Below are 110,525 nucleotides of genomic sequence, written 5' to 3' on the forward strand. Positions count from 1 at the left end.
GAATTGAATTGTTTCCGTGCGTAAAAGTGAATGGCCCATATGTTGAAAATGCATCATAGGAGCATCACAGCAGCAGCGTCTGTGCCAGTTCAGGGTGGATTACGTCTACAGAGCAGCAGGCCTCCATCTGAAGTCAGCTTCTGATCAGGAAACCATAGAGGAAATCATTTAATTCACTTCACCCTGTTGCTGGAGGTAACGTTTCTTCTGTTGTCTCACTGGAAGCAGGTGTGGTGTGGTCCCCCGTGGAGGGACAGCTGTTGCAAAAGATGACTCACTTACAGGCTGGACTCTCTCCAGAGACCCTGGAGAAGGCCAAGGTGGAGCTGAAAGAGAACCCGGAGACTTTACACCAGGACATCCAGGAGGTCCGGGACATGATCATCACCCGGCCGGACATTGGTTTCCTCAGGACAGACGACGCGTTTATCCTCAGATTCCTCCGGGCGAGGAAATTCAACCACTTCGAGGCGTTTCGGCTGCTGGCACAGTATTTTGAGTACCGACAGCAGAACCTGGACATGTTCAAGAACCTGAAAGCCACGGACCCGGGCATCAAGCAGGCCCTGAAGGATGGCTTCCCCGGCGTGCTCTCCAACCTGGACAGATACGGCAGGAAGATACTGGTCCTGTTCGCAGCCAACTGGGACCAGAGCAGGTAATAAAGGGGCAGAGGGTCGGGGCTGTGGAGTCTGTGCTCAGCTTATCTGATCAGACACACAAATGGAAACGGGACACACACATAAAGAGCAGAAAAGAGGCAGTGATTTAAAATCCAGGATAATGAAGTGGAGTCTGGTTTCTGGAGCTGTCCATTCAGCACCACAACATCGCTGTTTATCACAAAACCACAAGAAATCCACTTATATTCTTCTTCTAATCTCCTGTGGGGGGGAAACACTACATGGCCAAAGTATGTGGACGCCCAAACTTAGCAGCCATGGGTGTTAGTGGCTCACAGGTCATCACAAAGGTGTTGGATGGGGTTAGAGGTCAGGGGCTTAAATATCCCTGTGTGGTGAAGCTGTAAGATTTCTGTATATTCAAACTCAAACAATGAAAAACAGCCTCAGACCAGAAGTGTGTGAACAGCTGACAGCGTGTCCACATACTTTTGGCCACATGTGTAATTATTAGTGTAAAATTATCCTTTGTTCTTACTAATTCATATTGATTTAGTAGTTTAAACTAGTGTTCCTCATCCTCTTTACTTTATAACCCCTAGGAATGAAGCACTGGACGACCACATGTTGCATAATGTCAGTGACTCCTGATTTGTTGTCTTTCCCACCCTGTAAATCACCTCAAGGCCCCTCGGGCAACAGTTAGTGCTTTCAATTGAATTTCACAAGAAAAATCTATCATGTTGAGCCCAATAATCACAGCTGTTTGATGACAGCAGCCTATAAATGACAAAGTAAAGAGGAATAAATGTCAGTTACTGAAGTTCATCATCTTCGTAACTTTTTTAGTTGAGAGTAAATATGTTTGTCATTTAAAATCTTTTCTTGAAATGACGAAGTATTTACTAAACTGACAGTCAGCACTGCATCTAAGTACAAATTTGAGGTAATTGTACTTTATTTGAGTGTTTTTTTACTCTCTTTTCTTTCAACTTTTACTTCTATATATTATATATTCCACGTTTTACTCCGCCACCGTCATCAGACAGCTTTAGTTACTTTACAAATTATGACTCTTGCACACAAAATACATGAAAATGCACAAGTGCAGCTGAAACAATGAACGGATTAATTGATTTATAGGAAATCATTTGGCAGCCTGATGGTCCTCTGAGTCATTTTTCACGCATAAACTTGTCCAGCTTCACAAATGTGGCGATTTGCTGTTTTGATCTTTCGGTTGTTGGTTGGACAAAACAGGCATTTCTCATTATTTTCACAAGTTTTACAAACCAAACAATCAACAGATAAATAATCAGTCTGATTTTTAAAACAAAGGTTAAAATGAGCTCCACCTCAACCGAAGCCAACAGTAAAATCCTGCTTTTACATGAATGCATGAGGAAAAATTAAAAAAAAAAGAAGTAACTGGAGATCCAAGATGAACTCTGGTAGAAATAACAGCAGGTTATAACTTTGTCTTCAATAAAGAATGAAGCCTGATTAGTGTTTGATTAGTCAGTTCATAGAGATGTTCATGATTAAATCCAGAAACATTCGATTATTAAATATTGAGATTAATATTATTGAAATGTTATAATGTTTTTACTGTTTATCTATCCTGATTGTTTAAGAAAATGTGGGCTAACATCAGTGGTGGAGGAAGCATCCAGATCCTTTAAGTAAAATCACTACACCAACATCACCCAGTTAAGCTAATTAAAAAGAAAAAGTATTATCCCAAGAGGGACGCAAAAGGTTTGAGGTCAGAGGAAAACGAAGACGGATACAAGACAATGAGGAAGACAGCCAACAGGAAAAAGCCCGACGGTTGAACAGGACAGTGAAGTATCCGCGGTATCAGCTGGATCTGAACCCACTGAGGCAGCAAACAGCGTGACGAGCAGCACCGGCCGCCACATGGTCGCAGCTGAGAGCAATTAAAGCATCCAGCTGATACGTCTCAGCTTTCCCACCATCATCCAGTGACTCGCCAACAAGTGACTCCACAAACCTCCTGATAAAATTAACATTAGAACAAATTACAATGAGTCTCTCTGTTTTTACGCCGAGATGCTGTTTTTAGCTGATATGAGAACAATTCATGCTCCTTGTCTAATGATTCTTTCTATAATTGATTAAACTTCAGATGTGGTGAGATGCTCATCATAGCTTGTCCAGGCCAAGTTAGGGCTCTTGTAAAACCAAAAAATCTAAATATATTAAATTTCTAATTACATATGACAGCAAATCCTCTTGAGGGTCCATTTGAGAAGCTGTAGTGAATAGTAGTTTGACATTTTTACATGAAAAAGGACTGAAACAGTGAGTTGAATATCAAAATATTCTTACAGCCGTATAGTGGCTTTTTCTTAATATACCCACATAACATAAAGAAACAGATACATATAGTTTTTTTTATCTTTGTGACCAAAATACATGCTGAAAAACTCAACTTGTCAGCACTCTCTAGTGGACTAACTATTTGACCGTGTTGCTTCAAATTTCAAATTTGGACTTTTTTTGGTGTAAGTGCCGTAATATTCTCTTCCAGCAAGTAAGAACCATATTGTATTTTTCTCAGATACACATTTGTGGACATACTGAGGGCGATCCTGCTGTCGCTGGAATCTATGATAGAAGATCCGGAGCTGCAGGTCAACGGCTTCATCCTCATCATCGACTGGAGTAACTTCACCTTCAAGCAGGCGTCCAAACTGACTCCCAGCATGCTGCGGCTGGCCATCGAGGGGCTGCAGGTAAGACGCTGTTTCTGTGGCTGGGTGCCACGACTCTGCTCTTTCCCAAGCATTGTCATGTAGTTTTAGCTGCCTAAACATAACCAAACCTCAACCATATCTTACTTATCAGCTGGCGTGTGATGCAGATATATGAACGTACATTTTATCACTATGATATTTTAGTTTAATACCATTAAAGCAGAAAAATATCTACAATATGTATTATTATTTTTCTCATTTGCTGATTTTATGTCTACATTTGCACTACAGCAGAAGTGATCAGTCAGTTACAGTAACTGATTAGTTAATTCTTCCATTATAACATTATTGGTAATCAAATAGTTTTCACAAATGAGAATGTAAAACACTCTCTGGTTCCATCATATCTGTTTTTCTTTGGGTTGTCGATTCAACCAAAACAAGCAATCTGAAGGCGCTCTGACATTTTATCTAATTGACTTTGTCAGTTAATTGAAAATACAATAGATAAATTAAATGATATTTGTTGCAGCTCTACACTTCAGTACATATTCACAGTATTATCTCAGCACCTGCTGTCTTGTCCCTCAACAAAGCTATTTTATATTCTCTGTCAGAGGGAAAAGTGAAATCTGGGGCCTTACTTGACTCTTAAGTACTATTTTTCATTTTCTGGCACTCACGCTTCCCTCAAAATGCTCCAGTTACGAACGAGTCAAGCGCCGCGTTAAAGCCGTGAGCTTGTTTAAAGAGCAGTGGAAGGGAATAATGACATTTCCAGTCTGATTACACACTGCTGGGTGGTTTTCTCCAGGCTGGTTTGGCAGGTAGACGATGCCAAAATACAAAAAGAAATTCAGTGGTTGTCAGTTTGGCTTCCTTCAGTTCTCACTTTGTCAAATGAGAGATTCCAGTTTTCCCTCATGAGACGAACGTGGCGGCGCTCACTGGGATTTTTTTATGGCTTGAACACACATCAGTGCTCCCAGTCATCAGGACACCTTTAATGTCGTTATTGAAATGAGTTACAGGAGACAAGGCTCACAGGCAGAGTGTACAGCTGTCCTCTGGTAACCAGCCAAACCTGAGAGGAAATGTCTTTGCTGTTTCTGTGTGTGCGTGTGTGTGTGTGTGTGTGTGTGTGGTTGGGGGGGGTTGTTATTGCTTTCTCAACATCCTTGTGAATCATCTGCCAATTTGTGCTGGGCTCCATTAGTCAAAGTGAAATCTAAGGGGAAGTGTTTCTAGAGGGAAGCGTTGAGTAAGACGCAGCGTGGTCTAAAAGATTATCTGATGTGCTCGTGATGGATGCCAAAACTGTCAAAGTCACTTTCCCTGAATTTTACACTAAATTTCCATCCTGTATTTTTGTTTTAAAGCTGACAAAATCTCATCCCTGCGGTTGAAAGAAAGTGATTATATTTCAGAAGCAATTTTTTTTGTGTGTGTGAGTATTTTATCTGTAACTTTGAATTTCAAATGTCTCTTTTAAACAAGCAGAAATGTTACAGCTTCAGAATAATCTGGTCAGAAAAAATGCTGAATTATGAACTGGAGCTGTCTCAGGCCTGCTTATGGTTATGAAGATGGTTTAACAGGAAAGATGGATTTCAAATTGCATTATCCACAAGTACCAAGAGCTAATTTAACTTTCTAATGGAAATCAGATGTAGAAATAGTCCTGCAGCGTGATATCAGCGACTAAACAGACTCACATTTTTAAAATTTGGCTGCAACATTTTTCATCTTGTGTTTGAACAGAAGGACGACAGAAAATTAATTTTGTTGTTGTTGTTGAAATAAAACCATCATAGACGCCACATATAGTATATTTAAAGAAAAGAAAAAACCTTTCTTTATTTGCACAAATTACAAATTGATTTGTAACATTTACATAAAAATTTAAATCATTCATAAAATCAAGTAACCATACTGTATGTAAAACAAGCATAGGATTAGTGGTTGGTATTCAGACCAAAACTATAAAAACTGCATACAGGACTCATAATCTCTGTATATTTCTAATCCTGGTTACGGCCCTGGTCAGATATTTTATCTCACAGTCCCTGATTTAAATCAAACGTTGCCAATTTTAAACTAATTCCTTCATATAAATGTTCTCGTGCTGCTGCTTGTTATCAGGCAACATTTAACATCTGAGAACTTCTTCTCTAAATCAAATAGCTTTTGTTAAGAAACATGTTTATATTTTTCAAAATAAAGTGTAGGGGGGGAAAAAAGCACGGAAACTCAGGTATCACTTATAATACGGTAAAAGGCAGACAATTTAAAAAATCCAAATCTATTTTCGATCGCAGTTATCCTCCCTGTTAATTCTCGTTCTCTTTTTGTTTGTCTGTTAATTTTTTTTAGATAAAGATTCACAAAACTGTGTCCTATAGAGTTGTAGGAGTTCAATAATCCAGGAACAGAAACAAATGTAAATCAGAGTGTTTAATACACTTTATTCAACTAATTTATCTTCGTCTAAAGCCCCAGCAAGATTTAAAGGACTATTTCCCTACATAAGCAGAATGCTTTGATACTTTTTTTTCTCCACCTCCTCTACTTTGTGTAAACATTAGTTTTCCGCAGCGTCAGCTCAGAGTTGAGGTGGTATGTTGGCAAGGGGGAAAATCTTTTTCCTTTTTCAGACACACACAGCGAACAACTGTAGACGCAAGCTAGTGCATCACTGTGACGAGTCCATATATAACACATTTCTGACGGCTCTCCAGACACAGATTAGACCCTGAATTATTGATGGGAACTATTAGCTGAGGCCTGAGTCATTCCCAACGGAGCCACTGCTGACACACATAGCTGCTCGTCATTTGGTGCCGAAAAAATAAGAAGGAAGCGTAATAGCCGGATTGTATTTGATTTAATTTGACAAATAAAATGCACAAAACACATTACGTAGATCATCAAGGACGTGGCAAGTGAATTCAAACATGGGAAAACTAAATTGATGGTGATGTTCATTTTCTTTGTTGTCAACCAAATACGTGAAACGACCTCTGTGCCATAGAGCTCCACTGTCGTCCTAAAACTATTAAAAACATCAGTGAACCACACTGTTGCACCTTTGGGTCCCAGCCTTCATTTTCATGAGCACAAACAAGGTAGTTTATTATGACTCAATCCCACATAGTTCAAACTCACCAGAGCACCGAATGTGTTTTATTCCACCGCTGAAAATAGTCCCCAACTAGTTCCTCCTGTTTGAGAAACGTTTGGTAAAAGCTGCTGTTTTAGGACATTATTTATCCTTTTTGGATAACTTGTTTTTAAAGATGTACGTCTTTGGTAGGATCCAGTGGGCTCAGGGATGACATAATGTACTCAGAGACGACACAGAAACACATTGTTGGTTTTAATCTTGTCATGGGATTTGTTTGCAAGAGGAGAAATATACGAGTAGAGCCATTTTTTAACAATAGCACGTAAAATATGTGACATTATTGCCAGGGATGAAATGAATGGCTGCAAATATACATTACGTTTGTTGCACTACTTCTCCCAGAGTAACAATGTTTATTTTAATCATCCCTATATGTGAGATTTTGAACATTAATACAGCAGCAAACTACTGCTTGCCATGCAAAGACACAGTGGAGTAATGCTGAGCAGAGAATGAAGTCACACTGACTGTGTGTTGTAATCTGAGCTCGGCTGTTTTTTTTTTTGTTTTGGTGGATGGTTTGGCTGTGCGTGCATGTTAGTGCACTTGAGTCCCTCCCATTAGAAGCGTTAGCAGGATAGCTAGCAAGCTAATAGTTATGCTGCGTGGATTTAGGTCACTCGGCAGATCACAGAAATAGCTCCTTACCAAGCTGACATTACTAATGTTACTAAAATTACTCTGTACTGTAAAAATCAACCTTCCAGTTAATGAATTAATAGCCAAGATGTGCATCCTCTTGCTTGCCAAGTGTTGTTACCTCGTTTGTTCACATAACTTTAGTCCACAGTTGATCTCGTTGTGTGTTCAGGGGCAGCTTTCTCTGCGGAGGGAAGTGTGGCCAGCATTTGTTTTGGTCTCAGATGCTGGTGCGCTTCAGAGTGCCAAATATAGCGCATTTGAATAAACTAACACACGGGATGAATAAACATAACTGCAAACACATTCAACATTTATACTGTATGCTGCATGTGAGAGTAGTAGAGCTGGACCTGAGTCAGTCCCACACACAAACACACACTGGGATCTAAATATCTCTGAACAGCCACCGTGAGTCACTTCAGTCTGAGCAGGTGTTTCAGAGCAGCTCAGTCACACCTGCAGGGCAGAGTTTTCCTCAGCATGAAGGTTTGACGGCTGATTTACACTGAACACATCCCTCATTTAACTTCTGTGTCCATCAGCAGCTTTGTATCTGCTGCTGCAGATTTTTCTTGGCGCTCAGAGCTGGATTATCTGATGAGTATATGAAGTGACAAGAGTGTGACAAATAGCAATAGCCATTATACTGCACAGAAAAATCCCCACAAACTTGCAAAACATTTCATTATGTGAAGAAACTTACTAATATCAATCTCAGAACTCATCATATTTAGTTTGAATTGGACCATGGAATGAAGTTCAGGTACATTTTTAATATAATAGACTATATTGACGTCAATTGTAACTTGATTGGTCTATTTCTTAAAATACACCAAGCCATCTGTCTCTTGCTATATATTTGGGATTTTAGTGTGACAACCAATCTACCTTTCACTCTTATCAGCTGGAAGAGAGATTGAATGTAGCTGTGACAAATCAAGGCTGGTTACCCTGAAATTGAAGTTTGATAATCAAATTCAAACAATTCAAATAGTGAATAATAATTCAAATAATGCCTGACTGCGTTATCTATCTTCAATATGGGAAAATCAGCCATAAATGTCCTAAAATAAGCCAATATGACACTAAATTACCCTTTTTGCATTGTAAGAAGTCAAACTCTTTTTCGTTTGTTCTCTTCATCCTTCAGTTTTCAGCGTGTACTGAGTCATCTGCCTGCTTTTCCTTTGTCTCCTCCTCCATGTTAATGCTGCTCAAACTGCCACAATTGTGATTTAGCCTGCTTTTTGTCATGGCAACTCTGACAACGTTAGTTACGAGCAAATACAAATAGCATGTAGGCCACATGCCTTGGGATCCAAATTTGTAGCACAGTATGCTGTACAGATCACAGCGGAGGCAAGAGTGTTGGTCTGGATCCCTGCTGACAGCCCCCAGAGGGTTCGCTGGTTATTACACCCCTCAATCTGCAGCAGTTTTTAGTTTTGCTTTGTTTTCTGCTTTCTTTAAGATTATTTTTTGGGGCATCTTTGCCTTTAAGTATATTATCAAGAAGGAGGCAGGAAACGAGGAGAGAGAGGGATGACAAATAACATACAAGAAAGGTCTCTGATGGATTTTAACTGGGGACGTTGTGGTTTATGTGTCTCATCTGATGCCCCACTCTTACACAGAGTAAACCACATACTGACTGTTCTGTTTTTTGGAGCATCAATAGTACTCATGCCAAAATATTGCACTAGTTATGGAGCGTTTATCAACATGAACGTGCTCTGCAAAGTTCATGGTAATATGCCATTGAGATTAACCCTTTCATGCATGAATTATGATCCTTTACTAAGTTTTTCTCAACCCATATTTTATAAAGACATATTTACATGTCCAGTAGTTGAAATCTAGCTACTGATGCATGATGTACACTTCAGTGGACATGTGATTAATCATAATTTCCTCCCAAATTTTAGAAGTTGCATGACTCCTTAGATGTTACTTGATGTCACCATATTTTTCTTACCTGCAGGGGTTTCATTTTCTAGAAGGTTTGAACAGAAACTTGGTGTTTCTGGCTGTCTGTCAACCATCTTGGCTTCACTCTGAGTGGATGAGATGATGCAGTAGCTTCACTTTAGTGGCTGATGTGCAGCTATGCCATCAAAACTCATGCATATACAAGAAAACAGCTCTTGAACAGCTGCACACTGTAGTGAGCTCCATGCATGAAAGGGTTAAGTGTGCTTGCGGTGCTGCAGGAAAGGGTTCATCCTCTGGGGACAGTGACGGTTCTTGGCATGTTTCATGGCCATCAGCTTGAATAAATCTCAGTAACTGATTAATATAGATTTTGGCTTTGCATGGTGGAGATGGAGGAAAGCACAGAGCATCAGCAAACGTCACACATTTTAGGATTCATCCTTTGGGAACCATGAGCCGCAGATGCAAAACCTGTAGCCGCAACATGTAAAATGCGACTGCAGTACTATTATAAGGAGCTGACTGCATTTTGTAACGCATCTTATAGGACTGTGTATCTGCTCAGACTGCAAACAGCCGAACAAAAAAAATGGAAAAAATGTCACCCAATTCTAAAATTAAACAGGGCGACCAATTTGGGGCTGAAATCAGGTCAAATCGGTATAGTGTCAGCTTCAGGAATAATCCTCTGGATGTCATGATTTTGCAGTTTTTTTGGTACATATGTGCAGCAGCTGTCAGGATACAGTGTCCTGGACAAACCAACTGACTGCTGCACTGCTGTTTGTGCCTTGACACAGTGAGACAGAGTGAAAATCTAATGGTCAGTGACAGATAAATTCACAATTGTGTCCTTAAATTGACCTTCTCTGCAGTTTTGTTCTTGATGTGCCGCCTGATCGTTTGTGCCAGAGACGGACGGGATCATCTGGGGTTTGTGTGCTTATGCCTCTTTACACATCTACAGTATATACAGCACAGTACATGCTCCGTTTGCCCTGTTTTTCCACTTACGTTTCTTTATGCTTTCATAAAAGAGATTACTTTAAGGAGGTGAGACAGTGTGCAGGACTGGATTCAAACCCATCCAGTCATAATCCCCCAGGATTATAATGTTACAGAAGGATTAAAGTTTCGAGTCTACAAAACCTTCTTTTGTGATGTTCTTTTCAAAACAAGTTTTTCAAACGTGATTCAAAAGTAATCTATAAGAAAATACTGTATCAATTTTATCTGGCAAAGAATTTGGAGCCATTTTTAATATTGCAGCTTTTCTATGACAAAAAAAAAAAGGTGGCTCCCAAAACATCAGCAGTTCAGGAGTTCAAAAAACAAATGGAGTTGTGGATTATTGCAGCAGAGAAGAGAACAAACAAAGTTTATGGTCCTATTTATTTCACACCACAAGTATATTTTCCCAAACTTAAACTTTGGACAACATAAAGCATGTTGTAAGGCAAGAGACTGTAATCAAATAGTGGGAGAGACTCACTGTAAAATATGAACCACCTGTCTGAACATGCAGGAGGTGGACTTGAGCAGCCTCTCCTGTGTTGAGCACGCGTCTTGTCTCTTGAGGTCAGAGATGTGAATCACCTCATTAAGGTGATCTGTCACAGCCTGACGGCGTTTGACTTCAGATCAACGACCTGCCACTCACTAACGAGTGAGCCGTCCACCATCTCTGACAGGTCACTGACTGTAAAGCTGCTGACAGCCAGGAGACTCAACGCCACAGCTTCACGTGTGTCGCGTGCGTCTTGAGCTGCGGTATTTCTGTTTGTTTGTTTTTTTTAAATGTCTTAATAGTGATGAGAGCTGGAGGAACATTCTTACATCTGTCTGTCTGGGTGGTGATATTCTGACACAGGATCAGTAGATAAGGTTCAGGTGGAGACAGGGGTGGATGGTGATGACTTACAAGTAACAAACGTGAGTAAAAAAGTACGTTTGTTACAGAACGAGTACTTCTAATGTTCCTTTATATATATATTTATACCTTTATACCTCTGTTCGTCGACTCTAAATGCAGGTTTGGCGCCAGAGCGTTGTTGTTGATTTGATCTTCCTTGATTCTTGTGATCCTACCGTGGATAAGCAGGTTATGGCGCTCCATGGTTTTCTTTTTGATCTGTTTTGTGTTTATCTATCTGTTTTTCCACTTCCAAGATGGACCTCTTGTCGTCCGTGGTGTTAAAAACCATCTGAATAGATATCGTCCGGCCTGATGCCAGCGATTATGAAATGATATTGATGTAATGGTGTGATATGCTATCGAGAGTCTGCACAGGATGTTTTATTTTGAAAACTGACCGGATGCTCTATGCCGTTCCTGTGTCTGACTTCCTTCCTGTGCAGCTCCACCATGGTTGTGTTGTAGTTTCGAGCTTGACGTGGCCATACACGGCCCCCATCAGAAATAGACTTGGCACATATAAACAAAGCTATAGTGGAGCAGAGAAGCGCCTCTGGGACGCATCTTGTGGAATCACTTCGTCAGTGTCGACAGTGGCCACGATTAGCTCCGGTCTACCTGTTGTAACCTACCTGCATCATTAAAACAAGTGCTATTTTCTCATTATTTTGCACCTAAAAAAAGAATCGAATCGAAATGGAACTTGTACTTTGCATATTTTATTAAACAGGCACTTTAACTTGAGGAGGTTTTCTCAAATTGTAATTTTCACTTTTCCTTTTTTTATGGGAGTAGTTGGACTTTCATTGGAGTAGATTTTCAGTTCTCGGGTGGTGATCCGACAACAGAAAAGTTCATCACTTTCAGCATTTTCAGGGTTAAATCAACACTTTTCCTGTCGTATTCATGTCACGCCCTCTCAGCTGACCGCTTCTTAGACCTCCAATTCTTCTTTGCCATCCAAGTGTTAAACAAGAAAGTAAAAAATGAACTGGAGGCTTTGATTCGAGGGATATAGAAACAGAATATGAGCCACATTCATCTTCCTTTTTAAAGCTGTGATGGTTCAGATCACTGCATATTGGCTGGTCCTCCTCCCCTGTGTCCCCTCTGGCCTCCCCACCCCTCTCACTTTTGTTTTCTTTACCCTCCCCCCTCTTTCTTTAACAACATCTTCATCCTCCCCTTCCCCCTTATCCTCTCCCCCCTCTCTCTGTCTCTCAATTCAGTCCCTCCATCATTGTTCACCAGAAACAATGTTGGAAATGGACCTTTTAGTTTAAAAATGAACCCAGTGAGGCCACAGACTCACAGGATTTACAACAAGTACTCATTAAAGCAATAAATAATTCTATAGAGGCAGATTATTATCCAAAATTAAAAGAAATAGTTTCAGAAATCATCCAAAATCATTTTCCTGCTGTTAATTTTCCACCTCTCTCTCTTGTTGAACCTTAAAGAAGCATCATCTTCATTATTAGCACCCAGGTGCAGGATGATAAAATGTGCTCCATCCTCCCTCCCCTCCTCTTCTCTCTTCCTCCACCCTCCCCGACTCTCCCGCCTGCTACATCCCACCCTCGCCACGTTGCCACAGCAACATGTCGGCCTGCCGTGCTATCTGCTCTGCCCTCTCCTCCAGATGGGCTCCCTTTTGTTGTGCGTCTGCCAGTTTGTGTGTGTTCGAAACACATTTCTCCATCTTCTTCTTCTTCTTCTTCTTCTTCTTCGTCCTCAAAGACGCTCACAGGCGGCTGCTCCATCGGTCTGTGAGTGCACCACAAACATTGTAAATGTGTGGGAGGTATAATTAATAGTGTTGTGGCCTGGACAATGCTAAAAATTCACCCTATACAAAATACTGTTCAGTTCTTCAGTGCATCTTAATCTTTTAGTTTTTCTAGCATCCACCATTAATTAAGTTAATTGAATTAATTACATGTTGACAACTATCGGATTTTATCATCACGTTTTAGCGTAACGTATTAGCGAGACATCTCAGCATCAACTAGATCCGTGCCACTCATTCCCATCCTGTGCTAAAGATTATAACCCTTAGTAAACATTATACCTGCCACAAATTAGCATGTTAGCATTTCGCTAACATCAAACACATGCTTAGTTTTAGTCTTGTTCTATATTAAACCTTCGACCTTCCTTCAGCTGGTTCTATGTCATTTAATTTAATTTAATGCATGTTTAATAAGTTTCTTACTTCAACAAACACTTGTTTAATCGACTATTTGATTATTCAACCAAGACAAAATGAATCTGCATCATTTTTTATATATATTAGTTATTTAAATGATTTTTTACAGCTGTTGTAGCCTCTAAAAAGCTGCTGCTTTTCTCTGCATTTTAAATGTAATATCTTTTAGTGTCGGGCAGACAAAACAAACAAGATGTCTCCTTAGTTATTTTCCAGTTTTCTGCCGTTTCATAGTCTAAATGTTTAACTGTTTCATCAAAAATAATAATTAGCAGATTCATCGATAATGAAAATAACCCACTAGTTGTAGCTGTGGTGAAATCACCTCATTATATTTCACTGTCAACATCATTTGTGCAGATTTGTCCTTCATGGTTTTTGACAAAATATAAAACGGTTATATAATTTTTTTTTGAATTACTTGCATTCATGTATTTTTTGTTTCACCAGGAGAGGATTTGTTCTCTTCTAGAGCCTGAATATCTGCAGATATTCAGACCACATTAACATACACAGCAGCACAGTTCCAGTCAGTGAACTCTCTGTGGATTTACACTGCATTAGCATTGTTATGTAACACACAGACCCTCCAGAATAGCTGGGACTCCTGAGAAAATTGTGCCAACGACGTCTACGGGAAACACATGAAACAGATTGTGACCTACTGTATCATCTCAGGCAGCAGCTTTTGTGTAAAAATACGTAATTCTTTAGAGGTAATCACCTGGAAATGATCAGCTTATTACTGAAAGGAAACTGTCTGACGTGTACCGAATCCTCCTCCTTCTCATCTTCATCATGTGTAATAAATGATAAAAGGTTTATAAGCTCGCATTAATATGGCTTTTTTTTATCTGAAGCAATATAATTAAGACAAATCAAATTCATTACATGCTTTACATTGAGCAAAATAGTCAACAGAAACTGTATTTAAATGACGGAAGAAGTGCTTTCTAGATATAACCAAGACTTGGAACAGATGAAATACATCTTTTGCATTAAATATTATTGCATTAAGTCCACTTCTTCCTTCTTCCATCAGATTCTCCGGTTCACCTGCCTGTAAACAGGAAACGGAGCTGGTCTGGTTTGCTGTGAATAAACAAGCTGTTGGCTGGTTTGTCTTTACAAACACTGCAGTCTTGATTCAAACCGCCTTTTATCTTTTAACTGCAGCTGGAAGAATACAGCAGCTGTCTCTGCCACTTCAATAAATTAGATTGCACAAGGTTTGACTGATATGAGGTTTTGAGTCTGGTTTAAAAGGAAGCTGCTGCCAACAGCTGATATTCTCTGCCAATATTCAAGATCTGCTTATTTCAAAATTTTTGTTTGTTTGCTCCCCAGAAAAAAAAAAAAACGGCGTCGGTCTTCAGTTCAAACACTTAAAAAGCCTTCATGTGGTTGTGCAAACAATGACTCTCAGAAGCAAATATGGACGTATGATGTTGTTGTGGTGCAGCAAAATCTCTCAGGAGGAACTCAAATCAACAGTTTCTTTTAACCACGTATGACTACAGTCTTTATGTAACCTGCTTGCCTAGACTTTACCAGAAATATGTCGCTGTCAGTTTGTGATATCTGCCTGTGTACAATTTTAATATTTATTCTTGAACGAATTAAAAGAAATAAACAAACAAAATATACTGTAAACCTACATTTTGAGCCTGTTTTTCCATCTCTGCTGTGAAATGTTGGCCTGACATTGAACAGAGCTAAAAAAACTGGCCCAGCGTTAAACCTAATTGGCCTTTTTCATGGAATTAATAACATTAACGATGGCTCAGGTCCATTGAGTGTCCCAGTAACCCCTCACACTGCGACAGCAGACCCAACGCCAGGACCTCCCAGAAGTCGAATGCTGCCATTATTAATACTGTGAATTCCACCTGTGCTTTTCCTGCCACCTTAAGGTGTCACCTTTGCTGGGCGTTCTTTATTAAGTCATGCATGAGGTGCTATAAATCCTTCAACATTACTGATGCATGAATTCATGTATCCTTAACATAAAGTATTACCACTTACTGTAGGTCAGCAAGGGTCTAATGTCAATATTCAGAGACTCAGTGTATAATTTGTCCCACTCAGACGCTTCAGAAATCACGACGCAGTGATGAAACAGGCAGATTCGGCCAAGTCAGACCTCTGAGTGCATATCTCTCCCTCCATATCTCTCCCTCCATATCTCTCCTCCCCTCTGTGTGTTTGGCAGGAAGACAAGATCTGCTGAGCCTCAGCCCACAATCTGGACGCCCAGGTCAACTGCGGCAAACAAACACACACGCAGGATGAACACAAAGGCTGAGACAAGGAGCCGCAACCTGGAAATATTGAGAAATCCTGTAATAAAAGCCTATCACTCCTTCCTTTTTATAGAAATAGATATCCTGCAAGCAGACAAACAAACAAACAAACAAACCAAAAACTTAACCTTTGTGGTAACTTAACATCGCCTGGCATCGTCAGACCAATTCACAAATGCGAATTAGTCCGGAACCTCTTTCAGTTTTCAATTTCTAGTGGCCGTTATCAACCTTTGCACACCAAGATACCTCTGGAAACCATGTGTGACGCCAGCAAAGCCAGTCAGACGTGCAGCAAACACGTCTTTCTTATCAGCAAAAGCTTTAAATGAAGTTGTTGTTCTTCTTTTAGAGAAAATATAGCGTTCAGTTTTGTTTAATATTGATGTGACAGACAAAACGGAGCGTTCAGTGGCAGCCAGCTGGGTAGTTTATGAGAAATGTCCTCAGTGGAGCTCCTCCGTCAGCCATCGTATCAATCCTGCACCATATTAGATAAATGCTTGTGCTTAGTGTGGCCATATGAACAAGTTCACCAGCTTGTGCAGGCAGAATGAAACGCTCCGCAGGCAGCTGAATTAAAAAAATTTAAAAAAAAAAGAAATTATATATAAAAGTACAAACTTCCCTTTCAGAGCTCCAGAGTTGAGTTAGCAGTATTTTAATAATCTGCAGAGACTCCGGTGTAATTGGTGCGACCTTTCCTCTCAGTGTGAAGCTCTAGCAGGAAGGAAACTGTAAAATTACTTTTGATACCTCAGCTGCTGTATAAATGTTTCACGGTTTCTTTTTATGTGGCAAACCTGCTGTTTTCTAATATAGACGGGAAGAGAACTGCAGTGAGGCACGGCCCGAAATAACACTTCTATTGAATTTAGTGATAATACAGTTTATTTTGATGGTTGCTAAAACATTAATGATGTGCTGATACCCCTTTTCTTTGTATTCTGCTCTGTGTGCGCTGGTTTGTCCTGATGATGAACACCTGGCAGCATTTACCTGTTTAAACAATGATGGACTGTCGATCTCTAAGCCTTCATACTGAACAAGAATTCAGTTCAGTCAATAATGTGTGCAGCAAACTGTATTTATGTCTGTTGTGTCGTGTGTCGTGTGGCGTTTTTAACGTTGCACGGCGAAGCCAAAGTTCCTAAAGTAGCTAAGACACATCAGAATTGGAAAAGATATTGAACAGTATCTAACCTCAGACATAAACTAATGGGATAAATGATGGCTACAGGGGAGAAGGGAATAGGTCTGATTGGTTAAAAGGTTTGGGAGTGCAGACGGAGATGAAAATGTATTAAGTGGATGAGGAGTAACGGCGGGAGGAAGACGACTGTTGAGTAAACAGATTGGATAAAAAGCTACAGAGAAATAAGAGATGGAAGAAGTCCAAGGTTGAACTTATGCTGCTTTGATTCTTTGTAAAAGTGACCTAAAAGGCTTCATTTATCTGAGAAGCTGGGTTGTCCTCGACATTTTGTGACCGGCAGTGAAGCGTGACCATTTCAGCCCACAGAGACGAGCGAAGCAGCTCTGCTTCCTGTTTTGTGTCACACACTGAAAGATTCACTCTGGATTTACCCCGTTTTTTTTTTTTTTTTTTTTGAAGCTGCTCAGCATTAGCTCCCGTCAGACGTCTTCTCGTAAAGGTGGCTTTTGTAAAGAACAAGCCAGCAGCTGAACAATGTCGTCACTCCAGGCTACACTTTACATCCTGCAAAGAAAAGCACTCAAATGTCCTCTTTCTTTTTCTTTTTTTTTTTGGTTTGTTTGTTTGTTCCAGAACTCACTTTTCCCCCTTAATACTGGAGGACACGTTTACTCATCCTTGTGCAGATGGGAAGTGACAGGAGCAAAACAGAGTAGGGAGAGCTCATCAACCTGATGTGCTGCAGAAAGGCTGAAAAAAACATGATGGAGAGAGAAGATGTATGACCACAACCCGGACACGTATAGAGTGGTAGATGATGCACGTCAGATGTTGTAACATCAGCTGTTTGCTGACAGACTCACACTAAAATGTTGGATGTTACAGCATTTTGTGTGTATTTTTTTTTTGAGTGTTTGAGATCACACATCAGGGAAGAAAAGATTTACAGAAGAGTCACCAAAAATGTCTGTTTGTGATGTTTCTTTTTAGCTTTTTAAGCACAATAAGTATAATCTAACAAAACCAGAAGACTGAAATTACAACATTCAGATTCAAGGGAGATGCTATTTGCAGAATTTGAAGAATTGAGGAGAATATATCTTCTTTTTTATTGTTACACGAAGACATTTGGACACAGATTCATGATTAAAACACTGTTTTTATAACCTCTTTTATCGTCTTTTAGTGCAATGTTTTGTTTTTATGGCACCTTTTCATCGGCAGCCAGCTGTTTGCAGCAAATAAACTAAAATAGTTTAACTGTGTGCGTTTCCTACCCAACACCAGAGGGTAGGCACTAAATCGCTAATATCTACTGTAGTCTCATAGCACCAACTGGTGGAGACCAAAACAGAGTGCAAAGGAACTGCAATTCCAAAAAAAACACAATTAATAGATTAATGCAGATAATTAGAATATAGAAATTCAATTTGTGAAATAATTTCATGCGGATACTTTGAGTTGAGCATGTATTGTCGTCACCCTGCTCTTTATTTCCGACTTGGTTGGTTGTTAACGCCGTACTGAGGGGCAATGTGGATCTGGTTCCCATCATCTGGTCCAGTCCTGCCTGGCACTGCTGCCACAGCTCCCATTTGATAAACTAAATAATAAATGAGCAGCCGGAAGCTCTGCACGGCCTGTTGCTACACCGTCAGCAGGTTCAGCCATAACAAACACTCATCCCACACGTCCCCAAAACCAGCATCTCTGATGAACAACGTTTCTGGATTCAAGCTTCTGCATGTGGCAAGAAACTGTGCTCACAGCCAAATGGTTTTTTTTCTCCGTTAATTGTTTATGATATGAATCATTGCCGTGGTTGTTTCTTTGGCAACATCAAGTTATGTGTAACTCAGAGGTGGTTTGGAGTTTTTTTGGCATATACATCAGATGCTGACTCGCCTCACTCTAACAAGATTATGACTGAAATCTGAGCTCAAGTGCATTGCCAGATTCAATTATTATCCAAGGGTTTGTGGAGCCAGACTGATACTTGATTTTTAAAGGCCGGTTCTAGTATCTATTAATGTGATGATAATATGGTAATGATTTAATGGGAAATGAACTCTTAATATTTCAAAAATGTCAAAAAATTTGAAAAATTATGATGTTACTAAAATACTATTTTTAGCTAAGTATATCAGGCAATCAGGGAGCAACAAAACCGGTAAGAGATGACAAAATAGCAGGTGCTGTTGTGCCAAAAAATGTAGTTTTATGTTATTTGTTAATTGTATATTAAAGTATAGCTTTACGAGACGCTCCACATCTCTTATTTTAACGAAAAGCAGGCTGCTCTTCTGGTATTTACCCTCCAGAATAACATATCAAGTTACAACTTAATTCTCATAATATTAAGACTTTTTTTTTTCTCTTAAAATTCTGACTTTATTCTTGTAGTATTATAATCATTTTCTCAAAATTATGACTTTTGTAATCTTACAATTTTCTCCTTGAAATATCTGGTAAATTTTTTCTCTCAATGTGGCTAAAATCCTCCGTCTAACATTTCAGATACCAACATCTGAGACTTACAAAACCCCGAAATGATGCATTGGTCAGTGTGAAGAAACCCTTACATTTGGTTTTAGAACAATTGTTATAAAGATACATACTGAGCAGGACATTTTTAGAGTTGAAAACACTTCAGATGAGCTCTTTTTTTGTTTTTAAATCACCACAATTTGTACTTTCACAAGTACATTTAAAACAAACTGCAGTGCTTTCATGTGCAAACCTGAAATAATAAATAAATCTCAAAAGACAGAAATGTCTGTGTGGAAAATATGTCGCTACAGTCTGCAGCAGGTTAGCTTAGCTTAGCATAAACAGTGGAATCAGGAGCGATCAGCTGGCCTGGCTCAGTCCTACCTTCAGCACCATTTTTTTTATTTATTTAAACCGTACGACTGTATTTCCCAAAATGTCAAACTATTCCAGTAAAGTCAAGTTGTTTTGATTTGTAAAAGACATTTTATTTTGTTCTCTGCACTCCAGCTGATCCTGATTCAGACCAGGAGTTCCTATTGGAATCAAAATGTGAAAAATGCCCGGAGCAAAGCTTGTAGTGTGTGTGTGGAGGTGGTGGTTCTCTGTACAAGGACACACAGAGTATCCTTTAGGGGGGACTCAAGTAGTCAGAGTGCAGCTTTTAATCCCAGTGCACAGACATTTCAGTAAATCTTCGACTGCTGACTTCATCCGTTCTTTGCTTTTCAGCCACGGAGGGGCTGCGGACACGACACATGACGTTACCGCTGAGTATCCGTGTGCCTTTGAACAGACTTGCAAGTGTTTAACCCACAGTGTTGGTGGCAGCCTGTCTGTTTGTGTCCCCTCAGGATCTGTGAGGTTTCACAACAGCAGCGCTCTAGCAACATATGACACTGACGCTGCGTTCACGGTACATGGGACAGAAGGTGGTGGTGGAGAGGTTGTCATGGTTACCACTGGAAAGCTTTCACACATCAGACAGGGCAAGATGGTGAATATCAGTGTAACTGTTGATGGACTGAATTTAGATTAGAATGAAGAACTATGATTGAGCTACGGTTGTGTGAGTTTGTCATGTCGGGGGCAAAACTAGGTGTCTGTATGAATTCTGCCTGTGTGCTGAATGAAAACCAGTTTTATTCCGTCATTGACTGCTGACTCCTCGCTCCTCTGAACCGGCCAGTCGGGGGTTACAGGTCATAAACAGCTGCTTCAGCTTGACATGTAAGATCAAAATTCATTCAGCAAGGCCGAAAACAAGCCTTACGTAGGATGCTATAGGCCACATTTGGGTTTTGGACATCCATGGAAAAGTTAGTCCTCGTTTTGAAGCAGAGAATCTGCTGATTAATTCTGTACCTGATACGTTATGATCCACTAAAGTCTTCTCCTGTCTTAGCCACCATCTCGGCTGTAAGTCTGCAACTATAAACACAAGAGTGAAACAAAGAAAAAGTTAAATAAATATCTTGCAAGCTTACTGTGGCTGTAGGTTTAGGTGTAGCAGAGTATCATTATATATAAGTGATAAACTGCTAAATACAGTTCTAAATGATGTGAATCATTATGTTTGGTTCACACACTGACCCACATTGCTTAAACTATCAGCATGTGCTTAAATACTCCAAACATGAGCTCTGAATCCAAACCCTTGTGCTGCTTTTGTCACAGCCTGTAGGAAAACATGAATATGTTGCGGGAACTTGTTTATTTTCGGCATTAAAAAACATCCTGAAGTGAAGTTTTACCTTGTTTGCTCTGCCGTCAGAGTTTGGCTGAACAATTTTTAGCACTTAATGATCATTTTCTCTTCTGAGAAACACGTTAGGGGAAGTGAAACCTTTGGTAAAAATGTTCTGGTTTGTTCAGGACAAAAGGATGAGCATTTCCTCCCTGCACCTCTATATATAGTCCAATTCTTCTAAAACAATAACAATATTAATTAAAGAGTCATTAGTATAATTACTGTTGAAGCGAAAATACCATCACCAACAAGATTGGCAGCTTCTTTGCTGCATTCTACGTGTTGTGGCTCCAGGTCAGATTTACAGAAAAATCTGCTGGATTGCTTCATGTCACAAAGCAGGAGGTGGGTGCAGTTTTTCTCCAGCCTGCCGAGCTTTGAAGAGAAAAATCATCTCTAATGTGTTTATCCTCTTCGGTGAAGCCACAGGCTCCCAGGAGGAGGAGGAGGTGAGAGATGAAGCAGCAGAGGGTTTATGGGGGATTTTGAGACACACAAATTACTATCTGTATATAAAATGATTGTGTTTTTTTATTTTAAGAAACCACTTCTCGGTTCCACGTGTTGTCCTCTTCGTGTTAACAGACTTTTTTCTCCGTCTTCTGTCGCCTTTAATTCTCTTCAACCTTTTGCTGTAACTGCGGTTACAGCGGTGACCTGCCGCGAGAGTCCAAAAATAAAACACAGCGCTCGGTCATTTGTTCAGCGTCGACATTTTTCCTGCAGCAGACAAGAATCAAACAATATGCTGAAGTAGTTTTGGGTCTGAGTGGCTGGTTTCTGGAAGTGACAGGTTATATATTTTCTAAATCTCTGAGCTCATAGTTGTTTTCAGCCCCATCAGAAGTAAAAACCTTCTTCTCTCTTTTAGGTTTAATGCCAATTTATATGTCCGTGTCAGAAATCAACGTATCCGGTCTGTTTTAACCTTTAACTTTTGTTCATTTTTGTGTTTTCGTGCAACCATTTCTTGTTCACATAATAAATAATGTCTGATTTATGTCCCTACAGCAGGGAAACAGCAAAACTGTCAGTTACAGACAAACAGCACCAAACATAAAACATAAAACATGCTTCTAATCAGAGTCAAATAGGAATGCAATCTCTAAATTGTGACTAAACATTTCTTAAGCAGTAACAGAATATTTCATCCAAGAAATAACCAAAGTGGCACACTTCCAAACAACCCAAGAGCTGTCTAAAAGCAAGAAACACTGATTTAATGAGACTCACGCATCAAGACTCTAAAATAAAGACTCTGCAGCCAGAAGCAACAGTTTCTGCTCCAATTTACAGTTTAAATCTGCTTGCAAAAAGTCACAGAACCAGTATATTTTTCTGTAAATGCTTCCTTGAGCTCTGTTAGTGTTCTCATTTTGTTGTTTTCTGTGAGGTGACAGTCTGATGGAAAATCAGAAAAACTAGCTGAAACCATTCATCGATTAATAGAAAATAAATCTGCAACTATTTAGGGATTTGATGATTTTTTTTTTTTTTTTATTCAAGCAAAAATGTCACATTTCCTGGTTCATGTTTCTCAATTGTAAAAGTTTGCTACTTTTTCGTGTTTCATATCATTTTAAACTAAACATCCAGACAAGAAAGTTGGCGCAACCATCAAGAGCGGAGGAATCAATCATGAAAATAATCAGTGTTTCACTGATTCATATCCTGATTTTTGGTTTTGTTTTGTGTCACTTACAGACTTTTAAAGGGGCATTTTAGTAACTGCAGGTTTGGTGGTGTATCAGGGAAGAGAAGTCAGACTAAAATCTGAATAATATCATGGCAAACATGGCAGGAGGATTTATCTGCACCTTTGATCTGAGGGGAATGTAAATACTAACATTAATATCTGCAATGGAAGCCGATAATGAAAATGAGTGAGGTTTGCTGCTGTCCCTGTTCATTTACATTCGAGTATCCTCTTATTATGGGGTAGCTGTTGTTTTTCATCCATCCTGTGAGGCAACAACAAAATCATCAACAAAGTTATGTGCTTCCCTCTTCCCTCTGTCCCTCCAGCTCCTGAACATCTTTCACTCCCTCTGGCATCTCCTTTAGCTTGTATTATTCTCCTTCAGACATCACTTGGGTGAGAGCAGATCAAACCTTTAGCTCCGGTTTCTCCTCCTCCTCCTCCTCCTCCTCCTCCTCTTCCTCCAGCCTCTCCAGTGCAGCAGAGGCCCTGCAGCTCATTTTCCATTTTCAGTGTTTCATGTATAATGCAGCAGGTCCCTTCATCAAAGTGAAAATGTCCGTCAGAGCAGAGGGCAGGCCAGAGGTTCACAGTCAGAGGGATCTGACAGCTGAAGGGGGGGAGGGTCTGTCTGACCGCGGTTTAAAAATAAGCCTCTTTATTGTTTCGAAACCTCAATATTTTGCACAGATATTCAGTATCATCACAAAAACACAATAATACAAAAGATCTGAGTGAAATAAGATTTAGGCACAAACCATTTTTTGCTTTTTGCTTTCTTAGAGAGAGGATGGTTTAACATTGTCTCTGCCCTGCTCATCATAACACAACCTTTTTTTTTATACCCTTTTTCCAAAGGAACCAATATTTCACTCCAAATATGTTTTTTTTTTTTGACACATAAGCTTGAACGTGTTTAATGTAAAATGCAATGAGCAATGTGTTCTTCTCAGCAGGAAACATTTTCAGATGATTTTGTTCCATGAAAATCTCTGTATTTTCTGCTAAAACTGATAAAAATCCAAGGAATGCTGTAATATTGCTCCTGTTTATGTTGTGTGCAGCTTATGTCAAAGTCATAAATTAGGACTAAAACCATTGCCAAGAAAAGAAAGGTCAGGGGGTCATCAGAATCTATTGCATTCAAACCTTTTGAGAAACATCTATAAATTTCATGGCTAATGGGCCATTAGATATTAAGTGCTCTAAGCTGAACCATTGACCTGCAAGTGGTGCTGAGAGGACAACTCATTGTGTCTGCGAAACAGAAAGCCTCTGTTTTGTCTGCGTCCACATGCACTGTGTGGCTGTGAAGCAGTGTTTCATTCATAGCGTGCAATTATGTAACATAGTAAGTAAGTAAAAATTTGCTTTGTACACAGTAAAGTACATCTTGTTTTGTCACTTGTGCATGAGGCGTAAAAGAGAAAAGAAAAATCTGAGCTGGAGGAAAGATCAGGAATGATTTATGTTCTTACAGACATTTATTTGTCATGTTGCTGAAGTTCAGGGGGTCAAAAACAGTCTGTGTGCAGCCACAACCTTCCTGAAACCTTGAATATTCCCATCAAATTTCATATGAAAATGTCCAATCAGAGACAGTATCTTCATCTAGTAGTGCTGCATCTGGTAGTTGATATTCCTGCTAGCAGAACAAAACCACTGGCAGCGACTTCTCATGTCGGTCAAACCCTAATTTACAAGCCTGGTCTGACCTCAGAGACTCTCACTGCCTCTGTCTCTGCCACACGCTGCTAACAGTTTTTACGTCTGCCTGAGCAATTTTCATCAGCCAGCTCTGTTATGTCAGAATATAACTTCACCGTATTGCTGGACCACAGCTGAATGATGACTCTCACACACACACACTAACACAGTGGAGTGTAATTATCATAATTGCGCCCAGCGTTCTAGGAAACACCGCGTCAGGCCGGGACTCCACACACTAACCTGCACCAACGAGGACTCATTCCCCTCAGGCGATGTGCTGCAGTGACTCCAAAATAGACCGGACCATTTCCTATCGACTATGAGATTAGAGTCCATTTACAAAACTAATCTAATGAAAAGGGACGGGAAACTCACAGAGGTAATTTTTCATTTGCTGGACCTCAAAGAAGGCTGAAAAAAAAAAGTCCTCTTGATTGAGACGGACTGTATTTGGGATAAAGAGATTGTGAAGCGTAGCTTTGATGAGCCGTAATAACTGACTATTAAATAGTAGGGATGAGCGATATGTCGGTGGCCGATACTTGAATAGGAAAATTAACCTTCCCTAAATGAATTCTACCCCTAACTAATTATCTTATCTTCCACATCTGTTCGCCCACCACCAGACCTTTGGAGCTCCGTTAATATACCTTCTCTACTATGTATGCAAGGGATTATTTAATGTGCACCAAAACCTGGGGTAAACTGTGCACCCAAAAATATCATCAGCGGTATTGAAAAGCCACTTTCAGGTCTGGATTTAGGCTGTATTTTCATTCTGATTTGCATATTTTGCTGCTGATATACTGTACGAGTGTCTATTATGGTGAAAAGGAGCTTAAAACACACCCTGCAGTTGTGATCACTATGAAGCAACTCTTTAAAACCATCCTATTTCATTATTCTACCGTTTATCTCTAAACGAATGAATCAACTGGATGGGATTGTCCTCGTTTGCCCGTATTTAAATGTATTGCTTCATTTCTTTTTTACCAACAGGACAGTTTTCCTGCCAGATTTGGAGGAATCCACTTCGTGAACCAGCCCTGGTACATCCACGCTCTCTATACCGTGATACGACCCTTCCTCAAAGACAAGACCAGGAAGAGGGTGAGTGAATATTTATATCAACAGCAGAGTTTAGTTAGAGTATGATGCAGCTCCTACTTTTAGATTTACAGACCCAAAGTTGGATGTTTTGGCTCACCGCACTCTGTGGCGTCATTTCAAACAGCAGACAGACACAATTAGCCACTAATTGGTAAACACATTGCAGCATTTCATGTCTAAAGGTCCAGATATTTCCCTCAGAAGTTGGTGGAGACCAAAAACAGAGATAAAAGAGTGTAAATATTGGCGTTCATCAGGTGGATGACTGTTTGCTAACTTCACATCACGTTACAAGCTGATAATATGTCATCGTTAAGTCCACAGCTTGTATCTGCCGCCCCTAAGCGGCCAAAAAACAGTGGACGCTGGTTTAATCAGGCAAAACTGTTAAAGAATCAAGAAAACTTTTCAGTATTGGTCTTTAAATTTTAGAAGAAATTGTTCATCCAACTTTCTCTCTAACGCAAAATGGACAATATGAATGTTTCCTGTACTGTTAAGAATCGTTATCGGTGTTGAGGCAGATTTAACTGCACTGGAAATGAGCGTAATTGTCATGACCCATTTAGCAACATATAGATTTATAGAGCAGTACATAAACTGAGCTACAGGCTAATAGAAGCGCTTAAAAATGGGCACTGTGCCAGGTTTTGCTGTAAGAATTTATTAGAGGACAAGATTATTGAAGGAAGAGCCTTGTTGCCACAGAGGACACCGACTTCATCTTGTCTGCACAAAAAAACCTTTTTAAATGTACGATGTCTTCGTGTATTCTGTTATTCAAGACATTTCAAACCAAAGTCCTGCCTCCAACATACAGCCCGTCTAAACTGTGTTACTCTATGTAGATCTTCATGCACGGCAACAACTTGAACAGCCTCCACCAGCTGATCCATCCTGAGATCCTGCCGTCAGAGCTCGGCGGGATGATGCCGCCGTACGATATGGGCACGTGGGCGCGAACGCTGCTGGACCACGCCTACGACGAGGAGAGCGACTACTGTCCGGAGTCCTACACCCTGTCAGTACAAGACCTGGAGAGAGACCTGGAGAAAAACCTGTCCCCAAAAACCATGAAGAGGTCAGATCCCCACATCGCTAGTATTTACTGCCGTACTGTCCCGTCCCCTCCCTGCTGCAGGGATTTCACTTCCTGGTAACAGACAGGTTGTAGAGCATGAGGTTCAGAAAAGCAAGCTAATACAGAGCTTGTCTTGCAGGACATTACGGTATAATAATCTACTAATCTACTTATCTACTTTGCCTACAGTATGTATCACTGTATCAACAGAAGATCAATATTGTCAGACTGATTATGTTATCTTTGCATAATTAGTGTAAACAAACGACAGCTAATGTGCAGATTTTATCTCTCTGTGGTATTTTTGTCTCCCACCGTCCGCTGCTTTTAATCTTGGGCTTGACGGAAAAGGACGACCGCGGTTTAATTTATTCCACATATTCATTTACTCATGTCTTTATTCAACAGCAAAAGAATGAAATAAGACATGAGGACATGAGGACCTCTAGCTCACACTAAAGCTGATCGTGTCACGTTCTGCTTCCCATGCAGGTCTCAGTCGGTGGTGGAACCAGGCGTCCTGAAGCGACCAGACAAAGTCAAGAGTGAGGAAGACAACATGCAGCCGCTGCTCTCGCTGGACTAAACCACACATTCAGTTACAGCTCAAAAGCATCCCCAAATCGATATTCACACACACAAACACACTGACTTACCTGCGCACATACTGTAAGCGACATGCGCGCCCTGAAAACACCTTCCTCCAGGAGACGCCGCCAACGCCGCTGCTGATGGATTCTTGTTTTTTCTCGTGAACTAAAGGAAATCAGAATGGAGAGCGGACAGACGAGAGGATTTTCTCAGCCAGCGGGAAATCCTAAGAGCTACTGATGGTGTTCAGTATATTTATTTATTTAGTTATTTGTCAAGTGCCAATTCCAAAAAAATCTGAAAATTGAAAATTTGAACAATCCAGCCCAGCAGTGTGGAGCAGGGAAGGAGAACAAACACAAGTGCAAAGAGAAAGAGTTGTGAAGATGCCACATACTGTATGTGTGAAAACAGTGACGCTACAGGCGTATAGTTCAGGGGTGGTGGGCAATTAGGAAAACTGGACATCAGACTTCAAAGAGGGCTTGTGGCAACAGTTCCTGAGCTGCATTTTCTTTTCTTCTTTGTACAGTAGTTTGAAGAAAACACCTCGTACGGGCGAGACGCACGGCTCAGGATTAGCAGTATTGAGCTTGATCCTGGACACAAAACTGGCAGACAGACAGGCACTGAGTTTACTGGGAGTTTACTGGGGGTTTACTGGGGGTTTACTGGGGGTTTACTGGGGGTTTACTGGGGGTTGTGGGCATCTTCCCTGTGAAAACAATGTCTGAACTATCAGTCATGCTCCAGTTATCTCTTGGAAAAGCAAACCGCCCTTTATGATAAGAGTTGGCTCTATGAAATCTTCTCTTTGAATCTTTTCCTTTCCTTTCTGACCCATATATTATACAACACAATATTTCTTATGCCATTAGGAAAACACAAAGCTGCAGCCGCTTTAACAGGAATTCACATTATTAGGTTTTTTTTTTTGGCTGGAAATGACCAGAAGATAGATTTTGATAATCTAATAGGTAGGATGTCAAACCAGACACATAAATAAGGCTTAATTTTACTAAAAAAAAGGGCAACATATCACCCTCTCCTGTGACTTTGTGACACATTTGATATATTTTTGGCGTGCTGGTATTTTTTGCATGTTTTTAAGACCATTTACTAAAAATGGCGCTCCTTGATTTGCATTATTTCAGTACATTATTGGTGTTTTATATCACAGCTAAAAAGTGTAAGCATATCAGCGCTGGTATTAGTTTATAAACGTAACTCAAGGTTCACGTATTTCTCCTGAGCTTTTAAGCATTCGTTTGATAGGAAAACTACTTCAGTACCGCCATTAGACAAAGTCTTTTGAGTGCAGGACAAAAACTGTAGTTCAGCGACTACATAACTCGTGAAGGAACTCTTGAAGGTGCCACGTGGAGGTTATGACCACTAGTAGCGCTGTAGAGCAATGTTTTTATGAATGTGTCACTGTTTTGTTTGTATCAGGCGGTGTGACGCACACTCCTGCCATTAGTTTTACACTATTCCTCTAACCGACAGTTGGCGAAGGTAACACTCAAAGAGGCGCGTTAACGCACCAACAAAAGCAAAGAAGAAGAAGACTGCTAGCTAGCAAACGTGGACGTAAACGGTGCATCGTTTAAACTATTCAAAGACGGTACGATAATAATAAATGTTATTCAAGTTGGCAGTAATGTGAACATGATTGGCAGTAAATGTGCGTCTGTGCAGAGGTGTCTTATCTATGTTCAGTATGATAGCAGAAAAGTATTTTACCTACATAAATTACAGTATTTTATTATACTTACAGTCAGATTTTCATTTAGATTCTACAGTTAAGACAAACTACTGCAGTTGTGCAGACACACTGGGGATATTTATTCTTATTGTTTTGGGCCACTCGCTGTTTTTATGTTGACAGAAAACACTTCCTCACACGAGACCGGCACCAGCCGAAGGTGTCTGACATACTGCAGTTCAGGCTCTTCCAAATCAACAATTCACTGCAGCGTTATGTTGTGAAGTGCAAAAAGTATGACGTTAAGACGGCAGACAGGAGAGCAGACAGGAAAACTGTGACTATGACATGCAGAGCAGCGCAGGAAAAGCCAGTCAGGCTGGCAAGCACGCAGCAGAGCAGATCGCAGAAAGGCCGGCAGGCAGGAGGCGTGAGGTGGCCGGCTGCAACGAGAGCAGACAGCTGGAATGTTAAACTATCACACCAGCGTACATGACATGTCAGCCCCACTCACAACAGCTCAAAGCCTCAACCCTGTGCACAGTCGAGTTAGACTGCGGCCTCGTCGGTTCCTTCTTTGGCTCGGTGTGATCTGTCGGGTTTTAAATCGGTGTGAGGTGCAGAGAACAATCTACCGCATGTGACGGTGATGCCCCCCCCTTTTGTTTAATACACTCAGCTCTCCGAGGGCTGGAAGTGTCTGCAGGAAAGAGTCGAGCCCTTTTGTTCAGTTGCTCGTTTGTGCTCATTACACCTTCAGTCCAGTGCAATTTAATTTCAAATTCTCATCATAAATTGGCCTTTTGCTAAAATCCCCTCAGTTATACTGTTGCTGCATTCATTAGAAATGAATGAAAGTCAGAAATCTTTGCTGCAACTCATGAATGTCATCATTAGTTTTACATTTATTTGCTGAATGTTCACACAGTCGACTACAAACTATGAAAATATTGCATTATAGACCATCCTTAGTTAGAAATCTGGTCTTTAGTCTTAAAGTCGTTTGACTGCTCAACATACGTTCTTTTGACCAGCATTTAAAAAAAAAAAACTACAGCGCGTCTGGTTTCATGCCTGAATTTGCATTTCCTGTCTCACAATCCACCAAATTATGGCGACTTTTTAATAAAACTACAATCGTTTCCTAACGTTAACTAAGTTGTTTTAGCTGCTTAACTCTGAACACAAATTAAATGTTAAAACTTCTTCATCATCATCGAGGATAAATCCGCCATTTTGCAGAATATGTCCAGTTTGAAATATCCAAAAGATAAAAAACTAAACATATCAGTTATCTTCAGTCCAACACTACTGTATACTAAACACTACTAGTAGTATACTACACATTACTGATGTCAGTTTTCAGAAAAACACAAATGTAACTGTATCTAAAACCTGTGTTGCTTCCCCAAAAGTTAACATTAAGATTATTTTTGTCAAATCTTCTTCCTGTTTTATAATAAATGAACAAACACAGGAATTCGTCAGCCATTTTAGGCGCCTCCTACTGTTGCATTAAAAAGGTTGTTGTACCAGTTCAAATAAGTCAGACACTCCTGCTGCAGGGGAATTGTAGAACTGCCAGTTTTGTGCACATCAGAGAGACTGTAATAAACTGTGGGCCCAACGTGAAACCAGAAAATGTTCATCAAGTGTTTTTAGAATGATTTCCAGACATTAGTAGATATCTGAGACACCGTTTTCACAGTTTCACAGCTATAACACTCAGACAGTTAAACAGTTACAGGCCGCAAAAAACACTTGAGCTTTTACAGTCAGAGTAACACACACACACACACACACACACACACACACACACGGTCACTGTAGATGCTTCCAGTTGTTAGGATACAAAGTTTACATTAAATAAACATCTGTATACTGCTTGAATATAGCAAATATGAGTTGAGCTGAATCTCACACAGAGCGTCCTGCAGGTTCACTTGGTATTTTTAAGGTTACAGTGTTAGACTTTGGTATCAGAGGCTGCTTCGTTCTGTTGTAAAACTTATTGTATGTAGAGGAACTTAAACACAGTAACACACTGATAAAGACTTTAATTTTATTACAAATATACTTTATTGTGATTTGCCACACATTTAAGATTTTCTAAATGTTTTCTTTTGTCAGTATTTTACTAAAGTTGCTATCTACCTTCTTTCTCACACAGGTGACAGATTGCTATATGTTGTATGAATTGTAAACAGACTTATGAAGTTAGAATCTGTTTTTTATTTGAAAAATTCAGCATTTCGAATGTTCTTTCTGTGTTGTTGTTACGTCTTTCCTGCTGACCTTGGATCAAAGTATTGCTTCAGAAACCTGTTTTGAAACCAGCGTTGATGGTTTCCACATTTCCAAAGCCACCCAGGAGGTCCTCAGTGATTATTCTAAACTTTTCATTCAACCACGTCAACAAAAACGAACAGAAGTTATTCATTTCTTTGCTGGTTTTGACTGGAAACCCTGCATTCCTGTCATTAATACTCAATACTGGGTTTGTCTTTGCATAATGTCCGTTTATAGTGAGCCAACATAGTATTTATTCCAATAAACAGCACTGTCTTATTGAGTTTTCAGCTTATACTAGAGGAAATGTAGAGCTCTTATACTGTTATCCTCCCAAGCAAAATAAGATATGAATGAGAATGAGATCAATGAGCAATTTGCAGTTAGCAGTAAACATTTGTGAATCATAATGCGGCAGTAGAACAGGTGCTAATCAGCTGTTTGGAGCCCAGAAAGTCCCTGTTTTCTCTGTTTCCTGTGGTGAACAATCAGCCTGAAACACCTTTCAACCAGTCAGCCTGCTTTAAGCCTTAGTAGCTTCCTTATGTAACATTTATTAAATAAAGGAAAAAACAGACAAAAAAAATACTATAAGACGTGAAGTTAAGGTTTTAAGTTTCAGCTCGTTGTGAGAAGTTGTGTTACTGACTTTATATTCGGAGGGAGAACTTGAGGATTTTCCCACTAATTTCAATACAGTGTTATTGAAGCCAGTGTTGAGTGACCATTAGAGGAACTGCATCTGAAGGCACTACCATGTTAGTTTAAACACTCAGCCATAACTTTGCCGTTTGGTGTGACGTCTCCAGCTTCGTGTTGTCCTTCAGACTAAAAGCAGCACAGGAAACAGGGCCTGCAAACCACAGACTGCACCAATCGGCACAGCGACACATGAATTATAAATACCAAATACACGCCACATTGAAGGATATAAACAAGACCACATCTATTTATCTAGTTTCCGTCCAAATTTAGCCCAGATCTGAACCAAATTTCCAGAAAAACATCAAAAGAAAATCCATCCACTGCTGTTACTGCGCTTATTTGTTTAAAGTGGTAATTGCAGGAAGGTCACAGTCTCCTCATCGCTCCACACAGATATGATGTCGAGCAGAGAAAAGCTAATCAGTCACATGCAAAGCAGTTTCCATATTGTCCCTTTTTGTTTTTTAATTGATGCAGCTGTTTTTATTTTTCCAGAGACTGACTGACAGAATTCTTTTTCCAGAATTCGTTTTTTTTTTTTGTGAATTTAAAATGTGCATGAAATCAGGTTGGCTGGAAACGTACTTTTAGACTGAAGCTGTCTCAGCTTCTCTGGTTGGTACCGAAGCTGAAAACATCATCACATCCTGCTGGTGAGAATAAGTCACTTTATATGGGAGAAAAACAGTGAGCAGACTTTATATTTCATCCACGGCCTGTGATTTGTTTTTGGATGTGCATGCTCTTTAACATATGACTAAAATACAGTATTTAAGATTGTTCATTTCTTTTATTTTTCAGTATGATCTCACTTTTCAGTTTGACTTTGCTTTGTTACACTGGGATAAAAGTGTCGTCTGCATTTATTTGGTTCACATGTTCGACACTAAATGGCTATAAAAAGGGTCAAAAAGCGACCTCAGTGTTTAGTTTCAGTGATGTAAATGTCCTCTGCTTTAACAGGCAACCTGAACACCGCTGATTAACATAACATGAATTTGCATAATGTTATGTAAAACAGGCACCGCTGACAGTACATGCACTGTATAGATCATTTAGTGATTAAATGTTCACATGAGGAGATTTGTTCCAAAGTGAGGTGATTAAAAAAACATCAGCTCAGCGAATAATTTCTGACGTGGAAAAATTAAACTGATCAGCCATCTTTATCTGATTTATTCATTAATTTCCAATCGCTTTCCCTCACAATAACTCACCATTATGGAATCAGACTCTCCATCACAAGCTGCGTCAGTGTGCCGCAGACTTTACAACGATCTGTTTTCTTTCAGGAGATTGGACTGACAAGATTCATTTCTCACTGACTTTGACTGTTTGGTTCATCTCAGCCAAAGCCAACTCTTCCATTAAAGACCCAATGTTTTGCTTTTTATCATTAACTATTCGTGTTTTGAAGATTTGGACACTGAATGACATTTTTTCAATGATCTGAAGATGAATGCATACGTTCAGTTGGTGATATATTTATCTAATTTTCATTTCACATCTTCCTCTTTGATTGTATAGTTACAGTAGGAGCTGTAGGGAGACCAAACTCAAAACTGAATTGTGAAGTTATTACGGAAAGCCGGTATATTATAGGAGCAAAAAAACTGTTCAGTTAGCAGGTGTTAAATGTATAAATGTCCTCAAAGGCAATTTGCTGAAATGCATTATGTAAAACAAGCAAAATAAATATGGACACACATAGATTTTCTCACATTTCTCTTATTCTTGTGTCTTGAGGCTTGTGTCACCACTTCACTAAATACTGTCCTCCGACAGTAACGCAGCATCTTAACTGCAGCTGCAGGGAATCAGTAAGCAGGAGTCAAACACTGTGTTTGCATGCACACTAATTTTTGATAGCATATAATGTAGAATTTTCTAATTTAAACACGTGCCACTATTTTTCAGGCTTTAGGCGCATTCTTTGGACTTGTATACAGCTTATTCTGAATACAGATGCTCACAGTCAGGCTGAAATATCCTCCTGTGTCCCCATAACAACTAATAATAATCTAATAATTCTGTCTGGAAAGAAATATAAAGAAAGACAGCAATGACCTCACAAATTTCTGCAAATATTTATTGAAATTATGACTCACAAAATGCGTTTGGGTGATTGTATTCTACACATTACCACAGCAGACGTTCTCAGTAGAGCCCCTTAAGTGCCTGAAATGTCACTTAAGACATTTAAGTGGCTCTTCAAATGTTTAAACTTGTGATTGAGTCAGCCTGCTAGCCTTTCCATGTGATTACACCATACACCTCTGCTTTATAATACATGCAACAGGTAGTTTATTGTGTCTCTTTGTGAAACATTTTAAATGATTGCCCACATTGCAGCCTGGTGATACTGAACACACAAAAAAAATCCTCTCTAACTGAAACAAATTCCTTTTTTTTTTCTCAGCAAACCGGTGTATGAGTTTATTTTTATCTCTTTAGTTGTGAGACACATAAAATAAATAAACTATTATTATCTACAGTCTTTATACAGCATCTGGCCGGCCGTTGGTTAATGTGTATTTTACATTGGAGAGTGATGCTCATGTGGAAGTGGGTTACAACCCAAAAAGATGTTGCTGTCTTACTTTAAACTACACCATCATGCAAATTACATAAGAAATCATTATCAAAATAAGTGATCCTTCAAGATCCTTCAAGAACCAAGCAACCTCAAACCATATTTGTTTAGTGGATAAAATTGCTTCAAGAACAATATTAATTTCAGCTCCCACCTTCAGCAACTCTTATTGCAGCACAATCATCACATTTTCCCACTGACTTTAAAGAAACATTGCAGTCTAATGCTGTAGTTTTCTTCCAAGAAATCCGCCCAGGACGGCTCTATTTGTTAAGTAAGCATCAGTGAACATGAAGTGAAGAGAGATGCTGAAACAACATGCAGGAAAAAAAAAACTCCTATCTAAGATATTTTTAAAACATTTACTCTGGAACTGCAGTTTCTGCATCAGGTATGAAACTTCAGATACAGTTCCTCGTTTTCATCCAGGATTCACACATGTGATAAACCTGGCTTTGAATCCCCTTCATTCCCCTTAGAGGATGGTAGAAAACCAGCAAATCATTGTCCTACTGTGGTTTAAACAGGAGCCGCCTCACTTCTGCCATTTAAAAGTTAAAACTCTGCCATTTATTTATGTAATCGACATAAATACTTCTATTTTTCAGGTGATGTCACAGACAGAGAACCAAGCGTTTCCGTCAGGTCCACAAATATTTGCTTGATTCATCAACTTGATGGCAACCTAAAGATTTAAAGCTAAAGTTTCTTTGAGTTGCACGTCCTCATCCAAACTTTGCTCTACAGCGCCACAAGTGGTCAAAAACTCCACCAGAAACTTTTAACGGCAGGTGGTTGGAGAGCAGTAAATCAATTAGGCTGAGTTATAATTATGAATATAACGCATGAAATTATCAAAAAAGTTACTGACCAACAAATATGGGAAAACCAGTCTGCGTTGTTTGAGTAAACAAGGTGCAGATCGACACATATAATGTGGTAACAGCATTACACAGTACTTATATTTAGAACATGTGTTCATGGATGTAGTCAAGACTGAACCAAGTGCTCCTCTTTTTAGGTTCACATGAGTATTCATGAAGGTAATTCAGGTCCTCCAGACAGCTCACAGCAGAAAACTGCTGCTGCATAGTCCCACCGGAATAGGAGTCATTTTAGAAACATCTCTTCAGTAAGCAAAAGGTTTTACACCTGAAGCACCAGCAACGTCACTCCAACAGCCACCCGGTCGGTTTCTACTGTGAATGGTTGTCACAGCTCATTTGGCCATGAAACATGAGGATTCTTTACACTTAGATTTCTCAGGCCTGTTGACGTAAACCCCCTACGTGGTGACAGGAAGCCCAGGCCAGCTTCACCTCTTATCACACTTGGACTTATTAACCCAGTAGGCCTCGGGTTAGATGTTCACACACTTCATAGCTCATAGTTAAAGTGTTCATTCTGCAAACGTCTCAGACACCCCACTGCTTTCGTTCTTTGCTGGATTGACACCACTGACTTTAAGGGCGCATTCAAAGTGAACGAGAAGAAACGTTGCGTCGCTTTAATGTGCAAGCAGAGGCCACGAAACAGCCAAACTCTGCAGGGGTTAGCTGTCGCTGTTAGCAGGCTCAGATTCATGATAAAACCCAACAGGAACTCCGGTTCGCTGTAGGTTTTTCCCCAGTTTGTCTTCTTTTCCTCTTATCTCTGAGTCACACAGCTGCAGGATAATTATTACAAATGCTGTATTGGAGTGAAGGCATTCTCAGATTCTTCACTTTAGTTTGTTTTCATTGAATCTGCAGCTGTTTTTTTGTTTCCACTCACATCTTCCCATTGACTTCGTATGCATTTGCACCGCCTCTGAAATTAGCTTTGGGTTAAGTCTGAACACACCTTAAGACTTTTTGGGGATAACCCTGAACAGTTTTGGATGAAACATCAGTCTACAGAGTGCCTTATGCTGCATTACCATGTAACACTGAACTTTAAAAACACAAACATGGATTATCAACTGCTTAGGAACTGTACGTGTGAATAAACTGTCATCCTAGGGCGAACACGACCACAGGCCTTGGACTACTGTGGGTCTTATTATCCCAGGATTAAGCCTTGTGTGAAAACCCCCATTTGGTTCTTTTGAGTTCGTTCAGTAAGACAACAGCAAATTGTCGGCAATGCTCAGCAACAACAAGGCGTCAGGCCATGTTGGTACAAAACCAGAGCGAGTGAGGTAACAGAAAGTACGACAGTGTATCAGGCTTAATACATAAGCTGACAGTTAACATGACATAAATGACATTTATCCACTGTAGCAGACATCACAGCGTCTCATTAGTTGGTCACATCGAAGTTGTCCTGCACAGACTCCCTGTCTCTGAACAGGCTAGATAAAAATGACTGAAATAAACAGAAGCAAAAGGCCAATTGTGAGAAGAAATAACATTATTCAAGTATTAAATGGTTATTATTATTATCAGAGGGGACCATGGACTGTAAACTTTAACTTTAATTTCCACTCTTTAACTAAAGGACACTTTTAAAGAGGCAACTTCTGAAGACAGACGTGTCTGGGAATGAGAAACATCCAACAACTGCATTAAACATGTCAAAGTATCTCTTTAAACGGAGAAAATTGCAGTGCCTTTGTATGTAAATGAAAGGGGAGGCCTTCCTCTTTACTCCTGCCTGACATCAGGTCATCTTAGAAGAAAACGTCTCATTATAATTCAGCAGCATTTAACATCTAATATGATGAGACTGATGGATGTTCACACTCATGATCAGAGACGGGGAGGCTGCTTAGATCAACCGTGGGAGCTCCTGGGATTTGACCCTCCAACATTTGCATGCTAATCTGTTGTAGACGCAGCGAAGCAGCAAAACACAAGTGGTTACGATACGAAAGATAAGGATGATTTAAATCTGATTGAATGTGAAAGAGGATACAAGTAACGACCTCTGTCATCTTTTAGATTCTCAAGTTAGAATTCTGTGTGTGGATGCAATTGTCTGCACTGTTATAAATGCAATAATAGCTGGAAAAGAAGCTAATATATGCAGCAGACCTATTCAAGTAACATGTGATCAAAATCCAATACAAGTCCTTTGTTTTGCTTATTTTTTAATACTTTTGTAATTTCTATTCCATTAACATTCGTTGCAAAATGCTGTCCCAGTTTGTACTTTGCTTAGTTTTCTTGTGCATTAAGAGTTTTCTATTAATCAAACTATTGTGCAGCTTAAAAATGATCTTTTAGAATAAAAAACCAATGTGTTTCTAACTGTAAATAATTGTTGTTAGTGCAAGTGCTGTAAAGTATAACTGTTAAATTAAATAAAACAGAGTATCATAGAAGGTTTACATTAACCTGGACTGAAAAAGTAAACTGAAAACCAACATGCCAAAGGTGCGTTTGTTTATTTCAGCCTAAAGTACAAATATAAGCATTATGTACATTAGAATATTAGATTTACAAATATTCACATGAACGTCTCTTTGTTCAGTATGTACGTGATCTAATGTTTTATCTGGGAGACAAGGAGGGCGCAACAGTGACGGCAACACTCAGCGAAGCATCAATGATCCCAGGAGCTCAACCGCAAAGAGAGAAAAAAATACATTAATAAATTAAAGACAAAATAGTTCTGTCCACGCTTCTCTGTGCTTCTCCTCAGAACCTGAGGATTTCACAGATTTAAAACCACCTCCCCCTGCTGGACCGGGAGGTGCGGTGCTATCAGAAAGGTGAGGTGAGAGTTCAGGCCGTCTTATTGCCCCGACGCCCTCGCTGCTCTCTGCTGCTGCTCCAACATGGCCCTGAGTGCCGGGGACATCATGGTGGGGGACATCATGGCGGGGGACATGGCTGGGGTGAAAGGTCGCAACGGGTACTGTGCTTTTTTACCAGGGACGTAAATGCACTGGAAGAATCTCTGGCCTGTGAGGACGGCAACATGAGATGAGATAATGAGATGGATAGAGGCAGAGAATGATAACTAATCCTCTGGTTGTTCCCAAATGTAAAGCAAAGTACAATTTCTCATCATTTAAAGAGAAGACTATCACCGTGAAATGTAACTTATAGGTTGAATCTAAGTGGTTTCTATTTTGTTTGCATAAGTTTTTATAGGAAACTACTGTTACAAGTCATTGCAGCCTGTTCAGCCATCACAAAAATATGTCTACAAATATGTGATGAAATTTCTGCAACTCTTACCTGGTTTCTTCTTGTCTGTAATGGTTTCTTCAGTCTGGGGCTCTTCTGCAAGTAATAGGAGAGAATACACTGAATTATTGTTTGCACCTGAGTGTGTGTGTGTTTGTGGGAGAAAGAGGACGAAGGACGGGTGTCTACATGCAAAATGGCTGTGAAAGACTGAAAGAGCCTGGAAAGAGAGAAAACAAAAGGGTTTCATACGAACAACATGCCGTGATTCTCCTCTATTCTTGTGCTCTGTCATTCTGCGGAGCAACGTTAACCTATAAATTCAAGTTTGAGGCAGAGAAGCCAGGTAACTTCTCATCATGGCCTGAGAAACAAGAGCTATTGTGTCAAACGTTACTATGAGGAAAGTGTGGAGTCACTCTGGGCCGTGGGGGGGGGGGTGTTGATACTCCACTGGATGACTCATTAAGAACAGAACACTAATACCCCAATTTAATGGGTTTTGGCTCATGGATTTAATCAATTCAGCTAAGTATTATTGTTGCCATATTCATCAAAGGCCGTAATCTCTTCCAATGACTCAAGGCAGCTGAAAAGGCCAGTAATCTCCTCTCAATCACTTCATCTCATTACATTCTAATCACTTATGTTCCTAATGTCATTAAAAGCGAGCGTCTATTCGTATTGAGCAAACCAGTGGAAAGATGGTGGAAATGGGCTGGAATACCTCAGGCTTTATGGGAAGCTCTTTTCCCGTTCTCTATGAACAACAAGCATACGGTGTAAAACATTACTGCACACAGACACCACTTTATGTCTCTGCCCATTCTCAGCCACCCAGACCATAAAACAGCGAGAAGCACTCAGTCTGATTTAGAGGATTTCGAATAGTTTCTTTCCTCATCCAAGAGGCGTTAGCAGTTCTATTGATTGGTAGGAACGCAGCCAACCACATCTTCACCCAAACACATTCATATCTAACTATTATGGAGGTGGTTTCACCTATGCAGCCTGAAAGGAAGAGAATATCTTTATTGTCCACCAGGGTGGAAATTTGTCTTCGGCTCTACGGACGCAAGCAACGGCAGCATAAAAAGCAAGTAGACAATTAGTAAGAAAACACATTGGCAAGTCAAATTGCACATGAAAATAAATAGTTCTTGTCAGTGTCAGTGGTTTAGATCTCATCAGTCACCTGCTGAATTGGGAAAAGTGATTAATAACAGTTTCATGAGTCACAAACAACATGATGTCTCCTTCTGAAGGGGTCAGATAAAAAAATGCTTATGTGGCCATTGAACATATCATTGACACCAGAAACATTTGGCTGTTACCTCTCCTGGTTTGGAGGAACGAGGCCTAGAGCACATTACTTTAGTGAGATTTGATGGTTCACGAAGTAACAGAGAGTCTCCATCAGAGTTTTTTACCGTCTGACAGGAGAGGAGGATGTATGCGACTGTAATGACCGACAGCTAGACAACAAATCAATAAAACTGGTGAGGCTGCTTTTAATGAAACGTCTTCCACCTGACATCAAAACAATCCACCATCTTTGTACTGCATGACAAACAAATATTAGAGATAACTTTCATGCTCTCGTACTCACTAGCTTGTGCTGGCTGCTTCTTTTTATCTAAAATGTGAGAGAGAGGGGGGGGGGACAAAGACACTGATTAACGTCAGGTGTATGCGGCACCTATCAGATTCACTTTCCCATCGTGAATCCATACCTTGAGCCTCTTTGACAGATTTCTTTTCAGCCTTCTCTGTTTTGCCTGCGAGAGGAGAGACAGCCCCATTACAACCTGCCAAATAACTCTCTATAATTGTGGTGTACATTTAATATTCTTGCGATATGATTCCCCTCTCAGAGTAATACAGCTTGACGTGTCTCTAATTAGAACTATATCATGCAGAAAGCAGCCCAATTAATCTCATAATCTGCAACCATGGTTTCCTGAAACATGGGCGTGATTCGTCCTGAACGATGTCAGTATAGACATTACCGTGTCTCACATGTAAGATTTAAATCCGCCCTCTTGCTTTTCCACTGTTCAATTTATGTTTATATGATAATAATTCCTCTGTTCAGTTTCTCCCCGGGGGGCCATAAAAGTTTTAGAGAAATTGTTTCACAAACCTGAACACGACCAGAACATTGTTTCCACAGTCGTTATGGATAAAGATGAAATCAAAATGTTGTTCAAGTGCATCCAATATCAGAGTCATTTACTCTCATCATCATTTCAATATGTGCAGAATTTTGTGTTTTTCAAATTTATCTTATTAGTTTTTAAAGTGGAAAAGATGACTTTTGTTAAGTATAGCTCCAGTTCTGGGCCTTTTCTTTATATATTTGGGGTTTGAAATGATCAGTACATATAAAATGTTTAGGAACTTGTCCAGTTGTGTCTGCAGGCAGCCAAAAGCAGGCTGCAACGGCTGTACTGTAATCCTTTCAGACAAGTGCAGCAGTCAAACTGTGTCCACTACAAGCACTTGTTCTTTCCATTAACAGGCTCAGATTCTTGTACAGATTGTAACCAGACGTTATATCGTTTGGTTCAAAGCCAGTTGGTTCGAGTCCATTGACAAAAATGATTTTACCTCACACAACACGGGAGAGACTCTGGTGCTTGGTTTGATTCTGAAGTCGAGTAAAATTCCTGTTTTTGTCGACAGAGTCTGGTGTGTTTGAGGAGAGCGATGTAACGTCTGTTTCTGGTTCAACATGAGGGATCTTACAGGTCTCTCTCTTCATGATTCATTTCCATAATGTTGTCAGACACTTTGAATAACAATCTGAGCCTGAGGACTTACTTTGATGGGCGAAGTTGCCCCAAAAGATTACATTACAGTCACTGTAGCCCATTTGCAGCTGCTGGCTGAGACCTATTCCAGCACTTCTTGTAAAAAAAATAGGGCCCAAGATGAAAAATAACAGAGTTATCCTTTAAGTCACAAGAACACCTTGTTAAATTTTCAAATTTTGTGCCTCTAGGTTTCGTGTTTGGAGCAAAAACGGCTTTAACTAAAATTCTGGGTTATCACTTCTGGGGTTAAGAGGCATACCACATGAATAGCAGCATCCCTGGGTTAAATCCAGGATCTTTTGTTGTACGTATTTCCCGTCTGCCTCTCAACTGTATCCAGTTACAGGCCTCTCAGATAATAAAACAATAGGTCGCTTCTGTGGCTGCTGACGTTTGAAAAACCTCAGATGTTTTTTTTATCAACAGAATATGGATTTATTTCACAGATCAACCAGCAAATAAAAGAACACATACATGTATTAAAATGCACACTTACTTTTCTTCTCTGCCAGTAATTTGGATCTCGTCTTAGCTGAGAATGAAAAGAAATAAAACTTGAGAGCTGCAGATTTAAGCTCCCGCTGTGCTCCACAGGCCAGTGAAATCCAAATGTCCAACATAGAAAATCATGTCTTTCATTAGAGGAAGTGAACTAAACGTGTTACCGGGTTCAGACGAAGGCCTGGCAGGTTTCTCCTCTTTTGCCTGAGAGGTCGCGTTCGCCCTCCCAGCAGCTTCTAGTCTCGTTCTCAGTCTCAGTGGACGCGGTTCTGGATCTGGATCTGTTTCAGGCAAATTAACAGAAGACATGATGCAAGAGAGAAAGTGGATGATCGAAACCAAATCTTCAACAAAGCACAAACAAAATAAAATCTTAATGAACTCAGGCGTGATCAGAGTCTTACCTTTCTTAGCTGTAGGTGTCTTGGCTTTCCTCTTGACAGGCGCTGCTTCTGAGAGGAGCAAAAACAATTAGTTTCTAATCATCTTTTGTGACACCGACATGAATGACAATTGACTTTATGCAAATGAGTGAACGTCAGCGTGTGCAGCTACCTGTCTTCTCAGGGGCTGATTTCCTCTTCTGTGGTACGGCTGCAGGCTCTGACATAATGAGGAGCGAGCCATGATTAGTGTCCTGAATCATTTGTTTTCTTAGAAAAATATCAGCAGCTTCCCTGCGTTAAGTTTTCACATCATTTACAAACTTTCTACAGTTTTTATGACCCCTTCTGGCTTCACTGTGTCTTACCTTTCTTGGCAGCTGCTGCAGTTTTGGTTTTCTCTTTTATAGCTGGCTCTGCAAAAACAAATACAACTGACTTAAAGATATTAAAACCATAAATGAATACAATTACCTGAGGAGCTTGTTTTTTATTTTGTGTGTGCAAAGTAGAAACCTGACATCCTCCCAAAGTGTTCATTACCTTCCTTAGCCAGTGCAGGACTCTTTGTCTTCTCTTTTCTCGCTGCTGGTTCTGCAATAAACAAAATGCTTAATAAGTGCAGAATATGTCAAACTAAAAATGAATATTCCTGCAGTGTTCATTCACCTTTCTTTGCTTTGGTTTTGTCTTTCGAAACAGCAGCGTCTAGAATTGGCAAAACATGTTGAATTATGTTATTCACATCTCACTGAAGTGTGAAATTCGGTCTGTATATTTACAGCGAAGCGTGGCTCAAATTGCCATCTGTATCATTTGTAACTCAAGTGTACGCCATTGAAAACACCAAATTACCAAGCTGTAAACATAAATTACCTTTCTTTGTTTTCTCCTTGCCCGTTGCTGGCTCTGAGGGGATAATTGGAGTGAAATGGCCGTGCAGAGTTAATTTTCCATAATGAATGCATTCATACGGCACATTGTGTCGTTGGAGATCACTTTTAAATGCTGCAGCTGTGGCTTGTTACGGAAAATATTCCAGTTTACTAACAAATTAAGCATTCAGTGGATCTGAAGAAGCATGCAGTACCTTTTTCTGAATCAGCAGCCTTGGCTTTTTTCTTTGCAGCTGGAAAACATCAGTTATTAATTAGACTTCACTGCAGTAATTAAAATTAAAATAATTATGGATGTGGATTATGATTCATTTAATTGTTTGTACCTTTCTTGGTGGAGGCAGCGGACTTCACATCCTCCTCAACGGTCTGTGGTTCTGTAAGAGGTTAGAAGAAGAGTTTAGGTTTTGGAAATGTAATTATCCTCAACAGTTCTGCACCTTCTACTTCTGTGCCTCAACAGTTTGACCCTCCATGTATTGTCTAGCAGTTTACTTTTGTGTTATGAAAGCTAAGTCAAATGTTGTTGTCCTTTTTCTGGCTGCTCCCTTCCGGGGTCACCACAGCGGATGATCCGCTTGTAGATTTTGGCGCAACCCTCGTCCATTTTTGGTAGCCGGGACTGGGAGGGAGTCGAACCCGGGTTCCTCAGGCTGATGGCATTCGCAATTATCCACTGCGCTACCGGCCAGTATGAAAACTAAGTCAAATATATATATATATAAATGAATCCCAGTGAATCCCAGTGAATCCCAGTTCTAATTAAATCCTCTACCAACACTTCTTACCCTGGACTGGAGCTACAGCAGGCTGAGCTTCATCTCTGGCTTCTGGCTGGACTGGCTCCACTGGCTCCACTGGCTCCACTGGCTCCACTGGTTTAACTGGCTCCACTGGCTCCACTGGCTCCACTGGTTTAACTGGCTCCACTGGCTCCACTGGCTCCACTGGTTGAACTGGCTCCACTGGCTCCACTGGCTCCACTGGCTCTGCTGGTTTGACTGGCTCTGGTTGAGGCTGCATCAGTGGCGGTTGATATGGTTGATACTGAGGATAGAACGGGTGCATCATCGGAGGTGGTTGCTGCTGATAAAGAGGCTGCAGCGGTGGAGCTCCGGGGTGGACGGGGTGAGCGGTCAGAACAGGAGCAGAGGGAGCTGAAAGCAGAGGAAGAACACAGAAAGCATGTGATCACACTGGTCGAAACATAAAGGAGTAGCTCTTCACTGAGATTCTATCACTTGTAGCGGACACGACCACGGTGTAAATACCTGACATGGTGGGAGGAGGGTACGGGTTGTCTGTGACGATGTGATGAACTGAAAGAAAAAGAGTTCATTTAGCATTTTTAGGTTGACACTTCTTCCACGTCTTTCCAACTTTTCCAAAGTGTTTCCATGCTCTTTGCTACTTACCGTACCAGCCAGGTGGGGCCGGGCAGTAGACTGGTGCAGGTTTGCACGGGCCAACTGAAAGAGACCAAAGACCAAATGTTTGTGTTGGAAAGCACCAAAGTACTTTTAACTAGTTAATAGTTTCTTTGCAGATTTAGATTATTAATACAAACAGTAAATCAACTAATAAATGTTCATGTATTATCAGAGGATGAGCTACCCTGCAGGATATTAATTGATTAAGATTAGCTGCACCTTTAGCAACTGCAACATTAAACACATTAATGCGTCAATAATTATAATCCAGTAATCAATATATATGAGTCTAAAATGGGCCATTCTGCATAATGAGTATATTATTGGACAACTGGATGTGAAGGCACCTCTAGCTGATTGGTCTTTAAAACCTTCATGTTTCCTGATTTTGCACCAAAATCCTTGTAATGTGAAACCTCATTTGTCAATAAACCTGATTCTGATTGGTTGAGTGAGTTTTGATGCAGTAAAAATATGAATGAATGGCTTTTATTTGTATTATTTTTTCATTGTTGTATGGCAGCTTTTATTTAAGTAAAAGGTCTGAATGCTTCTTCCACCTCTGATATCGTATATCTACATTTATATGGGTGCTTTAGAAGGTTTCTACCTTCTTGTTCAGATCCGGGGGCCTCTTCTTGTTTCTTAGTCTCTTTCTCTGTAAAAAGAAAATTGACCAGATGAAAAAAAGCTGCTTATGGAAGAATTTTCCACGTGTAAAAGTAGAATCGAATCAGAGGATAAAAGGAATGAAGTACAGATTTTAAAGCCCCTTGAGGTACATTTGAGGTACATTTGAGTGTGAATGTGACTTTGTAAAGATTGATTTGTGATTCAATTACCTGTTTTGGAAGTCTTTTCCGCTCTCTTGAGTTTTTCTTGGAATTTGAAAGCAAAAACATTAATTAATCGAATTTGTGCGCTGTGACAGAAATATTGAATGAGTGTTCATGACCTTAAGACAGACACACATTTCAAGTCAAACAGCTGATCCACATATTTATTCAACAGCCAGTTTGTTGTAATTATTCATGTGATCTTTTAGCAACTTTGTTTGCAAGTGTCTTACAGATCAAGCTTTACTTTAAAGCAAATGTTCAAGCTCTCAACACTCTCATGTCAATAAACATGAAGCTGGTTAGCTTAGTTTAGCATAAAAATCCTCCACCTGCTGCTAGATTAATTCTATAACTGCTGAGTAGATACAGGCAAACGTCTTTCCCTCTGTTTCCATTTTTGATGCTAAGCTAAGCTAACCAGCTGCTGGCTGTGGCCTTATACTTAATTGACTTGACTATTCCTTTAAACTCAGCCCTAACCTCCTGCGTCACTGTTAGACCATTATGAGGAAGTGTGAGTACCTCTGAGAAGAGCAGGACTTCTCCTGATCCTCCTGATTTTCGGCACCAGACCTACAGTTCTGGGTAGAGCTGGACACAACACTTTGATTCATTACACCTCAACAAGAGCAAGAATTCATTAGTGTATTTGGACAAAGGTGGAGTAAAGGCGGCGTGTTAAAGAGCTCAATGTTACCTGTCCTTTTTGGCTTGTCGTCTGTCGTCTTCACGGCTTCAGGGTCTGAAAATGAGAAATTAGAAACATTGCAAATGGGCTGTGCTTCACAGATCCATTCAAACTCACAGTCACACAGAAAGATTAACTACTTTAAAGACTTTCCCTCCACATTTATTCCCAATCCAGCCTCCAGCCTGCTCCAAACACTAAAACATGAACTTCATTATGTTTTAGCTTTATTTTTCTCAAGACTTGATATTTAAAAAATAAGATTTTTTGATAAGACGTCTTGTGTGGTGGCTTTAATTGGAATCCCTTTAATTAAAAACCTTAAATCATCACTACCTTTTTTCCTTCTCACGGCTGAAACCCTCCTCGGAGCATCTGAAAGCACAAACAGATCACAGACTCAGAGCTACAGACTGGAGGACTAAACAGTGAGTGACTTCTGGCTTCACACGAGGCAAAAAAGTCTTTTTGGGACGCCATGACATCACGTGACGGACGCCATTGTTGGAAATACAAGATTTGGCCACTATGTCAAACTGGCTTCCTGGTGCTGTAGTAGAAGTTACTCACTAGCTAGCAGGTGATGTATATCGTTCGAGATGAGAGGATGACACCTGACATATGTGGAATTCATGGCACAATTCAAAGGGATCATTGTCTCTCATTGTTGACTAATGGACGTATTTGGTTTCTTGTTTGAGTCTCTTCCTCTCACAGGGTGTTGAAGTAGATACGTACTTCTGTGTATCACATATATCACAGGAGCGTCACAAACCTTTTTTGTCTGCAGACTTGGGGGCAGACTCTTTGGCCTTTGCAGAGTGCATACAGGGACACACTGAAATCACAGAGCAGGAAGGTGAAACAACGGTGACGGTTTATGTGATGAGACAGCTGTAACTGTCCTCCCTCTCTGACCTGCAGCCTCAGCAGCCTTCGCTGCTGCTTCTTCTTCAGGTTCAGGCACAGGTTTGATCACATCCACCGTCGCCTTCTCCTCGTCGTCGTCGTCTTCATCGTACTCCTCTTTTTTGTCTTCGGGTTCGTCTACGCTTTTCTGGGGTTCAGCTGTCGGATCTCCCTCATCCTCCTCCTCTTCCTCCTCATCCTCAGGAGCAGCAGCAGCAGGCTGGCTTGTACCTGAGGGGGAAAGAGGTTTAAACACAGCAGCTGATCAAACTCATGTGTCACAGTTAGAGACCTTTGAACGAAGAGTAGTCACAGCTATTTATCCTAAATCACTAAAAGTGATGTGTTAAATGCTTAAAAAAAGAGCACTGTAGTATAATTCAGTTAAAACTATAGTGCATTATATTTATTTATTATTTTTCTCATTTAATTAGATTTACGTCCTTAGAGTTTTTTCCTTTCTTGTATGTCTGTCTTCATCTGTGCAGAGCCTGTTCACTTTGTTCTTCTCTGATTTGTTCAAAAATTAATTAATTGACAATAAAATATTGAAAGAAAAAAAAAAAACTACAGTGCATTGGGGCAATGAAAAGAGTTCTGAGGGTCTTTGATAATGAAGACTTAGATAATAAAAGTCTAGATAATTAATTTAATGTAATAGAAGTGTTTTTTTTAATCTATTTCATGTCTTTTTATATTAAATCTACATGAATGTAATCTACCTATGGTGAAAAAACATCTAATGTAGCATCAAGAAACAAATGTCCAAAATAACGGTGGCTTAGCTGAACCACTCAGTTCTTTATGTTATTTATTTTATTTTTATTTACATGCACCAATTTGAGGATTGCAGTCTTTGGTGTCTTATTAATGACATAGTGGTGTAGATGACAGACTAAGTATGGAGTAAAGTTTGACTGTGAAAAAGTTCAACAAAAGGTTTGATTAGATTACATTTCTGCGTAATTTTAAGTTTCACATGTGCAAAACTTTAAAAATATAGGATCTTATAGGGGATAAAACATGAAACTGACACACCGAGAATGAATGGTGCTCGACTCACATTAGATATTGTTATTATTGGTGTCACATTTCCCTTAAAAACTCCAAATATCAAATGTAAATACTTAAAATGACCCTGAAAATGTGTAGAATCCCACATATATATATATAAAAAAACAGTTTACTGACATGCTGAATGAGTCCTGATCCGCTCCTCTTGTGTTTCTGTGTGTACGAGCAGGTTTCATGGTAAAAGTGTGACACTCACTAATTTCAGCCTCCTCTGATTTGTCTTCATCAGAAGCCGGTTTGACGTCGTCCTCGTCCTCGCCGGCGTCTTCCTCAGTCTTTACTGCCTCCTCCTGGACGCTGAGCGCTGCTGCAGTAACAGCTGACACAGTTTGATCACTCAGCCGGTGCACAAAAAGTGAAAAGTGATAAAAAGACTAAAATACACTAAATTATTTCTGATTATTATCCTGATAAAACATGATTTATTACTATTTGATACATTAAAACAAATGTATCTTATAAACTAGATGTGTATAAAACATTAAATAAATGTAAACAGATAATAAAGTGTATTATTCCTGTGATGTATTGATCTAATATTGATTTAGAGGGTTCGTTTAACTGTTTGTCTCTGCAGCCAATCAGAAACAAGCATCTTCTCTGGCTCTATCACTCAAAAGGAGAGTAATCAATAATCAATAATGCTGGACGATACCTGCCAGCAAGGTGTCGTCAATATCGTCATCATCATCATCATCCTCCTCCTCATCTTCGTCATCATCTTCGTCTTCCTCATCCTCGCCAGCGAAGGCCTCTTCGTCGTCTTTTTCAGCGTCAACGATTGTCTCCGTGATCTCTTTTTCGTCTTCTTGATCGAAGGCGAACTCAAACGAGCTCGTGTCGATATCTTCGTCATCTTCGTCATCATCATCGTCATCATCATCATCGTCATCGTCATCATCTTCGGTTGTGTCATAAGAGATGTCGTCACTGAACACAGTCTCTCCAGCAGACTCTTCATCCGTTTTGAGAGCAATGTCGTCATCGTCGTCTTCATCGCCTAAGACCCCGCTGTCTGTGCTCTCAAAGGGAGGAAGATCGACTCCCTCCTCCTCCTCCTCCTCTTCCTCCTCTTTCTCCTCTTTATCATCATCATCATCATCATCATCATGGATTTCCTCTTCAGTGACATCAGGTTTGTGATCATCATCGTCGTCTTCATCATCGAGGTCAACGTGGACGTCTGTCGAGAGGTCGATGTCGAGATCTTCTTCATCTTTGTCCTCTTCATCGTCTTCATCGTCTGCAAAGTGGTCAGAGGAGGCAACAGATACGTCCTCGTCTGATTGGTCCAGATCATCATCATCATCATCATCATCCTCATCCTCATCAGTGTCTTCAGCATCTTTGACGTCTTCCTCCAGGTGCTCTTCATCATCATCATCATCATCATCGTCGTCTTTGGTAAGAGGTAAAGGAAGAAGGTCTTCCTCCTCCGCGAGTTTAAGATAATCAACTTCATCATCTTCATCATCCTCACTAGCAGCAAGAATAGGAGGAAGATCAGCGTCCAGGTCTTCATCGGTGTCTTCTGCAACGACATCATCGCTATCAGACTCCTCAACACCTTCAGCTAATCTGTCATCTTCATCGTCATCATCATCATCATCATCCTCTTCCTCCTCATCAGTGGAAAGGAGTGCAGATTCGCTGATGTCTGAGGTGTCAGTGAATGCTTCGTCACTGGTGTCGTCTTCGTCGTGTTCTTCTTCGTCTTTTTCGTCATCTTCATCAGGCAGGGTTACGTCTTCGTCGCTGTCTTCGACGTCAACAGGTGCGTCGGACTCAGAATCAGGAGACACCGCTGACTCTTCATCCTCAGAGGTGGAGATAGGTTCGGGAGAAACTTCATCATCATCATCATCATCATCATCCTCAGCATCGGCGGCTGCAGGTTCCTCAGCAGACTCTTCTACATCGTCTTCATCAGCAGCATCTCCCTTCTCCTCTTCTTCCTCCTCCTCATCATCATCTTCGTCTGCCTCCTCTTCTGCTGCTTCCTCTTTCACTTCATCTGCATCATCGTCATCATCATCTTCAACTGCTGCTGCTGCCTCAGGTTCCTTCTCATCTTCCTCATCTTCATCCTCCTCTTGCTCAACCTCAGCAGCTGCCTCCTCTTCCTCCTCTTCATCAGCAGCTGCTTCAACTACCTCTATCTCTTCCTTCACCTCTTCCGTCACTTCCTCTCCTTCCTCCTCCACCATCTTTTCTCCCTCCTCCTCTTCATCCTCCTCCTCTTCTGCTTCTTCAGCCTCCTCCTCTTCATCCTCCTCCTCTTCTGCTTCTTCAGCCTCCTCCTTTTCTTCCTCCTCTTCCTCCTCCACCCCCTCCACAACTTCTGCCCCCTCCTCTTCTTCTTCCTCCTCCTCTTTCTCCTCCTCCACTCCTTCATCCTCCTCCTCCTCATCAACCCCCTCCACAGCTTCTGCCCCCTCCTCCTCTTCTTCCTCCTCCTCTTTCTCCTCTTCCACTCCTTCATCCTCCTCCCCCTCCTCCTCCTCAACCCCCTCCACAGTCTCTGCCCCCTTCTCCTCTTCTTCCTCCTCCTCTTCCTCCTCCACCCCCTCAACAACTTCTGCCCCCTCCTCCTCTTCCTCCTCTTCCTTCTCCTCCTCCACAGTTTCTGCTCCCTCTTCTTCTTCTTCTTCTTCCTCTTCAACTCCTCCTGCCTCCTCCTCCTCTCCTTCCTCCTCCTCCTCCTCAACTTCTTCCTCCACCTCAACTCCTTCCTCCTCCACTCCTTCAGCTTCCTCCCCCTCCACTCCTCCTTCTTCCTCCTCCTCCTCTTCTTCCTCCTCTCCTTCCTCCTCCTCTCCTACAGCTTCCTCCTCCTCGACTCCTCCTTCCTCCTCCTCCTCCTCCTCCTCCTCCTCCTCCACCTCAACTCCTTCCTCCTCCACTCCTTCAGCTTCCTCCCCCTCCACTCCTCCCTCTTCCTCCTCCTCCTCTTCTTCCTCCTCTCCTTCCTCCTCTTCCTCAACTCCTTCCTCCTCCTCTCCTACAGCTTCCTCCTCCTCCTCCTCCTCCTCCACCTCCTCTCCTTCCTCCTCCTCTCCTTCTTCCTCCTCATACTCTTCCTCCTCCTCATACTCCTCCTCATACTCCTCATACTCCTCCTCATACTCTTCCTCCTCCTCCTCCTCCTCATACTCCTCTAGTTCTTCCTCCTCTTCTGCATACTCTTCCTCCTCAGCCTCCTCAGCAGCTTCCACTCCGTCTCCCTCCTCTCCCTCCTCCTCTCCCACCTCTTCATCTTCCTCCACAACTTCAACTGCCGGTAGGTTTGTCTTTGCTTGCATCCCTATAACTATAAAAACATATTAGTGTTACTCTAATTATCACTGTGATGTTTTTATACAGTGAACATCAATCAGAAACAGATTACTGACGTACTTTAGTAAAACATAAATCTACAACATTAGTGGAATTAATAAAAAAAAAATGTTTTTATCAAATTATTATATTATAACAGTGATATGGAAAATGTGCACAGTTGCTTGTTTGCACATTCAGCAGATAAAGAAAAGCAATAATTTGTCTCTGACCAACTAGAAAATGCAAGTTCACAATCATTCACTCTCCTTTTTGATCTGTTTTGGTCTCCACCAACTCCTGAGGGACAAACCTGGCTCTTTACGCTTCACTATGTGGAGGCTGTAGCTAAAAGAATGAGGTGAAAGATGCTAAAGCGCTGCATGGAGCTGAGGGAAGCTGCAGAGTCGGGGGGATTATTCTTCATAGGTTTGTCAATACGTCATTTGATCCATTTTTAGGAGTAAAACTATTGATTAGTGCAGCTTTAAGAGTGAGGCAAACACTGATGTAATGGCTACAGTACCTAATACATGTGAAGTGTAAGAGGATGCAAGCAGTTTCTGAACCAGCATCCAATATATCTATCCGAGTCTGAACAATCAGGCTCGAATATGAATGAGCCAAAGAAGAGGTGCATACCTTTACTTCGGGATGGTAGAAATTCTCCTAGAACACAGAGAGACAAATGCAATCAGAGACATAACAGAACAAAACTACAGATTCAACTGGATCAAACATGTTATTCCAAGCCACATATTGTCAGTATGAGTAGCTCAGTGGAAGCAGTTATTGTAGAGAGTTAGTGAGAAACACACAAGCTTCTTATGGGACAAATGATTAAAGTGGCAGAATAAGAATCAACACATACCTTTGACTACTGTGATTTATTGTTGTTGCCTCATTACTCTACTGTTACAAGGGTACTGGATTATTTCTGTTAATCCACACGCTCATGGAGAAATAGTGGTCATAAAATACCTTTCGCTTTCTTAATCTTCACCTCCACTTCCTCCTCCACCTCCTCCTCCTCCAACCATCTTGAATCTTTGAGATCGTTCATACATCAAGTCAGCGTGAAACTATCACAATAACAAACATCAAATCTCTGGCAGTGTTGTCGCCTAGATCCACGTCTGTCTTCCTACAGTCCCTGATCACATTGTACATGTATGTGTACATGTATAACTCCATTATCCACCCACTGATTTCACACATCAAAGAGTTTGTCTTGTAAAGTCAAGTTCATCCTATATGTTTATTTTAGGTGGAATAGAAATCTTCAGTGGCTGCAGCTGCCTCCTATTGTACGCTCAAAAAAAAAAAAGAATAATATAAAGAACAGCACTTGTAATGCAGTGCGGCATGAACAAGACATTCATAGCAGCGAGCATCTCATTATCTGCAGCAAGAGGATGATAGCAACAGGAAGTACATCAATACAAACCTTTTTTTCTCACTGCGTATAGATTTCCTAGAGAAGAGAAGAGGGGAAAGAGTAAGAGCTCTTTGTGGCTTCATGGGATGCACTCTTTGGTTTTCTAACACCTGTGGAGCCACCGTACCTTCGTCTTCTTCAGGAGCGATCAAGTTGGCAGCAAAATTTAACAACACACTGAGGACGTTTGCTGATTCCTCCACGGCGTCGTTCACCGCCTTCATGGGGTCTGAGCCGATCTTGCTGAGGCCGACTGGTGGAGCAGAGACGGGAGCGGAGGCACACAAACACACCAGTTGATTTAGTCACTCATTTAGTTTGACTGAAGTTTGGTTTCCTTGCCAAACATATCCAATATCAGTAAGAGTTCCTGGACTCTTACTCATAACATTTTCTCAGTGCAGACGAGGCTCTCATTCCTCTGCAATGAGGAAATGCCCGAAAACATAAACTCTGGAGCGGAGGGTTAACCTGGGGTGGGGCCACATATCAAAAAGCTGCAATCTGGATTTCAAGTATTGATCAATATTGTAATAGGAGCAGGGATCACCCACCTTTCCAGTTTAACCACAGCAAACGGCCTTCGACATTACATTACAAAGCAGTGGAAAAATCACTTTGACCCTCTTTCATCAAGTTATTATTCATGGGTTCTAATCTGTGTCTAACACAATATTGATTCTCAATTAATCATTTAGCTTCAAATTAAACAGAGAGTGTTCCAGTGCTTGCATACAAACTTGTCTGATGAAGGAGGACCGGTGAAAACACTTTTAAAACATGGTTCATTTGGAATCAGGGCAGCTGATCTGAATCCCAAAGAGAGGTTTAGAGTCAAGTTTCAGAAAAAAGGAAGAAAACTAAATGTATAATTAGTTGTAAACTAGTTTGTCCTCAGGGAATGGTTTTGTTTATCACAGTTTTCCGGCCCTGAATGCAACCAGATCTATCCGCAGAAGAAGCAACAGGCAAAATAAATTCAGAGAAATACAGAAAAATAATAGAGCAGAAAAAAATACAGCCATAAGATGAATTTCAAGGCCAGAAATTTCAAATGAGATTAATTTGGATTGTTTCTCCGGATAGCCTCCAGGACTGATTTGGCAAATCAAGCTCATCTGAAATTGTTCTAAAAGCTTCAAAATATTTTTTTCCTTAAAATAAAATCAAGATATATTGGAGCCTTTATTTCTTCGCACACAATCTACTGCAGGTGACATAAAAGACACAGGATGAACATGCTAAACAGACATCAGAAATATCTCCTCTGCACAAACCAAACTACAAACTATCCTTAACGTCATGTTACTGTATATCTGAATCGAATACTATCAACGCCAACGTCAGACAGAGATGCAGAAACAAACCAGCGTGTGCTGCATCGTGCAGACTCGGCTGTGAAGGCCCGTCTAACATTGAAAGCCAATATTAGCAGTCAATGTTAGATAATTGGTAGTTTTTTTTTAGCAGCGACTTTAGAGAAAGCTGGTGGTCTGAGGAGTTAGTAGCAGATAAAGTGCCTTGCCTCTACGGCCTGATTCCTTTAACACCTTCCTGACGGCAGGAGGTGGACGACCTGGTTGGATGAGAAACACAGTGGCAATAAGCAGAGGTATTTAAGCACAGTGGTGAGGCTACAAGAGGGGAGGGGAGGGGAGGGGAAGAAGAGAGAGGTGATGTTAAATAAAGTGTTCACACTGTGACGGCATGATGGCGATTAGGAGTACTGCCTGTGACGTGAAGGTTAATCTATTCTGCGTCAGAAAGAACAAAGGAGACATTGATATTTCTCTAAATATCAATGCACTCATTGGTTTGTTCTCCTGTGCTTTTGTCTTTTCTCTCAAGATGAAATGATGGATTTGAAATCTATTTAATTAGCAATATTACAGTCTACAGGAAAATGTATGTATTTTCTATGTTTTGGGTTCGATGGTTTAGTTTCTAGAACGACTTTCTATCAGTTTCCAGCGAGGATCATTATGTAAGAACTCAGCATTAAGGGAAGATGTACATGTTAGTGTTAGAAAACTGAGTGAGGCTGAACACAACAGAAACGAATGGATGATTTGGAAGCATTGTTCGTTTTAATGTTGTGAGGAAAAATGGAGCCAATGCTTCCTACTTAGTTGTGTCGCTGTTACTGAGGAACAAATGGACGAGTGAAGTTAGTACATTTTATACCAGGGAAGTTCAATTTAGCTGGACAACAAACAGAGATACATAAAACATCAATACAAAAATATATAACAATATATTTAACTCTATCTTCTTTATGTCAAAATGAAAAGGCCCCATAGAGGAAGAGATCCTTACCGTCACTACTTTCTGGTTTTATCTCTTTAAATGAGCCCATTTCTGTGCTCCACTATTAAACAGTCAAACAGCACCAACTACCCTGCATCAGACTAACTTGCTTGGTTGTGGTTCATTAAAACATGGTGCGCATTTTCTGCCAAGAGCGAACACAAACCGCCCGTTCAGCCTGAGGATGGACTGTCGACTGTTGGCCACTTGAGAAGCCTGCCAACATGAAGCTGCTGGCATGACAGCAAAAACAGTCCACTTGTAGCTATGATAGATTTAATCATCAGTAGCAGGGTGCATTTCTCACTATATAAACATAAATAAAGTATAATATCTTCATCTATACATCTTAATAAACTGCCACTGCCTGCAGAAACACTGCCTGTTTGACATTAAGCTGTTTTAAAGGCAGCTCATAGTTAAAGATAAACAGCTGCTGCTTTTATAAATCAGATTTTCAGTTAAAGAAAGAAATATTGAGAGAAGTGTTCAAGTGTGTATTGACCTATATCTGAGTCACCGTCAGTTATCATCATGGGCTCACAGCAATAAACTTAAAGAGCAGCAGCGAGGGGTGTAAGGAAGTGAGAATTATTGTTTTGCCCTGGGTTTTGCCTCTCAGGCTACACACAGGCTGCTCTGTCTTATAATAAAGGTCAATAATGAGTAATTTACTGACCAAATACACTTTATAATCATGATTGATGATCTGTAAGTCCAGTTTTAAATCCTTAAGAAGCTGTCCTGCACTCATAGTGTACAACATATTGTTTCAGTTGCATCAGTCTGACTTGACTGGCTGTAAAAAAAAAAAAAAAGTGAAAGCTGGCTGCACCATATTTAGTCCTTCTTCAGAGCTCGGACAATGGGCAGACTTCCCCTTACCTGAAACGGTCTTGTAGTCCATCAGATCAAACATGATGACAAAAACACAAGACCACGTAATGATGAGAGCCAGAACCAAGATCCAGGCCAGCGGGGAGCTGAACGTGGAGTGGAGGTCATCTGCAAAAGTTTTCTTAGGGACTCTTGGGTGAGACCCGGCGTCTCCATTCTTAGTGTCAATGACCATGGTGGTGGTGGTCGACCGCGCTGAGGAGCACAGACACTGTGATTAGATGTGATGCAGGACACAAGACCTCCTACACAATCATTTCTTCATATTCCAGGAAAATCAGTGAATCTACATCATGTTTTCTCCACTGGAGCGACACCATAGAGGCACTTTATCGGAGTTTATCCACCATAGGGGCATCAAAGAGGGCACTATAGCTATGTGGTGCAGTCTGAATAGTTATTAGTAATAGAAGTGGTAGTAGTGGTATTGTGTCAGTTATCCTAGGCCTTATAGATATAAATGTGGTGGACAAAAAAAGACCCTTAGAAACACCTCTTACACCACAACACAGTCTGAAAACCCCAAATAAAATAAATGAAGACCTCTTTGTGTTTGTTGAAACCTTCATGAAGGTTGGATTTGCTGCAGGATGCATTTATATGCTGTTGGATTAATTTGCCTGCCTAATAAACTGGCAGCTTATAGCCATGATCTTTCCAGAAGTGTGCAGGATGTGTTGTGATATACAGAGAGACACATCTTTACAGAGGCCTCGCTCCATTTCAGCATCCCCGGATCAAACTACACACTCATTTAATCTATCCAGCATCATTTTTGACAGTACACTGCCTAAAGCTGTGGGCCTGTAGTTTTCTAGGCTGCATACTTAACCAGCTTTTTTCCTCTTGTTGAATAATGTACTAATAATGTTGTCGCTATAACTCACCAATGTTGTCTGCTCTGAAAACTGCAAATCTACGTTGCATGATAGAGATGTTTCACAATAAATAACATTAGGATTCATTTGGAAACATGTTGCTGTAAACCTGACAAATGAAGGCCCAACATTCACTGACATTTTGGAGCCAGTAGACCTAAAGTATAGCCTGCTTCATCGTCTATCTTCCTCTAAATGGGACCATAACTTACTAAATAAACATCCTGCTGTATTCAAGAAGACTGTAAACTAGTAATTGAGACCATAAACATCAGGGAAGTATTTACTTTACACACTTAGAGACACTTTATACTTTTACACTTTGCATTTTGTATTTAACTTTTGTATTGTTGCGTCAACTCTGTACTGTACTCTGGATCAATAAAGTTGATCTTATCTTATCTTATCTTATCTTACCAAAATGTATTGGAATGCGGCCCACACATGGAAGATGTGCTGGACTGTGTTGTACTTCTTAGTCTCACCACTAGGTGGAGTGACTGTCTTGAACAAGGCAGCTTCTCCATAAAATGAGTAACCGAAGAAGAAATGTGCTACAGGTGACCCAAAATGGCAGATTTAAGGAATCGTGAGAGAGCAGGTGAGTGTAGAAAGTTTCAGACGCGGTGTGCAATGTGAGAACAGCCTAAAGAGCACCACGACGGGTGAGGGTGTTTTTGAAGCTGTGCCAGGTGCAGTTGGCATGATGGGACTTAAATGGGACGAGCTGTGTGGAGGTACGACGGGATGGAGCTCCAGCTGGGACAGGTGAGCGCAAAGGAATGGCCTCTACGGTGTCCGCCGAGGGCCAAGAAAGTTGAGGTAAGGCTGCTCTACCATTCTCATGTGCACTGGCTCAGTCGTGGCATCTGTGCTGCAGCAGTTTCATTCCCAGAGATTAGAAATCGACCAGTTTTGGAGAGAGATAGATAGATAGATAGATAGATAGATAGATAGATAGATAGATAGACAGATAGACAGATAGATAGATAGATAGAAATACTTTATTGATCCCTGGGGGGAAATTCTGGTGTTACAATAGTAAAGAAGTAAAAGTGACCACCACCATGAATACAAACAAGAGAAATAAGCAAAATAAAAATATACAAAATGTTGCAGGTAAAATGATAAATACAAAGTGTAATATAGACTATAAACACTACGTGCAGAGTAAACCAGACAGAGTGCAGAGAAGGAGCGACCTCTTCATGAGCTCAGTGACCCTCTCTGGTTGGCATGTTTAGTGGATCTCACTGATCACCTGAACACACTGAACAACAGCCTGCAAGGTAAAGAGCAGCTTGGACCACTACTAATAAATGAAAGCCCACTAATGGAAAGGCTGTTTTTTCTTGAATCATATTCATTTATCAAGCAGAATTTACCTACATTTGATTGATTTTGCCAACTTTAATCCACTAGAGGTGAGGCGATGTACATCACCTGTAGTGGATTAAAGTTATATATACAGCTCACTTCTAGTGAGTGGTCCAGCCCTTTGGATGTTTTACTGTATGTGACCCTCAGTGAAAACAGTTTGGACACCCCTGGCCTATAGGCAGGAGGTGTGGTAAGTGGGTCAAGAACTCAAACGTTGTTTTGTGTTTTGAGTTGTACCTTTTTGTACGTTTGTCTTTTTTCCATAAAGATAATAGATTCTTTTTGTCACATAAAATCAGTCACGGTGGAGCTGCTAATGTCACTGTGGGAGTGTTGGGAGAGCTCAGGCCACCTGTTGATTCTCTTCAGCTCAGTGCTGGCAGCTACTGTAGGTTACTCTGTTACTGCTGACTCAAACAGCTTAACGGCAAACACACACACAGACACACACACAGACACACACACACACACACACACACACACACCTCTGTCTAACCTCATTACTCTGCCTCCAACAGATCAGTTCAAAATACAAGTGGCCGCACATGAAACCTCTTGGTGGCTAATGTGGGATGATTGTCATGACGTTGAACGGCTGCTGTAGGTGTGAATAAGTGTGACTGAATGTTGTTAACCACACTTTTTTTTTTTACAAGGGAATAAATAGAAAGAGAAACAAAAAACCTCCTTACACACAAACACAGTAGAATTGCTTTTTTAACCACTTGCATTGACTTTCTACCTCTCCAAAACAAGATATTTGACAGCTGCTGACCCCACTGCAATGAAACGTGATCTAGATACTCCTGATTCCTGAGGATTTTGATAGGCCCTAAATATTAATCTGGTGTCACAATCACTGTGAGATTCTCACCTTGACCAACATCGTTGTCACCGAACACACAGACAGTGTAAAACATTCATTGCAGCTGTTTTCAAATATAATCAGACTAAAAGTTAATGAACAACTTTAAATGTAACTTTATGTTGTGTTTGTATTTAAAGATTTAATGTTCAGTTGTCAGTCTTTAAGTTAAAATACACAAACTACACAAAAAGCTTGCAGATTACTGTCAAATTACCTTCAATCTGCACTCATAAACAACCAGGCTGCTATTTAAATACTGCAGAACTTCACCTCTGTGACGCAAACCGATCACAGGCTTCCTGGTTCAGCTACAGTATTCATTGACATCATGCTACACTGAGAGCAGCTCAGTTCAACCACAGTTTCCAGCTGTCTGACTATGTGGGGCCTTTTATAAGTGTTGATCACTTGGTAGATTGACTGGAGAACATGGAGGGTGAGCAGCAGCAGTTGATTGAAGAGAGTTTTGTTTCCTCTTTCAGGCTTGTGTAGATAAATTTAACCATACACACCGTGCAGTACTTGCTTCTCTAACCTAAACCTAAATTACTGACCCATGGCCATCTAGTTAAGTACTGTGTTGTGGTTTTTACATTCCTGGTTCCTGATTTTGTGGTGTTGGGCAGCACTTCCGCAAAATCACCTCAAAAACCATGGTTTAGTTTTCCCCACTGACCCGCTGACCCGTCCTGAGGTGTCACCATCAGGCCAACATTTCCACTTATGCACGAGAAATAGCTGAATCTAAATGTCCAGGATGCCATGAAAGCTTCTCCTCTGGAAAACTCCTCATATCAGATGTCAAAGTTGCACTTTTTAGGCATTATTACTGGGCACTGGAACATCATTAGCATGTCTCTTTGATGCCTCTGTTGACCACCACTTTTGAAACCCGACCCAACTCTCGGCCATCCATGCACGATTCCTCCTTTTATGGTTGACCTGTCTCCACACCGTGGATGACATTTCTGTTGTTACTTTCACTGGGTATCCGTGACGGCTCACTCATTAGGAGCTAATGGTTGCCTGTTTCGGTGGGAATACAGGGAAGTGGAGTCATAACATTTCCTTAATGAGTGCACAGAGCTGAACAAAGTGCAGCAGAGACCTTTACGATCCGGCTGGTTGAACATGGTGGTGGAGCTGTGATTCAAGCTGCTGCTTCCATGTTTCCAACTAGCATGAATGTTGTGCGTCTGCTGTAATGTGTTTAGACTGCAGATTCTCTATTTAGACTATTTAGGAGGAAATAGATTACATGTCACCACAAATAAAAAGTGCTTTCATGTCCTTAAGACTGTAATACAGTATAATATAGATCCCATAGCACTTTTTACAGATTATTTGTAATCTACCTTTTGAAAACCTTTTCCATATTTTACCACCAGGTTCTCTTAATTTTATAGTCACAACGTTGCGCTCCGCCTCACAGACATCAGTTCACTTCCCAGCTATGGATCTTGCTTTGTAAACACTCCTGACTGACCTGACTTGTTTATTCACTGAACTGTCATCACTCCCATGGTTACTCTTGAACACACTCGCTGCCAAAAACCACATGAGAGACTTCATATTCAGGAGTCTGTGAGAAGCGTTAAAGTATCAGCACCTTTTAATAGATTTTATGATGTTGACTTAACTGATCGATGCTTCTCATGTTTAATAAATGTTTTAAAGTCTGAGATAAATATTCAATAATAATGTTATCTCTGACAGGAATTAATTAATTATCCAAAATTAAAAAGGATAAAGACTCATTACCACTATTTGTTTTCTTGTAATAAGGTGATAACTAAGAGGTAATCATGAGATAACAATAGGATATAGGAAAATAGCTGCTTCAAGCTTTACAAAATAATCTCTCCACTCTTTACCAGCTTTACCCGGAGCTTTCGACCAGATGTCATGGTCCTGATCAGCAGCTGGAGTTTGTTCAGTTCTCATGTTGGTCTGAGGCGTCATCTCCAGCTCTAATAAAGACCTTGAGATTTGTTTGAAAGCTCAGGAGAAGCTAGTAAGTGGAACTTGTGTCAAGGTTGTCCTGTAAAATATACTTACAGTTAAAAATACAGTAATAACAAGTTTTGATCCTCAACTCGAGGATAATAACCATCTTGTTATCTTAAAGTAATCAAAGTGTTTGCCTGCACGGATGTTTGCAGTTATACTGGTTCATCAGCTCCCTTGTCAGATCAAAAGTGCCAAACTCTTTAAGAATATAATGCTTTTCCAACTGTGGCATGTCAAAATGTCTTCTGAAAAAAGTCATAAAGGTCTAAATGATCCCACTTTAACAAGCCAATCATGGGACTGTCGATCAACCCTCATGAATAACCTGACAGAATAAGCTTTAGCAGCAACATAAGCTGCTTTCAGGGCCTCTTGTTTGTTTCACTTCATGATGCATTTACAGAAAAACAGCCCAAAATGGTATATCAACAGTATCAGCTGAACCAGAGGCACACTGTTGATGCCGGCTGATCTTATGCAGCACTGTAGATATCACAGGGGCCTTAAAGCTGCATTACAAATAGCCGATACATGATAGCGCCATATTTTTAGATACATCCAAGCATGACATTCTCCTACACACCAGACATCAGAGTGCAAAACAAAACATACAGTCCAGCAGGACCTTCAAATATCCATGATGAACAGCTTGTTTTATGTACTGAAGGGGTAGTGTGGAGATACTTTACCTTCTACTGCTTCAGTCATGGCTAACAGCAGTAAATCCCTTTGCGCAGATTATCTTGCCATGAAAACAAATATTTAAGGTAGATCCTCAACTCCTCTGTGCAGTTTAATCCCAGTGTTTAATTCCAATCCAGCAACGTCATGAGAATGGCTGGCGCTGAGGATATGTGGAAAACTTTAGCAAGAAACTTTGGCCCCCACTTGTAACACTACACCTCTTTTTCCATCCTTGTTGCTTAAATCTGTATTTTCCTTTTCTTGTTCCAGAAGTCAAAAGCTTTTCGTGGGTCCAAATGGTAGCGAGGTGGTCCAGTGAGCTGACTTCCGTCCCAGTGGATGAGGCTGGGGAGACGGACAGAGACCAAGTTAAGGTGGTCACTGTCTTTGCCCTTTGCCTGGTTAGGGCTGAGGTTGTAGATAGAGCAGGCTGCCCCCCCCCCTCCTCCTCCTCCCCTCTCTAGCGGCTCTGACAGAATTAGATCGACCACGGGGGAACTGACGGACGATGGAGGGGAAACAGAAAAGTGAGATTGAGAGAGAGCCAATGTTGCTGCTGGAGTCACATGATCACAGAGAAGACGGTGGTTTCACTTCAGTAAAAATCACTTGCACATAAATCATAATCTAACATTCAGTCTCATTTGTTTACATTTGTTGGATCAGTCTGAATAAAAGCATGAATCAAATTAGGCACCGTTACATTCATGCCATGTTTCTGAGCCTCAGGCCCTGAGTTATTCTTAGAGCGGCCCGCTGCTGCTGGTATTCTGCTTCGCCTTTTTAGGCCAGAGGCGTGACCCTAACACCCCCCACCCCCACCTCCATGTTAGCTAATCCCCCTCGTCCAGACCTCCACCGCTCAGTGCAGATCTGTCATCAAGTGGAGAGAGAGAGAGAGAGAGAGAGAGAGAGGGAAGATCAAAATGGCTGAAGTGCTGGCAATATAAGCTCCATTTGCTGCGGTTGTCGTGGCACCACAAGTGAAACTCCAGGTCCAGGTGAACACACAGGTGATATTTCTTTGAGAGAAAGTTAGCTTGCATGTGTGCCAAGTCCTAATTTAGAGGACTGTTCATCGTCCTTGAGGCTCTGCCTCACCAGGATTTATAACTTTTTAATAATTTTAATGTGCGGCCTTGACAGGAACGGATGAAAATAGAGGAACTGCAAGTCCAATTACAACATGTATGAATGTGCAAACGTTTTTTTCATCCCAAAATAAGGAACTTTTCTCACACTTGACTCGTCTCTGCCAAGTGCGACACTCAAGTTCTCTCCTCCAGTTGACTGCTAAAGTGCAGAGATGAGACATGTAGTTGTGTCTGTGTGTAGCAGGAGATGAACGCAGCAGGACGGACAGTGACTGATTTACATGGGCACCGGCGGTTAGTGTTGTTTTTGGATCACAGAAAAACCTCTTATGTATGTTAAAGGTGCAGCAAAAACCGCAGAGGGGAAGGAAATAAGGAGAGAAGCTCTTTCAGAAACACAAATTCATATAAAACATGTAATTATTATGTTCTATGTATGTAAATGAAACTTTAACCACAATCAACCTTTGCAAACTTTGTATTCAGGCTTGAACAAAATTGGGGGTATTGAACAATTATTCCAACTTTATGGGCAACAGTGTATTATATATGCATGAGATAAGTTGGAACAGAAACTGTGATGGGTGTGTTTAAATGAGACCATATGAGACATACTTTCTGGTAGACATCCGTCACATTTGCTTATCTGCAACAAACTTACACACACATGATTATTATTAGTTTAATACTTTCAGGAGTACAAAGCTGCAGCGATAATTATTTCACAACGATGAAACTAACTCTACTACACCCACATGTTAACATGCACATACCACAAAAAGGGCATCTCCAAAGCACGATTACTCGGGTTGTGAAGTAACTGTGGTCATAAGCCTGACTTTACATTCTCATTGAGCAATTTTGTTTCCCAGCCGACGACTCATTTAAGTCCAGCAAGCTATTTTATTCTATTAATTATTGATTCTCATTAAGCAGCTCTGTCGCCTGTCTGTCTGTATCAGTCGTGCACCTACAAACTCATTGAAATATGCTCAAACTGAGATCAGTGACATCAGAATGGGCCACGAGCCAACAAATGTGGGCTTTTACAGTCACATTTTTATTCCAAAGGAGCATTGTTCTTGTGGAAAGCCCTACTATAGCAACATTCAGCCACATGATTAAGCCTTGTCCTTCTTTCATCCGTTTCCCTGTACTTCACTTTAGATTAATGATAAAAAGCTTAAGCCCAGAAATATCTATCTACCCAAACAACTATACTTCAGTAATGGGAATAATAGCATCTTTCCGTTATTATGTCTTTGCAGACAATGACACATGCATTATATAGCACATCTTGAGGGGCATTTCTTGAGATAATATTGTAGATACTCATGACACATGTGTGCATGTTAGTAACGGCCCTTACGGACCTAATTTCTTGCGCTCTTCAACAACAATGATTATCACAGTGATCGCCACTGTTGCTATTCCAAGAGCAGCCTTCCACCAATGGCGCCTCATCCCTGAAATGAAGAAAACAGGAGCAATGAGTGATCAGGTATCAGTTACAACTCAAACAAACCTGAAATGATTTGGCTCACATATTAGACTGACAATGCTAATGTCAATATTCTTTAATCTGTTTTATTTTTGTCTTTGTCTACTTTTACACAGTTATGATTTTACACTGATGTCCAGTGTGAAAAGCAAACCAGGCAACCCGTGATCAAACACATTTCCACTGACCTCCAGCTTCACTCACCCTATTTAGAGTGGAAACTGAATGTGCACATACTCAAAACATTCACTAAAATCCCCCACTGTGCTAGAGGGCTGGTGAACTGTCTCCCCACTGCAGCTCATCAGGAAAGTACAAAAATATAGGGATTTCCATTCTAAAAAGACAAACTGTATCATCCTATTTTTACACTGATTACACATTACAAGGGAGATATCCCTTCACAGCCAATACACACAGATCAATGATGCTTTTAATGTGCATACGGCCACGTGAGTGAGGCTTAAAGGTGTGAAACGAAAGCAAATCGCTTACAAATGCAGGCTGTGTTGTATCCATCTGAGACCTGAAAGAAACAAACAAACAAAGCAGCACAACACACTGTTAAATGGGAACAATGTGAGGATTAGATAGAGCTTTATAAACACAGTCTACCTTCATATGTATATTTCAGTTTCTACATGTATTGCTGAGGTCAGTAGAATCATTGAAGGGATCTTATCAATAGTCATCTTGTCTTTTATTTATTATTCGTCTTTGTCATGTCACCATGTTGTTGTATGTGTTAGGTGCCTGCTGCCTGTATTAATTAACATTAAAAAAAAAATCTAGTCATTACCATGGAAACTCCGAGAAAGGTCCTAATTTCAATCCAGGCGATATCGTTGCGATTACATTGCAGCAGTCTGTTCTCATGGAACAGACAGTCCACAGTGAGGCAGACGTCCGCGTGGGTCACCTGCTTTTTGCTGTCAGCTAGAACATAATTACTATCGAATGTGTGATGCATCACCACCAGAATCACTGGTTTCCCACCTGTGAGCACAGAGACGGCACAACCATAAGTCAGAAAGAGTCAGAAACAAGATGAAACTCACGGGGAGAGATCAGTGTTCTATATTTATGATCATTATTTTCACATACACGTAACATACAATGCAAATAAACAGTGTTTCTTGTTTCTGAATATAGGATTAACAGGTGTAATTCAATTAATTGATTAATTGAAGTGATTTTTTTTTTTGGGAACAGCAGAACGAGCTTTAACCCTCTCATGCATAGAGGTCACTACAGTGTGCAGCTATTCAAAAGCTGTTTTCTTGTATATGCATGAGCTTTGATGGTGTAGTTGCACATCAGCCGCTACAGTGGATGTTACTGCATCATCTCATAACCAGTGGGAAGCCATTGCAAGTGGAAAAAAAAAAAAAAAAGTGTGAAGCCAAGATGGCCGACAGACAGCCAGAAACACCAAGTTGCTCATTTCTTTCTGTTCAAACCTTTTATAAAAAGAAGAAAAATATGGTGACATCAAGTAACATCTAAGGAGTAATGCAATTGCTTAATTTTCCAAGTATTGATTTTATATTGGGAGGAAATTATGATTAATCACATGTCCACTGAATTGTACATCATGCATCAGTAGTTATATTTCAACTACAGGACATGTAAATATATCTTTATAAAATTTGTGTTGAAAATTGTTTTTTTTCATGCCTAAAGATGAATAAAAACACTTTGCAAAAAATCCTGACTGAGGTAATAATAATTCATGCATGAAAGGGTTAAACTCAAAATTATATAACCACCTTTTAAGGTTGATATGGAGAAACTGCCTATTTACACATCCAAGCGTATACAGAGCAGCATTAGCATTGATTCGGAGTCATGTTTCTGTCCACCTGGTAAGAAAACATGGCGTCGTGGGTCATAAAACCAAAGCAATGACTTAAAATATTTGGGAGGTAACTGCGCAGTCACGTGCTGAATGTGAGTTCATGAGCAGCACTGGTTTTTCTCCCTGGAGATGCTCACACCGCAGTTTCAAAAATCAGCAGCAGCGACAGTGTCTAAATTATTGTGGATGAGCCACAAAGCTGTGAACTCATGGAGAATAAAGGAAAATAGGCTACATCTGCTCTCGAGATGTTATAATAGACAGTAAGTATGATATCTCAAACAATGTGGTTCCTTGGGAGGAACTGATGAAAATAGGGGAATTACAAATTTAATCAATTAGAACATGTTGGGAAAAGTGTTTTAATACCAAAATAAGGAATTTTTCATCCATGTGAAATTGGCCAAACGGTGGCAGAAAGGTGTTTCCTACCTGGCATGTTCTCCAGGGCATTGCTGACGTCCGCTCCGACTCGCGAAGAGATCGGACAGATATTCAGAATGTAGTCACAGTCTGCAGCAGAGGACATCTCAGTGTGGCCAACGCCTTGCAGCTTGGCAATAAGGGCCTCATAAGCCACGTTCCTTGTTCCCGGGATGTGGACATAGAACCTTTTCCATGACGCTAAGACAAAGAAGAGGGTTTGCGTCAATGCTTAGCTGTAACATAACTTTGTGTAGCCACACCACCAGAACCACATGTAGGGAACAAAAAAAAGCAACTTAAAACCACTACGTCTTGAATTTTCATATGATTATAGCATCTTAGAAATGATTCTGCAGTTCTTCTTCGTTTTGGTCTATAATTGAGTAGTTTAAACCCCCAAACTGGGTCACTTAAGAACTTAAGAGTCCCTAATGTTCATGCACGCACACATGTAAGCACTTATCCACGCTCCTCTGGCGTTTTGATCAGGATGACGGCCAGTTATGTCAGAGCTTAGCACAACTGAGCGCTCCCTTCAACACCACGGATGCCATGAACGCAGCATTTTGACTCTACAAAAGGAGGGAGTAAGCCTTGTGGAGCTCTCCGGCAAGCCATTAGCATACTGACAGATTCTGTCAGAAAGAGCTGCAAGTATCACAGCCGGAAGTGTAACACAGGATGTCTGTTCATATTTGCAGTGTATATCATTTACCACAGGCGTCAGTGTGGGGTAGTGGAGCAAGTGAGGCTTCATAGGAGGCAGTAGGCTGCCTAATACACTCAAATAATACTAATATAATATACTCAAATCAGACTCAAACAGGTCAAGTCTGTCTCACTTTTAGCTTGTCAGTCCTTCAGGGCTGTTCCAAGCAGCATTCAGCTGTTTGCCAATGCAACAGTCGCTGCTACAACAGCTGATTAGTGCTTGATTCAAAGAAAAGGGGGGAATTAAAAAGGACATTTGGCCTGAATGAGTTCTCCTGCACTGCTAACTGCTATGCCAATGCTCCTGTAAGTCTCTCTACCCCTACAGTGGTAGAGAAATGAGTATAGCTGTTCTTCGGTTAGGGAGGCGGCCAACTGTTTGTATACGTTCTTTGTTTCTTTCACTTTCACTTTGTAGTACAGAATCCTGTGTTTTACAGTTACCAGCCAATCATCCTTGAACCTTGCACACATGCTGTTTGCTGATAAGAGCAGCTTTAAATCCTGTCTGTTGTAATTACTTAATGTTGTTTACTAGCTTAAAGACTGAGAAACACATGTTTAAGAACACGGTAACTTTGTTTCCTCACCAGGTGTCACTGACTGATCCATGTCTCTGAGGAGGAGATAGAGAAACACAGAAAAGTCAACATCACACAGTAAAAGAAACCAAAGCTAAAGAAGAAGCTGCTGTGGAAATGTTGCTTTGTGTGTGTTCTCTGTGCTGGTCCAGCACAGACAGCTGTGAAAATACCTCGGAGACAAATCAATATTTCTGCGATGCATGGTAGAGATTCAGAGTTCACAGCCTCACTAACCTTAATCACAGCTTTATAGTTTTGCCTACTTACGACACAGAATTATAATTCCTTTGAAATGGATGGGGCATAGTCGTCCGCCTCGTAGTCATCGACTCCTCTCTGTCAAGTGTGCCACACTTTCACTTTTGCTTTGACATGTTCCCCAGTTGGCCACTAAAGAGGAAGTGGAAGGATGTGACCTGTATTTGTGCACAGCAAGACATAAGTGATATAATATTAGTTATATAACTAATGTGGATTTATACATTCATTTGTTATTTAAGTTATTTAAAGAATTTCTACAGTACATATGCCTAATCCACTGACAGCCAGCCTGCTCTCACAGATAGACTGCCCCCCCCCCCCACCTTCCGCCTTTCATACTGCTGCTGCCTTCAGGGTCTGCTCGTAAACTTCTATGCCGGAGTGGTGAAATGACTGGCTGACTGAAATACATGTGGTTGATGCATTCACGTGTGTTGGTAGAAAAGAAATAAGAAAATAAACTGTAAAAGTTTGATTCTCTGGGAGAAATCTTACAGCAAAAAGAGCAGATGCAAGTATTTGGTTATTATGTGAGGAAAAATATGTGGAATTAATGCATACAGCGATCTTAATTGTACAAATATATATGTGTGGGTCATGCTCTCTGGTCCCTAAATGCACATAATCAGTCAATTGGGCTTCAGGAATGATCAATAGTTCTGTCTTTTAATGTCAGTGTCTCATTATATCAGTTTAAATCAGTGATACTACTTTTTAAAATTACATGTATACTGAATTACTTTAATCGTAACACACAGACCCAAATCCTAAACTATGTTGTAGAATTTATATTCTTCTGCTCATTAGAAGTTAGCAGGCAAATGTATCCTGTTTAAAGTATTAAAGGTAAAAGAACTAATGCATATAAGAAAAAATAAGACGTATTGACCCACAGAAGGGAGTTTAGCATGATATATTACATTATTGGCTTATTATTACGACCTATTGGACACAGAGACGTACACCTGTGGAGCTGAGGTGGATTACACATCTCCACCATGGTTGAGAAAGTTCAGAAACAGGTGCGTTTCTTCAGGAAACTTAAAGTAGTTGGTACAGAGGAGCAGTGGAAAGACTGGAAGCATCACAAACTGGACAGAAGGGCTCTGCAGCGGATGATTAAAACTGGTATCTACTGAGCATCAGTGTTATCGGTGAGGTGACAGGATATTAAAAGACAATACCCACCCAGACACAGCCTGCTCGCCCTGCTGCCGTCTGCCAACAGATACACAGGAACCCTCTGTCGTGGCACCAGACTACAGAGCAGCTTCTCTCCTCAGGCTGTGAAACTCCGTAACTCCGTTCATATTTAACTACTTTATAGTCAGTTTAATCAGTAACAACTCATATGGTTTGTTTGTAATAGAAGCTGTCAGATGAATGTAGTGGAGGAAAGCGTATGTCATATTTTTTTCCTCTAATATGTGGAAGTGTAGCGGTATAGAGCAGTGGTGGAAAAATACTCAGATCAAAGGTAAATACTCGACTACAAGTAAAAGTCCTGCATTCAAAATCTTACTTAAGTAAAGGTATGTAAGTCTGATTGTGTATATATATATATATATATATATATGTGTATATATATATATATATATATATATATATATATATATATATATATATATATATATATATATATATATATATATATATATATATATATATATAAATATATATAAATCTGATATGTCTGGATTAATGTTACTGCTGCTGAATGTGTGTGCTGCATTTTACTGCTGCAGATGTTTAAGATCTGTGCAAATTGTAATGACTTTATATACTGTCTGGTAGTTTAATCTACAGCTGTTCATCATGGTCTGTGAGATCATCATGAGTTCGTATCATCACAGTGTCTATTTGCGCCTTGGTTCTTTATTTGTCATTATTATGCACAACACAAAAACAACATAGCATTTCGCCAAACCCCTGCAAGGACCACCAACCTAACCTGGAGGTCTTTGGACTGTGGGAGGAAGCCGGAGTACCCGGAGAAAACCCACAAGCACGGGGAGAACATGCAAACTCACACAGAAAGGCCTATTTCTGCAATATCCTGCAGGATATTTGGATTAAAAAAATAAAAAAAACATGGTTTGGGTTGAAATAATAACCAAAATACAAATATATCAACACAAACCTGGCTACCTTGGCTATTTACACCCACATTTACTGTTTACATTTGTGTATTTTTCCAACTGGCTCTTGAGGTGGCGGTGTTTCCGACGGGCCGTGAAGGCAGCAGCAGATGCGGGTCTTATTTGTTGTCTCCAGCAGGAGGGCGTTCCGCGGAAGAACACACACACACACACACACACACACACACACACACACACACACACTCTCGGCCCAATTATGCCGGTGCTCCCGCGTCCTGCCTCTTATTTAGATGCTGTCAAAGCTTAGGATTGTACCCCAGAGGCTGTTACCCACCCGGACCAGGCCTTCCTTGATGTTAGCCCTCCTGGTGGTGTCACTGCCGGGGGAAAGGCGGCGGAGGAGGCCGGGCTCGAAGACATGGAGGCTCGCCGTCCTTGCAGAGGGAGTGAGCTGTAGGACGGTAGGCTCTCTCCTCTCCCTCTCCGTCTCTCTTTTGGTGTTTCTCCCTATAAAAAGGCAGCCAGGACGGGCTGAGGTGAACCCACTGCCTGCTAGCTTCCTAACTCTGCTGTAGCGGACGTGTTTTTTCGCACATCGTCGTCTAACGTTAAAACAAAATGATATTTTTTTTTTTATCATCCACACAGACAATGATGGTGGTGCTTTCAAGTCCTTTTTGTTTTTTTTAATGGACAGAGATAAATAAAACACCACACACTTTCATTATCTTTTAACATTTTCTGTTCTTCTTCAATAGCTCAGTTCTGTTTTTTCGTTTTTTTTTTAAAGCAGCAGGCAGTGGCCTTGAACGTTGCACGCCAGGGATGCATCACATCCACATTTACAAACAGCAAATGTCAAGCATGATGGAAACACACACACACACACACACACACACACTGTAAACATGAAGGCTGCTGCAGGATGCACTGCACACTGTGTCAGCAAAACCAGTGTCGAATACTTTAAAGAACCGTAAACTCAAATAATCTCAAGGTGCCACAGAGAAACCTTCATTCGCAGGCGTATGTGAGATGTTGCACACTGAAGATATATCAGATATTTTGATTTGAGTAGAAGCAGCTTTAATATATCACTGTGAAAACATAGATAGTAATAAAAAGTATATGCTACTGGAGTATAATGGGTGATGCATTTAGGTGCACCTAAAGGTGAAGGTGGTGTTCATTTTAATGACTTACTCTATGACAATATAGATATTTGTCATTTATTTATATGTTGTATTATAATGTAGATTTAAAACTAATAACTACAGCTGCCAAGTAAGCGTAGTAGTAAAGTATAAGTACCGTGAAATAGTTGAGTAAATGTTCTTTTCACCACTGCCAGCGATAACAGTGTGTTATATACAGCTTGGTAGCTTAACTTTTAATAATGTATCATTATTAATCTTTATTTATTTTCATTTGAATAATCTAAAGCAACCAAAAAATCTAAGTTTTAGTAGTAAAAGTACTATATTTGTCTCTAAAATGTAGTGGAGTGGAAGTAGAAAGTTGTGTAAAGTAGAAATACTCAGTGTGTCAACTTTGTGTTTAATCACAGTCTTTGGGCAAAAGTTAATTTTCAGTAGTTGTAGTTCGAATCACATCAGAATCTCTGAATAAACTGCACTGATTCATGATGATATGATACGACAATAATGCTGTATCTATATATCAGTGAAAAAAAACAATAATGTTAGGAGATTTGTTCATAAATGGCCACATTATGTCAGAGAAAATGTGTCACAGATATAGAAATGCTAATAATTCTGAATTATGTAACCAAGTAGATGCAGTGTAGATATTTATAAGACTATTAAACAGGACCCAGAATGAAGCCTTGATGTTTTTCCACCATCACCACATCTCTTGACTTTCTCCCTTCTGTGTCTCCAGTGGTGATTTCTTCAGGGTGTCGGCTCTCCTAGAATGGACCACATTGGAGGGGATATGTCACCTTTGTATGTGCCAAGAAAGAGGAAATCTGCCCAGTCACAGCCTAAAAGTGGAGTGCCATGTCCAGGTGAAGAAAATCTACTCATTCAGATCGCTCAGCTGGCTCTGTGCTAAATTTAGCAGTAAAAATCCAGTCGTTTCACCTCTCGTTGCTCCGTGTGTTGTTCTGAGTTTGAATCAAGTTTAATTTCTCCAACAGTTGTTCAGCGAATGCCTGAAAGAACCTGTGAGCTAAATTCAGCTGGATACCCCAAGGTGAGAACAACCTCTGCGTCTCTAGTTTGTAGAGGTGCCTGAATGTAGGTGTCCGTTTCCGTCTTCTAATACTCACAGTCTGTCGACTTTATGCCCTCGAATGTTGTAGAATGACGAGTCTCGGGCTCAAGACGCTCTAAAGATGAAAAGAACTTACGGAAGAAAAAGGTAAGAGACTCTTCCACCTGTTGCAGATTTGCATGAACAGTTATATGACATAAAAAATACTAATTTCTTGATACATCATGGCCCTCAAGTGTATGTTATTGTACTTGCCTCAACTCTTAAACACTTTTTTGTATCTCTTGAGATGGATCTCTAGAACTTACATGCATAGTCATATTAAAAAAAACGGTGGCTGACAAAAGTTGCTGTGGCGTACAGATAGAAAATGACTTTCCAGAACATTTAATTGCAAGCTTTGGTCACTTGAGTGTTTCGTATCGGCTGATAGAAATCAGCAGGGTGGCGTTCCCTCAGCTTGGCTGGAAATAGCCAGACATCCTGCTGTGGTCTCACACCAATCTGTGCTCCATCAGTGAGGTCTGGAGGTCGATTCTCAGAACAAGAGGAGGCTGAATCCCACAAATGTTGTGAGACGTGTTTAGGAAGAGCGGAGATGGATCTATTCGCTGCACAGAGAGTGAGCCGTGAAATGCTGTGGTTCTCCATGAGGGCACGGGACGTTCAGCAATATGCTTTTCCCCGGTTCCCCTGACTCCAGACCTTCCAGCACACATTTAGGAGGCTGAAATCATCACATCGTCTCATCTCATCTTTGTAGCAGTAAACGTAGGGAGAGGCCTGATCATATGACCTTCACTGTACCACACAGTACAGCAGCTATGCCCCACCAAAACACCTTACTATCCCTCTAAAATAAGATCAGTAATGATGAGCTCAGTTTTGCTTCATTCATTTGGTGTGTGATTGTGCCAACTTTACTTTTTCGGCCCTGCACTCAATGCTTAAAGGCTTTATTTATCTCTTAATAGTAAAGAACTCTCAAAGAAATAATTGGAATTGGGCACCAACTGAGACTGCTGCCTGACATGGCACACACTGGCACCAGACAGATCACTGCTTCATGAAATTAGAAATAACACAGAAAGCCTCGTTTGGACCTGGTTCATAACTTACCCTGCCCGCACTGACGGCCAGTTCTCTCCTGGCCCTTGACTCCTGCATATCACAGTCAAGCTGTCGTCTGTTGTTTTGAGCTTTCATACATTTGTGCCTCAGATATCATAATTGGGAAATTTGCTGCAGACTTTGTTTGCCAAGTTGTCACACAGCAATTATTAGTGACATAGATCAATGATGTAATGAATATGTATTCATGAATAATCTGTTCCACCTGTTAATGTTTGTTGTTGTTTATCAGGTATGAGGAGCTCCAGAGTGTTTCCATAGGAACGGTCGATTACCCAACCACCAGCTGCTCAGTGATGTCATCAGGTGGCCTGGCCAATGGTGCGGACCCAGGGTCCATGGCTCCGCCCTCTGCAAGGCTTCCTCCAAGACTGGTGGCGAAGGACGTGTGGCCCCAAGGCCCAGAGTCCAGCCGGGAGCAGAGCCAGCCTCAGGACCAGAGCTGGAGCTCCAGCAGGGACAGAGGCCCCGAGGCCTGGCCCCCGGGTCGAGACCGGCCGCAGGAGCCGGTCTGGAACTCCGGCAGAGACCGAGCGGGACACTCCAGTCAAGACCAGACATGGATTCCAGGCAGGGACAGGGCCCACAGCGGACCAGATGAGGCCTGGATGACGGGCAGGGACCGCGGTCCTGAGCAGGGCTGGGCGGCCGGGAGAGACCGAGGACAGGATCAGGCCTGGGACGCAGGCAGGGAAGCAGGAAGAGACCGGGCCTCCTCAGGGCCAGAGCAGGTGTGGGGAACCGGCCGAAGCCAAGACCAAAGCTGGAGCAACACGAGCAGAGACAGAGGGCATGTCTGGAGACCTGGTACGTCAAGACTCACATTACCTGGACTGAATACAGCAGCTCCTCTACTATAAAGTATTCTGATACTGTATGTATGTATAGAAATAGTATGTAATAGTATTTTAAAAATCCTAAATATATGTGTGTGTGTGTGTGTGTGTGAGAGTGTTTTGGGATTGTTCAAAATGTAGTAACATTACAGGAGTCTGTAATGTTTACAGACTCCTTTCACACGTTCTTTGGTTTTTGATTTGGAGACTCACTTTGTTCTGCATGTGTTTCATTGAAGACCTGAACATGAAGAAAGTCCAGAGAGTGGAGATGGAGCGAAGCCCGTCTGTTAATAACTTCCCACAGCCTCCAGAGAGTAGAGACTCTTGTAAGTTACCATCCGGTCTGATATGTAACAACTAATATATGTATATATTGTCTATGTGCATATACACACATGCACACTTTGCTTTGGTTTACACAACTTTGAAAAGTTGTTTAATTTGATCAGGAAACAATCCAGTCTTCCCTAAATAAGATATAAAGTGGACTGACCTGTTTTTGTGCTCGGCAGCACCATTAAAGGACTCTTAAATGATTGGATAGAGTCCTGTTTGGTCAGTAGAGGGCACTAATTTAATTTCAGTGATAGCACCATTATTTTCTCAGCTTAACTGATGATATTATGAACCTAAAAAACAATTATATTTATTATTAATGAAAGTCAGAATATCTCTGGCAGCGGTCTGCGCAGACTAATCGATGAGGAAAGCAGCAGGCTGTAACTGAAGCTACCTGCACAGGAGGAACACGGCTGGAGGACAGTGATGATTGATGTGTTGAGCTTAATGAGCACAATCAATTAGCAGGGCTGCGATAGTCTGGGTGATAAATACTGAGGACAGCAGTGTTTCTCATCCACTCCAAACATATTGCAGTATTGCAATGGCACGAACAAACAGTGAAAATATATTCTGGATCTAAATATAATCCAGTCTAATCTAATCTAATGTAAATATTTCAGGTTCAGACGCAGCCAGTGTTGGTGAGGCCTCGACAGCCCAACCCAGCGAGGACCAGAAGCCCCCCGTCGTCTCGACCAAGAAGGAGCCTCCTAACTACCCTCCAGGTGAGAGAGGCTGCCAGCCATCCCCTGCTGTTTATATTTAACTTTGTCTTTACTTGATTAAATTAATGTGCACCAGCACGGAAATGTAGGAGAGTGAAGTCAAGAATTTGTTGATGTGAAAAATAAGAAAATGGAATGAATTAAACTTGAAATTCTGCAGCAACATAAAGATCCATCTGAAAAGGATAAAGGCTAAATAGAATATAAACCACTTTTATTGGTTGACATCCACCAGGAAGTCAAGAGGAGCGTTGGCAGCTCCAGATCGTGGCCAAAGGCAGAGTCACCTGTCCGAAATGTAAAAGTGTCAGCAGGAAGACTGTGGAGGGGCTGAAGAAACACATGGAGAACTGCAGACTGGTGAGCACACAGTGTTTCAACACGAAGTCTACACGAAAGTCATTTTAAATACAGTACAGTATATGTATATACACTGTGTGTGTACTTTAAAGGAGTGTATTTCAGCCCTGATATAAGATTGTAAATCGTGGATATTGGCCTTCTCTCAAGTGGTCGGTGGGAGAGGAAGCTATCAATAGGGCTGTGAGCAATCATTTGTGGGAAGCAGAGTATTTGGCACTGCACAGTAGTAATCACTGAAGACACATTCTGCTGTTTCCTTCCTGCTGCTGAGTCCCAACACACTGGCATTTATCTGTACTGTAAAACTCTTTGCTTTGCAGCAGATTCACTGTACAAACTGGCACATATCCTGTTATAAAAAGTACCTTTGTGGATGAATATTATTGTCATTTTAAGACCATTTCATGCCACTACAATAAAGAAAGTACAATGTAAGAGCCAAATTATCATGACAACTGTTTTTGCTGTTAATTGCTGATGTTTAGCAGCCTGTGAGGCCTTTACTGGTAAAGCACAACTCCCAGTATCTTTATTAAACAGCTGATTAGTCAGCAGTTAGTTAAGGAAGGAGGTTGTCTTACAGTTGGTTTGGCTCATTACAGCTTTTTAAAGAACACAACCTCTCAAAGAGCAGTGAACCTGTAGGAACACTCAGACATTGGAATAGGATCCTAATTAGATAAAACCTAAATAAAATATTATTAGCCTCAAGTAACACTTTGTCTTCACTTCGCTCCCTTTAAGGTCGCTGGTGTAACAATTAATACGTAACGACGAGGGCTGAGAAAAATGTTTGAATGGAGTTTAAGCTGTCAGCCAGGAGCAGCGTCACAGTAACTGTCAGCTGACAAAACAAAGAACAGTATCGGCCTACGGGGCAAAAAGCCAAAGAGCCGCGTTGACAAATAATTGCCGGCATGGACATTAATGTTCACAATGTGGCTTCATGTAATCCTGAATGACATTCATCACTTCTCTGCCTTATCAATCTCCCTTGACTTGTTTGTGACATAGACGCCACCACAATAACTGTTGATCGAAGCACCGCAGGCGTACGCCCACTGTGTGTGTGTGTGTGTGTGTGTGTGTGTGTGTGTGTGTGTGTGTGTGTGGACAGAATCAGTACGACCAGAAATGACAGCAAAACGTATCTCAGCTTTTTTTTTTTCATTCGGATGTGGAAAAAGATCTGTCCAAGTCTGTTCAAGTCGAGAGGAAAACCTGCTGTTTATTCTGGCATCATGTTGGTTAAAATGTTGGCAACACACATGTTAACACATCGGACAATTATTGAGGTCAGAATAACAATAGCGGTCATGTCCATAGATATAACTCTAATCTGTTGTGTGCAGCAACCCTTTACCTGTCAGCACTGTGGGAAACAGCTGAAGTCTTCAACAGGGATGAAGTATCACGTCATGGCCGACCACAGCCATCTGGTAAGACTATTCAGCGCTACTCTCCATTGTGCTTTCAGTTTTTAAACTTTCCACATTGAATTATTTCCTCTTACTCATCTTTCAGCGCTGTAACTACAATCAAAGCTTCCTCTGAAGTGTTTATTTGCTCTGTTTTCAGCCGTCAGCAGATGATGGCAAAAACCTGGATGACCGTGTCATCAAAGACAAACTGCGTAAAATCCTGAAGAGACTTGGCAAATTAAAATGCTCTAAAGAGGTAAAGTGACCGATCGTATTCATTTAGATGAGGAGATTTATTAAAACGAGCTTAGAAACCATGAAACTGTGATCTGATCTTTTCTGTTTTCTTTTCAGGGCTGTTCTGCGGCCTTCACCAGCATCATGGGCTACGTGTACCACATGAAGAAGTGTGGGAAGGAGGAGTCCGAGCTGGAGAAGATGCTGCTGAATTGCTCTCACTGTGGGAAAACCTACAAGTCCAAGGCTGGTCTGGAGTACCACCTGAAATCAGAGCATGCTCCCGTGAGTCGTGGGTTTTAAACAGAAACATTTAATTGATTATGCAAATAAAAATCAACCTGCTTTACTGTATGTTGACTGGCTTACACTGGGGTCAATCTAATCCAATTTTTTCCCCTCCTGTTGCCCAGACGCCCCAGAAGAGTGAGGAAGACGAGGCTCTGAAGGCCCAAAGGGAGGCCAACCCAGAGAGGACGGCCAGCGGCAGGGTGCAGCGAGCGTCTGCGCAGGTGGCAAACTTCCACCTGGCTGAGATCGCCAACAACGAGCTGCCCAAAGACTGGCCCAAGAGGAAGTTTCAGTCAGACCTGGTGCCAGATGACAAAAAGGCAAGAGAAGACTCAGTTTGTCTTAGATGTGTGTACAAAGCTGGTTCACAAACCAGTAAGAGTGTGAAGAACTGAAACAACTTCCAGTTCCCCCTCATGTCAGAGTAGACTGAAGATATCAGTGTGCCTTCATTGGCTCTCATTGACCTCCTCTTGTTCATGTCTCCCTCCCCAGTTGAAATACGCCCGACCAGGCCTGCCCGCCTTCAGCCAAGAGGTGCTGAGAAAGTGGAAGAACGAGGTGAAGCTGCAGAGGAAAGTCCAGTGTCCCAACCAGGTGGGAAACAGCTCTGCATTCTGCAAATCTGTATTCATTTGTTTCTAGTCTGTCAATGTAGGGGGCAAGGTTGTATGTATATCATGTTCTAATAAGTGGGACTGAATTTTGTTTGTGTGCTCTATTTATTTATCAATTTGTTAGTTTATTGAATTATTTGTCAATTATTTTACGCTTTAATGTCACTTTCTATTCTAAGTCAGGTTTATCCCCCTCATAGCTGATTTATTTTAGCCTCACATGTGATTTTTAAATCACAGAATCGAGTTTAATCTGTTTGTAAAAGTGTTTCTCTGTGACGTGCGGATTATGTGTCTTCTTCAGGGTTGTGGCAGCACCTACACCAGCGTGTCTGGACTGAAGGCTCATCTGGGACTCTGCACAAGGGTACGTCGGCTTTGTTTTCTTCATCCCTGAAATAAAAGTAAACATATGTACATTTTAAAATGTGTATTAATTAAATCTGTGATTCCTGCATTTCCAATTAAGCTGTGAAGTTTATTTTGTATGTTTATTTTTACGAGCTACACATGCTCACAACACTGAATACGGAGTTTTAGAGACTCTGTATATGTTAAATTAATCCTACGTTGTTCAGAATGATCACTACAGTCATATTCTCTACTTTCATGACCACAACTCCGATGCAGCAAATTATTTCTCAATGGTTCAGGCTTGATGATCTCTTGTTTTCCTTTTGGCGTCATTTCAGGGGGACTTTGAAGCTGGAAAATACAGATGTCTAATCTGCAATAAAGAGTTTAACTCTGAAAGTGGAGTGAAATACCACATCAACTCCGTCCATTCACAGGTGAAGTATCTGATTAACAGAAACCCTCTGTCTGTTTGTGTTCCTGCATGCAGACAATATTTAACGCTCTCCTCCTCCCTCGACCCCTCTCTTGTCTTCCCTCTCTCCCCCTCTCCCTACAGGACTGGTTTGTAACAAACAAAAAGGCCTCCAAGAAGTTTGAGAAGTTCCTCAAAAGCCAGCCCAAGGAGTTCGTCCATAACGTGGACAAGCAGGTCGTGGATCATTACCACCACAACCACCTCCAGCATCATCAGCAGCATCACCACCACCAGCACCACCACCACCACCATCACCACCATCAGCAGCACCATCAGCTTCAGCACCAACCCCTGCAGCACCCTCTGCAACCACTGCACCACCTCCAGCACCAACCCCAGTTCCTCCACACAGAGCACCAGAACCTCCCCCCACAGATGGACACGCAGCTCCAGCAGCCGATGCTCCACTACACCCCCTTAGAGCCTCCCCCCGGGCCGATGTGGGTGGATTTGGACCGGAGAGGAGCCGTGCCGGGAGCGGAGCAGGCCCCGATCGAGATGGAGATGGCGGACGTCGACAAGCCAGGAGAGGACAACAGCGGGATGGTGGAGGAGAAAAGGAGGGAGAAGGGGGAGAGAGGAGGGGAGAGGGGGAAGGCAGACGTGAAGCGGAAGGATTGCTTTGCTTTCGGAGGTGGTGGCGGTAGCGGCAGTGGTGGCGGCAGCAGCAGCAGCAGCAGTAGCAGCAGTAATACCGGCAGCTCGTCCAGCGAATCAGAGGTGGAGCAGCAGGACAGGCAGAGACAGATCGACCAGTGGAACCTGAAACGACCGGGCATCATGGAGCCCCACCCTGAGGCCGGGAAGCGGCAGAGGAACACTTAAAAAGACCCTAAATCCTAGAAATTCTGCTTTCTTTAGCACTCGTCATGCACCAGAGCTGATTTTAACAGAGGTAGAAGAAGATGCGATCGAGTGTCCGTCCCTACTTTATTTGTTGTCACAACGTTGTCTTCGCTCTCCACGAGACAAACGGGTGAGAAGGCAGCTGATGACAGAGCTCCAGTTTTCAGCTTCTATAACATTTCTTGGAAGCTGAGAAGAAGGATGATGGACTCTGAACACTTCTGGTGCAGAGGCCGGCGGTTGTAATTGTATAGCCTCGGGAAATGTAGTATACCGTTTATCTGTGTGTTTATCTGTAACACATTCTTTTCACCAACTTAAAATGTGTCTTATTCTTTTAAAAAGTTTGATAAACCCTCTTGTCCGTCATGTTTACCTTAAAGGGGGGAAGTTACTTTAAACCTTAGGGGAGGATGCTACAGTACAGTATTTTGTTAGACTTGACTAGTCGCTCTCTCTCTGAAAAGATTTTGTGCCTCTTAAGTATGATCTGTATAACTTCATACTGCTCATCTTCACTTTTACTCACAACTGATTGGCCTTCTTTAGGCTAGTTACTGTTGGAAGTGTCACTTTTCTGGTAGAGTTCAATAGAAAAAGGGTCACTTCTCCCCGGCTCACCCTGTGTCCTTCCTCTACCACATTTCTATCAGCGGGGTTTTGACTAAATTCCACTTTTTGACCGTACACTGGCAGTGAATGCATCTTGGTTCATGGCTGGCATCAAGTTGCCGCCCTTGAATCGGTTCTGTTGGCAGCTTGTGGTAACATTAGAGGGTCTGTTTGTATCTGTGTAGTGGTCCAGTGCAGTTACAAGAGTTTAAACAGGCAAATCACATATTAGTAAGTAATTATTGGACATTTTAGGAAACACGTTCACTTGCACTTTGTTTCCACAAAGTGAAATGAGAATTCACTGTGCACAATACATCTGTGCAGAGCTATAGCACAGCTGTCCGACTCTGGGAAGTCGCTGCTTCCAGCTGTTTTTGCCTAGAAATACTTACAGCGTGTAACTCCCCCTAAAACTATGAATCCCTGTTGTTACATTCCTGTTAGTGAAGGATTAACCAAACGAGATACAGTCTGCTGATTAGTGAGAGTTAGAGGTGTTGGTCGGTGTCGTGTTGATGTTTCCCCCTGCTCCCAGTCTTTATGCTAAGCTAAGCTAAGTGCCCCCAGGCTACAGCTCCACACTTTAAGCAGACATGAGAGTGGTATCTTTCTTTTCATCTCAATCTTGGAAGGAATATTGTACTCTTAAAGCTCTCGGCACCCAATTTCAAAGAAACAGAAAATGACTAAATAAGTAAAAAAAAAATGACTTCAAGTTTAGAATTGACTCCAACCTCTGTGGTTTTTGATTTCATCTACTATTTTCTAGCTTTTTCCGAAACTCTTCTAACCCTCATGCCTCACTATGGACATTTTTGTCCTTTTCAGTTTTCATTTTGGCTGAGTCAATGAAAATCACACAAAATTTGACAAGCGTGTGTATTTTCTTACCAATTATTGAATTTCAACCTCAGCTCATCTGATAAGTCTGTAATTGCTGTGTAATCAAACTTGTCACACTCATTACCTTCATCTTCCTCAGCCTGCGGAGGCTGATCAGTTGTCATGGAGATAGCCCGGTCATACGATGCCAGCTGAGCGGCCTCCATCCGCTGAGGAGTACCGCGAGATATGTTCGAAAGCTCTAGGAAAAGCGAGTGCAGTAAGTAGACCTTACTTCACCTGGAGAACCGACTTTTACACATTCAAGTGTTGGACTATTTTATCAGCAGGGAAACACAGTAAGCACAGAAGTAATGAAATAATATGACTCTTAATGGCCGGTCACACAACAACAGCCAACAACTGTGACCGTCAGAGAGGATGACTTCTAATCTCTTAGTGAGATTAGTGTTAACTGTGATGAAGGAGAGCTAACACACCAAGCATTTAACATGGAGGGAGGGAGGTGTTTTTCTTGTTCGTTTCTTGATTGTCTCACAGAATATTTAACCGATAGCATGTAGCCTGATGTTTATGTACTCTGAATTTTATATCTACTGTCGTGGTGTGTGGTCATGAATGGTTGTCAGACATTTGCTTGTGATATTTTAACACGTCTTTGTATGTTTTGTTTTTTTTTACATTCATGAATGTATTTGGTCATTGGTTTCCCCTCTGATGTGCACTTCTATGGAGCCTGTTTTCCACTTAAAAAAGGATTACTTATTGGTGTACGTGATTTGAAATTGCCCTTTAATCTGTTTAATCCATCTTTAACAAAAATATTCTGTCAAATATTTTTTACTCTGGGTGATTCTGTTGAAAGTGCTTTAGCCCTCATGACCCTCCATCAGATGCCTTTTGGAGGAACAGCAGCTGAGTTTAAAACAGAAAAGTACTTCTAAAGACAAGTACGACAACCTGTTCTCATTTTACTCAACACTTAGTGATTTCATAACAGACCAAAGCACCAACAGCGTTACAACCTTCATCTTTGTCCAGGATTTTAGTATTAACATTTATTTTTTCTTTCCTAAACTGTCAACGCTGAAAATTGTAGCTCAGTTGATGACAAACATGTTTTTCCAATTTCCAGTCTGGCTTCCCGATGGCTCCGGGTCAGTGAGCCTCGGGTGAGGAGCTGCGTTTTTATTTAGCTCTTTCGGTGATTTAAATGAAGCTTTAATGGGTTGCGTTGGTGCTTTTTTCTGTTTATTTACAGCCACTGTGGATATTGCTGCTCATGCTTAATATCCAGTACTTCTTAAAAATGATTTTTATTAAGATATAATTGTTATTATTTATATTATATATCATGCAGATGTTCTTGTAATTGTCATTCATCACCAAGGTCAGTGAGTTCTTCCCTTTATGGCTTTGATCCCTTGAAATGAAGCAATATCTTTTGAATATTGTTTCCCGTGCTTCACAAGATGGCTCAAGAAATTCATCTGATTTTATGTCCTGTTGATTCTTTTCTCACTTATTTCCTTTGCTGTTGAAACACTTGATGGCACAAAGGAAAGCATGAAGCTTTAGGAGGCTTTACGAGTCCTTCATGAAGCAGCCCTGGCTCCTCGCTACATGTTCTGTATCCCCTCCCCTTCAAACCTGCTTTATCTTTTAGCAGAAAGTTCAATATTTGAGTGAAATTTTGCTCAAATCATACCAGTAATTCAGTAACTGAAATGTCGTGTTTCATAGGATAAACTGTCGTCTTCCTGCTCTTGCTTTATCTCCAGTAGCATCTCTACGTCTTAATGCTGGACCACAGCTCTGTAATCCAGATTTAGGTCTGTATGTGTTATCATTTTTGTATTTTAGTGCCAGCAGAGGAGTTGTCACCCGCTGCAGGCAAAAGAACCAAAACCACTACAAACACCAGGAGCAGAGTTTGTGAAGCCAGAACTCTTAGACTGGTTTTGATACGTCAGGATCCGAGGTGAACAGTCTTGGTTAAACATTTTGAGTTGGTTGCTCCTGAAGTCAAAGGATTTCTTTTGGTTTCATCCAGCGGCTGCACTGGACGTGATGCTGTTACAGTAAAGGTGCTCCGTTCTGTAATGAGGAATGATGAAGAACTGCTCTCGTGTTGTGCCACCACCACCATCCATACAGAAAATATACAGTATATGTAATCTAGACCAGATTTGAATAAAGGTTCAGTCTTGTATCATTTGTAAACACATAAAGAAGGCACCTCGTTTTTCCATTTTGTGGGACATGATTTCTATTCAAGTGACAATAGTTCAGCCAAACCTGCATTTAAAAATCTGTACATTTAATATGTTACTACTTGTTTTATAGAAGTTACGTGCTGCTATTTCATAGTACCAGCAGTGTTATAACCACAGATGATTAAAAGTTTAATTCATGGTCATTTTGGGCTCCGTGTCTTCAGTGGAAATGATGTGAGGACTGTAAGCTGTCGCAGAGAGCATCAGGTAAGAGAAGCACAACATCTGGTCTCTAATATAATCAGCTGCAACTAATAATCACTTTAATTGGCGATGAATTTGTCAGTTAGATGCTTAATTAATGAATTAGCTGTTTGATTTAAAATGTCAGAAAATTGTGAAAAATGCTGATCGATTATCAAAACAGTTTGTAATTGATTTAACAGTTGAAAACTAATTAATTAATTTATTCATTGTAGTGTTCTGTGTCCCAGCCCAGGTTTTACTGGACATTTTGAGGCTGTGGACGACATCTTGCGCTGAGGGAAGTTTAAAGTGCTTTAGTTAAGGCATGAAGTGCTATGAAAAGACGATAATGTTAGTTTAAAAAAAAAAAGAAGAACTAGAACACAAAAATAAAGTAAAATGGAATAAAACTACAAACAATGACTGCTTTATTTTTCTTTACTGTCTTAAAGCATCTCACGTGCTGATGACTTGTTTGTTGTTTATAGGGTTTCATTCTTAAAGGTATGAACCAATGCTGGGATACCAAAAAGTCATTATTATTCCATCTGAAAAATAAAGATTCAATGACACTAATCAGCAGCAAGTTAAGAAAGAAATTACAAAAAATACAGTTAATAGATGCCTATTAAGTGCACACTGGCCATTCATTAAAGTACTGAGTATGTTACAAAGAAATATTAAAAAAAAACTAAAAAAGATTTAACAGAAAAGTATACAATAGTGAAAATTACTTTGTCTGTTTGTTTGTTTTTGTTTTTATTCATTTAATTAGTTGTGACCTCTCAGATTTATCTTCCTCAGGTTTGGCTACTGTTAAATGTGCACAATGACACTGGTCTAATCTAACTAAGTACATTTATATACTTGTACTCCACTTGAGTTTACTTCTACTCTACTACATCCCAGAGGCAAACATTGTACAATTTATTCTGACATCTTAGACATCTATAAATTACAATATACGACTATAGATTAAGCTACATCAGTGTATATGAAGTACTTAAACTTAGATCCACCTTTACCACCTGCAAAATTAAAGTGGCATTGACATTAATCCACCATGCGTGCATCATATAATATTTGAAATAGACTATTCTGTATCATGAGTATTTTCACTTTAGGTGATTTATTCTAATGCAAAATTACTTTAACTTGCAAAAGAGCATTTCAGCACTGCAGTATTGCTACTTATTGGTGAAAAGAGAACAGATATGAGCAGCGCTGTCTGATGATCTCTGGTGCTTGCTGGGTTTGAACTCCTGACCGCTGCAGGAGGCGGTGGGTGTAGTTCCACCCTGTGATGATAGGGGGCGCTGTGGGCCACCATGCCTGTACAGTAACATGGCGGGTCTGATATAGACACACCGGGAGTTTCAGCAGCCTCAATCCGCCGAATAATCGCCGGTGATGTTTATATTTTGCCGTTCGTGAAAGAAAAACGGCTGGATTCATGTGTCCGGTATGAGTCTGCGGCTCCGGTGACCCTCCACGGCGTCCTTCCCGGCAGCAGAGTTTGGGATTCGATCCCCGGTGGTCGGACTCTAGCTTCCCGGGTCCGGTACGAGGCGTTTCAGCCTTCGCCACCGAGGAGGAAGCCTCGGATCACCGCCGGGTGAGTTTTTAAAGGCGTTAGTAGTGTCCCCGGTGACCGACACACCGATTTTAAGAGTGTTACGGTAATTTAACGCCAGCAGAAGAAGCGCTGCTCTCCTCGGCCACTTTAGCTAGTTAGCGTTAGCATTGTGGTGTTAGCTTAATAGCGTGGCTAGAGGAAGATGGTACTCACTGGTAACACAAACGAGTGACAGAAGTGTGTTGCTGAAATAACTTGATACGTGGCATGTGTGGAGTTTGAAATGCATGCCGAATTGATGAGTGGTTCAATAATATTAGGAATATCAACTATTCGTGTGTCTATTACCAAACGTGCATTTGCCAGTATGGAAGAAAGTCTTAAACTGTCACTTAACTGAATGAGGTTTGGTTTGTCAGCCTCAGACAACGCGATATCGAGGTGATATCGGTATTATGCCTGGCTCTATGGCACCACGTTCCCACAGTGATTATTTTCAAGCTGTCAAGCAATGTAAAATACATTAAAGACATTTCTAGGAATGTTACTTACTCTCATTACAGGCTGTTGAATTGTAGCTGACAACTTTCAGTCAGTCAGTCAGTCCAGACCAAAGGAGGAAGCACTGAGGAATGATGATGATGATGATGAAATATTACTGTATGTGTGTGTCACTGTATGCCTTTAGAAAATATTGTGAAATATTATATATATATATATCATATTGAAATAATGTGACAAAAACAAAACAGTGACATAACAGAAAAATAACAGACAAAAGATGTGATGATCGTGGGTAAAGTGTGTAAATGTGTTTGTATTGATCTAAATGATGTAAATGTATGTACGTATCAATGTGGTGTTACGGTCACTAATAATAATGACAATAGTAGTAACAATAACAAGAAATGAACATAGAAGTTAATATTCAGTCATGTGTTTGGACCACACTGTCAGAGGTCATGTTTCACAGATATTGCGGTGTGGTTAATGGATGCTATGTCTGTCTTTCTGTTTCCTGTCTGAGCAGCAGCAAAGCCAGAGTGAGAAGAAACCTGCTCCACACATGAGGAGGCATCTGACCAGACAGCCGCTGCACAAGATCCCCGATGGATCCCACTGACCCTGGACAAGGTTTCTCTGCTTTTCTGACTAGCTGTCACATTAAAATACATTCGGCGACTATCTATTACACAGGTGTCCTGGAGGTAAATACGGTTAAATGAGTAATTTGTACATCACGGTACTGTAGCAACAGGAAATGGAGTTACAGGTTCTTGTCCACCAACAATTTTGCATTAATTCATTCAAATCCAGTTGTACCCTCGACACTGTGATGCTACATTTGATGCTGTTTCAGCAGTGCTGTCCAGCTTTGGCTGTTGGAGCTAAGTGAACACATGCCACCGTGGATCTTAATGCAGTGCAAAATAAGCAAATAATAATGGATGATAATAATCTCGGTTTGGTTGGAGATATATATGTTTTGGATTTTGCAGAGTAGGCAGCATTGTTTTACCCTTAAACGCATGTTAGGATGGTAACAATATTGTTTAACAGTAACAACTGTTCATTTGTGTGCTCAAAGTAAGTAATTCAAGACTGTGAATCAATATATGCTCTCCCTCATGCTCACTTTGTTTAATTGCCGGTGACACCTGCCATATTATCTGTCACTATGTTGCAAAATATGTTTTTGTTTTGTAAGGTTGCAGCCTGTGAGCGTAACCCTCAGGATTTAAAACATTTTTTAATTCTAATTTATTGAACTGATTTCCGTTTATACAATATGCTGTACGTCTGTGTGCTCCTCTCACAGGGCAAGACAAGCCATCAGAGCACGACTGCAATTTAACGGCGAGCTCCAGAGGGCGACAGCGGAAGAAAAATCCCAAATATTTTGATTATGAAACGGATGACGCAGCTGACGCGCAATGGTCCCAGGGGAAAACACGTAGAAAGAGCTCCAGAGGAAGTGGAAGAGGAAGAGGTAGAGGTAGGGGAAGAGGAAGAGGAGGAGGAGCAGCCTCTAAAAGGACTCCGGCAAAGAATAGAAGAGCTTGGGATGCCACAGAGGAGACAGACGATGAAGATACAGAAGCACCTGACAAAACACCTCAAGAATCTGATGGAAAAACCTCAGAGGAAACTCCTAAAAAGGCAGTTAGAGCCAAGAAGACCCCGGCCAAAAAAACTCCTGCCAAAACAGCTCCTGCTGTAAAAACTCCCGCCACTGATGGTGGGAAAGGTGGAGTAGATGCTGTGCAGCAGGAAAATGGGACACCAAAGCCAAAGAAAACGTGCGTGAGGAAGCAGCCTAAACAGGAAGTAGATTCAGTGACAGAACCACCATGTAAGGAGGCTCAAGGAGGCGCTCCGATCGAATCTGAGGAGGAGATCCAACCGGGTGGCCGCCGCAGGAGAGGTGCTGCTAAAGCGTAAGTTACAAGTAGTTTATATTTACTGCATTCAGCTACAACATAGCTACGTGTGTTTTCCTCCTCTGTCAGCCATGAGTTCTGTATACAACACTAGAACTACAAGATTCCTCCGTGTATACAAGATCACTCTTCTTAAAAATGTTGTTGAACATTCTTCCAGGGCACTGAAGTACCTCCACATTTTGGCAAAAGAAGTGCTCGGTCATCACAGCGATGAGTCCAGCCCCCAGCCAGGGGCCAACAGTGATAGTAGCCACACAGAGCAGAAAAGTCGCAAAGGAACCAAAGGTACAGTGTAAATCTTTCACCTCTCAACACCATGTTGGAAGTCACCACCAGTGACACCTAGTGACTGATGCTTTTTCTCAATGCAACAGGCTTGACTTGACAGTGAAAGCTCAAATAAGATCATCTCGATCACAGACTTGGTCGTGTTTTTGTTCCAAACAAGTCTAGTTAAATGTAAACAGTGGGAAATTGTGCAAAATGTCACACAAACAGTGTCGTCACTAAGGACACCTGCTGTACGTCTGTTCAAAGGTAAGATTAAAAGTCACGTCACACTTAACCAGCACTCTAACGTTTACTGTAGTGAATATGACCAGTCATAATCAGAAGACGTGCTATTTTTACGTCACTACGGTTACGAATACAACCCAACTCCTTCCTCAGGGAGATAATAGGTTGTTGTTATTGCTCTCTCGCACATATTGATCAGTTCAGGACTGTGGTCATTTAAAAAAAAAAATAAAATAAAAATCGGATCTTGGCACATAAATACGAGCTGGCCATTAATGTTGTTGTTTTTTTCCATAGCTTACCCAACTCTGTCTGTGCTCTTTAAATGCTGATTCCTGACTTGTTATGCTCATGATGTGGTCACTGGTAAGATAAGAAGCACATGCTGTAGGTCAGGGTTAGGCCGTTACTCTCTCATGACGTATATCAGTGTACGTTAATAACGGTGTTTATCTGTGTTTCCCTCGTACTCTAACACCAGTGAAGATTCCCTCACACTCTGGCATGAATCATTCTTTACATTGCTGCAGGGGGTAAAGGTCAGAAGAGGAAACGTCCTGATTATAACAGTGATCCTCCTGAAGATGAGGACTTCGTCCCAAATGCTGAAGATGAGGAGGTGGAGCAGATGGAAGATGAAGATGAAGAAGCAGAGGCCTCTGACTCAGACGGGGGGAAAAGTCCAGCAAGTTTTCACATCAAAAGAACCTATGTTAGTAGTTTTCTCTCATCACTTTGAAACGTGAAAACTTGAGGCTCTGGCTTTTGGTTTGGTGGATACTGGTCATGATCACATCTTACTCCCCACCTTAAAGAACACCACTTAACTTGATAAAACAGCAATGACAGCACTGTGTTTCATTTACAAATCAATGGATTCATGACTGATCAAAACCAAGTCATGGATAAGTTTTAATAGGAAACAAATTGAAACGTTCTTTAAGACAAAGTTTCGATCTTTGTGGAACTATTATTGAAAGGTGAACAATAACAAGAAGGGGCCATGTAAACGCACCCAATCTCCTTTTCTCCTGCAGACAGGCCCAAAACAGAGAACAGGGAACGGACTCTTCACCAGCGTCATGAGAACAGTTTGGGAGGCCGCTGAGACGACCAAGAAATTGTGAGTAGCTTTGCGAAGTTTGGCCGTGGTTATTAACTCAGCTGTGAAGTTATTTCACAAATTCAGTGATGAACTGATGAGCACAACAACAGTGGGACAAGATGCCACTCAAAAACAAGTACTTGGTTACCAAACTGCTGGTTATTTTTAGCCCTGGTGTGTGTTTGTGACATATTTGTGTGTGTGTGTGTGTGTGTGTGTGTGTGTGTGTGTTCCAGCCGGGAGGAGCATTACAGCAGCTGGGTGTTCCCAGAGTGGGTCCCATCGACAAAAGACTGGCACCCTGTACCGGAAAGGTAGTTCACCTTCACCCTTTGTAATTAGTGAGATAATCCAGTTGTGTGCAGGAAAAAGGGGGTTTGTATGATGCTCAAAGTATAATTGTACCATGTTTTAAAGCTTTTTTATTCTGTTGTGAAACACTTTTTGCTCTCAAAAGAAGCTCTAGAGATGAACTCAGCTTTCTACTCTGGCCAAGCTTCTCTCACTTTGATGCTTTTTTTATAAAAAAGATTTATCTATTGAAGCATCTCACCTCAGGAAGCCATGTTGGTTCTCAGTTATTAGGCAACAGCTGATTATGTTTCAAAGCTCACAGCCTATTTGTCTCAAAAAATCTGAAGAGATGTTGTTAGTTTGTCTGCTGTTTTATAAACGAAGACGTGATCATTTCATCACTGCAGCATCTCGCTGCATGTCAGATTTTTTGTTTTGTAAATATTATATTATAAAAGGGAATATGCTGATACTTCTGGTACATTTGCATAGTTTATACTTTATATATTTTTGATATATGACAACACAACTATAAAAACAGTTGTATTACTGAGATATCTGATTTACAAACTTGGTCATTCAACAAAGCATGGTGTCTTTGCTATATGTGTTCTATAGCTATATGCTCTAATACAGCATCAACCCTCTCTTATATAAGCTAACTATTAAAGGTCTTTATGTCTAATGTGTCACTCAGTGATTTGGAGAAGTACCTGCCTCAGGAGCATCAGTCGGCCGCTTTCAGTGTGTCCAGAGAGGGCATCAGAAACGAGGACGTGCCTCTTCAAAGACTCCGCAGGTGAGACTGAGAATCACACAAACTTTAAAATATCCACAGGATCAAAAGCAGAATGTACCAGAGAAATGTGTGACTATCATATCTATAGATGGATAACTGTGCTCTGTGGTGTCTTCCTCTTTCTGTAACTGAGCAGGTTGGCAGCAGTGCCTGCTCACCCGGAGCGCTGGGACATGATGCTGTATGCAGGTGGACCACTCTGGGCCATGGAGTGGTGTCCTACACCCGACGGTGCTCCGGCATCCCAGTTCTTAGCTCTGGCCTGCCATCGAGGCATGGACGACCAGCACTACGTCAACCGGATGTACGCGGGACCTGGACTCGTTCAGCTGTGGGACGTCGGCAAGCTGGAGTGCGACAGCAGGTACAGCTGACGTGAGCGCACTGGGGTTGTTTGAGGGCTGTTAGAGATGCTGTTTGGATGGAGGCTTAAATTCCTTTGACTGATTTTTTTTGTCGATGTGTTTGTGTGGAATTGCCACTGTTAATCAACACTTTTGTCTTTCTCACCATTCGTTTGGGTCTTACCATTGCAACGTGGTGTTTTCTCCTCCTTTGTTTCTTATGATTCAGCTCATATTGTCTCGCTCATCCTTCTCTGTCTCTGCAGACCGGACTCCCAGCCAACCTTGGCCTATGGCTTGGCCCAGGACAAAGGCTTCATCTGGAGCCTGAAGTGGTGTCCTGCGGGCGGCTGGGAGCCTCCCAGCTGTGACAGAAAGGTAAAGTGGGCCGACACATACATGAGTTTTTGAAAACCTGTTCTCCAGTTGCTTATAACTACCACTTTGTGACATATAATTAAAGCCATTTAAATCCCCCACCCCCAAAGGCTCCTTTCCTGCCCAGACTGGGTCTTCTGGCAGTCGCCACCTCCACCGGTGTGGTCACCATCTACAGCCTGCCCCACCCCGATGCCCTGCACTCCAACAAGCAGCTACCCAACTCTGGTAAGTATTGTAACAACGATATAGTGTCATCAACTGAATGTGGTCACGTCAGGGTTGTGCATCGATCAGGAATCATTTTTACAGACCCCCACAGCCATGAGGTGTTCAGCAGAGGGCAGTGTTGCCTTTCTAGGGTCTCATGTCTGATTCCCGCTGCAGCCTGCGAGCACACAGGACTGCAGTAAAGCAGGTTTTTGAATCATGGCAGCACTGTAACGTGTAACAGCTCCGTTATGGATTTGTTCACGTCTCACTAAACCTCATGCAGCTGCTGACTTTAATATTTGCTTTGCTGCAATGCATTACACACCTTCCTTCACAGACGCATCCCCTCTAACCCACAGCTCTTCCATCCATATTCTGACCACTAACAGAGGAGAACTGAGGTTGAGAACAGGTGCTTTGATCATGTCCGTCTCCATAGTCACTGTGAAGCACCCTTGTGAGTGATTCAGTGTCGCGTGGATCCATTTGGTGACTCAGACATTTGGAGTTGCCATGAAACTGCCATTGAGCAGATTTTATATCTAGTAACCAGAGGAGGAGGGACCCCAGATGTGTTGGACCAACTGGAGGAAACAGTTTCAGCAATATTCATACACATTTTCACCACATAGTTAAAACATTGTCTCATTTAGGGTCGTCTTCTTGTTATTATTATTATTATTGTTATTATTAAATTGTCATTAATTGGTCCATTAAAGGTCTGAACAGCCATTACAACATTATTTTGTCCGACAGCATTCTCCGTTTACACCGATATAAAACAGAAAAGCAGCAAATCCTCACAACAAGGACATGGGAGCCACTGAATATTTGGCATATTGATGGACTGAGTATCAAAATAGTTTCTGATTAATTATCTGTTGATCAACTATTTGTCAGTTTATTGTTTTAGCTCCAGTCTCATTCAATTGAAATCAGTTTACAGGCGTTTATACACAACTGGTTTCACTCAGCAGTAAGTATGTTATCAGTCAAACAGCATGATATCCATCATATCAGACATGGACCTCATTAACTGGACGAGATCGTGTATTCAATAAGAGGACGGCATCCATGAAGACCCTCAGTCTCCTTGTGTGTGTATGTGCGACAAACACACACACACACACACACACACACACTAAATGCTCTCCAGAAGTGTGAGTGTATGCTGACTGTATAGATGCTGGAGGCTGTGGTCTAGTCTATTCAGATCTCTGCATCAGCCCCCTCTGGGGCTCTGCTGATAGAAGACTGTATGAACAAGATTAATGGCCATCTTATCTGCCACATCCATCATACACAGAAACCTGGTTATGTCTGTGTGTGTGTGTGTGTGTGTGTGTGTGTGTGTGTGTTGTGTCTGCCCGGCGGTGCAGGCTAATCTGATTTTAAAAACTACACCAATCTGAGATCATAGCCAGCACCTCGACAATCATGCACTTTGCATCATATCACAGTCGACACAACCCTCTCACGTCCCGCTAAGCCTTGTGTTGTAGGTGCATATCTCCTCTGTAGCTCACTGTAACATGAGGGCTGGCTGATATTTGTGTCTGTGGGGTGCTGATAAAACATAAATCTGCATCTCAGCATATATTCAGCATTTTGTGTGGATAAATAGTGCCTCGATATTTGGCTATTCTCACAAGGAAAACTGCAACTAACTCGAAATTCTTCTACATTAACTTGCTCCCTTCCGTTATTCATCTATATATGTATCATACTAGCACGAGTTGGAAGAGGCAACAGCACAACTGCCTTTACTTTGATTTAAAGGCCCCGTTATAAAGGAGTTTATGCTAATATTTAGATGAATGATGAAATGCAGTATGTTGGGTGACAACAGACTCCGCTGGATTACACATTGCTTGGTTTTATAATCAAGAAAAAAAATTTCCAATGCAGTTTGGACATAAAAAGTCATATTAAACCTGACATTTCATTCTTTTTTTTTTTTCCTTCCCTCCCGTTGCTTCATGGCCCCTGGTTTCCATTTTATTTTGTAGCTTTGGGTCATTGGTCCTGTTTCCAAAGAGCTACTCCATCAGCCCCCTGCTGCCAACCATAGGTTATTGTTATTGCATAGAAAGGTTGCAGAGCACTCACATTTGAAGATATCTCATAAACACACACACACACCTGACTACAGTGAGAGACTTGACCTTGTTATTAATCTTGGACTAATACTGACCTTTTGAACGGGGTCAAAGAAGTCCTGAGGTCTTGACTCTGTGTTTGACCAATACAACCAACAAAAAATGTTTTTAATAGTTTGGATTTTTGTTAAATTAACTGTCTACTTACAATTTCTGTCACATAATTTGGAGCCTCTCATCAGCTTGACTGTTGGGCAGACAGGAAAGTGTATTTTGAGGTGGCCCCAGAGATGAAGATGGCCAGTGAATAGCTTTTATGTTCTTTGCTTCTTTTAGCCTTTCATGATAAGCACTAATTGAATGCAGATTAGCTCTCTGATATGACCGTGGGTGGGAATAATCTGCATGAGGCTGACTGTCAGCCAAAAGGGTTAAAGGTGAAGCTGGCTTCGACGGGGTTAAACACCGCGTGTCCCGTCTCTCTCTTCACCAGCTCGGTGCTGTTTTGGACAGATAATTATAAATGGCTTTTGTCCATCCGATCACCAGAATGAATGAGAAGAGGAGGCTGTTAAAGCTGCAGGAGGGGGCTGGAGGTGTAAGGGGGCTACGCGTGGAGAGAAGAAGAAGAAAAAAAGGACAAAAGGGAGAATGTGAGATGGCGTGGGGAACGCACATAATTTACAGCGCTGTTCCCCATCAGACAAGGATCTATAATTGAAATGACAAAGAAGATGCATCACCAAGCCAGTTGTTAGTGTTGGAAGCTATGAATTTTAGGTCTAGTAGCTGACACTTCTTGTATCCATACTCTGTCAATCATCAAGGACTTACTCGGGATTCAGCGGGGAGGGAGGTGGATGGGGGGGGGTCACGGGAAGGCCAAGTTAAAGTGCTTCAGTTTGTGTTGTGCTTTTATCGTGTGATGCAGGATAATTAATGTCATCAGTTCTACCAGACAAAATATGTTACTACAGTTCGCACAGTGCAGCGGTAGTGTTGTGCTCATCTTTGCTAAACCACAGGATTGTTTGAATCTGTTGTGGACTTTGTCAAGTTTCAGGTCACAAAAGGTGACTGCTGCATGTTTAACACTGTTGGAAAACCATGTTGTCAGATTAGTAATTTAGCTGAATTTCTTTATTTTGGCATTTTATGCAAATTAAATATAAAAGAGGCAAGAGATGATCAATAATCTATCATATAGTAAGTCTATAGTAACTAAATGTAACTGTAGTAACATCAGTCCGGACTTGATTTAGGACATAAAGGTATGAGTGTGTGCTGTTCTGAGGCCGGGGTGAGGTGAAAGCTGTGGAAGCGAGAGGAGGACACCGTATTGATCTGAACTCTCAGTAATCTAAATGGGAGGAGGAGAGGAAGCTAATGATGGGGAACAGCCTGACACCTTTTTTGTTATTGGATTTTACATCTATTAAACACAACAGTGATTGTCAAGGCAGGCACAGCAGCATTATTTCTAAAGCGGTGCTTAACATCCACTCATTTTTAGCCCCACACCAGGGGAGGAACTCTCCGTCTGACTATTTGATCCAGAGTGACTCGTCTCAGCATCTATTGGATGGGTTGCTGTTACACTCGATACAGGCGTTCATGTTCCCCAGAGGATGACCTGTACCTTAGGTTAACTTCTGTGATATTAACATTAACAGGTGAAAGTTGCCACCCTTCAGTGTGAGTCAGGATTCCTCAAAAACTAATGGCCCAATATCTTTGAGCTTAATGCTACATTAGCATGCTAACATGCTAAACTCTATTAACCATTAGCATGTTAGTTACACTTTAGCTCAGTGCACAGCCCCCACCTCCACACACACACACACACACACACACACACACACACACACACACACACACACACACACACACACTACACACTCTGAAAACACTCATTGTATAGATGCTTAGTTTTGATTATCATTACCAATATCATGTATGATTTATGTTTGTCTGTGCAGGAAAAGACAGCCAACAGCTTCCAGTATACCAGGTAGGCTCCTATGTAACATGTTTGTGCCTTATTTGCTGTATTTAACAGAGGACAACAGGGAAATATAATGTCTAACGCTGCCATTTATTCGTCTGCTCCTCCTCCTCGTTTTCTGCAGGCTAAAGGAGTGCTGACGCTGAAGCTGGGCTCCTTCAAAGCCCCTCACCATGAAAAGAGCGGACAAGGACTGTCTATGGATTGGCTGCCTGTAAAACCACACAACATAATGGCCATTGGATTCTATGATGGTATGAATTGATTTCTTGGAGATGTTCTTGATTGATTGGTTTTGAAAGAGCAAACAAATGCACAGTCTAAATCCCCTCATCTGTACACACATTTTCTCTTTCTTGTCACTTTTTCTTACAAATAGCATTTTTCATCTGTGTCTTCATGAACTAGTTGCTTTAAATAATTTTTCAAATGTCTCGTCTTTTCTTTTGTGTTTGTCTTTTAATGTGTTTTTTTTTATTACAGGTGTAGTCGGTCTGTGGAATCTGTCCTCGAGGTCTGCGCTGTTACGAGTGCGAGAGCCAGACGGGCCACTCAGCCTGCTGCCCTATCGATGCCTCCTGGCTCACGACCACGCTGTCCGGGCCCTGTGCTTCTGTCCTGCCTCCAGGTAGACACCTTCTCCCTCATCTCACCTGCGTGTGTGCATGTGATGGACAGATTTTCAGCTTGATCCGTTGGTGTTTGTCATAGTAAGATTCCTAAATCTTATAATATCGTTTCTTTGACCGTTCTGGGAAATCGTTCAGGTTTCACACCAAGCAGTAGTAAGAAAGACTTATTTAAACTCTTCAAGCTTTCATTAGTCATTAGTGACTTCAGAATCATTTATCTTGCAACTACTCAGCATGTCCAGTTTCAGGACAAATCAAGGTTATTTTAATAACCTTTAATCGTTTAAAACACCCTCATACAGGCAAAAAAACCCTTTTATCGCAGGAGAGAGGATGAATTGCAGGATTTTCTGTTTACTTGTTCATCTTTTTTAGTTTTCTCATCTACCTAAGTTTGGCAGCTTTGTTAACAGCCAATTAAAAAGTGTACTCAGGCACTAGAATAAATCTTGAAAGCAGAAGCTTGCTCCAGTGTACTCAGGCACTAACTCAAAACGTAGGGTACAAGGTCCTCTCTGAGCCGTCACCATTCAGATTCAGAAGATGTAACCTCACTTATCTCCCTGCTAGTCAACATCCACTGATCTCCAGGCTGCAGCCTCTCGGAGCTCCGATGACCTTGAGTAAGATCTTCCCTAAAATTACTCCAAAGTTCGATCTACCTGCTTGGAATATTTATCTGTCTTAAGACCTTCAGAGAATACAGTTCTGAAGTACTGAAAGAAGGAAAATAAAACACAAACTTGCAGGAAAAGCACATTTATTTGCACTTTAAGTCTCCGGGAGCTATTTATTGCTTTTAGAGCGACGATAATGAACAAGCCACAGATATCTGATTGCTTTTAGGGAGACTTCTGCAAAGGCCCCTTTAAAGTGCTCCAGGAAAGTTAGACAGATCCATGCTGAAGTCTTTCTATGTCTTGCTGACTACATTTTAATCTGATTTCAGGCTATTGTTGTAATTGGCTTTATGTGGCTGAAACTACACTTTCTCACTTGTGTCTTTACTGTTCGGAGAAAGCCATCCAGGGAAGGGATGTTCAGGTTTTTGGCCCTGACTCCAATTTGGCTACTTTTAAAACGGGGTATCTCTGATATCAAATCCAATCTCGTACTTCTGTTTATCCAAATGTTGACTAAATACGTATCTGACACGTTGAAGTAACGGATGTAGCCTTCTAAATGTTGCACACCTTATTTTTCACAAGCTACTTGATCCAAATACCCTGGTTCAGATTCAATCACCCCTGTAACACCAGCAGTGGATGTGCTGGAGTATAATAAAGACGTGACTGCTATATTCCACTCAGATGTGTAGTTATTAACAGTCAAGAAGATTTTCTGTTTTCTAAAAAGGATTTTAATCAACTCTGGACTGCACTTTTTCCAGACTATATTTAAACACTTCAGGTGTCTCCATGCAGTCATTTGGTGACTCCAAGAGACGTTTTTCTGTCTTTTAGCCAGACAATCAAACCAAATTCTCCTTGTAGTTTCTCCCAGATTCTGAAGCGTACTGTCTATGAGGTGAGCACTGACTGCCCAGTGTCCAGTATGTGATAAAGGGTCATGGCTGATCATTTCACTTTAACCCTCATACAGATGATTTCAGCGCCCTTAAATGTTTTTCTGCTCCATTACCCAGCTGATGTAGATGAGGAGAATAATGGAGGGGTCATTTATATCACTAATGTCTGCTACATGGATTCACTGATATGCTCTGCAAGTCAGCATAAGGGCCAAAGTAATATCCCCAAATTGTCTTTTTATTAAAAGTCTGATATTGGCCAGAGATCCATCCATCTCTGAGGTTAAAGGGATTAGTGAGGAATCTGCTCTACCATCTTTTAAGGGGCTGACAAGCCGCCTGAAATGATGTAAATTCCTTCTCAAAAGCCTTTTCTGACATTATTGCAGTTTTGGGAGAAATGCTGAGATTGCAGTTCAAGGAGAAATGCTGAAAAACAATTTCTGAAAGCATATCGAACATCAGCTCAAAATATGAGCAATCAGCATCAGCTTGCAAACTCTGCCGATGCTTTCTAGCATCCGTTTGGCCTTAATCTCATGTGTTCGTTTAATGGGGTTTGAAGAAGAGCACCCCGTTGCACCAGTGACCCCTTTAACACTTAAAAATGTCCCGGCACTGCAACTTCTCTGCTCCTCGTTGTCCCACATAGAGTCAGGAAGGATCAGCGCTGCTGGCAGGCTTGTCTTTTTGAGATTTTATCAGCCGAGTGCCATTTATTTCGTGAGTTTTCCAAACCTGAAATGAAACTGCTGGCTGTTCTCTAGTGAAGTGCATGTTCGAACATTCAGAGCTGAGCAGCCTGTTCCATTTATAGCTGCGTACCTGTGGCTAACTTTAGCATAACATTAGCTTAGCATCCAAAGAGGAGAACAGGAGCTGTGAGCAGGATCACTTTAGATCATAAATTATTGTTGCCTAAACAGGAGAACTATTTTTAGCCTATCCCGATAATGTAGAAAGTAAAATACTTAAGATTGAAATGTTTCAGTGCCACATTAAAGTCCTCTGTTTTTTTCTTCCAGATGATTTGAATGAATTTCAATTATTAATTTAATTAATTACATTTAATATAATTTGACCTCATATTAACATAACCATTAACGTCTTTGCAGCGTCGTTCATCTTTGGGCAGATCTGACACTAACTGGACCAAGTGCTGTGTTTGTCTTTCTTTTATTTATTATTTACTGTGTTTGTGCTTCATATGGAACAGTATGAACCTAAAGTTGAACCAGAGGTGTGTACGTGTGGAACGAGGTGAATCCTCCAGAGAGAGATTCGCCCTCTCTGGCAGCAGAGAGGACACATTTCTTGTCTGGATCACTGCTTTTTAATTACACAGCCACACTGAAAGAGATAAAACTACCCCTCTGTCTGTTCCACTTCTACATTTCTTTTCTCCTCTCACTTGAACAGTTTGTCATCTTTTCTCTCTGCTTCCAGACACCACACTAAAGAAATCTGCTTGTATTGATTGTTCTGTCATCATTTGTTTTATGGAAGACACCGCTGTCACATTTGATCAATGTAAGGGGAATGATGCATTTCAGGACTGTGTTCAAGCTTCGCATTACAACTGAATTCATAATTAGTGGGGCCTGTAGGTTTATCACAGATATGTCAGTATCAGGGTATATGTGAGCCAGTAAGTGAAAAGAAATGCCAAGGATACGTCTTGAAATGTTCTTGCAATCCTTTAGTTTATCCACCAAAGAGTATTGACAAACTCTCAAATATCAATATTAGAATCGGCCTCAGATATCCTGTATCAGTCAGGCTACATTATTCAGCCTTTTCCAGTGTTAAATCTCTTTGTCTGTTTCTCTCAGACATCTGTTGGTGACAGCTGGAGAAGACCGATATGTGAAGACGTGGGATCTGAGGCGGTTCTATGATCCCATCACTGTTCAGAAACGCAATCTGACCAATGAAATCGTTTGGCCGTTGAATGCACCCGGCTACATGTTAGCCCAGGAGAACGCCTATGCAGCGTAAGACGTCTTCATCCAGAAATGTCCCTAAAGTACATCATGTGCGCTATTTTCTCAGACTTGAGGATTCTCGCCCCAGAAACCATTGAAACTGAAACTGTTGGTATTGAAAACTGTGTACATCCAGGTCATACTGACACACGTTTCATTATTTTTGTCTCTCTTTTTCCTTTCTTCTTCTGTTTCATTTCTTTATTCAGGGCTGGTTCACATGGAGTTCACTACTTTGACCATCACATGCACTCCTACTTCGCAATTCCAAGGACCGGCACAGTGTGGGTGAGTGTGCTAGTCCTCCATCCTTCAGTCTGTGGCGTCCCCGAAATCAGCCACGAAGCACAAGAGCTAATACTTAGGACCACATGGTCGTTAAAAAATGCACCTGGTACCAGAACAATGTAGTTAGTAGACCATAAAAGCATAAAACATTTTCCTACAACTGGATGATGATACTGAGGCAAGTTGTGGTGCTGAAATTAGTCTGGAACTACCTTATACATGTATTAAATTCACTCCAAGTAATTTATAAACCAGTTTTCACCACTGAAAGTTCAATCAGTTTATATTACACCCACTACAATGTCAGTAGACTTGAATTTTACCACATTACACTATTTTTCGTTGTAAAACCTTAGAGAGTTATCCCAAACGAGACAGCAGTTCAAGATGGAAAAAGCTAATATCTTAATTCTCGTTTTATCTTTTTCATGTTTCCTTGCAGTCCTTATCTTACACTGATTGGATGAACTGTTTGGTGACATCAGACAGCCTTGGTGAGGTGATCTTCGCCCTGTTACCTCAGATATGCTTCTGTCCTCAATACATCAAACGCACAATAGAGAGACGTTTTGTAAGTTTACTGTTATTTTTTTCTGTTTCCTTGTTTTTCTCTTTCTTTCTTCCACCTAATTATAATCACCTTTATTCTAAGATGAATATTCAATGTTATGTTACTGTATACTGTATTTAGTGAAAGGCTCTGAAGACATTAGTGTGTTCTCCTGTCCCTGTGTCTTCAGCCCATCTTCTGCTCATCTTTGGTGCCTTATGATACAAATGAAGAAGAAAATCAAGAGACGGGAGGAGCAGAGGAGCAGGAAGGTGAAGAGACAGATGGACCGGACGGTGGATCTGAAGGAGGGAATGAGAATGACAATGAAAACGGAGGGGAGGGAAGAAGAGGGAGAAAGGATAACGGCCTTCCCCTGCGCTTCCCGACGTACAAAGAGGCTGTGAAGAAATACTACCTCCAGCATACAGACAACGATATGGTGGGTAGTTTCACAGAGCAAGTCACAAAGTGCTTCACATAAGGCAACAAATAAAAAAAAGTTGTTATTGAATCAGGAGAAGTACATGTGCGTTTGTAGAACAGCCAATAGGAGCTCTCTCTCTCTCTGAGGCGACCTGTGAAGTCTCCCATCACAGACAAGACTCACTAAAGCCTGAAAATGGCCAAGAGGACGTGCACGAGTCGAGTTTGCTCTCACACAGCTTGAATTACAACATGCTGATTGTGGGATAGTCGTCCGATGGCACTAAACATAAACTGCCTCCCCAGCTTGTATTTTTTTAAACTCACTCCTACTGTACATGTAGCAGTCTGATAATCATCTCCTCTGACTTTCAGCGGAACTTTAGGGGAAACGAGAAGCGAGCTATATGGAAACGAATGAAAGACACAGAGGGAAAGGCCAAGATCAACATGGATGAGATGCCATTGGTTGCACTACACAAGGTATCCACACACACACACACACACACAGAGTACAGATACCATCATACTCTTGCTGCAGCTCATCATAAGGAAGGAGGGAAGAGAAAGATAAACACAAGAATGGACACAGAGGTGAGAGATGAAAGAAGAGCCTCTTCCTCCTCCCTCTTTCTCCTCCACTGATGGGCAGCTATAAAGAGGGGCTGAATGTAATGATGTGTAAAATGAGAAAAATGTCACCCTCAGTGGAGGAAGGGAGGGGGAGATGGAAAGCGGCCATTTGAGGATTTGATGTGTTTAATTTTAAGAGAGGCAGAGTGGAGGGTGTCACCGTGCCCTCTGGGACGAGATGATGGACGGGCTCTTCGTGGGACAATCTAAAAAAGCGAACGCCACTGGGTTTTTTGACTGGTATTATGTCTGAAGGGTATATATGGATTAGAGGGAAGAGACTGACTCAAGAGGAGGAAGAGGAAAAAAAAATAAAGAGGCACAACAGTGCGGTTTATAGTGATGAAGAGAGGGATTGATGAGTGTCAGCAAAGAAAGGAGGCAGTGATGTTGACTCACTGAGGGCTACAGCTGAGTCATTCACAGAGGAGGGAAGAGTGGACAGAAACTACTTGAATAAAAGTATTATTAGTCTTTAATAACAATAACTCAAGCAGAAGTAATAGCAGTCATCAAGATAAATACTAAACAATAGCAAGGTTGACATGATATGTGGAGTTCCTCAGGGATCAATACTTGGTCCACTGCTGTTCAGCCTGAAAACACTTCTTCAATGTGGCATAATAGAAAAACACATTACAGTATTAATGGAGTGATGCCCGTTCTTGTCCTGGAGACTTCAGCTCAGTATTTTGTGCCATGAATTACAAACATTTACTGTTTCTTTTAGAATTAATTAGTAATATTTTCAATATTTTTCTCTGCGTGTGGTTTATTTATTCATTTATTTAGTGTTGTGTCTGAGAGAGCTTAATACACAACAGCTTAAAGACAAATTGTGGTATTTTTCTTATTCTCATGAATATGTAACAACACTTCTTCCAAAATAGAGATTCAGGAAATGTGACTCCACCACGTGAATTGTTGCAACTCTGAGTCTGACCGAAAGAAAGTAGTCCCATGGATTAGCTGTTCAGGCCAATACTGATTCAAAATAGCTGGATTGGGGGATGCTGACAAACAGGGCTGATCAATTCAATTCCATATTCAGTTGCTACATGATGCATCAGCAGCACACTGGTAGACCCACTGTGATCAGACCTCTGAACAGGAATACCTCCACACTACTCTGGAATTAGCTTAATACTCTTTTATCATAATTTACTTTCAATAAGCCGCTTTTCAGGACTGAATGATCACGATTTAGCTGCTCGTTCCCACAGAAACCCGCCTCGTGACAGTACCTCCGAGTTAACCTCCTTTGTGTTAGCTAATGCTAACGCTACCTAGCATAGCTCCAGACGAGTAGACTCAAAGACGAGGAGGGCTGGGCAGCGGTAAATTACCAGCATGGCTGCTCAAACTATTAAGACAGGCCCTTCTGTAACCACAACTTCTGAACAAATAGCCAAATGTTGGTCAACAAATGGATTTCCCACAATTTCCTGCACCTTGACCATAACAAAGCCAAAATTTGGTTTTTACCCATTTTATTTGTTTCTTTTTTCGTTTCTCATGTAAAATCTTCCCCACTACATTTTCTCCATCTCCACTGATCTCAATTTGTGTTCAACTAGAAGACGTCTGCAGCTACAAATACAGGCTGTAAAGATTTTGACACGCGTGGAAGTGGAACTGATCTATGGTGTCCAGCTGCAGATATTGTGAGCACCAACAAGAACATTTCTCAAATATCCTCCTCCTCCTCTCCTCAGGTGCGTTTCAACCCGAACATGTGCAGCCATATCTGGATGGTATCCGGCGGCCAGACGGGCCTGGTCAGGCTGAACTGTGTGAGGGGTTTGATCTCCCCCACGACCAAGACGATGATCAGCAAGAACCAGGCCCAGTTCACGGCTCTGTACTCCCCAAAAGACCAGACTGAGGCCGTCCAAGCTGAGACGGACGTGCTATAGCGAGAGCTCAACTTCACTTCAGAATCAGAAGGTGGATCACACTGTCACACCTGGTGTATGAATGCAAAAACTACTACAGAAACACAAACCTGCAAAAGACGGATCACAACAATCTTTTGCAGATTATCAAGAAGCTTTCATCCCGTTTGAAGTGACCAATTCAACTTAATATTTAAGTGGTAAAAACTCTTGGTATGGTTTTTCTTCAACAGCAGCTCAGTGGTACTCATGAAATCCTAACCTGGAATTCTGCCTGTAAGTGTTTCAGATTAATGAAGAACTCCTAGTAAGGTTTTCATCCTATAACCTCCACACTCTAAACCCTGTTTCCACTCACTGAACACTGAACTGAACAGCGCTTTGCTTCCCACCAGATGTCTTGCAGACATAATTTTTCTGTCTTTGTGTTGCACCAAATTATTTTCAGAAGTGCAGGTGGTGACACGTAATGTGCATCCGAGACGTCTGAGCAGCTTGCAGTTAAGTGCCTTGCCACATAAGCAGTTTCCACGTCATGGCTACTGATGCCAAGTCGATGAAGTAAGGTTTTCGGTTGTTCCAGTAACTCTTATTTGGCAGACAGATTGCAAATGGCAAACATGGCAATTAATCTGTTGATGACAGCAGTCCATGGTGATTAATATCCGCAGCTTTTTTTTAAACTGATGTTAATGACAACCACTTAATGTCTTGTTTTTTGGTGACCTCCAGTGGTTAAAGTTGTCTAAAGTGATGAAGAAGAGTACTTCAGGTGCGTCAGTGCAGCGTGACATCACTGTTGGGTCTGGTCACAGGTGCAACAGCCTTTAACCTTGGAGCCAGACTGGTGTTGAAGTGAAAATACCAACAAAATGCCTGTTTTTTCACCTTTTTTTTTTTTTAAAAACTAAAATGTGAAGCAGACATTACTCATTATTCTTCTCTGTGTCCCACACAATGGTCAAAAAACAGAAGTTATGAAGGACTGAGTTCCAAAACGTGAGAAAATAGGTGAACCTAAAACCTTAAGCCTTTTTTCGTACATTATTTAAAAACTTTTGATTTTGTTATCAGCAACACATTCCACCGCCCACAAAGTCTCCTACCGCACTGCTGATGTTTTAAAACTGTGAACGGAGTTTCAAAACATCAGCAGCTCATTTTCACTGCTGTGTTTTTCGTAGTTTATACTTTTTTCTTCTTCAACCATGTCAAGAATAACTCAGGCTCTAACTTAGAGGAAATACTTGAATTTTTTTATTGTAACTCTGCTGGATGTAATGTTTGTATATAATACAATTTTAGGTCTTTTTTTTTTTTTTCATGGTTTTACATGTTGAACTTATTCCAGATTAAAAGATTTTGATTCATTGTTTTTTTTAAATTATAACAGCTGTCGTATTGTGACATGACCCAGTTTGTTTTCCAGTGTCTACAAAACAAATTGGCCAATGTTAATATTTACACATGCAGCTGTCTCTTTTTAAGAGGTTGTCTAAAATGTGCTTTCTTTTAAGTTAAATTAGGGGTTTGAAAAACTGTCCTCTTTGTTTTATCATTAGCGCACACTACGATAATGTTGTCAGCCAGGAAAAGTAGTTCAATACTGACAATATTGTTCAATTCAAAATCTCAAAAATGATCATGAATGCATCAAAATGTACAGCTCCTGCTCCTCTGTTGTTCTGCTCAGTTGCTATTTTTGAAATGCTACATATAATAAATGTATTTGTAATAAAAAAAAAAAATTTAAAAAAAGTCCAGATTCAAATTCACTCTCGACTTTGACCAGTCGGCAAAAATAATCCCATCACAACATCCATTAATAGCAGGAGCTTTCAGTCAAATCACATGATCTTAATCACGAAATATGAGATTTTCAGATTTGAAACTGTTGATATTTAGTAAACTGTTGTTTCCCTGAACTGTGGAGAAAAATGATGAAGATCATGTAATGCAGTCGAAAGCCCCATTTACGCAACATCACCATAACACTTAGACAAAGAGGACTTTTTAAAGACTGATTGTACAAGAGGGAGATAAATGGACCGTATTTACACATGTACACGCAAAATCATACACAGGAAATACACAATATTCGACATATTTACAACAGTCACACAAAGACGGCACAGTACAGAGCATTCTCAGACAGTAGACTTCCATAGCGAACAGACAGGAGCAGTGTTTCTCTGGAATGAATTGAACTTTATCAGACTGTAAAGAAAGACTTTGGCTTCAGATTAACACTGCAGCCTGTGGAGGACGACTCCAGTGTGCGTGTATATGAAAACTAGCACAGTAAAATGCATTTGTCTTCATTACATTCACTTTGTTTTAACGTAGCTGTTGGGTCCGTGTACTGTGTATTCTCATTTTGCATTATTTCAAAAGGAAAAATGTATTTAAATATACAGGATCTCCTTAAAAAGTGGTGAAAATATAGAATTTTACAGTAGATTTTTTTTTTTTTTTTTTTTCTTTGATTAATCCTCCGCATGTTATATCAACATATTCTGACTGGCAGTTGAACAAGGAACTTCTTACTGTACATGATATTGAATAACAGCTAACAACCATGCAAGTATTGTGGATGTCAACCAGGCGTTTACAATGTACAAAAATGTCCTTTCTTTGAGAGCAACTACATTTATTAGGAGCCGCGAAACATCACAGGCTTGTCAGCTGGCTTGTTGGCTTTTGTCATGGGTGCGAATGAAACGTGCTTTAGATATTCGTGGTCCCCAGATGATGTTGATGACACCATGATTGTCTGCCTAGCACCACCTCCATCAGCCCAAAATGTCATTAACACCAAATCTTAAGGGCTGTTTACTAAGAGGATGTACATTTCATCCATTATAGAGCCTTCCCCCCCCCTGCTGCTTCCCTCTGGCCTCTTGCTCGGTTTGGACTGTAAAGGCTTCATCTGTAGCTGGGAGCTGAGTAGCATTACTTCATAACGGCTCGGAGCAAAACTGCATTACTGGCAGTACTTTGACTGAAGCAGCGTGAAGAGTTGGAGTTACAGGACATTGATAAAACAGGCAAAATATAGTTTTCAGCAATAAAAGGCGCTGAAATGAGACTTCCAGGGTGAGGACTTTTATGAGCTGTGAGCTTGTTTGTTATGTGTTTTCCAATATGATCAAACCTTTCTCATTAAATTGATAATATTGTGAAACTGAATACAAGAAAGCTCAGTAGGAAAAGGGCTTCTCTTGAAGAGGGGACGAATAAGAACAGGAGAGCTGATCTGTGAGGTAATGACGGCCTAAATGACACCGTGTACATCCAATTCTTTGTCTAGTTAATGTGTGTTGTCTGAAAGTACTATGGAGAACTGGCTAGAGGCCGCGGTTTTACCAGGCTGATTAGTTAACTTGCTCAGTTTTTGTTGATTTGGCCGTGTTCACGTAGACCATTAGAGCCCAGGCCTAACCGCAGTGGCCCAGGTTTGATTCCAGCCCGTGGCCCTTCCATGCATGTCTTCCCCTCTCTGCCTCTCTCTGTCTGTCACACTGTCTCTCTAATCCAAAAAAGAAATCTTAAAAAAACCCTCTTTAGTGGAGCAAGGCGCCTAGCTGCCTCTGGGATGTGCCGCCGCGCTTTTAATGGGGTTTAACTCTAGTTTCAGTGTCAGAATGAGACGCAGACGCCCCCCAGTGTGTTTTAGCCTTTAGAGGGAGGGGAGTTGTCTAAAGTTTGGAGCTTTTATTCTGAAAATCCAGCCTGTTCCGGGCCCCTGGACTTACAAAGCCTACATAGATGGATGGATGGTTGAAGGATGGAGAGGCGGACAGACGGAGAGATGAAAGCTTGGGGAACAGAGAGTCATATAGTAGATGGATGAGTAACACTGAAGCTACAGGAGGAAAGAGAGATGGATGAGACGGACGGCAGCATGAAGCTGAAACTAATCGTCCGACCGCAGGACTGAATCATTCCTGCCCTCAGACCTGAACGTCCGCTCAGAGCTGCCAGTGGAAGTAACAGAACGCTTTTTCAGTCTGACGCTTTTCCCTTCTGCCGAATCAATACAGCGTCCACTTTTAGATAAACACTCGTGAGGACAGAGTTAAACTGTTGACTTCCAGTGTGCAGCTCTGATACCAGGGATGCCTGCAACACAACAAAACTGCCAAAAGAGCTTCAACCAAAAGACCAAAAGTTTTCAGACGTTTAGAAACATTAAACATTTGCTCCCCTCCAAACCCCTCTGAAATGAAGACAGAGTTTGTTCTCATCTGTATTCATCTGAAGTATCAGCTACAGAGGCAGACACTTGGGCCAGCGTGGTGTCTGATGAATCACAGTACGGCATCATGTTTAAAGGGAGCACTAGAACAGTTTAGGCCGGGAGACTGTAGGTTTTAAGACCAGTGAGAGGGATTCAACACGGCCTCGCCCCAAATCACAAAACAGTTTGTAAAACTGTAAATATTTTATGTTTTTCTATGACGACTGCCTTGAAACGCTGCACTGATGTCACGACTCTCAGGTGTTGTCCTCTGTTGATTTTGATAGCTGCAGTTTTTGTAGATTAAACGGTGTCATCAAATGGTGAATCATCACCATACATGATGACACTGACAAATCAGTAGGTTTAAAAGTCCTTACACTCTCTGTCTGCCATCTTCCCAAGGCAACAACCTACAATTTGTACAAAATGTATATTTTCAGAGGTATTATTCATGCTTTTTGTCGATGTGGTACATATAACGATGATGTTTGCACTTAGTTTCTGACCTTCAGAGGAAAGCAGGTTAATGGACGGTGAGCTGTAGAGTGTTTTTGGTAAAGTTTGAAACAACAGACAACAAAGTCATCCATGTGTCTTTGGTAGAACATTACTCTGAGTGCTCTCTGCCGATATGTATTTGGAGTTACTGTTACTGTATAAGTAGTAGCAGCAAAGCTGTAAAGTAAGTTCAGACAGTAATGTGGTCCTTTATCTGGCAGTTGTTCTTCATTACAGGAAATACTAAAAATCAGGCAGTGTTTTCAACCAGCAGCAGACACACTGTCATAGAGCGTCGCCCACTGGGAGAGACTGAGAGACACACGTTTGGTTTCTCCTAAAATAGTTGCATAAATATAGGTTTTGCTTAACTTGGCTTTTAATGTTTCACTTTAAAAGTTCATCAAACCTTTACATTACATCATGACCGTCCCTGCTGCTCCTACAGGCCATGATAATTCAAACCCAGAACTTCTGACCACAGTAAACACAGTAAAATCCTTCTATTCTCAATCAGCTTTCTGCTCCGAATTAGCTGTGAGCTATCAGCAAGCATCATCATGTCATAGATAGTTCTGTAATGTGATTTTGTGTTTTGGTGACTAATTAGCTGAGATGGACGGTCTTTGTTGTGGCTCCACCTTCATAGGATGAAGTTTCATCTCAATTCTTCTCACGGGATTCTCACAGTTTTTGGTAAAAACCTCTAAGCAACCTTGAGGACCGGAGCACCATAAGCCCCTTGTTTGAAGAGTGTCCACCAAGGTAGTGTGAGAACTGGTTCAGAGCCAGATCCTGAACCAGTTCTTTGCATTTTGACAGGAAAAGAACCGTCTCTTTTCCAGGAAAACTGGTTCCAGGATCTGGTCTAGAGCCAAGAACCTCTTCTGTCAGGGGCACAGGGGTGGGGGGGGGGAGTGGGATTATTATTGTGACCAAACAAGACCAATCTTGTGAGCGCCGTCTCTAAAAACACAGAACATCGGCGTGGAACGTAAACTCAAAACAGTGGTAGGTTGTAAAAGTCTGGTAATAGAGTCCAACTGCAGACCCCCCCCCCTCCTCAAATCGCTCTCCTTTCAAGTTTTATCGCCCCCCACTGGTCGGAGGATGTACTGAACTTTCTTTCAAAAGTCAATTGTCAGGTCATAGTTAACAAAATATTAAGATTCGAATAACAAACATATGAAGATTAAATATATTTGTTGTAATATAACAATCATTATTAGGTATTAAAGACAAATAATAGATGTGCAAAAACTAATACCTATGTAGTCGTATCATTAGTAGATTAATATCTTCACTCACATATTAGATCTATGACTACAAATGTAAGTTATTTTAGTCTAATACAACTTTTATGTCATCAGATATGACAACAACACTGATGTCTTGCAGACTAATGTTGGCTTAGTCACTGTAGGAAGCAAATAGCCTCGCATCCTCGATCTGTAAATACATTTCTAACAGCAAAGTGTTTATTCTGAATACAAATATGAATGCATTATCAGTATTATTGTAATATTTGTTGACATAAAAGTAGTATTAGACTCACTTACAGGTGCAGTTTCGTGAGGCTTTGCTACTTTATGCACCCCACAAACTTAAAGCACGGCCAAAAAAAAGCCGCCATGCAAAAGTCAGAACAAACTTTTTTGAATTACGCCTTGTAGATCTAATATAAATGCAACTGGATGGTTTATATCTCGCCTCAGATTTGTTCAGAGGCAGGTTTTGGTGGACTTACACCAGCTTACATAGCCCGTTCAATACAATGGACGCCCTGAGACTGAGACACCATTGGCTCATAACACAGGAGGGAGGTCTGCACTTGGACCCTTCTCAAAACAGGGGCAACACTCGTAAAGACACGATGCAGCGCGCCACTGTTGTGCTTGGAGTT

General features: G+C 41.1%; 5 protein-coding genes and 1 long non-coding RNA gene across 8 annotated transcripts; 4 read left to right on the forward strand and 2 right to left on the reverse strand.

The window, feature by feature from the left end:
- The first annotated feature begins 269 nt into the window (after window positions 1-269).
- Window positions 270-27,110, forward strand: clvs2 (clavesin 2). The gene is made up of 5 exons (XM_070849799.1): window positions 270-658; window positions 3,208-3,382; window positions 25,333-25,443; window positions 26,292-26,524; window positions 27,017-27,110. Exons 1-5 carry the CDS (start codon window positions 270-272, stop codon window positions 27,108-27,110), a joined length of 1,002 nt encoding a protein of 333 aa, XP_070705900.1.
- Window positions 27,111-33,889: 6,779 nt separating this feature from the next.
- LOC139218293 (enolase-phosphatase E1-like) lies at window positions 33,890-62,240 on the reverse strand. The gene is made up of 34 exons (XM_070849857.1): window positions 61,841-62,240; window positions 56,004-56,210; window positions 54,337-54,387; window positions 52,939-53,064; window positions 52,821-52,847; window positions 52,016-52,042; window positions 51,094-51,368; window positions 50,986-51,036; window positions 48,714-50,670; window positions 48,255-48,377; window positions 46,994-47,215; window positions 46,851-46,913; window positions 46,412-46,450; window positions 46,085-46,129; window positions 45,910-45,978; window positions 45,391-45,426; window positions 45,159-45,206; window positions 44,534-44,587; window positions 44,390-44,437; window positions 43,907-44,275; window positions 43,445-43,495; window positions 43,313-43,351; window positions 43,099-43,131; window positions 42,892-42,930; window positions 42,766-42,816; window positions 42,591-42,638; window positions 42,395-42,442; window positions 42,244-42,291; window positions 42,004-42,120; window positions 41,835-41,870; window positions 40,256-40,300; window positions 40,132-40,158; window positions 38,574-38,618; window positions 33,890-38,294 (listed from the first exon to the last, which is right to left on the reverse strand). The coding sequence occupies exons 1-34, from the start codon at window positions 61,857-61,859 to the stop codon at window positions 38,125-38,127; spliced, it is 4,653 nt and encodes a 1,550-aa protein (XP_070705958.1). The 5' UTR covers window positions 61,860-62,240; the 3' UTR covers window positions 33,890-38,124.
- Window positions 62,241-63,597: 1,357 nt separating this feature from the next.
- Window positions 63,598-68,386, reverse strand: LOC139218026 (uncharacterized). 3 transcript variants are annotated; one of them, XM_070849557.1, is made up of 6 exons: window positions 68,277-68,386; window positions 68,016-68,041; window positions 66,721-66,912; window positions 65,230-65,426; window positions 64,926-64,956; window positions 63,598-64,395 (listed from the first exon to the last, which is right to left on the reverse strand). In XM_070849557.1, the coding sequence occupies exons 1-6, from the start codon at window positions 68,333-68,335 to the stop codon at window positions 64,295-64,297; spliced, it is 606 nt and encodes a 201-aa protein (XP_070705658.1). In that variant the 5' UTR covers window positions 68,336-68,386; the 3' UTR covers window positions 63,598-64,294. The 3 variants fall into 3 exon arrangements, with proteins under 3 accessions (XP_070705658.1, XP_070705660.1, XP_070705659.1); XM_070849559.1 differs by having other exon boundaries at window positions 68,244-68,375; XM_070849558.1 differs by having other exon boundaries at window positions 68,180-68,373.
- Window positions 68,387-70,735: 2,349 nt separating this feature from the next.
- Window positions 70,736-72,586, forward strand: LOC139217505 (uncharacterized). Its single transcript, XR_011585626.1, has 3 exons — window positions 70,736-70,830; window positions 72,272-72,398; window positions 72,531-72,586. It is a non-coding gene; the product is annotated as an uncharacterized lncRNA (long non-coding RNA).
- A 1,760-nt stretch (window positions 72,587-74,346) lies between these two features.
- On the forward strand, window positions 74,347-80,230 carry znf512 (zinc finger protein 512). Its single transcript, XM_070849858.1, has 12 exons — window positions 74,347-74,545; window positions 74,814-74,903; window positions 75,540-75,644; window positions 75,880-76,004; window positions 77,360-77,446; window positions 77,586-77,684; window positions 77,783-77,950; window positions 78,079-78,276; window positions 78,452-78,553; window positions 78,878-78,940; window positions 79,266-79,364; window positions 79,487-80,230. The coding sequence occupies exons 1-12, from the start codon at window positions 74,347-74,349 to the stop codon at window positions 80,228-80,230; spliced, it is 2,079 nt and encodes a 692-aa protein (XP_070705959.1).
- Window positions 80,231-85,540: 5,310 nt separating this feature from the next.
- On the forward strand, window positions 85,541-104,473 carry gtf3c2 (general transcription factor IIIC, polypeptide 2, beta). Its single transcript, XM_070849463.1, has 21 exons — window positions 85,541-85,786; window positions 86,790-86,881; window positions 87,567-87,701; window positions 87,756-88,185; window positions 88,349-88,476; window positions 89,238-89,419; window positions 89,745-89,830; window positions 90,049-90,126; window positions 90,804-90,905; window positions 91,042-91,269; window positions 91,516-91,627; window positions 91,738-91,855; window positions 95,919-95,950; window positions 96,069-96,198; window positions 96,428-96,572; window positions 99,937-100,098; window positions 100,299-100,377; window positions 100,820-100,948; window positions 101,118-101,369; window positions 101,729-101,836; window positions 103,702-104,473. The coding sequence occupies exons 2-21, from the start codon at window positions 86,857-86,859 to the stop codon at window positions 103,900-103,902; spliced, it is 2,862 nt and encodes a 953-aa protein (XP_070705564.1). The 5' UTR covers window positions 85,541-85,786; window positions 86,790-86,856; the 3' UTR covers window positions 103,903-104,473.
- The last annotated feature ends 6,052 nt before the right edge of the window (window positions 104,474-110,525 follow it).

The sequence above is a fragment of the Pempheris klunzingeri genome, chromosome 18 (assembly GCF_042242105.1).
Source record: "Pempheris klunzingeri isolate RE-2024b chromosome 18, fPemKlu1.hap1, whole genome shotgun sequence".
Classification (NCBI taxonomy): Eukaryota; Metazoa; Chordata; class Actinopteri; order Acropomatiformes; family Pempheridae; genus Pempheris; species Pempheris klunzingeri.

Bases quoted from the DNA above. Each gene is read 5' to 3' on its own strand.
- clvs2 (XM_070849799.1), top strand. From the start codon at position 270: ATGACTCACTTACAGGCTGGACTCTCTCCAGAGACCCTGGAGAAGGCC. The intron at 3,383-25,332 runs GTAAGACGCTGT...TTTTACCAACAG, and splicing joins TGGCCATCGAGGGGCTGCAG to GACAGTTTTCCTGCCAGATT. The intron at 26,525-27,016 runs GTCAGATCCCCA...CTTCCCATGCAG, and splicing joins TCCCCAAAAACCATGAAGAG to GTCTCAGTCGGTGGTGGAAC.
- gtf3c2 (XM_070849463.1), top strand. From the start codon at position 86,857: ATGGATCCCACTGACCCTGGACAAG. The intron at 100,378-100,819 runs GTGAGTGTGCTA...GTTTCCTTGCAG, and splicing joins CAAGGACCGGCACAGTGTGG to TCCTTATCTTACACTGATTG. The intron at 100,949-101,117 runs GTAAGTTTACTG...CTGTGTCTTCAG, and splicing joins GCACAATAGAGAGACGTTTT to CCCATCTTCTGCTCATCTTT.
- LOC139218293 (XM_070849857.1), bottom strand. The intron at 51,037-51,093 runs GTGGAGGAGGAG...GAAGGAGTTGAG, and splicing joins AGGAGGAGGAAGGAGAGGAG to GAAGAGGAGGAAGGAGAGGA. The intron at 46,451-46,850 runs GTTTGTGACGCT...TTGTGCTTTCAG, and splicing joins CAAGTCTGCAGACAAAAAAG to ATGCTCCGAGGAGGGTTTCA.
- znf512 (XM_070849858.1), top strand. From the start codon at position 74,347: ATGACGGGCAGGGACCGCGGTCCTGAGCAGGGCTGGGCGGCCGGGAGA. The intron at 75,645-75,879 runs GTGAGAGAGGCT...GACATCCACCAG, and splicing joins GCCTCCTAACTACCCTCCAG to GAAGTCAAGAGGAGCGTTGG. The intron at 77,951-78,078 runs GTGAGTCGTGGG...CCTGTTGCCCAG, and splicing joins TGAAATCAGAGCATGCTCCC to ACGCCCCAGAAGAGTGAGGA.
- LOC139218026 (XM_070849557.1), bottom strand. From the start codon at position 68,335: ATGACTACGAGGCGGACGACTATGCCCCATCCATTTCAAAGGAATTAT. The intron at 66,913-68,015 runs GTGAGGAAACAA...TCTTTGTCTTAG, and splicing joins GGATCAGTCAGTGACACCTG to CGTCATGGAAAAGGTTCTAT. The intron at 64,957-65,229 runs GTAATGACTAGA...TGTTTCTTTCAG, and splicing joins CCTTTCTCGGAGTTTCCATG to GTCTCAGATGGATACAACAC.